General features: G+C 41.4%; 11 protein-coding genes and 2 long non-coding RNA genes across 19 annotated transcripts; 5 read left to right on the top strand and 8 right to left on the bottom strand.

Moving 5' to 3' along the window:
- Positions 1-4177: 4177 nt before the first annotated feature.
- On the bottom strand, positions 4178-22345 carry scp2a (sterol carrier protein 2a). The gene is made up of 16 exons (XM_026149715.2): positions 22188-22345; positions 21120-21174; positions 20921-20992; positions 20559-20690; positions 20180-20244; positions 17673-17799; positions 17474-17537; positions 17301-17387; positions 17030-17180; positions 16789-16936; positions 16335-16442; positions 13440-13593; positions 13181-13277; positions 10872-11001; positions 7724-7803; positions 4178-4686 (listed from the first exon to the last, which is right to left on the bottom strand). Exons 1-16 carry the CDS (start codon positions 22308-22310, stop codon positions 4591-4593), a joined length of 1689 nt encoding a protein of 562 aa, XP_026005500.2. The 5' UTR covers positions 22311-22345; the 3' UTR covers positions 4178-4590.
- Positions 22291-25474, top strand: LOC145421857 (uncharacterized). Its single transcript, XR_013903229.1, has 2 exons — positions 22291-22429; positions 24876-25474. It is a non-coding gene; the product is annotated as an uncharacterized LOC145421857 (long non-coding RNA).
- czib (CXXC motif containing zinc binding protein) lies at positions 23912-26131 on the bottom strand. Its single transcript, XM_026149842.2, has 8 exons — positions 25930-26131; positions 25760-25843; positions 25506-25562; positions 25295-25376; positions 25180-25211; positions 25022-25099; positions 24481-24546; positions 23912-24243 (listed from the first exon to the last, which is right to left on the bottom strand). The coding sequence occupies exons 1-8, from the start codon at positions 25933-25935 to the stop codon at positions 24166-24168; spliced, it is 483 nt and encodes a 160-aa protein (XP_026005627.1). The 5' UTR covers positions 25936-26131; the 3' UTR covers positions 23912-24165.
- A 271-nt stretch (positions 26132-26402) lies between these two features.
- On the bottom strand, positions 26403-32367 carry uck2b (uridine-cytidine kinase 2b). Its single transcript, XM_026149817.2, has 7 exons — positions 32208-32367; positions 30145-30304; positions 29592-29688; positions 29247-29389; positions 28935-29032; positions 28672-28720; positions 26403-27792 (listed from the first exon to the last, which is right to left on the bottom strand). Exons 1-7 carry the CDS (start codon positions 32310-32312, stop codon positions 27656-27658), a joined length of 789 nt encoding a protein of 262 aa, XP_026005602.1. The 5' UTR covers positions 32313-32367; the 3' UTR covers positions 26403-27655.
- Positions 32368-32577: 210 nt separating this feature from the next.
- Positions 32578-39072, top strand: aldh9a1b (aldehyde dehydrogenase 9 family, member A1b). The gene is made up of 12 exons (XM_026149738.2): positions 32578-32717; positions 32894-33112; positions 33857-34002; positions 34140-34269; positions 34373-34507; positions 36495-36691; positions 36833-36973; positions 37089-37277; positions 37371-37458; positions 37597-37738; positions 38175-38287; positions 38482-39072. Exons 2-12 carry the CDS (start codon positions 32932-32934, stop codon positions 38574-38576), a joined length of 1557 nt encoding a protein of 518 aa, XP_026005523.1. The 5' UTR covers positions 32578-32717; positions 32894-32931; the 3' UTR covers positions 38577-39072.
- Positions 38939-42622, bottom strand: zte38 (zebrafish testis-expressed 38). The gene is made up of 13 exons (XM_026149802.2): positions 42553-42622; positions 42346-42456; positions 42023-42167; positions 41488-41551; positions 41351-41387; positions 41229-41249; positions 41123-41149; positions 40958-41025; positions 40724-40872; positions 40395-40627; positions 40230-40278; positions 39343-39383; positions 38939-39238 (listed from the first exon to the last, which is right to left on the bottom strand). Exons 2-13 carry the CDS (start codon positions 42394-42396, stop codon positions 39191-39193), a joined length of 933 nt encoding a protein of 310 aa, XP_026005587.1. The 5' UTR covers positions 42397-42456; positions 42553-42622; the 3' UTR covers positions 38939-39190.
- Positions 42623-43850: 1228 nt separating this feature from the next.
- Positions 43851-49521, bottom strand: prdx1 (peroxiredoxin 1). Of its 2 annotated transcripts, none has more exons than XM_026149835.2 (6): positions 49381-49521; positions 45682-45794; positions 45343-45496; positions 45132-45254; positions 44915-45045; positions 43851-44527 (listed from the first exon to the last, which is right to left on the bottom strand). In XM_026149835.2, the coding sequence occupies exons 2-6, from the start codon at positions 45785-45787 to the stop codon at positions 44445-44447; spliced, it is 597 nt and encodes a 198-aa protein (XP_026005620.1). In that variant the 5' UTR covers positions 45788-45794; positions 49381-49521; the 3' UTR covers positions 43851-44444. The 2 variants fall into 2 exon arrangements, with proteins under 2 accessions (XP_026005620.1, XP_080148885.1); XM_080292759.1 differs by lacking the exon at positions 49381-49521 and adding an exon at positions 49075-49175.
- A 4669-nt stretch (positions 49522-54190) lies between these two features.
- On the top strand, positions 54191-58359 carry LOC113010619 (nuclear autoantigenic sperm protein-like). 2 transcript variants are annotated; one of them, XM_080292757.1, is made up of 15 exons: positions 54191-54331; positions 54460-54571; positions 55119-55199; positions 55286-55386; positions 55469-55623; positions 55744-55864; positions 55967-56058; positions 56148-56224; positions 56318-56391; positions 56900-57088; positions 57159-57322; positions 57694-57765; positions 57856-57933; positions 58008-58135; positions 58218-58359. In XM_080292757.1, exons 2-15 carry the CDS (start codon positions 54471-54473, stop codon positions 58222-58224), a joined length of 1440 nt encoding a protein of 479 aa, XP_080148883.1. In that variant the 5' UTR covers positions 54191-54331; positions 54460-54470; the 3' UTR covers positions 58225-58359. The 2 variants fall into 2 exon arrangements, with proteins under 2 accessions (XP_080148883.1, XP_026005572.1); XM_026149787.2 differs by having other exon boundaries at positions 55469-55864.
- A 1927-nt stretch (positions 58360-60286) lies between these two features.
- gpbp1l1 (GC-rich promoter binding protein 1-like 1) lies at positions 60287-72145 on the bottom strand. 3 transcript variants are annotated; one of them, XM_026149749.2, is made up of 12 exons: positions 71846-72145; positions 68403-69697; positions 67916-68030; positions 65633-65762; positions 63154-63482; positions 62856-62931; positions 62552-62748; positions 62234-62377; positions 61858-62013; positions 61236-61360; positions 61050-61152; positions 60287-60958 (listed from the first exon to the last, which is right to left on the bottom strand). In XM_026149749.2, exons 3-12 carry the CDS (start codon positions 67973-67975, stop codon positions 60788-60790), a joined length of 1491 nt encoding a protein of 496 aa, XP_026005534.2. In that variant the 5' UTR covers positions 67976-68030; positions 68403-69697; positions 71846-72145; the 3' UTR covers positions 60287-60787. The 3 variants fall into 3 exon arrangements, with proteins under 3 accessions (XP_026005534.2, XP_026005535.2, XP_026005536.2); XM_026149750.2 differs by having other exon boundaries at positions 71752-71887; XM_026149751.2 differs by having other exon boundaries at positions 71682-71865.
- A 201-nt stretch (positions 72146-72346) lies between these two features.
- LOC113010645 (transmembrane protein 69-like) lies at positions 72347-73545 on the top strand. Of its 2 annotated transcripts, none has more exons than XM_026149820.2 (2): positions 72347-72484; positions 72668-73545. In XM_026149820.2, the coding sequence occupies exons 1-2, from the start codon at positions 72476-72478 to the stop codon at positions 73364-73366; spliced, it is 708 nt and encodes a 235-aa protein (XP_026005605.2). In that variant the 5' UTR covers positions 72347-72475; the 3' UTR covers positions 73367-73545. The 2 variants fall into 2 exon arrangements, with proteins under 2 accessions (XP_026005605.2, XP_026005604.2); XM_026149819.2 differs by having other exon boundaries at positions 72368-72552.
- A 1129-nt stretch (positions 73546-74674) lies between these two features.
- Positions 74675-79941, bottom strand: ipp (intracisternal A particle-promoted polypeptide). 2 transcript variants are annotated; one of them, XM_026149711.2, is made up of 10 exons: positions 79815-79941; positions 79015-79428; positions 78082-78293; positions 77706-77925; positions 77423-77578; positions 77137-77304; positions 76899-77036; positions 76282-76404; positions 75863-76083; positions 74675-75781 (listed from the first exon to the last, which is right to left on the bottom strand). In XM_026149711.2, exons 2-10 carry the CDS (start codon positions 79355-79357, stop codon positions 75557-75559), a joined length of 1806 nt encoding a protein of 601 aa, XP_026005496.1. In that variant the 5' UTR covers positions 79358-79428; positions 79815-79941; the 3' UTR covers positions 74675-75556. The 2 variants fall into 2 exon arrangements, with proteins under 2 accessions (XP_026005496.1, XP_026005497.1); XM_026149712.2 differs by lacking the exon at positions 79815-79941 and adding an exon at positions 79635-79741.
- Positions 79942-83392: 3451 nt separating this feature from the next.
- LOC145421698 (uncharacterized) lies at positions 83393-85571 on the top strand. The gene is made up of 2 exons (XR_013903052.1): positions 83393-83509; positions 85473-85571. It is a non-coding gene; the product is annotated as an uncharacterized LOC145421698 (long non-coding RNA).
- Positions 85572-85716: 145 nt separating this feature from the next.
- On the bottom strand, positions 85717-91417 carry LOC113010606 (phosphatidylinositol 3-kinase regulatory subunit gamma-like). Its single transcript, XM_026149767.2, has 10 exons — positions 91053-91417; positions 89076-89187; positions 88850-88948; positions 88549-88729; positions 88345-88461; positions 88088-88230; positions 87805-87981; positions 87651-87725; positions 87371-87541; positions 85717-87267 (listed from the first exon to the last, which is right to left on the bottom strand). Exons 1-10 carry the CDS (start codon positions 91102-91104, stop codon positions 86991-86993), a joined length of 1404 nt encoding a protein of 467 aa, XP_026005552.2. The 5' UTR covers positions 91105-91417; the 3' UTR covers positions 85717-86990.
- Between the last annotated feature and the right edge of the window lie 19863 nt (positions 91418-111280).

Below are 111280 nucleotides of genomic sequence, written 5' to 3'. Positions count from 1 at the left end.
GGGTTCATCTGGAGCCCCAGGCCATTATCTTCATCTCATGCCCCCTCTTTCTACCCAAAATCCCATCTGTCGTTTATTGACACCACCAAATAAAACCCTGCAAAGCCCAAAAATGGACTTAAAAATGAAGCATTGTTTCATAAAAGTAGAAAATGTAGTCAACAAATGTCCTACACATGTGTGAAAGAATCCTATATAAGTCTCCATGAACTATTAAGTTTTATCCTGTGAAGAAATAGTATGATGAGATCGGTCTCTTCTAGGCTGAGAATAACCAAGGACTCACCGAATGGCTGTTGAGTATGAATATGATGTAAATCATGTGCTAAGACCTTCATAGTAGCTGTAAACTATTTTCGAACTGACCTGTCGAATAAGGATAGACTGGGCCTTCATTTATCACACTGACAAAAACTAAGAGAGGAAAACTGGGTTTTGTGCGCGTGCACAAATTTGACAGGAAGTTTTCATCAAACTTCTTCCGCTCCTTGAAATTTAATGCTCTTAAATTAACGAAAGTCCTGCTATTTCAGAGATGAGTTTGGACGTCTGTGATGTTCAACAGGAATATTCTCGCCTTGTTTTTTTTGTTTGTTTGGTTTTTTTCAATGTCTGCCCTTGTCAGTGGGAAATTAAATCCTTGCTATTATAAGAATAACACTCACATACATCATTAATTTATCACTATTTACATGTTAAATATAGGTGAAATATGTATACTTTTTTTCTTAGAGTTTCCTAACTTACACTCAAAAAGTATTATACATGTCGTTGAAGGATAAATTGTGTTGTAAAAGTGACGATTCTTTTACAATTTGCTCTAATTGGGAGTAACTTTATAAACGTGTCTTATCGCACGCGAAAAGTACTTTGCTAAGTGTAATTTGTGGAAGCTTGAAAAATACTGAACCTGCTTCAGCATTAAAGCAGCAACATTAAAAGAAGAACTTATAGGAGGCCTTTGATCTCATTCATGACAAACTGGGTTTATTGAGATTCAACTAAAATCTTCATATTGATGTGCACCAAGGCTCTCAAGTGACTGTCAAGCATAGCGTTTTTAGGCCTTTAATACACTAAAGAATTAATTATCTGTAGCACAGGATTTGCAAAACAGAGTTTAAGCTATACATTGAATGTTTGAAACTGAGTGCGGTATCCTTGCATACAAGCAGAGGAAAATGACATAAATTTCACTGCATGAAATATGCGTCTTTTGGGAAAAAATGTACTTCAGCTTATTATTTCAAATAATTGGGAGAAACATTTAAATTCCTTTGCCAATTTGTACAGAATCCAAAATGTTTTCTCTGAAGAGGGCTCTTCACATTTTTGCCGTGATGACACCAGACACTTCAGTACCAAAAGAGGCGAGCTGACCCTCAGAGTTTTAAATGAGACAGGTGTCACCCCCGAGGTTCTAGTCATTGGCACCTGCTCAGGAAACCACAGCTCCCAAATTTTAGGAATTGATGACAATGTGGTAAAAATGTGGAGGTGTAGTCATGATTTAAAGCGGGGTGGCGGGTTGATGGTCTGGCCTCTTCATTTAGTGAGTAATTAAATAAATGAGTGGATTCATGCAAAATAACATCGAGTTTGTTTTTAATATGCTGCAGTTTGACGTCGTTTATTCCACTGAGAAAGGAAAATCATCCCTGCACAGTCTCCACATGTCCACGGGGCAACAGGGGAGATGAAAAATGGAGACAACATGGAGTTAGAAAAACTGTAGCTACTCTATGTCCCACTTCAGGCTGGTTCTAAAAGAGAGCCACTGCTCAGACTCCCATGTTAAAATGTCCTTCTTTACAACATTAAAACACTAATTTTTATAGCCTGACACAAAATATTGTTTTGGCCTTAGTGTCCTCTTGAGTGGGGTGATTTGTTTTTAACCTATCCACCTGGATATCTGAGTGTGGGGTGTCGTTGAATTGACTGACCGCAGTCTTCTAGGCCTCATCCACTATACTGGAGCTCTTCACTGTGTGTGTCTGTGCTGTTATGGCCTTTTGGAACATATTTAATGGTTATGACTTACTGTGTGGTACAGACCAACCAAGAAGGTTGTGCTTCAGTAGTCTGTTAGTCGGTACTAATTAGCCGATATTTGTCTCTGTGCACTTCACCCGTACAGTTTGCATTAGCATTCCACCTTCACAACTGGTTCCAAAAGAAACCTCAACATGGCAGCAGCCAAAGTTCTAAATTTGAACCTTCAAGAGAGTCTAAAATTCATTTGTGATGTCAATGATGCGGCTACAACCATCTTTTATGTAGTCAGAACTTCAAACAGCCACGTGTCAATCAAGAGGGGGGGGGTCTTCAGGATGTAGATTAAGCATAAAGTGAATAGCTTGTCTAACTGACCACTAAAATGAAAGGCGGTTTTTATTATTCTTTAAAACGATTGCCCTAATAAATGACCAGAGATGTTTCTAAGGTTGCTCACGACCAATAGGACATGCTTTTAGAAAGACTTGAATAGCAGTTGTTAGCTGTAATGTATTTTAACTGATGAGGCTTTTTAGTGTGATTATAAAAATTCCACCTTTATACTGAATACGGTTGGTAAGCAGTCAAGAAAGCTCATATACAGTTCTCATGCATTACAATTATTATTGACATTTTTGTTTCTCGCTGCTGCTTTGCTACACCAAATTCTATGTGTCAAATCCCATTTTAACCCCTGGGTGTAGCTACTTACATTGTGTAGCGACTGTTTCATACAGAATCACATTTATTTATTCAAATACGATATAATACTGCAGTTCTGATATAATTATTTTACGTTTACCTTCCAACACATTTCAGAGAGGGAGTAATCACCTTGAATCCTATCTACTCGCCTTCACAACTAATGATCAAACGCAATGATTGTCTGTAGAGATTCTACATCGGGGGAAAAAACCTGAAGGTTACAGGCCCGGTGAGCAGGTTCATGTGGATTGTGAAGTCCTCTACACAATGTAATTTCACTTGCTACTCTGCTGATTTGAAGAAAATGCTCTGAGCACGAGCAACAGGAGCAGCCTTGGAGCAACGCTCGGTGCTAAAGCAGCATCACCAAGGCAACCTTGCAGAGCAAATTACACGAATTGTGTGCAAATGCCAAACGAACGATCAGGAGAGATGGACTGAAAGGGCAGTGATCAGGATGCATAAGTATATTTAACAGAGCTTTATCACACGTGGCTCCATAAATACTTAAGTAGTAATCAAATCTGGATACAATCTTCCATAATAATGCATTTAACTTTTTTTTTTTTAAGCTTTAATTTTAAGAAAAAAATAGTGCATTAACTGATCAAGAATTATAACCTGTATAAAAAGAAGTAATGAACTGGAGACCAGAAGGCTTAGGATACCACGGAAAACAAGTAAAATGGATCAATTATTTCCTTACTGAAGGAAAAAAGCCTTAATTTCTTCAGCTAACATCATCCTGCTTTCACTCTCCACCTAAAGACCCATTAACCCACTGCTATCGGTCAGTGAGACAGGACAGGAGGGGCTACGCAGCTTGTGCAGCAGCTGAACGATTTGGCGAGTCAGCCACCTGGCAGAGAGGCAGTGTTGGGTGGGGCGGGGGGCTAAAGTAAGTTGGCTGGAGGCTGGATATGAGCAATTACGAACAGCCTGGATCTGGCAGAAGGGACGCTGTGGTGGGTGGAGGTGAGGGAGGCCAATGAGGAAAGGTCGGGATCAACTTGGAAATAAATGGACAAATGTGGAGGGGGGGCTAAAAGGGGGAAGTAGGACAAAGGCTGATACAACGAGGTCAGAAATATAGAAGCAGATTCCCTTTGTTCGGTTTTTGTGGAAAGATGGTAAACGCATGAGTGTGTGGATGACGCAGAATGAGTGGATATGCTCAGTATGATTTAAGCTTAAGAATCCTTTATTTCCTTATATTTTTCTAGTCCATATACCAGTTTACCTTTTAAACCTTAGATACAACTGCACACACAGAGAAGGTATTTCAAGCAGATTTGTCTTACACCCCCTTTACTAAACATTCAGTGACAGAGTAGAAAGTATCAACACCAGTTCTAATCATTCCTTTCTTATATAACAAAATGTTATTTTTGTTGCATGTTTCATTCATCTTAGATTCTTCTACACGTTTCATACATCATGAAATAGAAATATGGACAATTATACAACAACTCCAAAAATTGTTAGAGATTTTATTCGTTTCATTTTAAAAACAACAACCTGGATTTCATTTACAGATGTACATTTTGTGCAAAATTATTCCTCAAAAACCCCCAAATGCAATTCTTACAGACAGAGCACATTGAGATTGTGAATACATTAGTAAAGAAATTAAAGGAGCAGCGTGTGAGTATTTCCATAATTTGAACTGGCTGTGAGTAGTTCACACATCACGTTAGGCTTAAAGAACCGACATAATCACTGAACCATGCAGTGTGCTCTGATATCAAAGCTGCAGCTGGAAATGAAACTTAATAGACTTTCAACACCAAGCATGTCAAGGTATTTGACAAATCATCGGTCAGTTAGTTCAATTAAACAGTTTTTCCTACAAATTTGCGTTTAACATGAAGAAGACAGCCAAGGCTCTCACAGCTTGGCCTTCCCTGGTGCAATCTGCAGGTTCTGCAGCTTCATAGCCATGCCCATGTTCCCAGCGACCTTGAGCTTTCCCTTGAAGAACGCCTGATGGTAAAGCAGTTAAGCATGAGGAAATTTTAATTTTCTAATATCACTTAAAAAGTAGTGGTAGGTTTTTAATGACATTTTGTTTCAGTCTAACAAAATTTCAAATTGAAATCATTATCATCATCACAAAAAAAAAAAAAAAAAAATACCAATGCATTTAAAACCTTAAATCTAAGGTTTCTGGCTATATAGAAGAGTTACTACTATTTTTAATATTCAGCATTATCATGATCTTTGTGGACCCCATGCCTGTTTTTACGTGTGTCTCAATGCTCATTGGCCTGTGCGCTGTAGGGAGTAGTTCAATATATACAAAGGCACTGATGTCTAATTGATGGGTGGATATGGCTGCACTGGAACAAAAGCATTACACTTTGCAACTGACATTCACTCTATCAATATTAAATGTGGGGCCAGCACTCTATGCAAGCCTGGTAGTGAGACTTTAAAACCATTTTAGGAATTCCCCTGGAAAAAAAAGGGAAAAAAAAAATTCAATACTGTAAACAAACAGCAATCAGACAGTGGGATTTGACCTACTACAGGCGCAGACAACTCTTACAGAAAACAAATTCTCTCTATGACACAACAGATGGGTTAGCTGCCCCAAAAACCTGCAGCAGAACGGAGCAGATTTTGTCTGCTGGTGGATGATGGTAGTCTGTCGGGTAGACACCAACTGAGGGAATTCAAAGCGCCTTCCTGCCAAATCTGTTTGGGTCAACTAAACAAACGCGCAGGGTGCATGTTCCTGTTTTGGTTCGCTTCCATTGGGGGCTGACGTAAAAGCTGTCAAACTCTGCTGTCACACTACAGTAAAAATAGGACGGCAACCTACTGGCGATTATCGGGGGGGGGGGGGGGGGGGGGGGGGAGGAGGAAGAAGGAAAAAAACCTCCAAAACAACATATCTGAGTTTATAATGTAATATGGCCTATATTTGTATTTGTAAGGACCCCAAATCACTTTACACATTCACACACTGGTGATGGCAAGCCAAACCAAATCATTGTAGCCACAGCCACCCTGGGGCGCACTGACAGAGGCGAGGCTGCCGGACACTGGCGCCACTGGGCCCTCTGACCACCACCAGTAGGTAACGGGTGAAGTGTCTTGCCCAAGGACACAACGACCGAGACTGTCCAAGCCGGGGCTCGAACCGGCAACCTTCCGATTACAAGGCGAACTCCCAACTCTTGAGCCAATATCATCTTCCAGGATAGAAGTTATGAAATCCAGGTGGTGATTTTATACCTGTTAACAATGTTCCCTCTAAGCTGCACACTGCTGGCACGGTCTCTGTGCACAGAAAATCTGCGTTGCGCACAAAAAAAAAAAAAAAAAAAAAAAAATCTAACTTGAATTGAAATTAAAATCAATACTTTAACAATTCTGTTTTGCAGTGTTAGTCAGTGAGTGACTGGCTGCTCCGTATGGGATTAGAAGGATGCCACCTTATCTCATAGTCCAGCCAATAATGCGATTCACATACGCAGCCAATCAACGTCGTCGACAGGCTATGACAGCGTCCTTATGTGCCGACACCGGTGTTGTAGCTAGCAAAGCGGCGTGGCTGATGTGGAGTGAAGCCACGTTAATGACAACGTGTACAACCATTGGAGATGTGAGCAGGACAGACGGAACAATTGACGGAAAAAGTGTGGACTTTATACCAGTTTTTAAATTGTGTTGATCGGCCACGTAAAACCAGAGTTATGATAAAAATATCTGCAGTGTTTGGTTTTCTTCCTGAATACTGTCATTGTTTATATTTACTGCGGGAAGAAACGTTTTTACATTTTCATTGTAAGTGGGCTAAAGCAGTTAATTAAAAGTAGTCGAACATAAATGTAAATGCTGTAATTTGATTATTTTAATAAACCATGTAACTTGGGTGGATTCCATGCTGGCGTGACCACAGTGCACACGTCTGCTGTTGCTCACAGTGGTCCAAGGGGTCGCTCAGGGAGTTTGTGTGTTCGCTCAGACACATGAAAAGTTAGAGGGAACATTGCCTGTTAATCTCTAATCTGGAGTCTAATGTGCTCCACAGCTGTTACCATGGTGATGTGCCTCAGTAAGAAGTGAACCACCTTCAGGAAACCCATGAAGTTACCTGGATAAGACGAAATCCTCCTTAATAGTACCGGCCTCAGACCACGTGAACCAAACTGCAGATGTAAAAGCATCTTCACAGCACTTAGGAAACTGAGATCTACAGTTTCTGAAGAGGAGCTGGGGAGGCTAGACCTCCTCTTTCAACTTTTCTAATTCTCAGTTTTCATCACTCAGCAAATCTGCCTGGATTGCCTGCAGGCAGTTCAAAATGCTGCTGATTGTCCTTCCTGTTGGCCAGCCATACATGCCTCATGTCACTCCATTACTAATGTCCCTTCCCTGTCGCCTTGCAGCATTTAGGATCCTGTATGAAGTCCTCGGTCCTATCTACAGAGTACTGCATTACAATGAGGCTCCCTCATATGCAGCTGAGCAATTTCACTGCTCTTCTCGCTCATGCAGGTCAAGCAATCTAAAAATCTAGAAGAGATCATCAGAGGGAGGGTCGCCTGCTCCCACCAGGTTTACCAATTCTGTGGACTCTTAAAAGTTTGTTTACTTATGCATTTCAGAAACTTTTCATGCTTTTGTGGGGTCTACATTTTGTCTTTTGATTCTTGTACTTCTCTTAGAAAGTTGGTTTGAATAATTTAATTATGCAGTTTTGTTATACAACATTTTTGTGCCCATTAAATTCTTTCATATTTTTACAGCGTAGATTATTTCATATCCAAGACAATTCCTGTCTTTGTAAAGTGCTGTATAAATGAATAAATAAATAAATACTGTTTAATTCCAGTTCACAATAAATGAACTAACCCTAATGTAATATAAATAAATAAATGCTTTACTGTAAAAATGTTAGGAGCCCCACAGCATGAATTCACTTTTACAGTCAATGTAAAAATATAAGATATCCTTTCCCTTACTTAGACAAATAAACTTTATTTATAGTCATTATTATGCACACACACACCGTTTGTGGGTTCAGCTTTCCTGTCATCAGATCCAGCAGATCCTCGTCATTCAAGGATAATGTGCAGTCTGCCTTTTTACCTAAAACAAGACATTAAAAGATGCATTTATTATTTATCTGGCCAACAGCATTTCAGGTGAGCCAAAACTAAAAATCTGCACACACAAAAACAACTAACGACATACTCTACACTGAAGGAAGCAGCACGGAGGAATGTTTGTCTCCGCAATATAGTACAGAAAGCACACTTGGCATTTCCATAACACTGCACTAATCAGCCACAACAATAAAACAGGCAGGAGGAGTGAATAATTATCTCATTACTGCGTCGCCAGTCGAGGGCTGATGTAAAGAATAAGATGTGACTGCTCCCTTACTGCCTTTGAACAACAAGAATATAAGCAGAAAGTCACAGCCGCAGTTGGCTGCACAGCCATAAATCCAAGGCCAGAAGTGACTACACTGGCCATGTGAGAGTCAGAGCTCAACCATCGAGCATGGAAGAGGTCCGATGAGTCATATTTCCATTTACTAAGAAAGAGATGGCAGCATAATGCTCTGAGCAATGTTCTCCTGGGAAATCTTTGGTCATGCCTTTAATGCATATTCATCTGACCACATTTACCCCTTTATTCCCACTTCTATTCCCTGATGGCAGTGGCATCTTTCAGCAGGATAATGCACCCTTCCACACTGGCTCCACACACAATACTGTTTAGCGATGGCTTGAGGTGAAGTTGTGTTTCAAGGCGTCTTAACTCAATAGAGCACAGGTGCCAAACATGAGGCTCTGAGGGCCAAAATTGTGCGGGCAAAGACTGGGCAGCTAGGACAGATATGAAAGCATGAATTTTTAACTTTAACAGTATTTTCATAAGTTTTCCAGCTTTTCCATCCATGGTTATTCATACTGCACCACAGTAACAGAAAACTATTAACAATTTCTATTTCTGCTTTTTATTTTTCACTTTCTAGTGATTTAACAAAAACTTTGTTTTCTAATGACAGGACAGTCTGGGCAGTGAGCCACCAGAACTTCCTTTGCAGTTTTACACATTTGTTTCTTTCTATTTAAGCCCAAAGAGTCGTGGCAGCAGATTTCTTTCATTTAGTAGAGCCAAACCTCTTTCTTATGCAGGAAAACTGAGGTGTACTGCTGAGGCTGCACTTCCTTTTCTATTACTAGTGTATCTCGGGGAATAAAATATGCAGGTAAACTTCTTTACACTGACAAGGGCAGTTCCACTGGTCCGGCTCACTCAAGGTCAAAGTGGGCTGTATGTGGTCCGCCATGTAAAATGAGTTTGACTTTCCTGCAATAGAGCGCCTGTAAGATGAGCTGGACAAACAAACCCAATCCACAGAGGCTTCACTTCACAGCTCACAGAAGCTTTTGACTCAAAGCAGATTCTTTGAGTCTGTTACCACAGGACACTTCCAGAGACACAATATTAGGCAGGAAGCTTTAATGACTTGGCTGACCGAGGCATCCATTCAGTGCAATTTGTATCACAGCTCAGAAAGCATTATGACTCACTCTTTCTATATTGCATAACTTAATATACTACTTTGTACTGTTAACACACAATACATTCTGTTTCCATCATGCTTGAGCAAATAAAGATGGTGGACAGACGAAATATAAAAACTGAAATTTAGATGGGCACCATGTTTAAATCAGTCCAATAAGGGGAGATGATAATGCAAATTAAACCCTGTTCAGTCTTCAAAGTAAGACTGAACACACTGCCTCAAAATCTCCTGTGTCAGCTTCATTAAAGATGTTATTAGAGCTATCTGAGAGCTGCAGTATCCTAAAATCTAGTTCAACTTTCACTAAAAACAGCACAGCAGTGTGCTTGCAGAAGTTCAAATACTGGTCCTGCAAACCAGCAAGAAAACATTCAAGTGTACTGGGTTTAACAAGCCTGTTGTTCCCACTCATCGGTTCAGCTTTTTATGTGCAAGAGAACTTCTTTAACTGTTGTTATGATTGCAGCGGTTTTCAAATTTTGCTCCTAACCTAACTTTTAAATTCGTGCAGTAATGTTGGACCATAACGGAGGGGGAAAAAAACGCATAGCTTGTACATCTTAGATTTCCCTGAACATTTCTTTCTATTTTTGAAACATTCAGTCGTATGGACAGAGTGGTGATTCAGAAATAAGGGCTTGGAAGTAGCACGCATTACAGGGGAGACCATCAAATGATGAGATGCCCATTTACCAAGATGTGCCTATGAGTACGGATGCTACGTGTGTGTGTCTGTGCAGAAATCAGCTTGTAAAATAAAAAAGTCAGAATGCAGCTCTTCTAGCAGTACCTCTTTTACACACATCAGGTCATTATTGGAATTAAGCTTGTTTGTTTCCATTTGGTTCATGTTTTGAAGTCCCCTGTAGCATCTGCATTTAAATCTAAATTTTAAGGCGGATAATGAAGTAGCTGAAACATTTTCACCGCTTCAGCTACTTAATTTGCGTTAGTTCTTCACAACTGCAGAAGTATCAAGCGAATTCAGCCTAAACTTTAAAACAAAAAATACCACTAAATCACAGCCTTTCCATTTTACCTCCAGCACTCTGCAATCTTCCACAACGATATCTACTGAAGATTATTAGTTTTTTTTTGAAACCTCTATTTATTGTAGGGGACTGAACACATTTCTTTTTGAGCTTCGGAGAAAAAGAGCAGAACACTTTCACTCCCACAATACAAGAGTTAAAAAGCTGACGCTCCGAGGTGTTTGCAGGCTCCTCAGGGAATAATAAAGCCTTTTGAAACGCTCTCTGAAGTCTTCAGACAATGAGGGCTTTCCTGACAGAGGTGTGAAACAAAATCAAGCTCAGCCACAATCGCAGCAGTTCGGGTGATTTTTATCTGCAAGCCGCTTTGCACCCCAACTACACCCAAGCCCCTCTCCATGCTGCTGCTGCTGTTCTTAAACTTTACATGTACACAAGAAGGACAGGGAGGTCCAAGAACAGAGCCATACCTCCCAAATGTAAAGTACTGAAGACGGGAATAATTATGAATATCCTAGCAGACCTTATCCTAAGGGTGTAAAGACTTACAAAATAATGATAATTAATCAGCTGCAAGCAAAATATCAAGAGTGTTACAGGACTTTAACAACAGCCTCACATACCTGGGTCGTTTGTGACAGAACCGTTACCATTTTTCACGTCAACAATCCAGGTCGCCTCTTTCCCACCTGGGCCGTCCTTCACTTTAAATGCAAACACTCCGCCAATCTTCTTAACAAGTTGCGCTCCCTCCTGCAACAACAGGGTTTGAGTTCCTTTTAATGAATGATTGCATACAGTAAGTGTAGACAGGCAGCAACAGCCCACACAGTGCAAATTAAATTCTACAGCCATCTATTTGTTATACACACAGCTTGACATGAATAGTTTAGATCATGTTTCGTGGTTTCGCCTGAGAAAACCTCTCAAACTCCATGGTCCTGATGGTGACCAGAATAATACACCACCACATCTGATTGAAATGGCTGTGCAGCTATAATTATTAAGCAGTTTCTGTCGCCTGTAAATCATCTGAATCCTGACAGATTCAGATGATTTAACGTGTAAAAGTGTGACAAAGAATACCCTACAGTTTACAGAGAATGTCTGCCTTCTTAACCATACGAGTCCTGGCAGCTAATACAACAGAAATTTATGGAGCAGCTAGCTGAGAAGTTTTGTTCCAGCTCATTAACTTTCTATACTACATGGATTTCACCACAATAAAAATGATCTCTCCAGCACAGATCTGATGCTCTTGAAATCCATGTTGCATTATGGCATGCGTGTTAGCTTAGTTAACACTGAACCGTCAGCTTTCTCAAAAACAACCTAAAGTATTCTGGGAAGAAGTGAGAACATCATTCAGAAGTCTGTTCCTTGAACCCAATGCTTGTAGACGTGGGTGAAACCAAAGTTCCCCGAGAGTAACTGGTTCTCATATTCCACTCATGAGCACTTCTTTTTTAAAAATGTAACATCTGAGGGAGCGAGGGGTCACAGGCAGGACTGAGCAGAATGCTCATCTTTAAGAATATACAACGCTCAGAGAAACTGAACGGAGCACTTTTTAATCACATCAGTTAAACTTGGGGGATATTGATGAGGTCAGTTAAGTAGCACAGTTTTAGCTACTTTGGTATTAATGAATTAACAACTGTTGCACCAGAGGGGCAACAATGAGGTAAACCACTGACATTGGCAGAAGGTTTGCTGAGTCTCCCAGCACAGTCTCAAGATCATGGAAGTGATTCAAGGGGACAGGCAGTTACTCTAGGAGAGCTGGACCAGTATCTGCTCCTTTGTGCTTGGAGGAACAGGATGAACACTGCCAGAGACAAAATTGTCCTGTGCTTTTTTTTTTTTTTTTTGAGATGCTGTAATGAAATTTCAGTTAAAATAGACTAGCATGCTGCATTTTCTTCCCACCTTTGATTGTCAGGGTGTCTTTGAATTCAACCCTCTGTAGGTTGATCATTTTCAGTTCCATGTGGCATCCCTTTATTACCCAGTCCATATCAGTATAGATATCCAGCATGATTTCCTTCCCCGTTGAGATCTGGTGTGTTTTCAAAGTGTTCCTTGATTATTATTTTTTTTGCAGTGAATATCCTCCACATTTAAGAAGATACTGCTGTCATACATCATTACTGTGGAGTGGCTCTCCTCTGAACCAAGACCCAAAGTGTCAGCCAACTCCATGAGCATGTTTTTAGTAAACACATCAACATGAAACAAGCAAAAATAGTTTCTTGTGCAGTGGGAAAAGTCCTTACTGTGATGCACATATATAGAAAATCACAGTTGGGTAGGCGTTCAGGCACCTTTCTCTGCATTGTAACTCAAGCAGGTAATAGCTTTGCTAATGCACACAATTACTGATACCGCCTAATTTCTTCTGTTATGTCATTGCACGATTAAAAGCCTTGAACACCGAGTACAAATTCTTTCAAACCAACATCATCACACACGCTTCACACAAACACACCGTCAGTGTTTAAGATTTTGTATCTTTTTAAACGCATTAATCGCAGCATATCCAAAGCACAGCATGTATCACATGTGTCATACTGCTTTAAATTTGCTCTACAAATTCAGTTTACATTGCCGCAACACTGTATAAATAAACCTTTTTGCAACTATGAGGTCGTGCGTGTGAGTTTCATATCGACAAACTGCGATTTAATTTATAAGAAAAGAAAAAAAGAGACCAACGTATGAAACACGTTTCTATTAGAGGTTTGTGGTCATGTTTACATGTCACGCAACTATCAATAACGACAAAGAAGAAAGAAGAAAATCTAATACATGAATGGATTTAACTGGATGCGCACTCATCAAGTCTATAAGAGCAGACACAGAGTGGCTAATTGAAAATATCACAGTGACATGCTGTCACTAATAGGTAACCGCCTGCTGTGACACTACCTACCTGCTGTAGATGTTTTTCAATCTCTTTAAAGACAGGATAAGCTTTAAACCCTTCCAGACCGCTGCCTGAGCTGGTGAGAACTGCACCCACGCGGGACCTGAAGGAAGAAGAAAAAAACTAAACTGATGTATGAGTTAAAGATTTCCTTTAGAACCTGCCTCGGCAAGTTATTCTTTAAGATAAGAAGTGAAAATGCTCCTTGCTGTATGAGAGGTATCCAAGTGAACTAATAACAAATCATTGGCAACTTCCTGCTCACCTCGCCTCCTCTGGAAAACCCATCTTGTAAAGTGCGACAACCACTGCTCCTCCCAAGCCAATGTTGTGCTGCAAGGCCACTTTTGCCCCAGAGACCTGCCTTTGCCCGGCCATCCCTCGGAGCTGCCAGCATAGCTCTGCACACTGGGCCAGACCTGTGAAAAGGCGAGCACATGGTAAACTTAGTAAACGTGGTTAACCAAGTTTACCTCCTAGATCACACGGACTTTTAATTTAAGAAAAATTATTATTTACCCATGTGACATGAAAGTGAAGGTTATTATTATGATTTCTTTTTAAGATGATCTGTTTTAATTATTCTAAAATGAATTTTCATTTTTGTGGGCTTGCAAATTTTTTTATGCCTTTGTGCAACTTAATAATGAACATAAGGATACACTTAAGTATTCAAAAGTATTTACACACAGTAAAATCATCATTAATGTAAAGTATCATAGCTGGGAAGTTATTAAGAAACCCGCACACCCACAGAAAATGAATCCCAAAAGTAACCGTAACAACGTACCATACAAAACTTAACGGGTTCAGGACAAAGAAGCTGTTTCGCTGGATTTTCAAAATATCTACAGGTTGCAGTAACAGGAAGGGAAAAGCTGCAGTCAATATTTATTTTACAATTCTTACTGAGAGGGGTGACAAAATGACTCCTAATCTGTGAACTTGCTCCCTAATCTCACCAGTGGCAGCTCCAGCACCAACCAATGCTACAGCTAAGCATTTCATCCCATCTGCTTAACGAGCTTTCGCATTTCTCCATTATCCCAATGAGCTAAGGAACTTCAGGCTAAAAGACCATGGTGCATCTCTCACATTCTGCGGCACTCGCCTAATTCTTTTTCATGTGGACTTCTGTGAGAGTGTGACTTTGCTTGAGTGCCATTTGGAAAAATTGCCACATGGTTCAAATTGGCACTTTATCAGTGAAGAGCCTGAGGGCATCTTGTCAGATCCATAATTTTCATCCAATGTAAAAAACCTTCACGTTCAAGACTGTTTGTCGTCACTCCCCCTCAAATATGAACTCATCTGCAGTAAATTCCCTCCCAAAAGCTCCTTCATAGTACCAAATTTTCATCAAAAGCCATTTGATTTAATAAAGGATAAAAGGGTGTAGTCATTCACCAAATACTTCGACCTATGAAACAGTGACATCTCAAGGTCACTGGATGAGATGTCTACACATTAAAAACTAAATAAATAAATAAAATATATCACATCCTCCTGAGGTGTAGGTTGCTTCAGGCAATTGGCTGTTAGCATCTCTGCTCACAGTGTTACTGGGGGAAGAGGTCAGAGACTTACAAGCAAGATTTAGAGCAACACCATGGATCAGACAAAGCTTAGCTGAGTAGGGCACTCGCACGCTGGGAGTGTGACCCAGGAGACACAGGGAGTGCTGATGATATGGGCAGGGCGAAGTAATGGAAAAAAATACAAGCAAAACAATTAAGATGATAATTCCAAGATATTTGGTAAATACGGGTGAAGTAATTAATGACGTTCGCACTGTTTGGCCTGTTATCTGTCCTTAACGAGTGCATTTTTCCATGTGAGTCCATTACAGACGCTGGGCAAGCCAGCTGCACTGTTTGCTCAGTCTTGTCCCCCGACGATTTAAAACGCAGAGATTACAGGGGAAGCGTGCCAAAGTCACAGCCGGCTGCTCTCGCACATGCAGGCTTATGATCACTTTTACCCAGTGTCAGTGTAGGTGGCCATTAATGCAAGACACATGCCACCTGGTGGGCACGGTGGAAATCGCTTGTCAAAGTTTTCAAAGTGCATCCAGAGAAAACACTTGTTTGTTGAGCCTGATTTGTGAATACGAAACGCACGTGGCTACGAGACGTTTTTAGTTCAAACTTGTCGTAGCTGCTTTAGATCGGGGTGGGATCTTGTTCACACCATAAACCGTACCGAGACCACCTCCTCCAAAAGGTCTCGGTGTGGTTGTTTTGGTCTGTACCCGAGTGCAATTACTGTGTTAAACCTGTACAAACAAAACACGAAAAAGTGGGAAAACAAACCCGAGTTCGATTTAAACTGACTAAACACCACAGATGTCAAAACGCCCCTTAGATTCTTAAAGGACTGTTTATTTTTACTTTTGTCTGCAAGTAATCTTACAGCAGGTCTTTGTTTTATAAGTAAGATAATCATAAAACAGAGAACATTTAAGCATTTGCTCATTTAAAGGTTTGTTGTTTTGTTATTTACTCCTAGTTTAACCGAGTTGAAGCATTGAGACTAAAACTGCCTTACACACAATAAGAAAACACAAATTAATGAACTATAAAACACGATTGCCCATGCCTTTACGATTCATTTAAGTGGGTAAGTCTACTAACTTAGCACAGTCATCTTTTTGTCTTCGGTTTGCTAAATGGTGTTACAGAGAATGCATATACATAACTTTACTGGTTGTACTGATCAGTCAAAAAAAAAAAAAAAAAGCTACATTCAGACACTCACACATCCACTTTGGCTACATCATCTGACTTGTTAATCTTTACACATTTCTAATAAAATGGTTTGCTCCTTGTTTTGTAAAACATGGCACTTTGCTGCAAGCTTACCTGCCCATGTTTGTGACATGCCCATTTTTATGTGAACGTCCTCATAGCTAAACTGATCTACTGAGTTTATAACCATCTTCGTGGATCATGATTTTAAGTAAGTGAAGCTGGATAAAGAAAAGGTATCCTGTTGAACTTGCTTTGTCTTCTAAACCTGCTTTATGGAACATGTTAAACACATTTTCAGGACACCAAACAAGTTATATAACAACAATTAAATGGTCAAAGTAGCTTTTTTTTTTTTTTTTAATTTCATCACTTACAAATGATTTGCATCAAGAGTCAGAGTCTCTTCTTACCTGTGGCACCAAGAGGATGTCCTTTAGAGATGAGGCCACCGCTGGGATTGATCACAAACTTGCCTCCATATGTGTTGTCCCCTCTGTCAATCAGTTCTCCAGCTTTACCTGTAGAAACGGTACTTCTTAAAAAGTAATTTATCTGTAGGCGTACATCCATGTGAGGTAACATGACCTCACTGATACTGCACTACAAGATCATCTGGGCGGTTCAGTAAAGCTGAATTAGCCGACATTAAATTTAGATATAAAAACTTTGGGAATTGTATCAAAATCATTTAAGTTCCTTTGCTGCCAGTATGGTCATTAAACAACACTGCCACCTGCTGCTCAGTCAACGCAAAATACCTTAACATATTACCAGGGACAATTTAGGGGAAACACTGACATAAACTGTGATAGAGGCTCAATGGATATGGAGAATACATCAAGGTTTGATGAGATGCAGTCTTACCCTCTGGACACAACCCCAAGGCCTCATACGTGATGAGCTCATTGGCTGAGAAGCAGTCGTGCAGCTCGACCACATCAACGTCATTTGGCTTCAGACCAGCGGCCTCGAAACACTTCTTAGCCGCCAGCTGGGACATGTCATACCCCACCTGGAAAGGAAAAGTGTTTGTCACCATCAACCCAATTATTTGTTTGTTGTCACCAGTGTGCGTGTCAATAACTTTCAATTTCAGATTTCTTGCCATTTTAATGCAGCTGTTCTCTTCAAATGTGGACGTCAGGTCGGTCACCATCTCCTGGGCCACAATCTCCACCGCCTGGTTCTGCAGGTGGTATTTCCTGACAAAGGGCTCGCTGGCCAAAACTGCTGCTCCAGCACCATCTGATGTAGGGCTGAGAGGAAAAGAAGACAAGACAAGAAAAAAAGAGGCATAGTTGTCAGAAAGTGAAATGATTATCAGTAACCGATGATAAGAATCTGTACTTCAATCAACACTTGTGTAAGTTTCTTACCAGCACTGCAGGAGCGTAAGAAAGTCAAACACCTTCCTGGATTTCATCACCTGCTCCAGACTGTACTCATCCTGGAACTGGGAGTACCTGCGTGTACAAACACAAATATTTACACCCTCGTTTGAACAAAAAAAGACCAATATGAACGCTGAATGCGGTCAGCTGTGTCTTACGGGTTATTGGTGGAATGTTTGTGGTTTTTCCAGGCAATCTTGGCAAAGTGTTCTGGCTTTGTGCCTAAAGGAGAATCAAAAATACTGCAAACACCGTAGAGAAAATGCAATAATGTAAAATGATGACAACAATGAAGATTTTACAATAACATTCCTACTGTAGTCTGTAGGAATTGCTTTGTTTGGATGATATGTTTACCATATTTCTCCATGTGCTCCCTGCCGGCATTTCCAAACATCTGTGGTGCTGCTGGCGCTGCTGCCATCCCATAGCGGTTGATCATCACCTCCATGTGCTTGTCCATGGGATTTGTCCTATCCATGTACTTTAGAAAAGAAAAAAAATGCAATAACAGACTAAATTTTCCTTCCACATATGGGCTCTCTAGTTCCAGAAGGATATAATTATTTGACATTTTCTTGAAATTTTTAGTCTGTCTCTCCCAGTTTGACCTGATATGGATTTGTAAAGACAGGAAGTGAAATGTAAATCTTTACCCATTGTGCAATGGTAAACAATCCTTTGCAAAATCTTTAGATCCGGGTCTGAATTGACTCCAAAAGTTACAGTATTTAGTCAGCCACCGATTGTGCAAGTTCCCCCACTTAAAATGATGACAGAGGTCAGTAATTTGCACCAGAGGTACACTTCAACTGTGAGAGACAGAATGTGAAAAAAAAAATCCATGAATTCACATGGTAGGATTTGTAAAGAATTTATTCGTAAATTAGGGTGGAAAATAAGTACTTGGTCACCTCAAACAAGGAAAATCTCTGGCTCTCACAGACCTGTAACGTCTTCTGTAAGAAGCTTTTCTGTCCCCCACTCGTTACCTGTATGAATGGCACCTGTTTGAACTCATCATCTGTATAAAAGACACCTGTCCACAGCCTCAAACAGTCAGACTCCAAACGCCGCCATGGCCAAGACCAAAGAGCTTTCGAAGGACACCAGGAAAAGTATTGTAGACCTGCACCAGACTGGGAAGAGTGAATCTACAATACGCAAGCAGCTTGGTGTGAAAAAATCAACTGTGGGAGCAATCATCAGAAAATGGAAGACATACAAGACCACTGATAATCTCCCTCGATCTGGGGCTCCACGCAAGATCTCATCCCGTGGGGTCAAAATGATCATGAGAACGGTGAGCAAAGATCCCAGAACCACACGGGGGGACCTGGTGAATGACCTGCAGAGAGCTGGGACCAAAGTAACAAAGGTCACCATCAGTAACACACTACAACGGCAGGGAATCAAATCCCGCAGTGCCAGACGTGTTCCGCTGCTGAAGCCAGTGCATGTCCAGGCCCGTCTGAAGTTTGCCAGAGAGCACATGGATGATACAGCAGAGGATTGGGAGAATGTCATGTGGTCAGATGAAACCAAAGTAGAACTTTTTGGTATAAACTCAACTCGTCGTGTTTGGAGGAAGAAGAATACTGAGTTGCATCCCAAGAACACCATACCTACTGTGAAGCATGGGGGTGGAAACATCATGCTATGGGGCTGTTTTTCTGCCAAGGGGACAGGACGACTGATCCGTGTTAAGGACAGAATGAATGGGGCCATGTATCGTGAGATTTTGAGCCAAAACCTCCTTCCATCAGTGAGAGCTTTGAAGATGAAACGAGGCTGGGTCTTCCAACATGACAATGATCCAAAGCACACCGCCCGGGCAACAAAGGAGTGGCTCCGTAAGAAGCATTTGAAAGTCCTGGAGTGGCCTAGCCAGTCTCCAGACCTCAACCCCATAGAAAATCTGTGGCGGGAGTTGAAAGTCCGTGTTGCTCGGCGACAGCCCCAAAACATCACTGCTCTCGAGAAGATCTGCATGGAGAAATGGGCCAAAATACCAGCTACTGTGTGTGCAAACCTGGTAAAGACCTATAGTAAACGTTTGACCTCTGTTATTGCCAACAAAGGTTATGTTACAAAGTATTGAGTTGTATTTTTGTTATTGACCAAATACTTATTTTCCACCCTGATTTACGAATAAATTCTTTACAAATCCTACCATGTGGATTCATGGATTTTTTTTTTTTTCACATTCTGTCTCTCACAGTTGAAGTGTACCTCTGGTGCAAATTACTGACCTCTGTCATCATTTTAGGTGGGGGAACTTGCACAATCGGTGGCTGACTAAATACTTTTTTGCCCCACTGTAATCGCCAAGTTGGGCAGAGCCCCACATCTGGTAATGAGTTAACCAAACTACAAGTAAACCACGTAACGTCCTTGTCCACAGTTATTAGAAGTCAGTAGAAAATGCTAATCTCCACTCTCCACTGTGATTGTACAAAGGAAAACGGTATGAGCAGAAAGAAGGATCGCAGTTGCTGAATTGCAGTCTTTTATTGCCCGATGCTTTTTATCAGCCATTGGACTTTAAGGATTGAAACACAAAACTTGGCAGCCCCCAAAACTGTGGACAAAAAGTCCCCAGAGGCCAAGTCAATAAATGACAGTGACCGAGCTTTACACATGCAAAAACCCAGATAATGCTTTCCTTTTAACAGCTTTCATTCTCAATAAGAAGTTTCTCTGTATTATGTGACCTCAGCTGATTTTTCTCCCCCCTCTCATCCATCTGGTAAAATTTCAGCCAAGTCAAACATGAAAGATTGCAAAATAGCTGTGAGGGCTGACTAGGGGGTAAAAAATGTTAAAACATACAACGTGATCAATTCCTGGATGAATGTGCATACCTTTGCAGACAGAGAGCCCCTCTCCATCTTCTCAAACCCAAGAGCAAGCACACAATCAGAAAGACCTGCAAGAAAACATTAAAGGCAGTGAATAAAACTACTGATTATAGACTGCGCTGAAAAGAATATGCAGGTTTGAGTCGGCTGATTTGATTTTTACGCTGGATCCTCTCCTGATGCTGCCCTAAAGGGCCTCGTCTCTCCACCGGAGACTGAACTGGGGATCTTTCGCTTGTTGTACACCATCGAGCCACAGTAACATTTCAATACTTTGAATAACTAGAATCCAAAGAAGCCACGGTTTATCAAGTTTCACCACAGCCTTCAGGTGTTATAGAGCAAACTACCTGCCACTGTTAAAACCTCCTGGCTGACTCACCTCCCTGGACCAGCTGGCGTGCCATGAAGAGAGCAGTGGAACCTGTGGAGCAGTTGTTGTTGACGTTGATAATGGGGATGCCGGTCAGACCCAGGCTGTGGTAAATGGCCCTTTGTCCACATGTGGAGTCACCTGGAATAGAGAGGTAGGATGAGATGCTACTCTTCACTCATTTCACTTTAACTGTGCTGAAAAGTACATGAAAGAGGCTTAACAAAAAAAACAAAAACAAAAAAAACAACAATTTGGAGCATAAAAACAGGAAAAATAAAAAATTCCCATTTTCACATATACAGCAAAGTAGACAATGTGAATGCACATACTATATTGTTAAAAATATAAATATTTATTCGAGGTTTTACCATAGACGTATCCTACGCAAGCTTGTTCAATGGCAGAATATGCGATTCCTGCATCTGCTAGAGCCCTTTCACCTAAAATAGGATGTAGAGATACAGCAATAAAACTTATTACATGTTTTATAACAGCACAAAAACAATAAATATCAAGATCTGATATCTATGAATGAGTGGATGACCAATAATCTGTAAAGATCAGCACCTGCTTCCTTGGCCATATCAGGATAGTCACCTTCCCGTGCTCCAGGCTTGTCAAACTGCAGCAAACACACACATAAAAAAAACCTCAGGTCAGTGCGACTAAAGAATGATTCAAGATTTTATTTTCAAAAAAGTTTTCTGTAAACATTTTATTAAGTGTGGAGAAGTCTACAGTCACTCTGCTGATGCAACCTAAACATGCACCAGACAGCAAGAATATTAAAACCACTGACAGGTGAATGATACTCATCATCCTGTTAGTATATTTATATATTTGATTTATACATGCCTCCTGCTGCAGGTGTCATGATGTGAACAGACTTAAAGGACAAAGAGCAGGTAAAAAAGCTGCGGTGGCATAATTGTAATTAATGTCATTAATGCACAGAGGTTTAAAATGATAGAAAATTATTTGTGTGCACTGTTCAGAGAGCAGAACAGTGCACACAAATAATTGTGTGCATAAACAAATATACCCTTCTCCACCAATATCACTGTGAGGGACATATTTAACTTTTCAGGGACCTGAAAGCATGAGGCTCGTTCAGGTTTGGAGGTAGAAGCAGCTTTTGGAATTAAAGTGTCCACCTTTAGCAGCCGGAGAGAAGACCTTTGGCACAGTTTGTAATGCTGTTGACCATGAACTGTGGACTCCACGTTTAGTCTCAGCGAGTAATGAATACAAACCAGACCTACTGCCATCACACTCACGAAAGCTGGGTAGGTTTTAAATTGTAAACATGAACTACAGCAATTTGACTTTACTTCGGCTAACTTAGCTAGCTAGCCTTTCAAAGTGTACTGACAGCTATGACACAGGGGTTTTTTTTTAGACCTTTGGACACAGCATGAGCACAAATAAGCCCGACAGTCCCCAACACCTCGGATTTTGATCCAACTGTCCCAATGAGAGCAGAAAAGTCCCAGCTTAAGGTTTTAGATGGACCGCACTGAAAGAACCGAAATCTTGGTTTAGGTAATCGTGCTAGCCTCTCCGCTACACAGCGCCGTTTCTCGCTGTTTTACAGAGCAGCAGGGTGATAAACTGCTAAAAATAAAGTAAGATTACCTTAGTCATGCCAACTCCTATGACAAATACTCTGTTCTTCTTTCCAGGTGCCATGGTGCTTCTCTGAGTCCACTCACACAAGTGACGTGAAAATCCGTGAACACGGCGTAGTAACTGGGACATAAACGATCTTCAGCGTGGTGGCTCCTGATGTGACCAATGAGAGCCCGCGGTGAGGAACATAAACACGGAGAGAAGCGGGCCTGACAGCAGCGGGTACAGCAAAGATCGTCTATGCACAAGTAGGTGTGTCACTCTGTGGGAATACAATACCATTAGTAATAAGTTAGAATAAAGCTCTTAAACATCTAAACAAAAGCGACTTTTCTATAAATATGCGTCCTCAAACATAACGTCCACCAGATTGATAGCACTGCATATATATACAACTACCATGAGGTTTTTTTTTATGGTTAAATATTGGAAGTTTAAGAACTCACAAGCCTGTGTCCCCTGTGATCATTTGACCTTTATCGTTTGCGTTATCTGATTACTTTTTGTAAGGCGTTGTCGGACTAAATTGTTATGCTATGTTGCTATATCGTTATGCCAAAAAGTCATTTCCGATATTTAAACCGTTGTAAATGACTTTCTGGCCTATAGTCCATCAAAAATCCCTCTCATGTTTAATAACAAGTTATTTTGAGCTACATCCTGTCACAAGGTAGAAACTGGAGTTTTTCAACAAACTAATGCTTATATATCCTTTATTTATGCACGATAAAATGTGTCATTGATATTAAATATGTCTTTTTTAAGAGCGATGTGCAGAAACAAATATATCACAATTCTACAGTTATTTTAAGTGGTCAAAAGGGTTATATCAATGCAAAGTCATAACGATGCTTGCAAAAAGGTCTTTTTTTAAATCTTATATTTAACCCCTTTAGAAATCCTGTTGACTACAACCTATTTACAGACATAAGCAAAGACGTTAGACGTAAAAAAACACAAACATCAGTTTTTGACACAAAGCAGCCTTATAGTTAGGTTTTGTTTTACTTTTACATATCTAGATAAGTCACTTTAAGGGTAGCTTTTTATTATTTCAAAAGTATACGCATGTGCAGATATTAAGTAGCAACTGTTCACACTGAACCACGCGTCTACTGTGAGATAAATCCTGACAGGAGAAATTAGTTGGAAGTTTGCAGCACTCTGCAGGTACAGTAAGACCTCTTCAGTGACTGATACTTTCTTTTGATAAATTCACCCACAATGGGTCCTTGTCTCAATCTGTATTGTTTATAAAGTCCAATTTAACACAAGAAAAGGATTTGTATGTTTTCCCGGGAGGAGGCCCCGGGGCAGACCCAGGACACGCTGGAGAGATTCTATCTCTCGGCTGGCCTGGGAACGCCTTGGTGTTCCCCCGGACAAGCTGGAGGAGGTGGCTGGGGAGAGGGAGGTCTGGGCTTCTCTGCTTGGGCTGCTGCCCCCGCGACCCGGCCCCGGATAAGCGGAAGAAAATGGATGGATGGGATGGATGTTTTTCAAGTAGAGTTGCGTCTTAATTTAATTCCCAAGGTTTAACGTTACTTGTCTTTTTATTTAACTCTGAAGTGAGTCATACATAATTATCTCTTAATTACACAAAATGTGTGGAGGACATTTCAAAGTGTATTCTCCATTAGCATCTTTAGCATATTATGTGACATACCTCATACTACACATCGTCAGTCTTGTATTGCTGTTTGAGGAGCAAAAGAAAAGAAAAACCTCAATTCAAAATGTTCATCCTTCATTTTTATTGAGGGACTGAAAAAAAAAACAACCAAAAAAAAACACCATCCTCTTAGCATGTTGATCAATCCAAGACACGTGTACAACAACCTGTTGCCTTAATCCGCACACCTTAATGTTCATCGTCAACCAAAGCGCCGATCACATCTCCGTGTCGAGGCATTCCCCGTCGCCAGGAATTGGGGCAGAGGAAGTTTTCCTGCAGTGTTCCTCTAAGGCTCAATGCATGGTGATATCAGCACTTGATGAACTGGTGTGTGACCTCATATATCCCCACAGACTCACTAATTTTCTCATCGTAGTCGGTCCAGTCCTGAAATGTTTTTGTTTTTAAAAACATGAGCGAGAGAAAGAACTGTAGGGATTATTTTCAGATAAAGTGCAGTGATTTTCACGATTTCAGTGAAGATAAATGAAAGAGCGCACTACCACAGGAAATCAATCACATATCAGTGAATTGTATCCTGCTGTGCTAAACAAACAGCTGAAAGTCTGCTAAAGGTCAAGTTTACTTTCTCGCAGTGAGCGATTTAATTTCTCCTGTGCTTACTTTTTCTAGCAGGTTGATTTCAGGAAACGGCGTTCCAGACTCGGCTCCTTCTGCAGCAAAGCCAGCCTGGAGGAGGGTATTACAACAAGTCAAAGTCACGTCATTATCACAGTGTTACCTAGAACACACTACCAGATTGCATAGATAGCATCAGCTTCATTACATAACATAAAAGATAGAGCGAAAGAGGTTCTTGCAGGGTTGAACCCTGACACACTGTCACAGGCAAACAGCACTGGTGTGCTGGACATGTGCTCTACAAAGCAAGCCCAGCTTTGGCCGATTACCCTCTCCAAATGTTTATGACATCAAATATTTTAACCTCAACTTTTTTTATTACATTGTTGTAATAAACGGGCAAAAAGGTGATCCATCAAAAACCTTTTTTCATACAGGATAAAAATGAACCGACATCAACTAACATCTGGATGACAGTTCTGGTGGAGAGTGGCTCTGGCTTCATGGATGATGACACAATCTGGGTTTTATCTCCTCCAGTTTATATGGACAGTTGTGGAAATAGGACAACAAAGATTCTCACTTGTGGCTGGAAATCAACGGGCTCCAGACCTCGACACTCGAACTGCACCATCGTCTTGAAGGTTTCGCTGTTCTCGGCCTTCAACCCAGCAGACACGACACAACATTAGAGAAAGAGAAACTGAAAAACCTGAGAACTGACCGTGGACGTTTGCTTACATTGTAAGGTGTGATTGTGTCTCCCAGAATATCTGTAAGGAAAAAGTTGACATTTCGTAAGCTTTTAACTCTGCAAATTAAGACAAGATGAGCCGGACGTCATGTCACGGCCTACCGATGGAATTTTCCCTGGAACAGAGTTTACACTTCTGCACCATGCTGGCGCTTCCTCGTCCTCCCTTGAGTGGCACACTCTCCTGTGAAGGCAAACACAAAGTACAGGTGGTATATTATATACGTGCAATTCTATAATAATAATAATAATAATAATAATAATAATAATAATAATGTTAAACTGAATAGAAAAATTGCCCTTTCTTCCTTACCACCAGAGTTACATACTGCCATTTATCTGGAATTTCTCCACAGTTTCCACACTTGAGCTAAATTTAAGGCAAAACAAACAAGAAACACATAAATGATCTTTTAAAAAATAATGTTTACATGTTTCATTATTTAGTGAGTATGTGTCAGCATTACACATGGTTAAATTAAGGAAATGATCAAAGATTAGCAGAGAGGAAAAGTGCATGATATTTTATTATGGATGAAAACAGTTTAGCATGTTAGCTTCTCATACCTTCAGGAACCAGCGGAAGTCGTCCCCCAATGGTCTAACATCGGTTACGTTCTCCAGGGTGGCTTTAAACTGCAGTCCAAATTTCTGCCGTGCACAGGACAGAATAGGTGGTTAAAACTAACATAATAACAGCAGAAATTACCCCTGAGACACGCAGCAGCAGTACGTACCACCATCTCGAAGCTTCCCCGCTGACAACTTCCTGAGGCATTCAGGACACCTCGTAAATTTTAACTTCCAAACCACTGACAGCTATTTTAAATTTTGCATTTTTTTCAGTTCATCTCAAAAACAATCATAACATAGAAATAAATAGTCGTTATAGGAATGAATGCACCATGCTTGCAGGTGACTAATAAACTAAAAATAAGTAATCTTTTATTACGTATCTGCTCATTTTGTTGCCTAAATGAGGCATTTCAGCTGTTTCTACTAAAACTTTGCATAAATCTCAATTACAAAATCTTTCGGCTCTGATGGCCGTCAGAATTTCTTCAGAACTATATCAAAAATAATATCAAAGTACATTTTAAATCACCAATGCTAAAGCAGGACGGACGTGCGCCATCTAGCGGATGTACCAAATACAACATGAACTGTTTCTCTGTGAAATGCATTTAAATTGGTAAAATAATCACAAAGCTACAAAAACCGCATCAGTTTATTAACCGTTCAAATATAAATCACCAAACAAATCATTATCAAGTCATCATACAGTACAAATCTTATGGTACAAATTATTAAATTAAGCACATTAAAAAATGGATCCAGCTGTTTGTTTTTTGTTTTTTTATTGTAACCTTTTCATAGTGGAAACTGCAAGTGTGAATACTTACTAGACATTTTAACCTGAGGCATCTTCACAGAGGCATTGTGGTGGATCTTGGTGGTTAATGGCCACACACCTGGGATAAGTGATATTGCTGTACCTGGCATTTCAAATCCATTGGTATCAACCTGAGTATATACATGCCAGCTCGAACTCGACAACTTATTTGTCCATGTGAACGTGAGCAAATTGTAGAAGAGGGAGGAGTATAGAAAAGCAATTCACAGATTTGAACACTTTGCTCACAAACCAAAGTCTGTGCCATTGAAAACACAAGGATCTGTATAAGCTTCAGTCATTACACGTGAGCCATTTAGACAGGAGAACTAACCCCATAATTAACAGTTGCACTAGACATAGTTATCAGAGCACTCAGTTGAACCCTCAGGCATTTGGCTTCATTGATCTGCTAGTCGTGTTATTCTGCATGTAGCAACTGGTACCGAAAAATAAAAAGAAATTGTGTTACAGGCATACAAAAGGTGCGGACACTACAATACACTTAACACAAACGAGAAAAACCAGGAACTGAATGAAAATTGTTGGAGACACTCCCAAGATTGTCAGTGCAAATCTAGCTAGAGTGCACCTGATTCATCACTTGTCTAACTTGCGTTCCTTTCAGAACACTAAACATGTCATCAGATTCCTCCTCCCCCCCCCCCCCGAGGGCTTCAAGTTTTATCAGACATAAGAAAAAAAAAAAAAAAAAAAAGATTCCCCAATTTTATTCATTTACAGCATAAACTTTAACGGAGCAGCAGGGGATACATAAAAAGAAAGGAAGGGGAAAAAAGAGGCAGGGGTGAAATGCATGGGATCAATATTTAACCAATGGTCTCATCGCAACAAGAGCTCATCTTTACCCTCATGACAAAATAAAAATCAAATCCTTACAGTTACAATGAAATAACCAATAACATAAGAGTAGTCATGATATAATAAAAGGCATTTCAATTCTCTTTGCATTTCTTCTTCTTCTCCTCTTTTAAATACAGTGATGCCCACAGGCATTATTTACAACACCCCACACCCCTCTCCCTTCTGTGAAGAGAGGTGTGATGGGGTCAGTGAGGCCGACTGCTTGACTCGGAGGTCCGCCGCTGCCGTGGAGTGCTGTGGCCGTTCGTGCAGCCGTTGTGACGTTTGCTTGGTCCGCCGTTCAGAATGTCTTGGATGTGCTGTACTATCAAGTTGATGGCCACTGAAAGAGGAAATGGAAAGTTTGTTAAAGACCTTGAGATGCTGTGTGGCAGAGGTGTGTTATTTGTATCACTGGGGTCCGTTCTTCGTACCTCGATAAGTAAGTTAGCTGGATTTGATTGTTGACGATTTCGCGTGATCTCGGATCGTTCGGTTCTCCGAAGCTCATCCGGGACTTGCTGTCATAGCAACAGATCCGTAAGCGTAAACCTGCTCGGGAGCAGGTTTACTTTATGTAAACAAGATTAGATCGCGGCCACTCAGGTATATCCGCTTCATGTATACGAGAGCAACAGCGATATTTTGTCACAGTTTTACCATAAATAAATATTATCAATGTAACTAAAGATATTGCAGTACTTGATTCTTTTATTGATTTCATACAGATACATACAGGTCATTTCCTAAAAAAAGGGAAATGTACTATTAATCATTCTATTTCATGTATTTGATTATTTCAGATGTAAGTCATATGTTAGAGTAGTAATAGTAAATTACTTCGTGTAATCAAGATGAGAGACCACGGCTATAAAATCGAAGGTGGATTTGGGAAGTCTGTCGCAGCCATGTCCTCTCCGTATACGTGAGCCACCCATTGCGGAAGGTGCAAGATTGATAAGGAGAGTTCTCAGAATTCAGCGTATATTGCGGGATAGACAGGATCCTTTAGCTCAGCGCGACAGCAAGCTGAATAGCAAGCTCAAAGTTAGCGCGATGATTTGATCTTGGATGTAGTAAGCGAGGTACGAAGAACGGACCCCTGGAGCGCGAACATGTTTGTTTTGCCTCGCACGGGCAAACTCAAGCACAATCCAAAGGACAAGTTAAACACGTTAGTTATTTGTAGGTTAAGATGTCACGATAATCACTGAGGCCTCACCAAGATTATCTGCTCCTCGTGGAATAATGACATCTGCATACTTCTTCGTCTGGTAGAAATAAGAAATGTTCTTATGATTAAATACAGCAGCTCAAAAACATTATAATATGGAACAATTCTTTATTCTAAACAAGTACAAGCACACAGCGCTCTCTAGTGGGCAAATATTTCTTGTTACCAAAAAAAATAATTGCCTGTATCAGTGTTAAAACTAGAATGGTGTCAGTCCTGGTTTAGTGTCTCAACAAGACAGGAGCACTCACAGGTAAACAGAACTCCTCGAAGGCCGGCTTCACAAAAGTGATGTACTGACTGAGCACTTGCTCCAGGTCTCTGCCACGTTCACTGATGTCTCTCAGAACTGAAATAGAGACATGTTTTACATTTAGACATGAAAAACAAAAGTACACCAATGTAAAAAAAGAAACAAGAAACAGAAACACAACACACACACACACACTATGTGATGATAACAGACTGTCCAAATGTACTTTTGAAAACCAAAAGCACTTTAACAGTGCACTTAAGTGACAATCGTTACACTAGTGAGTAGCAACCCAAATCACGCTATACACCTCGACGCGACAGCCGTGTGTCGGGATCTGTGTCAACAAACAGCTTCATCTGGAACAGATCTCTGATTTCCTGCGAGTAGAACATGAGGATGCCCTCAAACAGGACCACATCAGCCGGATACACCATAACAAACTCGTCTTTCCTGGAACACACAGAAAGGTGCCTCTTCTCTGTGAGCGACTGCATTTACACGCGTGTCAAAACAAATTTAAGCATATTACACAATCGAAGTTACACATCAAATGCTTTATTTGTTTAACTGCATAAAGCCTCTGTTGTGCTTCTATGATCACATGATGAATTGTGGCCAAATTAAACAGCATGGTAAACAAAGAGGCACTCACCTGGAATGAGTGACAAAGTCATAAACTGGGATCTGGACAGTTTTCCCCTGAAGGATCTGTCTCAGTGTTTGTATGATCAGCTCGCTGTCAAAGGCATCTGAGGTCAAGAAAGGGAAAACCGAAAAATGCTCAGTTACAATTGGTCACACTTAACCTCCATCACTACAGCTCAATGTGCACCCACAGACACGTGGCACCGCTCCCCGCACGTTTGGTAACCCAGGAATCGCTTTCGTATAACATGTGTTGTGTTCAGTCTGAGCCTGGCAGCAGCTGCCTGAGGACGGCTTGCTGATGGTGCAGATTTAAAATCAGCCCAGAAAGGAAGCGAGGGTGAAAAGCCTGACTCCAAAAATGGACTCCAAAAGTTCTATGTATTGCTGCCACTGTTAGGTGTCATTTAACATATTTTATCCTCCAATTGTTTAACCGTAATCCACTTTGGACTGCATGTGCACATGAAAGATGCCATTTAGTTAATACAATAAGCCAGGTAAAATGACCTAGCCACTAAAACCTGTAACATGTAGCAAAGATTTAACGTGCATCATACCTGGATGATCAAAGTTAAACTGGCCCTTGAGTGCCTTGGCTTTCTGCTCAGGAGTCAGCACCTTGTAAAAGCTGTCCTGGCTGAGGATCGCCACCTGCCGCTGATGGTGGTCAATCTTGTTCTGTCCCAGGAGCTCCATGATCTTCTCACACACAGACGACTGTGGAAATGATCAAGAACATGACTGTCAGGAGAGTGCACCAATAGGACTACTGAATACCAGTATCGGCCAAACATCAGCATGCTACATCCCATGTGGGCTAAATATCAACCCACATAGATTAAGATTTTAACCTAGAAATAATCTGGGTGAGTAAACATCCTGCATCACATTTGCAAACTGCTATAGGCAAACTGCCCTGTGGCCAACCTTTTTTGTCCTCACTGACCTCCCAAACTAAAAGAATCTCATGCCCAATGCTGACAGGGCATTCCCCCACTGCCTGAGGCTCTGCTTCCTTTTGTACCCATTACACTGTGCTACAACGAATTTAAACAGCTTCACACCAGAGCTGGAAGCTTGGGTCAATGCCCTCAAATGGGGTAGTTTCTGATAAAATGGACAAACTTTGAATGTACCCTTGAGCCACCCCAGTGACACAGCATCACTTTGAAGCTCTAACTTCTAAGTTTAGCCCTCTTGGAGAAATTCAAAATAAACTTTTTAAATACACTAAAGGGAAGACGTTTTACTTTTAAATATTAAGGGTATGTATATAATTTTATAATTATTTTTTTTAGTATTAATGTTTGTTTTTTTTAAAGAAAAATCATATTCATTATTTTGTTGCCATTACAGGCAGGGGGAGACCTTCAGCAGTAAGGCTAATGAATATGAAACAAAACTGGTATGTCTTCTAAATATACCAAACGCGGAACATGACATCACTCACACCCCGAGCAGCGTCAAACCGGAAACTGACAGGAAAACACTGACATAATGCCAATAACAGATGATACGGTTTAAAGAGCCAGAAAGAGGGCCCAAAGGAGATGAATGTACGACGGGATCACAACAAAGCCGCGAAAAGTAACATTCACCACCAATTTAGTATTGTTTACCTTGACTAACCGTCGCATTTAGCTAGTCTGTTATGTGAACTTTGATCACTGGTTTAATTCAAGGGGAGTTTTTTTCCCCAGCCGCCCACGGTTTAAAAAAAAAAAAACCCTAAAATTCATAACAAAGAAATGTGACGACGTGTTTGGAGAAATAGCCACGTCTGTGTTTAAGAGTCAGCGCCACCGTGTGCGCTGGCAAGTTTAGCTCTGCCCACGCGCGTGCTTCTTTGTGCGAGGCTTTTAATGCAACTCGGTCAAATTAAAATAGAATACAATAAGCTAAGCTAATACTTCTTGAATCGACGTGTGTGTGTGTGTGTGTGTGTGTGTATATATATATATATATATATATATATATATTTGTTTTTTTTGTTAAAAAGGCATCTAAGGTTTCACATATTAAGGAGAGATGAGCGACATCTTTGTCCACAGTGATTTCCACAATGGGTTCAGTATATTATTATCCAGTAAGCCACCATGTAGGTTACCGTTATTTAACGTTAGCAGTTATCCCGGGTCAAAGGGAAAAAAATCTGACGTCAAACAACTATCAATTTAACGCTGCTAAAATATTATTCATTTGACAGATATGTGGCTCACACTGTTTACAAACACAGCCCACCTAGCTTAGAGTTAGGTTAGCACTAGCTATTGTCTTAGATCTCCCGGCACTGCTAGCATGTGATGGAATTTATCGTTAGCTCGGGGGCTAACTAAGCTAACATTATTACCATCCATTGTCATTTTAGTTTATCATTATCATTATTATTTCCGTCACAAAAAAGAAGAATATTGGACCAACTAAAGTCAGCGTTCAGCACCACAGACAGAGCACCAGTGCGCTAAACTATTGTGAACTGTCAATCAAGCCTCACTGCAGCGTCGCTGAAGCCACGCGGTCAGCCGGCGAACTCAGCTGCGAGCATCAGCCGTCAATTAACTCAAAATTCTCAACGTGTCACTACGTGAAACCCGTCAAATTAGCTCACTAGAACGCTAACCTTGCCGCTGGCAGTGCCACCGGAGACACCGATGAGGAAAGGTTGCCGAACAACCTGGGTGTTCTCGCCGCGGTCCCCTAAATGTGTCTCACTGTCTCCAGCCATACTTGTAATGTGCTCCTCCAGCCGCTGAGCTGGAACGTCGTTATGATGTAGCTCCTCCCACAACGCTGCCCTATATTTTAAACAACTGCAATTTTAATTATATATTTTTATTTGCTTGTATTTATTAAGAAAGTTTTACAGCCATGCAATAGTTACTGACGTTTAATTATGTTTAACATATGAGAGTATATTCGTAAAGCCGCTTTAAGTGATCGACAGTGAAACTATCCAATCGTATAGTACGTTCAGACGCCACTGGCCTGTTAGCGCCGATTGGCTTTCGGCTGCAATTTGGCCCGCCCCTTGGTGAATCGTCAGAAAAGTACCGTTGTAATGGCAACTAAACACGATATTCTCAATTGAGTTGAGATTGGACTCTTCGAAAACAAATTAAACGTCTTATAGGTATGTTTTCTCAAAACTTAAATCCAATAATGACATTTTAAAAGTGACAGTAAAGTGAAAGAGTCGTTAGCACATAACTGTTTGGCGGAGTTGCTTGTAATCGAGTTAGACTCCTTTTTAGATTTTCCAGCGTTATCGGTATAGTGACGTTAACCCGCATACTGCATGTTTTACAGTCATCAGTGACACTTGAAGCTACGGGACGAGCTCCAATATGCTCCGGAGACTCGCTAGTCTCCCTCTGCGGCGCCCTGCAGCTGCTCTTCTGGCTGCTGGAGTGAGGTGCATCTCCTCCGGCTCGGTGGAGATCACCCTCCCGCTTAACTTCTGGGCTGGGAAGAGGAGGACAGGCCCTGAGAAATGCAGCAAGGACATTGTTTACGAACCTGCAACCGGTAAAACACACAGCTCGTAAATACTGAAAAAAAAGTACTGACCCTGCCTTATCACCGGACTTTGGCCATTGCTGTGTGAATATGTATGTCTGGTAATCTTTAGTAGGGGAAAATGATTTCAACGTTACTTTCTGAATGATTAAAGTCTTTTTGTCAAATACACCTCTAAACTTGGTAACTAGTTTTTCAATAAAAGTAAACTTTCTACACATGTTGATTGATATACTGTATCCAGTTAGTCACTGCTATAGACCAGCAGTCCTGTATGGACAGTGTTATCTCTGCACAGCTTCATTGGAGCAGAACCAAGACATGAGAGCACATCATTATCAGTTAATGATGCCTGATAGTCAGCCTGCTGCTCCGTGCATTACACATTTTTAGTCCAATTATATTCTGATGCTCTTTGAGGCCCGGTCCCTGTTTTTAATTCAACTCTCTTAACTCCATCTGAGCCAGCACAGAGCCTGCATGCAGCCCCACCCTTTATGCATGGTGCTCTTTATCTAATCACAGTTACCATCACTGAAAATGACATTTCCAGCTCTAAAGTGTAAGCGAGCCACAAAATTCACAGCACAGTTGCCTGTAGCTGCTGTAGGCCGATAATTATTTTTCCTTCACATCAAAGAACGACTGGAATCATAGAGATGACTGTGTCAAATGGAAACTGTGTGCAACCTGTTGTTTTCATGAAAGTCCGCCTACTTGGACGCTTGAGCTATCTTACATTCCATGTTGTAGGCCGTGTCCTGTGCCAGTTGGAGCCTTGTGGTGCTGTGGAGGTGGATCAAGCTGTGAAGGCTGCCAAACTGGCTTTCGGTTATTGGAGCAAAATGTCGGGGATGGAGAGGGCAAGGGTCATGATAGAAGCTGCACATATAATTGAGGTGTTTGTTGTTTATATGTTTTTGTTTTGTTTTTTAGAATGAATATAACAACAAAGTTGTTGTTATATCTTGCAAAAGGAAGATCTCATGAGTCATCTAATATATTAGATTGCATATGCCCTGATTTTAATGCACAGAGCAAAAGAGAGGAAATAGCTGAAATGGAGGTGGTCAATAATGGGAAGTCCATCACAGAGGCCCGTCTGGATGTGGACTCTGCCAGACTGTGTATAGAGTACTATGCAGGACTGGCCAGCACTTTAGCAGGTTGGTATAGCTATCGTATATTTTTGCCATATTTATATGGCTTTATAAATGTCACGTCAGCCTTTGTTTTACCTTGTCAATGCTTCTGTTTTCCTTTATCAAGGCCAGCATGTCCAGTTGCCTGGGGGATCCTTTGCATACACTCGCAGAGAGCCGCTGGGAGTCTGTGTTGGCATCGGTGCTTGGAATTATCCCTTTCAGATCGCTGCCTGGAAGTCTGCTCCAGCCCTGGCCTGCGGTATGGGTTTCTTCCACGACCAAAACACCAGTGGCCTTTGTTGGTTTGCTACATTTAAGAAAATCTCTTTAAACTCCTGGAAAATGAATCAGTACATTTTCTTAAGAAGTTAGACTGTTTTAAATGCACTTTAGAACAGCACACAGCAACACTACATATGAGCGGGCGGAGGGAGGTTTGGGGTCCTCACTCACTCCCGTTCTGTTAACCTTCGGGGCTGGGGGGCTGGGAGAAGGTGCTGGCCGTCAGATTGGGGTCTGGGATGCGGGGTCTCTCTCTCTCTACTGCACATAAGGAGGCGGTCTGCTTTGCTCCACCCCAGAGAGAAGGGTTACATTTCCTTGGTCCGGGTATGGTTTGCCCCTCTGGGGGCAGGGGTACCCGGACCTGGGATATAGAGTATGTTTGGGGAGTGTGAATGTGTGTACAGTGTCTATTTGTGTCTGTCCCCACGTCGGATGAGTGCCGAGTATTTGATTGTGTATATGGGGGTGGGAATGCACGTTTGTGTCTGCGTGCGCCTGTTCATCTGTGTCTATATGTCAGCTTGGGTCTTAGACTCCACCTCTCTGGGAACATCTCAGGCTCTCCGAGGTATGGAGGCCTATCTCCCCTCACCACACTCCCTACCAGTGGCTGATGCCCTCAGACGATGGTGGTTCTTGGTGTCTGGGGCTAGGCGCTCATGTATGTACCGACTCACTCCTGGTGTCTGATTGGCGGGGCCTGGCGCCTGTGGCCCAGCTGGGCCCCTTCCAGGGGGTGGGGTGCCCTCAGGTCTCTGGCATCTGGGCCTGAGGCTCGGTCCTCTCTGGCACAGCTGGCTGCCAGCAGAGCCCACGGGCACGTCACTGCAACCCCCTCTGGCCTTTGCTCCGTGACCTCTCGTTTGGGGCTCTCCTCAGCTCTTCCCAGGAGGGTGGCGCGGTTGCCCCTGTGGTGCTCCTCCTTGGGTCCTCGTACTCTGGGGCCTCTGGATGTCTGGGGCCTGGATCTCCTCCATACCTGCTTCATGCCCTGGGGGACGGGGCTGTGGCTCCCCACACTCCCTAGCAGATCGTTACATGGAGAAACCTTTTGAATACAAGCGTGCTGATCCACACAGGTGTGCACACAGGTGTACACACGGGTGTTCACAAACACAAACTACACCTTTCTTGGCTGCTACCTCAAAGCACATTGTGCACTGTCAATCTTGTGTACTGCACAATAGCATGTAATATTTAGTATCTACTGTTATCTACTATTAGCTAGTTTATTGTGATGGTGGTGTATTTATTATGTTGCTCTGTTTTGTTCGTTTTCTCTTCTGTTTTTTTTTGTTTTGTTTTTTTTATCTCCATACAGGTGATCCAGGTGTTTTGTTTGGTTTTCCTTTTTTTTTTTTCTTCCCCCCTTTCTCACCATCTCTTCTCCCCTCTATTTTTCTTTCTCTCCCTCTCTTTCTTTCATTCTCTCTCCCTGTCCTATCCCCCAGTCATGTCTGTCCCGTCTGTAACAACCAAAAATAAAATAAAATAAATACATAATTATAATAAAGGTCAATCAAATGGACCAATATGGCAAGGCCATGATGATCCACTTGGTAAAGTAAATCCGCTTGGCATCTTTCTTGGCCTTCAGACAACAATTCTCACGGCTAAAGATCCAAATGGGACAGGCAAAAAAAAAAAGAAAAAAGAAGTTAGACTGTGGGGTGAGGAAAGGGCATCTGAAGTTAGGATAACTGCACGTTCTAGCAAATGAACAGCAAGACTATGTTTTGTAAGGTCACTTGACATAAACTGCTGCGCTACTAAAACTAAAATGTGGGCGTTACCATCTTTAAATGTCAGCAATTCATTTGAGCACAAAACAGTTCAGAAAATAATTACAGCATTTCACCTTTAGATAGCATTCCACAGAGACTGATACAACTGAATGTGCAGACTTATTAAAAGAATTCAAACAATCCATGTTTTTCTTTGTCATCTTTTCTCCATATTAGGTAACTCCATGGTGTTTAAACCGTCACCGGTGACACCTGTGACAGCAGTCATGCTGGCAGAGATCTACGCCAAAGCCGGAGTTCCAGAGGGGCTCTTCAATGTGGTCCAGGGGGGCCAGGAAACTGGCAGCCTCCTGTGTCAACACCCTGATGTTGCTAAGGTGTCTTTTACTGGTAGTGTGCCCACAGGACAGAAAGTACGTGGTATTTTAGACTTCTTGTGACTAGGACATTTAATAGTAAACAATTGGGATTTGTAAATGTCGTGGTAACGATGCCGACGTCTTCTTTATATGTCTTAATAACTGGATGTTTTTCCATTTGCTTTTGTGCCACAGATCATGGAGATGGCATCTAAGGGGGTCAAACCAGTGACTTTGGAGCTTGGAGGAAAATCTCCACTGCTCATATTTAAGGACAGTGATCTGGAGAACGCTGTGAGGGGAGCTCTCATGGCCAACTTCCTGTCTCAAGGCCAGGTAGTGTATCTTTTTTTTCATATGCTGTTATATTTTACCATCACTCTATGGTTCAGCTTGTGTCTGGTTCACATTGAAGCCTGTTACTTGATAGTGTTGTATATCTGCATCACAGGTGTGCAGCAATGGTACGAGGGTCTTTGTTCAGAAGGATATTCTGCCTGAGTTTGTGAAGGAGGTGGTAAAGAGGACCCAAGCGATCGAAATAGGAGACCCTCTTTTAGAGAGCACCAGAATGGGGGCACTGGTCAGCCAACCACATCTGGATAAAGTCCTGTCTTTTGTTGATCGAGCAAAAAAAGAGGTAAGACTCGTTCAAGGAGTTCTTTTTATTTTGTCAGGTGTACACCAGTAGGATTATGTGCAGGAACTTCAACTTGGATTGCATTGTTACTAGGGCGCTACAGTGTTGTGTGGGGGTGAATCTTATGTCCCATCTGATCCCAAGCTCAGAGGAGGATACTACATGACACCATGCGTATTAGGTAGACCTTCTATAAAATACTCTATTTTTGCATTTTGTTACGGTGCTGGAAACTATCTCCCCCTACTAAATTTAACTGCAACACCACAAGTTTTCTGAAGTCAGTGGATTGAAATCCTTTAATTTTACCCCTTCATAGGTAACTGCACTGATGACATGACCTGTGTGAAGGAGGAGATCTTTGGTCCAGTCATGTCTGTGCTACCCTTTGAGACAGAAGACGAGGTGCTGCAGAGGGCTAATGACACTTCACTGGGTCTGGCTGCAGGTGTTTTCACCAGGTTGGTTTGTTATATGTGCAAATTCTCTTCTTCTTTTTTTTAAACCACATTTAAAGCTACAAACCAACCAGTAATTGAAGTCACTTAATCTGAGTCCCAGTGTATCACATACACATATAACACATACAATTCCCTAATCCCTCAAACAAAGTCATCTACACTCAGTGGGTCCCTTCTTTCCCATGCTTCAGCTCTCCAGCATGTTTCATGTAGTTGTTTGTTCATGTGGTTGTTTTGGCGAAACCTTGCTGACAAACAACCAAAAGATCGCGCATGTCAGCCTCTTATTTTGCTTTGGTGTCTGAATTTATTTATTTTAAATTTGTCTTGATGCATTATCAATTATCCAGGTAAGTAAATCTCCAAAAGTTGATTCTGTTCATGAACAGAATCAACTTTTGGAGATTTTAAATTTGCTTTTATGCGTGTTCTGCAGGGACGTGAGGCGAGCCCATAGAGTGGTTGAACATCTAAAGGCAGGCTCCTGTTTTATCAACAACTACAACATTACTCCTGTGGAGGTGCCTTTTGGGGGTTTCAAAATGTCAGGTACACTCTCGTTTTCAAGCTGGCCAAGAGCTAAATGTGAACGGCATATCATTACTTTGTTTTGTTTTTTTATTAATCAAACTCATAAGTAAGTAACTGAATAACTCAGATCAGTTCTATACCTGGAAAAATGCATCATCTGACAACTACAGTAAGTAAAGTGGGCGTGCATTTGTGACCCTTATGTTCCCCAGGCATAGGGCGGGAGAACGGCCAGGTGACGATCGAGTTTTACTCCCAACTGAAGACTGTGTTTGTGGAGATGGGCGATGTAGACAGCCTCTTCTAGACCACCCAGCCACAGCAAGCCAGAGCTGTGCACTGAGACAGAGACTCTAGATCAGGAAATCTCTCTCAGTCAAGGAAAAACTATCAACTGTTTGTGCTCCAAATAACAACTAACAGTCAAATCATCCACACTTTTTTTTCTAATTTACAGGAAAATATAACACATTGTAGGCACTAAAACTGCATTCTGAACCAATTCAATCTAATTCAAGCTCTTAGCTTTGTGATTAAAATCTAAATCTTGACTGATTTTAGCTACTTGAGTGCGAATGAGTTTCATATTGAGTTTCGTGCTTGGTTACCTTTTTTGGCCATTTATGTAAATGAGATGATTCTCAACGTATTTTACGCATTTGCACAACAATGTTTACAATCAAGCTTTATTTTATAAACTATACACATGAAACTATTTTTGTACACTTAAATGAAAACCTGAGTACTTTTATATGAATTATGAATGATATAGCGTGTCGTGTGAAATAAAACTGCAACAGCAATGTCTGGGTAGAGTGAACTATCAAAGGAACCTGTCTAACACATTTGATAATAACATGAATTGTACAATAACGTCATACTAAAATTAACAGGTTGTTCACACGTCTTTTGTCTTGTTGGTTAGATTCTTCTTTTCTTTCTTGCAAGATTTCTGGCAGCTGCAGTCCTCTAAGACAGACAAAAAAGTAAACAGTTGGAAAATTAATAATTATTATTAATTAAGCTCAAATATGTTATTTCTTAGATTTTGTTACAGTCTAGTACCACTGTACCTTTGCCATGGGTCGCCTTGGTTTCTTAAACTGTGCAGACTCTGTTTAGAGGAAAGTCAGCAGTGTAAGTCTTTTGTTCAATTTTATGTTTTGTTTTGTTTTAGGGTGAGGGTTTAAACAGCAGCAGCACATCCAGGGTAGGCGATCAGTTTTCCCAAGAGGAACACATGTGAAAGTGGGACTGTTGTGGAGGGCTGCATCTATTATGTGAACTTAATCCTGCTCAATATAGATTTTATCTGCCTTTCACAACAGCCCAAAGTTCTACAACAGAGTATTTGCGCCACATTAACAAAAAGAATATTATTCACTTTGAGAATAAAGTTGAAATGTGAAGATACAGGCTGTTGTTTCAAGCTAAACAACTCCCACGGCTGCTATACCCGATGCCCAAAAATGCCTTTGTAGTGGAGTTGGTGAAAAAACATTATCAGCTGTCTTACTGTGGCTTATGACACAGCATACGTCCTCTTTAATGCGAGAATGTGTAACCATTGATATCCTTGCATTTCTAACTTGACAGGCATGTCATTTTGCATAAATCCAGACAACTTTTCTGAGTTTGTGTGGTTTTTCCTTTGATCAGATGAGGCTTTCTGCACCATCTCTTCAACGTCCTCATACCCATCAGCACACTGTGTTTATGTGCTAAAAGAGAAATAATTTCCTTGCTGTTAAAACCAGTTCTGAAGTATGATTTCAGTTATTCATCAACACAAGGCATTTCGCAGAGTGTAGCAGCTGTGGCAGACTTGAAACAACAGCTTTAATCAGCTTTGTACTCTCAAAATGAATATTTTTTTCTTAATATAGCCCCCAATACTCCTTTGTACAGTTCTCATGTGGCTTCTTGGGAAATATGGATCACCCAGCCCTGATAGACTCACCGTCTTCAGAAGGCAGATCCTCTCCTTCATATATTTTCTTGGGAGGATTCTGTAACCAAGTGTTTAAGAATATTATGATAAACTGCCTGTTGCATTTGTAAACAGGATTGAGACTGTTATAAAGATATCATCCAGTACTTAAACAGTCCCCTTTCTGTAGCCTACCTTCTCAATTTCCTTCTCTGGAAAAGCCCCCTGAGAAACCTGCTTAGTCTCCCCCAAATGATTTCCTTTCTGAAGTTTCTCCACCCGATCCTGTTCTGCTGACACAGCTATTTTCAAGGTGTGAAAGGGCGTCTCCACCTCACCAACCCTGAAGTTCACGGCCACGCCTTCAAACCACAGACTGTCACATTCGCCCTCCTTGAAACCAGGCGGCTGGTAGTCAGCAGGGGTGACTTTGAAAGAAGAGCACAGTATAATATTTTTAATTTTTAGTAGGAAAATTCTAGTCTAAAAGACACAAGGATATTCATTAAAAGTAAGTATCCTACTCTCATCATAGTAGTAGAGCTTCATGGTCAGGTAGACGTTGCTGGGGAGGACGTCCAGGTTCTGCATAAGCAGAAAGAGCTTCCTGATGAGAAGCACCAAAGCCTTTTTGGTGTCGTCCATGGTCACTTGCATCTTTATACCGTTGTTCCTATGGTTGCACAGAGGTTATATCAGCTTCAGCCAGTCAGCTGGGTAGGGCTCAGTCTGTGTGGCATGCTTAAACTTATTCCTACCTGAGTATGTCCATCTCTGGTCCCTTTGCACTGTATCTGAATTTGAAGTGGTAGGACTCAATTATCCGCTGCAAAGTAAGACAATGATTCATACGTTTTTTTATAATTTCCGATCAGGCCACATGCTGCTGTAATTTGAATATTCAGTAATTTAACAGAACTTACATTGGGTTCATCAGGATCAGCGCAGACCTGGATTGTAACAATCGTAAGTTTTAGACATGTCTATGTAACCGGGAAATTGTCTCTTTCATGTTACATATACACTTACCCCAATGAACACAAGCTGGAGCTGTCCAGAGAATAACATACAAAATAATAAAATTAACAAAAATATTAACGGCACCGCACATTATTACATATTTCAACAGTTGAACAATAGGCTCGACTTACATATTGTTTCTCTAATGCATCGAAACAGCCCATCAACCTGAACAAAACAAATAAGGACACTTGCAAATATTAACCAGGGTAATAAAACTCTCCTTCTATACATTTTCTTAGCATTAAAGCAGGGATTTTATATTTACCATTTCACAATTTTGGCTGCACCAGGAGTGTTGCAGTTTTCACGCAAGATTTTGATGCAAAAATCTGGCAAAACAACAAAAAGAAAACAGCCTTTTATAGTCAGTGAATAAAAGTAGTAAGACAGAGATTTGTTGGCTTCACATTGATGATTTGAATCTCTGGTAACACCACATCCCAAAAATGCTCTTTAGAGGCCACTGGAATACAGTGAACTCATTGTTATGTACGAGTTTGAAATTATTTGAGTTTTGTGGTAGGAACATACGTCAGAGACTATACTAAAGTAAGCTGTGTCATTTAAATTTAGCACACTTTGAGGGATTTAAGAGGCCCAAACAATAATACAAGGGAGGACGGATCCATGCTTTCATATTGTTGAAGCTAAATTCTGAACCTACCACCTGAAATTATCAGACCAGGAAACGTTTTTAATTGAATAGGTGTATTTTACCTTATGAAGCATCCAGTAAGTGTACATTTTTTCACCGAATACTGATTTTATTAAACTCCTAGCTAGTTTCTCTGAATGTTCACCTTCCAGATATCTGGATCTGTAGGCATCCTCTGGAAAAATACCCCTGAGATAGGTGATAGAGGAGACAGCCACGACCATCATCCTTTTCACAAAGAGTAAAGACTCCTGCGCAGATTTAAAGTCGTTCGGGAATAACTCCGTCCACTTTAAATAAAAGAAAAGAAAGGAGAAAACATATTCACAGTCATATCATGGCCACAAGATGTCGCCATTGACTGCCTTAAACATCTTCCAGCACAGATCCGTTAAACAGGAACTTAGAAATACAAACATTGAGTAAATAACACCTAAAATATGGCATTTTTATGTAGTGAATTCAAACCTCGGCAGTTTCCTCCTTATTTTTCTTCATGCACATCTTCCCAGCTGCCATTTTCTCCTTCTTTCCTTTGGCCGGAGGTTAGCTAGGTGGTACTAGTAATCAATAAACGAGCTAGCAAGATAAACAAACAATATTAAATTTCGCCAAAGTATTCTTCTTAACAAAGCTCTTATGCGATTTTGGTTGTTGTTTCGGGAAGCTTATTACCACGGTGAGCAGGTAAGAAAGGAGTTATTAAATAATTAGCCGTGACCAGGCAGGTGTGGGGGGGGGGGGGGGGGGAGCGCTAGCAATTTCCCGCCCAAAACATGGCGCATGGCCTGTATTTATATAGCGCTTTACTAGTCCCTAAGGACCCCAAAGCGCTCTACATATCCAGTCATCCACCCATTCACACACACATTCACACACTGGTGATGGCTAGCTACACTGTAGCCACAGCCACCCTGGGGCGCACTGACAGTATTGGTATTGGTCCAGTTACTGACTGTATTGGTCCAGTTTTTCTTAACTTCGTAGGAAAGCAACAAGGTCAGGGAAACTGACCTTACTTTAAAATATAGGAATAAAAAAATTGTTAAACCATAAAAAAAGTTTTTAATTTTTCAAATTCTTCACAAATAATAGGTTTACATAGGTCTATTTCTTCGAGTCAAATACATTAAGACCAGACCAGGGGCGGCAGAACTGGCCTGTAAAGGTTCCAGTCCAACCCACTGGAATGTTCTGGAAAATGTGAAAGAGGACATAGATGTATTTTTAACTGTATTGTTAAAGGTTTTACAGCTGTTATTACTGATAAAGACCTCTCCTGTGGTCATTCATACTATGCTAAAGTAATAAGTGATACACAAACAATTTAAAAAAAACAAAAAAAACCCCAGAAAATATCCCGTTTGTATGATGTAATTTCACAATGGCTCCTTGCAAGAAAAAAAGACATTTTCTGTGAATTATAAACTACTTTTCTGGGTAAAACTGAGACATACTGTTGAAAATGCAATTATTTTTCTTATATAAAGTGGGGTTAAAAATGTAGTCATAGTGGGTTCACCGTATATAAATGGGCTGTATGTAGCCCACGATGTATGAGTTTGACATCCCCGATGTAGACCAGTAGGCATGGCCATTACAGGCACTTTCTTTTTGCCAGCTTTACATTAACTGGATAAGTATGGTGTAACAATTATAAATAATAATTATATCCTTGTGTCTTTTAGACTAGCAAAAAAAGAATATGTAATAGAGAAGTTCAGTGAATCCAAAACACTTAGCCTAAACATAGCATTGATTTCACTACTTTTTCATCCCTTGACAAATTCAAAGTGTCTGCTGTGAGGTCTGTTGAAAGAAAAAAATAGATTCATTGTTAACTTACACTGGCATTTTCAGTTGTTTGGACAGTTGGTGTTAAAGTTTGTGGATAAACTGTGTTGTAATCAAACAGCTACTATATATTTATAATGTGTGACGTGGGTGTAAGAAAACTGACAATCAAGAAAAAATGCAAACTGTTGTTTGCTTTATTAAAGATCTTCATACATGGACATAATTCAGCATTGGCATGTTTTTGTTGTTTAACCGTGTGTTATAACTGTTGACTGAGGAAAAAGATGCAATAAATATAAAGGAATCATAGACTCTCTTGTGCTATTGTGTAATTTATAACGTATCTGAGTAAATGTACATCATTCCAAAATATTCTTAATGTGCTTAACAATACCATAAAAAGTCGTGTAAGCGTGATACATAAATACATAATAGGCAGGTGAATTTCTACTTAATTTCAGTGAAATGCTTCAGACAGTTTGGTCCTTTGTATGTAACAAAAATGGGGAATGACATGAGAGAACAAACACACATTTGGTTCTGTCAGACCGTGAAGCATACAGCATACATAATTGCAGTGTTTTAACACAATTACATACTTTGGTCTAAGTGCACTGTTCACGCTACAAACAACAAAACACAAACAGCACATCAACTACAACAGCTGGCTCACTCGTCCACAGGCACAACGGCTTCAGTAAATATTGTTCGAAATGTAATCACAAAATGAAATCTCCTACAGCAGATAGCAGACTCGGGCCATGGGCTTATTACTGCTTGGAGAAGAAATCTTTGCTCTTCTGGACGTCAGGTTTGATGGTGTCATTTCCTGGTTTCCAGCCGGCGGGGCAGACTGAAAAGATAAGACTATAATGAGTCCTGGCTGGTAGATGAAATGCAGGTGTGCAAAAGTGACACACATATTGCACCTTAAAAATAAACCAACTCTGTTCTGCATGCAAAAACAGGCAACTAAAATGACAGTTTGTGAGATCATGATACATTGCGCAGATAAGAGTGCAAACCTTTGAATTTAAATAAGCCTCTGTGGTCTTTGCACTCTCTGCCACACATTATTTCTGAAAAACCATTAGCTAGTTTACATTCAAAAGTTATAATTTGGTAAAAAGCTGATTTTCACTGCAAGTAAATGTGAGCTGTAGAAAGCAGGGCGAGAAAACAGAATTTAAAATCAAGACCCAGAATGCAGACATTACATGGGCACAGCAGAGCACCATACCTTCTCCGTGCTTATCTGTGAACTGAAAGGCTTGAACCAAACGCAAGGTCTCCTCAACAGAGCGTCCAACTGGGAGGTCGTTTATGGTGATCTGTCTCAGGGTGCCCTTGTCGTCAATGATGAATAGACCCCTGTAATAGAGAGAATTATCAGCTCCTAGGTCTCCTTTAAAAATATTAAGACCAGCCCTTTGAGGACTCCACATTATTAGACTCACCTGTAGGCGATGCCCTCATCCTCTTTCAGGACCCCGTAATCTTTGGAGATGGTGCGCCGTGTGTCAGACACCAGGGGGATGTTCATGGCACCCAGACCACCCTGCTTACGCGGTGTGTTGACCCTGCACAGTCACCAAAAGATAGTATGAGGACTTAATAAAAATGAATATGGTCACTGTGAATGTGTAAAATACAAAGCTTTTTAAATACCAAGCGAAATGGGAGAAGTGTGAGTCCACTGAGGCGGCAATGACCTCACATCCAATCTTCCTGAATTCATTGGCAGCATCACTGAAAGCGATTATCTCAGTCGGACAAACAAAGGTGAAATCCAGCGGGTAGAAGAAAAACACGACGTACTTTCCTGTACCAAAGCATTAAAAAAAACACCAATGAGACTAGTGAATGCATCACTTTAATTAATTCTCATCTTTTGTAGTGTAAATGAATCTCTGCTGAATATGCTGCAGGATCACAAAACAATGAATCGCAGAGAGGAGGACCATCAAAGCATGTCAAACAGAAGGTGAGACGCAGGTTGTCCTTTACCTCTGTAGTCTGACAGCTTCAGATCGTGGAACTGTCCATCCGGCATCACCGCTTTGGCAGTGAAATCAGGGGCCGGCTTTCCAATTTGTGCATTGCCTGCAGACATCTTGAATCTGATTGGATTACAGAAGAAGAAAGCAGTCGGTGTTACACTGTGCTGTTTCTGTGTGCAAAAGGTCTTCCTTATTTGCAGAACAAGGAAAAGTTTCTGTTATGTGAAACACCCACCAACACTGTTTTTATGTGACTAACACCTCTTCACTAGAATGTATATAGATATATATGTTATTTTTTATGTTGTATGTATGTACCGTCACAAAAAACAAAGTTTACACCGGTTCTCCTCTCCGGCTAAATTACCCAGATGGTGTTTTATCCATCCAAAGGGCGTTTGTGAAAGTAGGAAGGAAAATCAAAATCTAGAAAACAGGATTAAATGAATCCAAGAAGAGAAATTTCAACTACAGGAGAGATTTTTGGAAGTCCAAAGTGAACACTTTGAAGAAATGCACAATTTCTCATGAACAAACAAGACCAACAAATTAAAAATACGCAATACCAGCAGAACATTCAGATTATAAATGAAGGTTGGGGAATAATGTTTGGTCAAGCACGGCAGCAGATTATAAACCTGATGAGAGAAAACAAGAACAACAGCACACAATTAAGAGAAATGTCCTACCACCTTCAAGAAACAGAAGCTATAGTGGAATCTCATACAGTGGCACTGTAGGAATGAAATAAAACAAGCAGACAAAAAACAAAAGTAAAATTCTCGCCCTTTTTCCAGTTCAGGTTTGGTTTTAAATCCGTATTTGTGTCATTTAACCCACATTAGTTCCTTTACACTTAACCTAGGTTTCTTTAAGTCAATATTAGTCAACTCAGTTCTAAGTTTAGTCCAAATCAAAAACAAAGAGTGAGCAGTTCTGAAGGTCGCGCTTCAATGGGAGACGATGGAGGCAACATGGGAGGCTTGGCCACTTGGTTGGTGGCGAGCTTGGAAGGAGCAGGACCTCACAACGGAGCGCACACTGCGGGCACGGACCAAACAGGACCCACCGGCTCAAGCTCAGGTGCTGGCATCCGCTGCCCCGGACCTTTGGGCTCTGGACAGGGTTCAGGACTAGACCATGTGGTGACCTCTGGCTCGGGTTCAGAACCAGGACCAGATGGTGCTGAGACTTCTGGAGCAGCACCAGATTGCTCAGGGTGGGGTGGGTGGGGAACTGGTGACTGAGGCTGATGCTGAAGCCTGACCACTCTCTCCCTGGGGACAGGAACTGGTGAAGGGACAGGCTGGACCCTAATTGCCCCCACTCTGGGAATTGGTCCAGGGACAGGGCAGATAGACAAAGAGGCTGGAGAGTTAGTGGCAGTGATGACAGCCTAAACCCATCAACTGTTATCGTTGGGGAACTGAGCAAAGGAAAGGCAGTAACGCTTGCAGCTTGGATGCTACGAGGCCCTCCTAGAGCCAGGGTACACCAAGCTTCCTCCCTCGTCAACTCACCCAGATAGGATGCCTGTTGCCGATTCTTTACTAAATTTGCTGGGTCCATTCTGTGGTCACGTCATACTGTCAAGAGGTGCTGGAATCCTCAGACAAACGTAAACTCAAAATGCAGCTTTATTAGATAGCAAGGTGGCAGCCTTAGCCTTCTCCTTTACAAGGAGGGGTAGCAGTTCTACTCTGAAACCTTCCCAAATGACTTAACTCCTCACCCTATCGCTAAGGCAGAGTCCATCTGCCTTTTGGAGAAAACTAATTTTGGCTGCTTGTATCGACAATCTCATTCTAATAGTGTTAACAAAAAGATGAGGCCTAGATTAAAAGATCTATGCACCATCTAGTGGTAGAAGGCAGCATAATAATTAGGACAATAATTTACTGCCATTGGATATCGATTAAAATTTTAACAGTTAGATTATAAGACTAGTAAGTCTGGTAGCGACTAGTCACAACAACGACAATTAGTTGCCTAGGCGACAAGTGGCGCACATCCCAAGTATAAAGCTTGCCACAATCAAAGTAGTTACAAATGAATCTTTTAGTCAACCAACCAGCTCAGTTTAAATACACTTATCACTGACAAGGTCCTTTAAACAATGAATGCATTTCTTGATGCATGCTCAATAATCCAAATAAGTAAACCTGAGTGATATGATGTGTGGAGCTTATAACATAGAAATCAGTCAATGAAGTGAAAACAAACCACCTTTTTTTTCCTAACCCTAACTGGCATTAGATGAAGTAGTCCTAAATCTACAACACTAAAAACGCTTTAGTTTCAGCTTCTCCGACAGGAGGATTTGTTGTTTTTCTTTATCCAATGTGATTATAAATAGAGACTGACTAGGCCAGTGTTAATAACCAATATATAACCAGTATGCATAGGTTGTTCAGTATGGGCCAGTAGGAAAGCTTAGAAACCTAACAGATGCTGGAGATAAGTTATGTTAGCACGTTTTCTTTTCTGCAGAGCAAATCTAGCTGTGGTTTCCACTGTCTGTGGCATTTCTACAGTCAGCAGCTGTCTTCTTCTTTTTCTTCTTCCTCTTCTTTTGGCTGCTCCCTTTTAAGTCCTCCTTTTAAGTATATCTACTGTGTATATAGACACAATATTAGCTAATATATTAATACATTCAAAAAAATATATGTAAACACAAAATGCAAACTAAGTAATTTGATTGCACGTAAATCTTCCATGTAATGTGTTACTTAAGTACAATGTAAAACATTACATTTGGGGAAATTTGGTTAAATAAAATGCACTTGATTGGTATGCATTCATTCAGTTTATACCAGGCACATTTCCCTAAAGATTGATTATTGGTATGAATAAACCTTTGATTTAAAATATTTTCATTGCTTTTTACTCAAAATGATTGCTTCATGTTTATGGAGAGCAAAAAAAAGTGCACTTGCACTTTTTATTTATTTATTTAATTTAACCCCCCTCTTTATTAAAGCTCGAATCTATACACACACACACAAACACACACACAGATAGACAGATAGATAGATAGATAGATAGATAGATAGATAGATAGATAGATAGATAGATAGATAGATAGATAGATAGATAGATAGATAGATAGAAATCACTGTGAACACAGTGGGATAGAACAATAACATACAAAATTTCAACATTGCAAACCGTTTAACTGTATAAGCTTGTATTATAGTGAAGTGTATAATTTAAGGCGCATGGCAGCTCACCACCTCAGCTCAAACACCTATTATTGGGCGCACAGTACATTAGGTGGCAAAAACATAAAACCGCAAAGCACTTCCACTTCGACTCTAATGTGTTTCCTTATATAAATAGTCACACCTGTTTTCTAACCCTTCTTTTGCCATATAACTTCCATCTTCAGGGATTAACCCACCTGGGTTAGCTGTGTGAGTTTGGTTTGCAGCTGTAGCAAAACTCTCAAATATTTCCTTGACTCTAAAATAAGCCACACACGGGCTCTTTCTTTCGTTCACTGAAACGGAAACAAATTATCAACGAGCCATCCTTTTCTCCGAGTTTCTGAAAGCGATTTTTTTTCACATGTGGGAAAAACCCACTTGTTGAAATATCGCTTCAGCTTCGGCTACACAACTGCAAACTTCACAACCAATAAGAAAAAATGTCATTTTAAGGTTAAGACTCTAAAGAACACAATTACATGTTCGTTAGTGTCACATACCTCACTTTTTTTCTTCACACCACACAGTCACGGCCCACGGAGTGCAGGAGGTAAGAGACTCGGGCTCGGGGGGGAATTTATAAAACGACTCACATCTCGCGATAACTGCGCTCAGAACGTGAACTGAAGCCACTTCAGTCAGTCCCACAGAATGTGAAGCTTGCGCTTATGTAGCATGACTTTGCATTTTTCCCTCCTTTCCTCATGACTTTTCTGGGAATCCACGCTCTTGTGAAACCCAGAGGAGTAAGAAATAAAGGCTGGACTCCAGGAAATAACCTCAAGATTTTGCGTTTGGCGTTAAAGTTGTTTAATAATCTCAGAGGAGCTAACCCTCTGTGTTTGAACTATCCCCATTCACTGTAATACACTGAATTATTGATGTAAAACTAAAAATATATAAATGAACAGGTCATATGAGGTTCCATCATAAGACTCAACCTCTTTCACAATGTGCTGCCAATCCATTGTTATGCACAAGCAGTAAATAATAGTATCATATTACTCTTTCAGCTTCACCTCACTTCTGCTGCCTTTTTTCTCATTACCAGTAATATGCAAAGTAACTTACTAGCTCAAGAAACTAGTGATACTCAACCGATTGAGCATATTTTTTTTCCAATTGTCTGTGGACTCATTTCAATGAGGGCTAAGTTCCTCTTTTTCTTTTAAGTAGAAATAACACTTCCCCTAGAAAACAATAGTAAATATACCTGTTTTATACCAAGTACAATAAATCTGTTCACGATTTAGGTTTCAACTACACATGATGTGTTTTAGAAGCACTTCCTTGAAGTCTGGACTTGCCTTTAAATTATTATTGCAACATCTTATTGCTTCTATCCAGTGAGCTGCCAGAAGGTATTTTTCTTTCTAATTTCCTCATCACTCCCACTAGATTTACTGAATGACTCCGCTGTCTGTATTTTCTGTAATCTTGTGAAGAGGAAGTTGCTACATTTTACTTACATTTCTAAGCAAGTCCATTTAGGTAAAAAAAAAAAAAAAGAAAGAAAAGAAAAGAAATGCCCGGTGCTATATGATATGGATAAATAATAAGTAATAAACTATAAATGAACTATTGTGGGTCACCTGTTTGTCTCTCAGGGAGATTAAATAGAAGCTAGAGGCTAATTTTTATTTGAACATGGTGAAGAGGTGCAGCATGGGCAGCATATTAAAATGATTGTTAAGCCAAACCACTTTCTTTCAAACTGCATTTGTCAGAGCCTTTGCAGAGGACGAGTTTTCTGCGTGCCTTTTAACTTAAAGTTTCAGACTCTATGGGACTGTTACTAACACCTAGGAGAGTTACCTGGGGTACCAAGGTGTAATCTAATTACACCAAAGTATTATTGACGTGTGACAGCAAACCTTATGTGTAACAGTTGCTATAATTCAGGAAGAGAAAAAAAACAACAAAAGGGAAGAGAAACCGGTTTCAGGAATCCAGACAGTGGTTAATTTTGAGTTGGGGGGTTTTCAGCTATAGTAGACCTTTTTCAGAGCAGTCATTCTTTTATATGAAAATGCAAAGACAGGTTTTAATTATGACATTAATTCAAACTCTACACCCGAATGATTCAATCTAGTTTTATATTTATATATTTTATTTATTGCACTAAATCACATAAATAGTTGCTTCAAGGCACTTTATATTATAAGGTAAATACTTTACAGTAATACAGACAAAACTCAAGCAATTACACAATCCCCTTTGAGCACGGACTTGGTGGCAGTGGTGAGGAAAAACTCCCTTTCAACAGGAAGAAGCCTCCAGCAGAAGCAGGCTCGGAGAGGGGCCGCCATCTCCCACGACCGGTTGGGAAAGAAGCCCAATCTGTGCTACTGTTAACACCTGTTTACCTATTTATTCATGCCCCAATAGTGTACTGAAAAAAGTGTATTGTGTCCTGTTTGGGAAACCTAAATGAAATAATGTTTTCTCTCACACTAGTGAGTCTAATGCCAGTGCCCTAAACATTTTGGCTAAAACCTTCTGAGTACATATATCATTAAATTCATTTTTAAACTCAGGAAACCAACCACAGTGTGTGTTTTTTCTTCTTCTTTCTATTTTTCAGGTTACGTTAGTTCACCTCAGTCGACCTACAGAGGCTGCTGTCAGTTCAGCCTCTCGCTGTCACCGAGCAGTGTCTTTGCACACTGTTACCATGGAGCTCCATCAAGGGCTAAATAAGAGGGGAGGGCCTACAATAACCTCCTGTTAGAAGCACTGCGGTGGGCTAATGATCAAACACTGCGCTGTGTTCATCTCCTGTCTCACAATATGCCCATAATTAGTACATCTGCTCCCCTAGTGATTCCAAAGCAGCTGGATGTTTGAAGGGCTCTCACACAGCTCTCATCCCAGCTTCATTCAGCCGTGCTGAATAACAAAACAGCTGTAGCAGTCACAGATGTGACGATGGACTGAAAAATGGCTTCAAATGATTGGTGCTTTTAATCCACAATTATTAAATTAGTACAGTTTAGTAAAGCTCATTTAGGGTTATCTGGCTTTATTGGCAGACTTTGAGGAAAGAAAAGCTTTTCTAGTTCTGCTACTTCCAATGACTCAGTATCAGGGCATGGCATTAAAGAAATGCATTGAAAATCATTTGATCTTCCTTAGCGAGTTAGATGAAAAGATTATTAGCTTGTGCGATATGTAGGTGGATTCAGTACTCACTTAGCTTGGCCACCTACAAAGACAGGATACAGGTGGAAACAGAAAGTATTGCTCTGTGTGAACAAAATTCAACCTAGTAGCATCGCTAAAGCTCATAAATGACCACTATAAATCTTTTTGTATGTAATTAAAGTACTTTTTACTATTTTTTAAAACTGAATAATCATATTTCATCCAATATTTTCTTTTGTTTTTGTTTAAAAATATAATGGAATGGAAATCCAAATTCCCCCTTCACCAACATTGTCAGGTATTTAGGGGAGGATGATTTGAAATATATCTGTATGATGCTGATTTGTTGTCAGGTCCAGACTTGTTTTGATGAGGCAGCGGCACACTGGAGTCAGCAGGAGGTGATCATAGGGGAGCTGGAGTATCAGTGCTCCTCACAGCAGGACATGGGAGCAGTGTGTACTGCTGTTTTACATACATGCTGAGTGAAACTAAAACACAGTAATAGCACCATCAAATTCTACTAGATAGGCTATCCTTAAACAGTTACCCTTATACTGAACAACTCTGAGAAACATTAGAAATGAGTAAAAACTTGCATTTTTTGTTGCATTTATGGGTTGAGCAGCAGAGTTGAGTATGTGAGTTTTGCTGTCTGCTTTTGTCTGGTATTGAATTGGATGATTGAACCCAGAAGAAACAACACATATTGGAAAATTTAATCGCTTACTTATTTAACAAGGAGCATCCTCTGTGGTATGTGAAAGACTCATACACAGCTACAAAAGCCTATCACCTGCTGCTAGTCACCAGCTAGGTCCCACAGTGCTGTGGGATGGCGTCCCATTCTTCAAGAGAGTATGTTGGTCACTCTGACACGAAAAGCATGTCAAAGCTGATCCCACAAGCATTCGGTGGGGTTGGCGTGTGTCATCTTGGAGGACATAATTCAGTCCTAGACTGTGGAGATATGGGATTGCTATTGGTTGCAAAATCTCATCTTGACATCTCTCTGCATTGATATCATCTGCAATGTTGACAGTCTGGTTTTTCCAGTAAGGGAGATGTTGCCCCACACCATCACACAGCCTCCACCAAAAGCTGTTACCCTACTGGTGCATCCATCAGCATAGTGTTCTCCACAACATCTCAACACTTTGACCCTACCATCCAACAGCTGTAAGCAGAAACTGGACTCATCAATGAACAGCGTTAATCAGCCACTAATCAGGCACCGAAATATTAGCATCTGGGTTATCTGAAGCTCAAAACAAGAGCCAATAGAAGAACAAGATTTTTGGCAGATAAAATACCCACACACTCAACCAACAAATGCATTTTCCTTACAAATGTGGCACCACTGATGGGGAAAATAAACAATATTTCCAACAGTACAGGATTTATTGCTAAAAAGCATTGTTACAACAAAGAAATGATCACCTACATTTCTTTACTTTTACTTACATAGTAAAATACTATACCTTTGCAAAATGATCCAATAAATGACTCAATAATGGTACGTTTTATTTCAATCATAGTTTTGGTTTTTTTTTTTACTGTGATGCCGCTGTCTATTAACTAAGACAAAAAAACATTCACACTAAACAGCAGGTCACAGAAATAACTCTGACCTGATCTAACCATGTAACATTTATGTCACATTTGTGTGGGTAATTTACATATTTGAAGACATTTTCTTCAAAATATCCTATTTATTTAATATTTTGTAATTGTGTTGTTGTTCTTGTTGTTGTTTTAGTGGTGACATTACTAGAAATAAAAAACAAAATGACCAAAGGTTCTTAAAAGTGTTGCAAAACGACCTTAAGATCCCCAGGCAAGCTTTAGGGAACACTTCCTGAAGGTCTCTTAAAGATTAATGGTTGTTGGGACTGTTTCATAGTCAAAGAAGCCAGTGTGTACAATAATAACAGGGCTGCCGGCATCAACGGTACTCATTATAACAGTTTCAATTGATGTTTTTAGTATTGCACTGGAAGGATTAGCAGTATAATGAATAGGAGTGGTAATACAAGGAGCAGTATAACAATAGCAGCAGAAGTACTTGAGGTAGTAATGCGTGTAACTGTAGCAGCGGTACTTGCAGTCCTCTTGTTAGTACTTTGTACCTTTAAGAATTCTCCCGCGCGGGTCTACAATTAAGGAAAGCGACCGGAAGGAGCAGGGGTATTTCGCGCCAATTTGAAACAACGGAACACAGTCAGTCTGAGCGGCACGAGACACGAGCTGGGACGCGCGCGCCGCCGGGGGTCTTTTTTCTTTTTAAACTGTTCTTTCCCGTCAAAGGTGTGTAGTGGCATCTCTGCTATTTAAACTTAAACGATACAAACTGGTACCAAAGGCCGAGGTACAGTTTGACCTGAGCTGAGAGTCCAGGCAGGGAGCTGAGCTGACCGATTGTTTCTCTCCGTCAGGTGTGGTAAACATGGAGGAGGCCAACAAGCTGATTGGTACCGGCAAGAAGCACTTGGTGATGGGGAAGGTAGTGGAGGCTGTGAGCACCCTGCAGGAGGCCAGCGGCATGCTGTGAGTTACCCTCAAGTCACGCTGGAGTTTCAGTGAGGTTGAACGTGAAATGGTCCCATAAAGTGGCCCTCGTGGTTACTTTTAAAACGCTCACTTGGGCTTCTTAAAACTAAACCGTGTGTTTCACTGTTTACATGATTGAAGAGTTTATAGGTGACAGTGCCTCGTGCAGGCTGATTCTGAGCAGGTGTGCAGATTGGTGCAAATGCAAAACGGCAGCTTTTTTTTTTTTTTTTCCTCCCCTCTGGTGTTTGAAAATGAACGTGTTTATGCAAATCACAAACTGCCTGCAGCTGTTCTTTGCATGTGAGCAGAAAGCGGTGACATTAGTTTAGCTTAGTGTTTTTCTTAATTTATATATTTCATTTCCATTAGGTTCTGTTTTATTGTTTAAGCTTAAACCTAGTTGGAATAATTACTCGCTAATCCTTTTTATACGCCTAGTTTTTTAACTCCAGGAATCTTTCTAATTTGTTCTGAAGCAGCACGTGAGCAGTAATGGATGCCTGCTTTTCACTCTAAAATAAATGGTAAATTCTTGTTATAGGGCTAAAGAGTTTGGAGACACAGCGGACGAATGTGGCGAGGCTTTCTTCTGGTATGGCAAAGCTCTCCTGGATTTGGCACGGTAGGTTAATCAGGTTTAAACATGAGAAAGTCCAGCTCTTTAAGGTGAGGATGGAGGGGCCGCTCTGACTGCCAGACTTGTTGTAGGATGGAGAACTCTGTCTTGGGTAATGCTCTAGAGGGAGTGCCGGAGGAGGAAGAAGAGAAACCCAAAGACTCCAATGTTGAGAGCACAGACAATGTAGACGGTAAGGGAATAATGTGTTATTTGGCTCGTTACAGTTAATCTAAATGTGCACACATCATTCCCAACTGTTCTGCTGTCAACAGAAAAGACCAGAGACGAGCTGAGGGTGCAGGTGTACGACGCCATGGCGGAGAAGAAAACTGAAGACGGGGAGAAGGTTGAAGGGAAGCAGAGTGAGGATCCACAGGAGAAGACTGAAGGAGCCGAGGCTGGTGACAAAAAGGAAAACACAGAAAAGGTAGAGGGGGAGGCTGAAAAGGACAATAAGAATGATGAAAGCAAATCTGAAAGTAAAGATAAGAAGGAAAAGAGTGGGGAGGAAGTGGATGCAAAGGACGACTCTGAACCTGCTGCTAAGGAGAAGGAGGGGGACTCTGCCGCTGCTAAGAAGGAGAAGACTGCTGCTAAAGAAGAGGAGCCAGCTGAGAAGATGGACTCTGCTGCTGAAGAGGAAGAAGCAGCTGCTGAGGAGGAAGCAGGTGACCTTTGCTCCTCCTGTCCTGATCCTGGCTTGGTAATGGCAGTGTTAGCTGCTGAAGCATGCAGAGCAGTGTATCTAAACTCATGACATTTGCTTGTAGATGGCGAGGAAGATGAGGAGGAAGGTGGCGACGATGTAGAAATGGAAGGTGATGCAGAGGAGCAGGGTGAAGGAGATGCCACTGGGGAGAAGGTACTGAACAAACAGCTCGCATGTTAAAAAAGGACTCAGCTGACTGTGTGAATTTTGAATTTCATGTTTTCTGTCTGTTCCTCTTTTAGGACAGTGACGATGAGGAGGTGGGTAACCTGCAGCTGGCCTGGGAGATGTTAGAAGTGGCCAAAGTCATCTACAAAAGGTAAAGGAAACACTTCAGAGCCATGATTTTTATCTTATCATTTTGCACCTGCATTTCAAGCTTGTAACCTTTTCCTCTTTGTTCTTATAAAAGGAAAGAGACGAAGGAGGCTCAGCTAATGGCAGCCCAGGCTCATTTGAAACTGGGTGAAGTTTCTGCAGAATCAGGTCTGAACAAATGTGCAGCTTTGCACATAATCATTGTTTTCTCTTTGATGCAATGAGCTTGAGGCTGTGTTGATGGCTCAGTGTTTGCAGCGGTGCTCAGTTTCTGTCAGGACTAAAAGTCTGTGAGCAGCTTGAGATTTCTTTAGTTCGGATTTGTGTACCTAACACTTGGTTGCAACACAGCTAAAAAGTTGCCATTGTGCTGTTTGCCCACTTGGGGGCAGCCTAAATTAGTTGAACCATAAAATGTCTAAGCTTCAACTTTTTGAAATGCTAGTTTTCTGAGTGGATGCTCACATCCACACCCGGTAGTTACAGAACAGGTTTTTTTCGGTCGCATCACCACTTAAAGATCTTTAGCTGATGAAGTCTGTACTGTTCTCAGTTCATTGCCGTGTCCATGCCTGCTGACCCTGAACAGTGGATGAAACTCTGAGAATGCAGAGTTTGTTTTGTTTGTTTTTTTTTAATACATGTCAGGTGTTGATTTGCTGCTTCTCTTTTTCAGGGAACTATCCACAAGCACTGGAGGATTTCCAGGAGTGCCTGAAGCTGCAGGTGAAGCACCTGGACTCAGACAGCCGCCTGCTGGCAGAGACTCGCTACCAGCTCGGTGTGACCTATAGCCTGAACACGCAGTACAGCGAGGCCATCGAGTCTCTGAAGAGCTCCATCTCTATCATAAAGAACAGGCTTGGTAAGCATCAGCTCCTGGAGTGAAATTAGCTTCCAGAGAATCATCAATGCAATAATTAATACAATTCCAGACAAGCTGCAGGAGATGCTTGACAAAGCCGAAGGTCCAGAGGCTCTGCCAGAGGAGAGGAAGGAGCTGGAGGAGCTCAAAGCTCTGCTGCCAGAGATCCAGGAGAAGGTGGAGGACGCCACTGAAAGCCTGAAGACAGCGAGCGCGGCTGTGAAGGATGCACTGGTGAGTTTGGCATGGAGTTTGATTTAGCTGGAGGACGGTCATCAGAGCACACTGGTTAAAGTGGTGCTATCCACCAAGCATGATGCCTGAATTGTTTTGGTTTTAGTTGTTAAATGGGATTCATAAAATACATGCTCCATGCTGGTGCTTCAGTGACATGTGAAGTTCAGTGTTTCTATTTGTGTTCTGTTGCTACACGTCTTCACAAGTAAACCACTTGGTGAAAAATATTTGGCAACTCGATCCATCATTAGTCACACCTCCCTCTGTAAGGTCCGGTGAACAGCAGGCTTTCGTGAGATGATCACAGCATAGCCGCCATCATTTTGGCATTTGGCTTCTCTTTGAGCTGCATGTGCAATCTGTTTCAGGATGGAGGCTCCACTTCCTCTGCCTGTGATGGTTCCACTGTAAAGAACAGAGACTCTTCTTCCACTTCAGAGGTCAGTTACAAGTTTTCATGGCACACTTTGTGAAACAAACTTAAGCCCAACAGGATTGTAAAAGAAGTGTGATATTTAACTTCCAAACAGATTAAAAGCACATCCACTTCCAATGGCAACACCTCCACAGCTGCAGTCTCTGACATCTCCCACCTGGTCAGAAAGAAGGTGAGGTTTTTTTAACTTGCATTGATGTGGTGTAGCTATAATGGTGAGCCTCATTTTACTGCTGTGTATTGCAGAGGAAACCAGAGGAGAGTCCGGTGAAGGAGGATGTGAAGAAGGTGAAGCAGGACAACAGTCAGCCAGGCGAAACGCTTCTCACTAATGGAGATGCAGGTGAACACGCCAATGATATGGAAGTCGAAAGGTGAGGTGTCATTTCTGTCTGCTGTGCCGTTTACTACTTACAACCTCGAACTTGTCTGAAATCCCGTCATCCTCTGTTTCAGTAAGTGAAGCTGCACTTTGTCTCCGTTCAAGAAGAGATTCACCAGCATAACAAGCTCTTAACTGTCTCTTACACGTTTGCTGTTGTAAATACACGTTTGTTTGACATTATACTGTAAAATTCAATAAAGATGGTTGTATAAACCTGTGTTAAACCTTCATTACTGGAGCCATGAAAATGTTTTGTTTTCTGGCAGTTGATGAACTGTCCATAAATGTTTGTACTCACCACATAAGTGGCTCCTTTAGTCATACTGGTTCTACAGCATTCTTCAGTCTGACTTACTGTATTTAACCATGTGGTCTGAAGAGAGGATTCAGTGTGCCATGTGAGAGCAAAAGTGCAGTTTAATCAAGAGAATGCAAGAACCTGGGCCTTAGAGCTGATAGCTGAATACACGAACAGGAAAATTTAGCTGTGCAGTAACTGAAAGCCTGCGCTTAGATAAACAAAGGCTCTGTACCAACCTGATTAATATCACTGGTTTTTAATTACTAAACTTCTGATGCTATTTATGCTTTACAGCTTCCAATACTTCTCCTGGCTTAGTTCTACGTAGGGTGGCTCAAAATTTCTGCAGTCATAAATTTTTGACAAGACTCCTGACGTCCCTGGCTGAAATGCAGCCCCAAACCATGACACACCCTCCACTGTTTTACAGACGGCTGTAGACACCCACTGCCTTACCTCCCTCCTGGTCTCCTATACAAACTGATAATTTGAATGAAAATGTTCAAAATTAAATTCATCACTCCATAAAATTGTTGCCACTGACTTTTAATCCAGTTCTTATATATTTGTAAAATTTGGCGTACCTCATCCTTTTGTTTCACCTCCCTTAAAAATGGCTTCTTGACAGCAACACCTGATCTTGATGAGCACTGTCATGTTTTTGTTGCATTATCTTATGTCTTAAGGACATGACTGTAGATCATGTTCAATGAGAGTTAAAAGCTCATTGAGAATAGTGTATGAAGATGTTCTGACTTGATGCAGCTGATTAGATGGTTTGTAATGATTTGTATAAACCACACGACTGGTCACACTTGGTTGTTTCATTGTATAGCAGTCTTTTCTAGCTCTTCCCCCTGTGAGGTAAACAATAACGGGAAGACAGACATATAGGAGAAGACATCTTCATTTGCCAGAGAAGAAGAGGTACACATGCAGCTAATTATAGTAATAGCAATAATCACTATGGCTAATTAAAATGCCTGGGCCCTTTATCGTGCACGCTGGCTCACTGGGACACTGAAATGTGAATGAAAATATGAAGCCATTCTCAGTGTTATATAACCGTGGTGCTTTCCCTGCTAACAAAACAAAGCACTGAAGAAAATAAAAGCTCAAACTGAAGTGTCAAAGACATGTAGACATGTCATGTCAAAGACATGTAGACATGTCAAAGCTATACATTAGTTCTGAAGGCCAACAAAATCTCAGCATATTATCAGCAACGTTTTGGAAATCATGATGATTAAAGCTGCAGAAGAGAGAAATCTAGAAAAATAAACATCCCTCCTCCTGCAGCTTCCCCCGCTCTCTATTCTAATCCCATCTATGTGGGCTGAAAAAACACAATACTTTAAATTTAAATACTGTATTATCCCACCACTTCTTACTTCCTGTGAGAACAACTTTTTTTTCCACGACTCACCGGATCTCAGCCACAAGTCTGTGAATCTCCCGACATGAACTTAAGCCCAGCCCACAGGACGTGCAGGAATCTCGCTCCCTCTCACACTGAATTTACATCTGCTGCAAGGTTATTAATGTTTTTGTTTCAGATGTAGCCACAGACCTGCTGCTCACAATGTGGGTCACAAAAACAAGTCTGCTTACACATTTCATCCCAAAATTAAAGCACAGCCTCTCAAAGCATTACATATGTGGGAAACTGGAACTTTTCTATAACAAAAATGTTTCAGTGTTGCATTTACTGATCTACAGCTGTTGCTACTCTGTCCTTCAAGAAACAAAAATCGTCCTACAGGAAATACTGGCATCATTTGGACTCCATCTACAAATAGTCACATGATGTGTGGACTTAAAAACACCACAGTAGCCAGATTCATATTGAAACATATCAGCTTGTCAGGAACCAATTTTTATTAATATCATTAATAATGTGTCATCAGCATCATCAATGAAATGAGTTAGTCTGTTTAAAGCAGAATCAAGTGTGCATTCATTGCCCTTCTTTTCTTGATGAACACTTCAGTTCCACAAAGCGAGGAAGAAAAAGGAAGGGGAGGAGACGGAGGGTTTGTGGGTGTGTGTGTGTGTGTGTGGAAAATCGGTCAAAAGAGGGCAGGGACTGCAGTGAAGGAGGAAACGCAGGGAAAACGACGTCTGGCAGAGCAGGAATCTCCCCCTTCACTGGGATATGATTGGTTTTTCCCTTGTGCAAGAACAACAAAAACAAAATCAAAAAAGAAAGATCTTCAGAATGGTGCTCTAAAAAACAAAGATGACAGAGGAAAAGGGGAATTGCTTGCTGGGATGTGGTGTTGGCTGTTGATGTGTTGTTGGTATTTTTTCTTCTTCTTCTTTTTGTTCCATAAAGCCACGTTAGGATTTGATGCAGTCGTCGTCATCAGAGGTCTGGCTGCTGCTACTGGTTTCGGACTCGGAGCCCTCCTCGACGTGTGCCTCCGCCACACTCCTCCAGGGGGTGAAGTGGAGGGTCACACCCCGTGTCCTCGGGAGAACCCCATTCCTTTGAATGCCGTTCCTCTTCAGCTGGTCAAAACACAATCACGTCGTTTAATGTGTGAGACAGACTGAGTTGAGCTAGACGTAAGCAGAGTCAGCGTTTCCTCTGAGAGCTCACCTGTTCAGTTTTAGTCTGGAACTCTCTCAGCTCGTCCTCTGTCAAAGGCAGGAAGTTGTCATCATTTTCTGGGTACTCCTGCCAGCCCATGGCCTTCAGCAACCTAGATAAGCATAGTAATTTTCTGCTTAGCTGTCTGTGTGTTTTGGCCTGTGTGTATATATAAGGCTGTTAGCAGTGTCCTACCTGTGCTCTGCCTCCAGGGAGCTGGACAGGTGTTCGGTGTCTGAGTCACTCAGAGAGTAAGACAGACCATTCTCATGACAGCCTTCCTCGCTGTAGGCTTTGGGCTCTGGGGTGCTGCTTTCACCCTGCAATAATTATTTTCAAGTTTAGCCCCAGCTGTCCTTTATGTGCTGACAAAAAGCTCTTATCCAGCACCATAACATTACATTTCACACATGACTTCTATGTGCAGAGAATGCAGAGGCCATGATCGTGTTCCACATTCAGCAGCACATTCTCTTAAAGTGTATCTATTATGCTAGTCTCTAGCTCTACATTTTGATTGAGGTTTTAAATGATCTACAGTTAGGACCTGTGCAGGTCCCCTTCCCTAATAATCCCTTCATGTGATTGGCTGCCTATTGCCTGGCTTCTATAAACAACCCACGAGCTGTGAGGCACACTTCCTCGTATAAGGAACCATGACCATATACGGAATTTCATGCAGCTTGACACAAGCACAGAAGAGACGTAAAAAGAAGAAGCAGTGTGATGAATTTTGCTCTGGCCCTGTGTTTAGCTTAATGGGTCCCTTTTAATACTTTGGGGGGGAAAAAAACTAAATATCCAAACTGCTGCCTACCTCTCCTGATGTTCCTGGGCTGCTGCTTGTTGTCAGCTCTCCAGTGCCTTCGTCCTTCAGAGCTCTCAGGAACTCGCTCTTACGGTCTGGACCGCGACGCATCAACTTCAGCCGTGACGGAGCAATATCTATGGGAGGAGTCGTGCTTGAAGGGTGCTGCAGGTGTGAGCCGCAAATAGTCATGAAGTGACAGAAAAGGAGAAATAAAAGTTACTATTATTCTTTTTGTTACCTGAGACATCAGTGCAAGAGATCTAAACTATCTGTTCAACTGATTTCAAAGCATGGCAACAATGACACATCTGTAGTAATGGCAAAGCAAGACCTTCACAAAACTGCTTGCTTTTTATTGGGGTTGCTTCATCCTTCTTCTCACCTCTTTTGTAGTATTGTGCTGTGGTGCACTGACTGGGGTGCTGGGTTTGGCTGCAGAGACGGGGCTGGTGAAGACTGAATCTCGGCCTGGCATGTGAAGACCAGACTTTGTGATCTCTCTACCACTGGATTTCCACTGGGTGCTCTGGAAAAGAGGACATGAGAGTGTTTAAAAACTCTTTTACTGCAGGCTACCATGCACGCTGGCCAGTGCACCGGTGTTATCTCTATTATGCACATTTGCTTGATAAGCAATTCTTCTCTCGGAAATTGAATCAAGCAAGCCGTTAATTAACTCAAAACATCTCGACAGTCATACTTTGGTAGGGGCCACAGCCGGCTTTGGGACCAGGTTCTTGTAGACGCTGGAGCCTGTGATGGGAGCTTTGCTGCCATTGGTTGGCAGGGCACCAGCAGTGGCAAACCCTGCAGAGAAGGCTGTGCTGGGATCCTCCTTGGAAATTTTTTTGATAACCAGCATTTTGGACACCATCTGTTTGCCACTCGGTGGATTTTCTGGAACATAATCAAGACAATCAAATTAAATCTTAGAGATGATGGTGCAAGGGAAAAAATCTTTTGTCTTTTTGAGCACAGAAATTGAGTCAGGGCGAAAAGCTTACCCCATACTCCAGCGTGGGGAGCGACTGCTCGTGTCTGAGCCCCAGGCTTTCCAGTTGTTTCAGGGTTGAGCGAAGGCTAAAAATAAAAATAAACAGGTGCCTACATTAAATATGTAATCTTTCAAATTTTGTAATTACAACTTATGTTTAAAGGCAATAATCTGAGTACAGACTATGAGGCATAACACTCATAAATCCTCTTCTGCTTCTATTACAAGGCAAATATTGAAAAGGAGAAAATGGTTCCAGTAGTTATCCCATTGTAATGTAACAGGAAAAACGGAGGTCAACTACTCACAAAGTCCTCCTCCACAAACTTCAGCTTGTCGTCCTTGCTGTCCTTGCGTTCCTCGTTGGGGAATTTGTCCGGGTACGAGGTGCCCTTGCGGGGATGGAAGTTACCATTGCGCTGCCGGTGCCCCCCCTGCCTGTCCCTGTCGCCTCCTCCCCGTTTGGGGTGGCGTCCCTGGTGGTGGTGGCTGTCCTGGGAACCCCGCGGAGCTCCATGCCAGCTGGGGGTTTCCTTCCAACATGAGGCCCCTGCCAGCCCACCGTGCCCTCCTTTAGCCACCCCCGAGTCCACTGAGTCATGTCTCAGAAGCAGAGAGGGCTGCTGCCATCCATCACCTCCAGAGAGAGACACATACAGTGGAAATAATGACTGTCTGACAAGCAATACCAATGAAATGTGACTTTGACAGCAAGGGTTTCCTCACAACCTTCACAAATAACATCTGAATGCCTTGAATCTTTAACACTATTTCTCTGTGACAGTAATAACCTCTGATGACTCACACTGTGTGCATGTATTTGGTATAAGCAGAGAATGGAGGGACGGCAAAGAAGAAACGCAGAAACTTTTTCCTGGGTGAAGAAATGATTCACCCAGGAAAACAACATCACAGAAAACTGAGATGAAACAGCTGAATAGGAATGTGAGACTCCACACCATCACTGAGATTCACAGAGAAGGTGAACCATCATTATAAAACTGGCATCACACCACATTTATTCTTAGTTCACACAAACGACTGGATGACAGCAGTAAGAGGGGACTGTACAAAAACAGATTTGCAGGGTGGAGGACACCAAATAACAGCCATATTCTACAGAGAAAGCAGAGAGGTGTGTGCGTGCGTGCGAAGGACGATACGGCACCAGCACCACCCATTTACAGCACTGTTATGACACCACTGCCTTCAACACTATAATCCAAGCACATCATATCATTATCCAAGATGGAGACCCAAACTGGATGCTCTTACATCAGAAGTTTATTTCCTGCTTAGATCTTCAGCTACACAAAATGCAAGACTCCAACTCTAGATCTTAAAAACTGGAACAAAAGAATCTAATTCATCTTTCTTTGAGTCTCCATAAAACCCTAACTGTCGATCACTGAGAACATAAAACAAGTAGTCAACGTCACTATCTTTATAATCGCACCTTAGCAGTTTTGAATACAACCCCCCCCCCCAAAAAAAAAAACAATGTAGGTGGCAGCTGACTTAAATCTAAGGATGATTTTAAAGCCTTGACAGACACCTCCACTCCTCCTACATGGGTGTGTCAGCTTAAGAAGTCTGATTAGACTTCTTCTGCAGGCTGTGCTGACAGGTACAAAGTGCACTTGACTGATATCTCCCCCATTTCCTTATTGGTTGTCTTATACTGTCCTACTCACTCTTCATTCACAGATAGCCGATTTTTTTTTTCCAACATGGCTTCATTCAGCTTTCACCTGACTAGATGTCTAAATCAGAGGGATTCAACCAAGACCCAATTCACCTAAAACTGTCAGACAACAGAAGTCATTACTGCTCATTAGATCATTGTTTTCATTTAATGACTGACCAGTTAAAAAACCCCAATGATAAACAGCCTAGCCAAGTTTTCCACATTCATAGAATTCCTTCAGTCTACTATTGTTATGTTGTAAATTAATATTTACAGATCACAACAGAAAGGCACAAAACTTTCAAATCTAGAATATTTGTAACTAAAAATTAAATCATACATAATTGTCCAGATCTAAAAATAATTTAAATTTCCACCCATTTAAAAAAAAGAAGAAAAAAAAGAAGAAGGAAAAAAGCATTTTTTGTAGAATTTGAGTCATGGCTTTACTGCAAACACTTGGCCACTGGGCAAGACTATACCTTTTAATGAGCCAGTACTGGCCCCCAGGCTTCATGTTTGACACTCCTGAGATTAACATGTACTGTAACTTATTAACAAAAAACTACAACAGTAACACAGTGTGTAAAGACCCAGAGGTTGTGTTTTAGCTACAGCTACACAAGATTGTCAGTGAGCTGTTTATACAGTGTGGCAATGCATTTAATTGGAACAGTGTGATATCTGAAAAAGGTATGACTATGTCATGCATTTTTCTCTCTTCAAAGCCATTCCTGAAAGAAAATACATCATATCTGTACAGTACAATATCCTGTTGTTATACTGTTCATTTTTTAAGCGTTTGTATTGTATAACAAACTGCAGAGGACCAGATCAGCCTGGAATCTGATGTGTGCAGAAATGGGAGAAGCATACGTCCCAGTACATTTGCATAAAGTCAGAGGGAAAGCAGAGGAGGAACACAGCAGAGAGTACTCAGGTTAAAATGTGCTGCATGATATGAAAGGCTTTAAACCACCTCTCTGCAACCTTTTTATTCTTACTGAGAAGTTTAAATACAAAAATGAATAGTAGGCTCCATTCACACTTCCCCTCATGCAGTAAAGCCCCCAGATAATAACAACAGGTTGAACTGTTACCTGTCGGAGGACGCAGGGAGCCATTGTTGAAAAAACCATCAGAAGAGTTGTGGCGGCGGCGGCTCACGGCAGTTCTGGCATCTTTGTGGGGTGGGAGATCACCTTGTTTCTCAAGGTTGGCAGCAGGGGACTGGAGGAGGAGAGAAAGAGAACAGTGTTAATCAAAGCTAATACGTAACAATGCCCAGAGAAAGTGGACAATAACGTAACAGGCCACTGCATAACTGTAACTGAAATTAGAGAATTTTTCACTACATTTTCCTACTTTATTTTTGTCCTGGCGAAGAGACTTAGATTAGCTTAATTCCCATCTGTACTTTTTTTTTTCCTCTTCTTCTCCCTCTAACTATGAGTCAATCTATTCTTGAGGAGCGAAAGTGGAGGAAAAAAAAAAGGAAGACAAAAATGAAACTACATAGAATCGTATAAAACTTTGTCATAAGAAATGTGCAAATGAGAAAACCTAAAAAAATCCAAGCAAACACTGCACACCCAGCTCTTGGTGGTAAATCCTGAAGGTTTAATAATACTGACTAAAAGCGCTCCTCTTGATATGAATCATATCCTAGTCATCGGCTGAGGTTCAAAGATCAAATCAGATTGTGTTCTTCAAGCTTCATGGAGGACTTCTCAACTCAGACACACACAAAAAGAAGCTAAGAAAATGTAGCTTCAGCCTGTCTGGCGTATGCTGGCTAATCCCTTGACATAAATGACACCGAGGTGAAGTTGTGTGCAAGGTGGATAATAACTGTCTAGTATCTCGATTTCACAGAGACCAATGAGCTTGGCAACTGATTACACTAAGCTCCAATAAACCGCTCAAACATGTAAACTACATGCTGAAGATGCTGCTTGGTTTTTAGACTTGGGAATTAACCAGCTTATAAATGTTATTCAGTCAGCATTGTTTTCTTGTTGGCCACCACCTACTGCCGAATGGATAACATCACTTGGTTCAACAGTCAGTATTCATATCTCAGACCACCTCTTTAATTCAATGGTTTTGCATGTCCATGACGCTGATACTGTTATCACCGTTACTGCCCTGATACAGGAAAATATTAATTGCGTAGAAGAGGCTCTTACTTGTGCTGTGAAGACACCGAGAGACCACATCACATATTACTTAATGTGAGATATGACACGGGCTACTTCTATTTACACATCTAACATAACTGTTAGACAGCTGACTAGGCATCAATGTTGACCCGAAAAGGGATTTAAAGTGGCCTTATATGCCAGTCAGCAAAATTCAGGGGTAAAAATTTAATCAGCCTACAAAAAAAAAAATAAAAAAATGACAGGCTGAAGAATAGAGTGGTAACAAAACACATTTGGTCATCACAAATTTCACTCAAGCAGCATGTGTTGCTATTCTGAAGACCTAGAACCAGTCCCTCCAGGAATCTGACTCCTCACCAGGACATTAAACATCAAACATGGCAAAAGTTTAAAATAAAATGAGATCAGTGAATGTAGGAGCAACACCTGTGAATCAAGAACATAGGTTTCGGAGTTTTCTATTAACTCTTTACTGACTGACTCTGGATTGATGTCAATGACAGCAGTCACCCCTCGTGGTCATAATGGTTTTATCATTTCCACATCCACAGGTATGCAACAGTCCTACTGGCTTTGAGTGAACTTATTTTTATCATCAGACAGTGAGTGTGAGGCTCGGCACAGACATCCACTGCTACACTACGCTACAATGCACCAACTGCACGTGCACCTTTCGGGCAGACTTCGAGAGGACTTTGAATAAAACTGCCTGAATCTTCAACAGAGCAGAGTCCCCGTTTAATACAGTCATCTTAGGGCCACAGCTCTGGCTATGATCACTGAAGCCCCAAAAACCTATTGTTCTGAACTCAGGTGTGCAAGAGGCAGCCAATCAGGAAAAAAAAAAAAAGAAGAGTTGGATTAAAGACAGATTAAAGTTGGATTAAAGACAACATGCTGAAGAAAATTTCTATACATATATAGAGGGAAATGTTAGGATAATAGGTCCTCTTTAAAACCTAATGTGGTACCTTTAGTGGTTACTTGAAGTTGAAAAGGTTTTGATGACCCTCTACTGAACCATGTTCTGACTACACTTTCTGTCCCTAAGCACATTTCATTGCTGAGTGCACACACATGCACTCTCATACTCAGGTGCACAAACACTGTTAAAGGTGTTTGAGCATCAGTGAGAGATACACTTGGAATCTCCGTCTCTCTCTTTCTTTTCTGTTGTGAGCGCATAAAGTACAAACACACACCGATACGTACACCTACCTTGGCAGGCTGGGGTGTGGAGAAGTTAAGCCAGGCAGGGACAAAGTCATGCTGCGCCATTTAGGTCCAGTGTTTCCGGTCAGTGGATCGAGGCATCAAACCTCATGGCCAGGATCTACCAAAAGATTTTTTTTTAAATTCAGTGTGCAACTGAAAGCACAGAAACACGACTCTCTGATGTAGAATTAAATCCCATTTCTCTTTGATTGCATGTCATCCCTTTCATGTGTTTTGTCTAGCATCAGTTATCTAAAGTTAACTGCTTAAAGTTTTTCCACAAGAGAAGCCAAGGAGTCTTATTCTCAGCTGAAAACATGGATGTAAACATCTTGTGCAGAATAATATAGATATTATATTAAATATATAAGTGCTTGGCATGTTTTAATTCAAATAAATAATTAATTCAAATAAAACAAACACACTACACTAGTTAACATCACGCTCATGCATGTTTGTCCTCATCGGCTGGGTGAAACTTTGACATTACCCCAGAGTCTGTGGCTCTGAAGTCCTCTGCCTCCTCTCTCGGTCCGGCTGGGCTCGGTTCCTCCTCAGGCCTGTTGGCACTGATCAGAGTGTGTGCACTGACAGATGGGAGGCAGCACACCAACAACCTCCTCTCCACCTCCGCCAGGACAGCGCAGCCCCTTTCCCCAGAGGCAGATCCCTTCGTCCAGGTTGAAGCACTTGGAGATATGTCAAAAAACTGCAGGAACGATCTGGAATGGCAATCCAGAGAACTGGCCAAACAGGAAGCAGTTTTTGAAGTCCAAAGATAGGAGTCTATGCAGAACAGATTTTCTGTCTTGAACCAGAATCCAGTCAGTTCTAATGCCGGTCTTGTGCAATGAATTCAACTGATTCAAGTCCAGGCAACTTTTTTTCTTCTTTTTTCTCCAGATAGATTGAATTCCTCAATTTATTTGAACCATTTGCTCATAATCTCATGGTAAGACTTGAAACCTGATTAGACTTGATGCTGATTGGCAAAACAAATTGATTGACTAGTGATTTGTCCCAAATGGGAGGAAGAGCCAGGTTATTATTAATATAAAGAAACAGTCTGTGAAAGTCGTCTGCACTGAAGCATGGACAACGGTTTTTGAAGCAGTTCCACTTTGACACCAGGTGTCCTGCCACACTGTGTGCCAGTACGTTTTTTGTGTTGACTCACCTTTTACCGAATCATTTTAAGACCTACTCAAACACATTCAGAAAAGAAAAATTAATTGAGAGACAGTCTTTTATTGGCAATGGAGGTCACTGCAAACCACTGCTCACCTCATTAAAATGGTGAAAAGACTGTCTTTGTTTGGAGAAAATAACTCAAAGGTTCAAAGTCACATGACAATGAAGCCAGTGAAGCCCTACGTTACATTGCCGACATAATAAGTTCTCGTTAGTGAAACGGTGAAGATGTTGAATGGTACATCATAATGCTGTTTCTAGCATTATATATTTTACTCCCATCAAATTATTTCAGGTTTTGACTGTAGCAGGAACAGTGTGGACCTCTGGTTTCATAGATATGCAAAATCAAAATTCAAAAGTTGAGATGGCTTTAGCAACAGCCAAACATGTCCAAAAAGAAATCCTCAAGTGATCAACTACTCTTTTTCCTCAGGAGAAAAAAGTGAAAGTTGAAAAGCCGCAACATCCAAAAAAATTGTCAAGTAGGTCTTTCCTTTCCTTTTTGAAAGTGCTTTTCCCCCCTCACACAGGAAGTTTCAGTGGAGATTTCAGATTTTCTTGCTTTATGGTTCACGGGTATTTGCACAGGACCTGCAATAAATTTTAAAAGAAAGAAAAAAAGAGGTTTGCATTAAAGCTCTGGGGGTCAAAAACACACAAAATACTTAAGAGTTACTTGCCAAATTAACTACACCTTTCACAAAGTGGACCTAGCATGCTTTTCATTGCTACAATAACAGATGTTCATATTAAACTTGGCAAACATTTCAAATAACGAGATCAGGCTGATCTTGCTTTCATAGACGGGTTTTAAACCCATAACAAGGCCATCTCAGGCACACAGCCACACAGTTCTTCTGGCTGTCAGGACAAAAGCCTCATCCATCTGCTGTTCAAACCCTTTGTTTGCAAGGTGAAGAAAATCAGAGATACGCCGGTTTAAAGGAAGGTGATATTAAAAGGGAGAGCAGTTTCACACAAAGGATGACCCGAGGGTTTCACCGAGGCTCAGTGTAAGTCATACAAGTTTTATTTTGATTGTGAATCATGCAAAGCATCTTTGGAAGAGTCCAGGAATAAAAAGTATGGATGTGGAAACAAACATAATAGGTCCAAATTACCTAACAATACAGATTGATATAAGAACCCAGCAGTACATATAACTTTATGAACTTTTGTTCAGCTTGTGTTCAAACTGTTTTTTTTAAACGGTGCACTGTAGAAGTTAATTATTTCAGATGCTAAAATTTTAACTGTAAAACTGGGGTGATCAAATCATTAGAAAACACAGAGCAATAGGTCAATAATGCTGCAAAGTACTACGCCCAAAATAACTATAAGATTGTTTTTCTTCTAAGGCTCCTGAATTAATAAACTTCCCAGACAGAGTAGCTAAACGTAAACGATATTGTATGTCTAGAGCTGCATTACTGCAAACAGCTTCAGTTTGTGTCAGCCATTATCACACTATGAAAAACATTCCGCCCTCACTGATAAACTCCCAAATAACTTCCAATTCAAGAGAAATCAGCTCCAGAAAAAAGGACGCTTCTGACACTCAAAGACGTCTTGAGAGATGCAAGAGAGGAGAAAAAAAATCAATCAGGACTCTGTGATCTCAGATCCCTTTCAGACTGAAAGCTGGCTCTTTTAAAAACAGTGTCGGCTTTTTTTAAGTGAAATATTTATACCAGTATAAAAATAACATGCACGCTATCTTCCTGTGCGCAGACTGCTGCGAATATTAATGGGCCCAATAGTGTCTGTAAATACGGCACGAAACTGAGGTGACAATCCCAAACACCATGTTCGTACATGCACGAAGGCATGGCTCAAAACCCAAACAACAAAAACCCCACAATATATATGCACCCTTGTTTCACTGATTCGGGCTTGATAGCGTGCACCCACTGAACTATTACGTAACAGTTCAACATCAATGAATTTACCACAGGCACGAGGTACAATGTGCAGCGCACACACTTCCTTCACTCTGAAACAACACTCCAATGAATGGCGGCGGCAAAAACACTTCTACCTTTGGAAAACACCCTGCATAACGCCTAAATGCGCTCAACTCACATGTACACAAACACACAAACAGCAGACCCACCTTAACACAGCATACACACACTTCAACTAAATGACTAGCTGAATGTTATGAAGTTAAAAGTTCATCGAAATAATTAAAGACGCTAAGCGGCCAACAAGTACCACACACAACAGCGCTGTCAGATCTGTCCTAACTCCACTGCTAGCTGACTCTGCCGAGATAACTCAGGTTAACGTTAGCATAGGAATTGTTAGCTAATAGCTAGCGCTATCTAGCCTGTTGGGAAGCCCGAGAAAATTGGTTGGTATTTGAAAGGAATTAGCAAGGCTAGAGGGCTTAGTCCAGTAAACACGGATTTAATACGCCTGCGGTAACTAGAACTGACTATTTAAGCAGTTGTCACGGACATACAATAGAGGTAAACAGACCTTGCTTCGTTGGAACAACACAGTTTCAAAATGGCTACCTTAGCAGCGGCAGCACACATTCATTAGCTTGCTAAGTGCTAGCGAGCTAACTTACAGTCTTTCCTACGATACCTTCCAATAAACAGGATAGTCGTAGATATATGTTGATTCAAATATACACTCACTCTGCAGAGACCAGTGACACTGCACTTTTTTGCAAATATAAACTGCTTTAATCGCAGGACTATCGATGTTTGTTTGGGTTTTCGGTGATCTTACCACTGGCGCTGGCACAGGGGGATTCGAACAGCCTCAACTGTGCTCCATTCACGATCTGTCGTGATTATGCAACTCACTGGGAGTCTAACGAGTTTTTCATCTCAGCAGGCTAAACAGTGCGGCTTCGATGTAATTGTTATAAACTCCGATAAATAAAATATACAAATGTCTAAAGATGCAACATTATGTTTCTTTGTTATTTTTCTAAATATTCAAAGAAAACGGCGATAATAGTAAACAATGTGGGATTTTGCAACCTTGAACGCAACATAATACCTCCCCGCCAAGGACAGCCAATCCAGTCGATATCAGAGTCAGTCTGGTTCCGCTAAAAATATTAAGAGACAGACATTTAATCGAGCGCCGATATCCTGACGGCAAGCAAACGACCTCTACTTTAGCATATGAAATATGAACTTTCTCACAATTTGTTATATGTTTTTGTGTTTTCGGTGGCCACTGAAAACCGTTCTCTGACTAACATTTATATGATAACGTTTAGGTAACTATAAATCCTGTGGTTTATAGGTTGTTACATTAGCACAGCCTTGTATTACATCAGGTTGAGGTTAATGCTAGCTGCACCAACGTTAGCTCAGGGTGTATCTCGTCACTGAAACTTCAGATTGCATGTGCTGTGTAAGTGTGATTCTTTTTCCACGCCGAATATGATTAGCTTCGTCTCTGGAAGACGTATTTTGTCTGGGGTAAGAATAGTAAAAGTTTTCATTTGATAAATATATCATGCCTACTAACGAATGCAATAATTCTCTAGGTGCCAACAGAATATTCATGATGTTCTGTGATTGTGCATGGTTTCAGGTTCCAGTATGGAGATGTCTTCAGCAAATAAACAGATTACCAAACTACAGCACAAAAACTGTGCTGCTTCACACTCGAGCCTCCTCTGTCTTTATGTCATTCAGACCATCTACCACCAGCAGACTGTTGAACATCAAACCTGTGAGCTGGCACACATCACATCTCTGCCACGAGGATTCCAGAGGCAAATCAGAGAGAAGTGACAGCAAAGAGGGTTTCAGTTTAAGAGCCCTCGCCAAGGCTCCCAAACCAGCTCTGTACCTGGGATTTTCTGGTCTCATCCCCTTTATTTCTGCCCCTTTTCTCATGGCTGCCACACAATCTTTCCACCCTGAAGTGGCATATGCTCAAGTGGTGTACGGCGCTTCTATAGTGTCGTTCCTGGGAGGTGCCCGTTGGGGGTTTGCCATTCCAGCTGGTAGTCCCGCACAGCCAGACTGGATGAATTTGGGTAACAGTGTGGTGCCGTCGCTTCTGGCCTGGCTGGCGTTGCTCTGCAGGGACAACATAGCTGAAGGAGCTCTAGTTGTTGTAATGGGACTGGGCCTGTCACTGCATTACGACCTGACTCTTCTGCCTGGCTACCCTGCCTGGTTCAAAGCCATGCGAACTGTTCTCACTCTGGTTGCCACCTTTTCTCTGGTGGCCACGTTGGTGCTTAAAAAGCTCTGTCCAGAGAAGAAGTTCATAGAGACTTAGAAGTGATTTTAAGAGGATAGTTTGTCTCTTTAACTGCATGAACATAAGAATGGAAAACATCAGGTGAACATCTGCAGACAGTCGTTGTGGTGCTACAGTTGAATGAGCCAATTTTGCTCTTATGTAAATAATATATAATAATTTGAAAATAAATAGCAGTTGTTTCCTGGGTTGCAAAATATCTGGTGAAATTCCCATCTCATGAGGAGTGAGTTAAATACCTAAATATAGCAAAGAACAAACAATGGGCTTAAGAATTCCTTTAACACATGCAGAATCATGCTCTTTGCTGCGCTAAACACAGGGGAAAAATACTCTTCTGGAACATGTGTTTAAACAGATTATTTAAACATCTCTTTTTTTATGGGAAAAGTTGAAATAATAAAAATCGAGCTTCAGGCAGCTTTTAGTCAAAACAGCTGTAGAAATTCATGTGCTTTTGTTTATAGGAGTTCTAACCTGCTGCCTCGGCTGTGTTAAACATTAATTATTTATCGGATTGTTGTTAATTTTAGCTGCTTCTCACCGGTCAGTCACATAAAGGTGTTCATTCTTCTTGCATTTAAAAACTTTAAGGTCACCAGCTACTTTATTAGGTACACCTGTTCTTTAATGTAGATATATACCGGTAATTAGCCAATCACATGGCAGGAATTAATTTAGGCCCGTGAAGTTCAAACTGAGAATCAGAATGGGGAAGAAAGGTGAACGTAGCATGGTTGTTAGTGCCAGACGGACTGATATGAGTAACCGCCAAGGTATCGAGATTTGTGTCTCTAAACGCACAGCATGTCAAACATTGAAGCAGATGCGTTACAAGAGAAGAAGACCACACCGAGTGGCACTCCTGTCAGCTGAAAACAGGAAACTGAAGTTCACATTTAGGTAGAAATGGCTGTCCATTAAACAGACACACTGGAGTTTTTATAGCAGAGTTGGAAGTAAGTGATCCCACATTTACAGTCTGTGTTTTGTAAACATCGGCTCCAAATAGATGAGCCACAATCCCAGTGAGACGTCCAGTGTAATTACAGCAAGTGTGACTGCTGTAGTTCGCTTGTTTGCACAATACAGAAGAAAACTTTCCTGCTTCAAACAGCTTTACATCCGTGCAACGAATCTAATAATACTAACATGGTCGTTCACAAATGAACCCAACACACCTACGTACCATCACCTAGGATATCGGGGAGTAATGTCCTCCTGCATGCTGGTGTTTGCACAGAACTATCAGAGGGGATTATTACATTTTAACTACACTGAAAAAGAAGGGAATAAGGTTAAAATGAAATAAAGCATACACATAACTGTTTTGCGATGTTTATTAAGTCTGAAAAGCAGCATTATCAGTGTGGTGTAGTATTGTGTTTTTGCAAAGGTTTAACTGTGCATGATAGAAAGAAGCTGTGCTGTGGCACCACTTCGGTCAGCTTGAAAACAAGAGGAAATGTGATGCTGTACCATAAAGATGCTGAACATATTTCTAAGCGATAGGCTGCACACCTCAACATCAGATAGTACAAATCTGAAATGATAAAGCAGTCTTTACTTGCTCGGAATGAAGTGTAAACAGCGATGGAGAGGCACTAGTAGAAACATATGTACATAAATAATCCAGTGGAATGAAAAGGAGCGCTCTGGCATGCTGTTCGAGTCCACAGAAATTTTTAAACTTAATGCAGCCATAGGTTTTATGTGGTTCTACTGTCAACTAGGCTCAAGGGCTCGGAGTGGTAATGCACCACCCTCCAAAAGTTCTTTAAAAGAAACTAAACAGTGCTTCATCACCCGCCAGCAGTTTTCTTAGTGCCCCACGGGACTTTCAAAAAACCCTCTGTGGTTCATCAAAAATAGAACTTCTATAAAAAATAATTGTCATCACCAAGATAGCTGTGCCTTCAAATATATTGTTCTAACGTTGTGACTGAATTGAAAATAAGGACACAGGAGAGTCATGTAACAGTAAAAAGAACATTTTGGCAGATTTCAGTACTAAATGTGCTTTCATGTTCATATTCATTGATTAATTTAAAAAAAACAAAAAGGAGACATCCATGTATAAATACTATGACAACATATGAAAGGCTGTTTAAACCAAAACACACTTTTCTGTATGTCTCTTAAGGTGCAGCTTTTCTCCAGTTTATGCTGTGTTTGGTGAATGATTCAGGTGCAGGACATTCCCGTCTGTCAGAGCACAGCCAGCCCGCCGTCGCAGCGGCTGGTGATCATGTTGCCGACCTCGGTCCAGGTGTCCAGGTGAGGGTCGTAGATCTCCACGGAATCTACCGTTACGGGTGCGGAGAAGTCTCTGGTGGTTGCTCTTCCTCCAACCGCATACAGCAGCCCGTTTACTGCCGACACCGATACACCGGCGCGTGCCGTAGACATCGCAGCGACCTCCACCCATTTCTCCTGCGGACAGACGTTTGCAGACGTGAGGAGAACGTTGGAGCATCTGTTAAAATTTGTAAACAGATTATTTTGGCTCTTTACCTCCTCTGGGCAGTACTTCTCTACTGTCTCCAAAGCACCAAGAGCCTCGTTCCAGCCGCCCACAGCATATATGCAGTTATTGAGACATGCGACGCCCACGTAGGCCCGTCGAGTGGCCATGACGGGCAGGGCGCTCCATCGACGCGAGATGGGATCATACACCTCTGCTGAGCGCAGCTCCATCCCTTCGTCGCTGATCCCTCCGATCACGTAAATGAAGCCTGGGTAAAAACCATTGCGTTTAGAGCTGACCTCCAGAACTGAGGGTTCAGGTGGTGACGTGCAAAGAGAAATGTGAAAACAGTGCAAGTACTTCTCGTTATATTCTTTCTTCTGCATAACAAATCTGATTAAAGCTTTTACGCCTGATTATACAGATGCATTTATTTTGTTTAAATGTATTAAAGGGACGGACACACCTTGGAACTCACAACAGCCAAAGTAATAGCGGGGAACAGCCATGCTGCCAATGACCTCCCACTTGTTCTCCTCCGGGTCATATCGCTCCATGGTTTTTCCGATTTCAGAGCCAATCCAACCACCTGCAGAAGAACAGGAAAAACACGACTTAAAGTTTGTGCAGAAGAAAGTGTCACCACTTGTCGGTCATCTCACCACTTATTTGGGCAAATATTTTTGAAGCATTCTTTAAATACAATACATTTTTTGCATTCTACTGAGATTTACAAATCACTGCATGTTGTTTATGTTTATATTTTACGCAGCATCCCGGATTGTAAGAAAGCCCTTTCTCACTCTGCATTTGCAGACTGCCACATCTCTCTATTATGTTTGTGAGTGAAATTAAATCAGGCACATTTTCTCCTAAATACTCCCATGATGCCCGTTATGATTTAATTACACTTACTAAGCTATTTTATTGTCCTTTCACAATGTGGTATTGCACAACCTCAACTTCTGCAGCAAGAACTCGTGCATTTAAATTTTCACTTTCAGTGTTTTCTATTGTCTTCTAAGTTCTTAGAATTTCTTTAAACCACTAGGTGGTGTGTTCCAGTTCTAGTGTGACCCTTACCGAGTGCATACAGAGCTCCGTGGCAGGGGCAGACACCGACTCCGCATCGAGGGAAAGTCAGAGACGCCACGGCGGCCCACTGTTTCGTAACTGGGTCGTATCTCTCTGTGCAGTCAAAAATCATCGAGTCTTTTTCCCCTAGTAAGGAAAAGAAAAGACCATTTGTTGTCAGATTTCTACTCATTAAAGTTAATTCTCTATTTAAAGCAGAGCAAACTCCCAGCTCTCTCTCCCTCACCTCCCACCACATAGATCATGCCTTCCAGGACTGCGACTCCTAGCCCGCTGCGGGCCTGATGCAGTGACGACACGGTGGTCCAGTACTGGTTGAAGGTGTCAAAGCGTTCCACGCAGCTTAGCGCCCGGCTGTCACTCCAACGGCCGCCCTGCAGCCGAGTGTAGCCTCCTGACATGAGACAAGAAGAAAAGCTCCACCATCAGATCTGCTGCATTGCAAGACTAATTTAAATCTTGGGACCCTTTACTCCACCCCACTTAGACGTAACACAGCAAAGATACTAAACCTATGGCATAGAGGTATTTCCTGGCTTTTCTTCTGGGTCTCATCTTGGCTGGCTGTAGTTGACTGTACATCTTATTTTCTTTGGGGGACTTTGTGACTTCAGTGTATTCTCTCAGCAGAGTCTGCAGTGCCACCCGCAGGCTGAAGTCGGTAATACCTAAAAATGTAAGAAAAAATGAGGCTTTGAATCTCAGGAGTTACTTCAAATTTTCAAACAATGTATTAAACACACGACATTGAAAGTATTAAATGCAACAGGAGGAAGAATGTCACAAGTTTCCTACCTTCTATGTACTTGAACAGCCTCTGTGGGGAAAGCAGAGGGAAGCGGACTGGTTCCAACACCTCTACCACATGTTTTTTCCTCTTTGCCACGTCTTGGAGAACCCACTCCATGGCTGCCGTAAAAACCTGGTACTCATCCTCGATCCTCAGCTCCTCACTTTTTAAAAGTCTCACCAGCTGCTCTTTTGACAGGCCCCTGAACTCATCAGTGACACACACCTAGAGGGGAAGCGGTCGAGAGGGTCGATTTGTGAATGTTCGATGTGGAAACTACAGAAAGAGTTTAAGTAACATAAATGTTGTTGCTGATGGAAATTGATGATACTGTTTCATTTGAACAGAAAATAAAACACAGACTTGGTCTTTTGTGTGTACCTCTAGGAAGTGAACATGGATGTAGTTCTCAGTAAACTCCAGCATGTCCATGCAGGCGATCTGCTCCAGGAACTGAAAGATGCCCACACAGTTGGATGGGTCCATGTGACCCTTAAGAAACTCCCCACAGATGGACACCACCTCATTCAGCTGCAGCATGTCGGCTGCCACCATCAGTTCCTGAACATTCTCCACAGTGACGCTGATCACTCCTAAACAGAAAGAGAGCACATTTCCAACTAGGAAAAAAGAGACTGAGCAAATAAGTGCCTACATTTACATATCACTGTAAAAAATTAGTTATTAAAGAGCCCTGACAGATGGGTAAAAGCAGAAGGAAGGTAAAAAAAGACATAGAAAACCAAACTGGAAGCCAAATTTAAATGAAATTTAAAATGTAATATAATAAAAGAGCAAAAACTGACATTAAAAAGATAAAAACCCCAAAAGGACCTGTTAGCAGAAATACAATCACCTTTACATTTAAGCCATGACTTTGTACAGCTATCTGTAGATCTAACGCTGCAAACTTTCTTGCGAAGGATCAACATTTCTGCTTTGTAACTCAGGGTCATACCCATATGTGTGCTTTACATGTGATCGGTAAAGTCTGTCAATGGACAGAAATCAGGATTGTTATGATGCAGTGTGAAGCCTAGCTGCTGGATTATGAATCAGCTGCTGAAGAGAGATTGATGTTGGAAAGGAGGCAGGTGTGTTAGTCAGGACCAGAGAGAAGATACACACGAATGAGATTTTCCTAGTCTCCAAACACACTCCCAAATATCTGCTAACAGCCTTAATTAGTTAATTTGCATTTAACAGGTAACACTGCTGTCTTGAAGGGAAAGTATATCTGAGAGATTGGGAATGCTACAAAACAACACAAATATTCAAGAAGTTCAAGACGGGGATATCAGGGCTGATGCAAACCTGTGTATATGAACTCCAGCAAGATTTCAAAGACATCAGTGTCCACTCCAAGGATCTGCACTTCCTCTTTGTCTGCCTCCCTCATCCCACCAGCGAACAAGGCAGAGAAGTAGGGGCTGCTGGCAGCAAGCACTAGCCGGTGCACCTTGAAGACACGGCCGCCGACTTTAAGCCCCACGTCACAGAAGTCGGAGCGGAGGCGCATCTTGTTCATCTGGGCCAGGATGAGTCTGGCGTAGCGATCTGAAGCCAGCACAGCTTGCTCTAAACCCTGGGTTGCCATGGCAGCTGCACCAGGATTACGGCAGCATCCACTGGACGTCGACACAGAGATGGAGGACATGGCAGCGAAGGTACCTCTGCTTTACCATGGAGGCCAGTATCCTCAATCCTCCTCTCCTGTGAGGCTCGGGCCTGAAAAGCACAGCACACAAAACCAAAACACAGAGGCTCAGTGCATTGTTGTGTAACCAGCAACTTCTGATTTATCGGCTACCGGTGAAAGACAAATAAGAGTAAACCTCCCCTTCTTTGTGGTTCCACAGGAAAACATAACGAAGCATTAAAAAAAATAGTCGCCACGCATCCCACTGCTGTTATATGATCTGTAACACACACACCTGCCGGGCATGTTAGCCGTCTGGCAGCTCGCTAGGGTGCTTGTCAGTGATCATAGTCTGCACGACAGTACCAATACTCGACCAGTCCCTTTCCAGACGGAGAATTACTGACGGAAGTACAAAAATAAAAAATAAAAATAAAAAAATGCAGCGTTTATTTTGCATTTACTGGCAACTCACCCTTAAGTTTGCTGATGAGGATGCAGGCAACTTCCGTCAGCCTGCAGGCTGTCAATACGTTTTTCCTGGACCGACTGCATTGGTCTGAATCTCCAGACATAACTAATTGATCCACGAGAGGGGAAAAAATTAATTTCTTTTAATTTGCACCACTGATACCGACAAGTTTTTATCTTTGAGTCAATTTAAATTACACAAATATTTTTCTCTGTTATTTTAGTCTAATTATAATAATTAATTTAAACGTTATTACCAGTTTGCCCCAAATTCAGGTCAGGTTTGTATTAGCACTCACCGCCAGGTGGCAGTGTTGGCTTTGAAGGAGCGGCATGTCCTTGACAATAGGCCATAGCAACCTAACGTAAATTATCACAATATTCCTACATATTTGTCCCCCGGTACAGTGTTATTTTTTTAGGCTTTAAGCTCTTTCGGTTGAGCCCACTGTCAGACTCACTGGGCTGCCCAGTTTACTTTATCTTGGGATCAGATTAGTTTAAGTATTATGTTGGAAAACTGTTAGTACATACACTCTGGGACTCTGGGCCCTTTAACCGTGTCTGCTGAAAAAAAGTGCATCTGAACTACAGTTAAAAAAGCGAAAAAAAAACGGTAACGATCACTGGGCTTACACACCTGAAATACAAGTCTCCTAACACCCATCACTCAACTAGTATTTCCAGCTCTTTCAACACCCTGTGATGCACAAGAGAGTATGTCGTGGCTGCAGCCAATTAAAAAGTCTAAAGTGCCAGCCTAGCCAGCTTTTGAGATCCACCCTCGGCTTGCTGGAACTCCCTCCCGTTGCCCTGCGCTGTTAAATTTCCAGTAGGTCAGGGTTCCCTATAGGGCCTCCACAGTAACCATTACCTTAGCTCAACAACTAGCTTATTAGACACAACTTAAACTGGCTCTGAGTAAACCAATAAGACAAAGCTAAAACCTGAAACTGAAGAAGCTTAGAAAACAAACAGCTCCATGTAACTTTAATTCTCTCCTTGAGTCTCTTTATCGTGCTATGACCTGTGAGGGATTTGTATATCCTAACTTAAAGTGGCTCTTTAAAAGTTTAAAAGTTCTCTGGTGTTGAAATACTGAATTGTCATTAAAGGTCATTTTCCTTGCCCGATTATTATTATTGTTATTTTTCTTTTACTGTGTAACATATTTATCCCAGTCAAATACTAATCATATAGTGTTCCATTTATCAGATAGGGCTCTTTGTCATCCTTCAGTGAGCTCTTTCTCCCTCTGTCACTTTCCACTTGGTGTGTTAGTCACATTATTTCATTTTTAGCAGTCGTGAGGTGATCTGTGCTACTTTGCAATTCAAGAGCCTCATTAGCGTTTCATTGACGTGTGACAGCAGCCTCCAACACAGATGGTACATGTTACATACATGCTCCCTGCACACTCAACATGCCCATCAGACATTCATAGAAAATCCAGGCTGAAGTTTAGACTCTTATATAAAATAATAATCATGAAAATGAATTGTGTGTGTGTGTGTGCGTGTGTGTGTGACAGAGGTGTATTTGTCGCATGAAAGTGTGCCTTTTGTTCTCCATCCTGCTGCCTGGGGAGGTGTCTCTTGTAAAACAGGTTTTAAGGTTTAAGGTGAGGTACTAAAATGAACTTGAATATGATGACATACTTCCTCTGGTTGAAAACTCTTACAGTGTGTGAAAATGCTCTTCTTTTTAAGTCCCTCTTTTTTCCCCCTCCAGAGTTTTTTGCTTGTCATCATTGTTTTCTCTGGTCATCCTGTCTCTCCGCTGCGGTGACTGTACCAAGAATTTCCCCATGTCGTGGGAGACAAAGTAAATAGTGCGAAGGTCATCCTATGGAAAGTGCTCACCATAATTGCCATTCCACTTTAAGTGCAGTGTGTCTGACTTTTTTCCCCCCATCAGGGGCTCTATCCTTTTTTTTTCTTTTACCAAGAAAGAAAAACATTATGAAATGAAACTGACAGATTAAAGCTGCATATAGGAGTAAAGGGCTTCAGATTAAAAGCTTACCCGATAACACAAAACAAGGGATTTCCCTATGATGATGGGAGAATCTGTGTGATATTCTTCTAACTTGTAGCAGATACTTAATAGTGAACTTTCCTTCTTGCTGCAGTCTTTGTGTGTAACTCCTTCGTTCCTTTACCACCACCATCATCATCATCAGCCTTATGTTTTCAGACCAAGCAGTGTCTGTCAGTCTTGTGCCACTTTAGTTTTCTGGCCACGTGCCTTGCTGCTGCTTCTTGTTTTCTTCTTTTTTAATCTATTTGAGAGCTGAAGTACCACAATGAGATTGTCCAGCTTTAGAAACGATGGGATGCTTCATTTAATAGGTGATTCCCCCACCCCCACCTTCCCTTAAGAAATAGCACAACATAATATTGCATGAAGTAGGAGGAAGGAAAATCACCCCAACTGTCGCTGAGGGCGTCCTGCTCTACCTGTTTTAAAACTGGAGGGATCGCCCATCCCTGGTCTAAGGCGGTATCTGAAAATCTGATTTGGCTGTGGTTCTGGATCTTGATGGTTTGTCAACAAACAGCATTGTGTCTGATTGTGTCTCATCCCTGTGTCTGAGCTGGATCAGTGTCCGCTCCTGTTTCAGTGCGATCCGAGTCTCTTTGTTCAAATCAAAGCTACCAGAGGTCACTCAGTTATAGCAAAATATATGCCAATAATAACTCGTTATTTTAGATCAACTTGTATCCAGGACTAATGCTATTTCCAACTGAGCACATCCAATCATTAAAGTTTGATTTCAGTTTCTAAAAGTCAACTTCAAATACAGGTTAACTTATACAATAACTGCATCTTTTTCCAAACTGATTAGGTTAGTGTGATTTTTGTTTACATTTTGCTTGAGGACACATACCAGTAGCCCACAGCAAGAAATCTCGACCGTTCTGGGTCACTGGGAGAACATATGGCTTAACAATCTAATCCAGAAATTACTGACCTTAATATTGTGATGAATATGTACAGCACCAAGTATAGCATTGCATACATTTGGATTTGTAACAATATGGGGCGTTTTTCTCCTTAGACGGACCGAGTCACTGGAGGAAAAAGTACTGAAAGAGGGGGAAAACAAAAAAAGGGACAAACTCACAACATCATTTTCACTCAGAAACTTTGATGTGCATCATTGACCATAATTCGCCCAGGCTCAAACAATTTTCTTTTCCATGACTTCAACAGCTCAGTGGGGGTCGGGAATCCAACCTGTTAACTTTCTTCCTGAGATGTATGTGTGTGTGTACAGACACATACACAGCATAGTGACATCTAAGCTGTTATTTGTGGCGGTATCAAAGGAAATGTGTCTGCATGGTGTTTAATGGTTCAGTCTGTTGCCTACATGCTTGTTGGCAGGCAACAGGATCTCCTGCCTTCAGCCTATAAGCCAGCTATATTGTGAGCTTGTAAAAAAAAAACAGAGAGGGGGAAAAAATCCCTCTTATCGATTCTGCTTCCAACATAGCAACTGACTGCTGATTGGCTAACCTGCGGCTGGTCTCGGACTGCCATTGGCTGATCGCGTAGCGTGAAACCGTGGAATCGGACGGAGACAGAGGAGAGGAGCGACGCGATTGGCTGCTGCAAACTGAAAGCGAAAACCTTTTTTTTCTGAAAGCCTGCAAGACAGTTGATGGTGTGTGTGTTTTAGGCGTGACTCCAAAGGTAATTCGTTCTGCTACCCCCCCTCTACTCCAGTCGGGACTTATTTAAATTGAGAACTAGTAAGCGAGTTGTAGCACTGAGGTGTGCTGACAAGAAAAAAAAGTGGAGGGAGAGGGCCTCTGAGTAAAAATATGTAGGGGGGGCTGGGTTTTTACATACGTTCAACTCTTATAGCTGGAAGCCAGGCGAAAGTAGATGTTAGCAGTGATAGCCAAACTGCTATAAAAGCTTATAGTTTTGGGGTCATAGCCATGTGGCAGTGTATTTTATGTGCAAAGAAAATGTAGAAAAGGCCCAGCTTGACCTTTCAAGCCTTCATTTTAATAACCAGCAGTGAGAGAAATAGGCCCTGCACTTTCTCCCCTCTCCTTCCTGCCCCACATATTTTTCTTCCCACCCTCTCCCTGTCTTTGGGACACTCAAGCAGCCGCCTGAGGGTGACTCATTGGTACACTCTGTCCTATCCAGAGCCCTCGAATAGTAAGACTACGGAAGTGCTTAGCGGCCACTTGGAATATATGTGAATATAGAGAGGCAGCGCTACAAACAAAGACCAGAGCACTGCAAAGCCTAATGTTCGGGTTATGACAAAAGTAAGAAGCGGGGAAAGATGTAAAAGCCCAGTCTTCAGGCTAAATCTTTATTTAGGTAAATGCATCATCAGATGAGGTGTAGTTTTTATTACCCAGCTCAAGTTATTGGAGATAATTAGCTGCTGATGTTAAAGTGTGTCAAGTGTCACTTGAATTTGTGCAATCAATATATACTGATTCCACAATACAGGATTAATATAACATAGATAATACAATCAAATGCATTTATTTAGGCATTTAGAATAGTTTCTCATTTATGTTATGCAATTGTTATTTTATAACATTAGGTAATTCCCACCGTGAATACATTTGTTGAAAGCGCCTTGAGGTGACTGCCGTTATGATTTGGCACTATATAAACAAAAATAAATAGAATTGTTATATTTAGGTAATATTTCACTTGACCGACCCTGCAAAAGTCAAGTTTTGGAGCTTGATTTCATAATGCTGGATGAAATAACATTAAGATAAAGTCATTTGCAATTACTCAACAATTGTTCTTGGTTGCTAATATGAGTTTTTGTGATTTAATCTAACATCAGTTAACCTATCCAAAATCTACCAATTTGTTGGTGAATAATCCACAAATATGTTCTTGTTTTTTAAACAACTTAAATTTTGAAAATGCAATTCAAACTTCTGTGCTGCTATATCTCTATGCCACAGGTATGTTGCTAAATTTCAGGAATGGTAGCAAGGCTCCATGATATGCAATTGGTGAAAAAAAAAATCAATTGGAGTGAATGAGACATGATGTGACTCTTACCATTCGAGGGCTGTGGTGCTATCTATCTAGCTACACTGCGTCTGGTGAGTCCTAGCCAGGTTTGCATACTGCGTGTCCACCCACTCTCCATGCTGACACGGGTAAGAGGTAGTAATCCGTGGCCTGGAACTCTCCCCCAGTACATCCCTGCCCTCTGCACCTCATTAATCCTTACCTAACACAGACCTTCTGTGATGGTTGAAAGAGGCCACCTGTTGCTGTGGTCACACAGGTGGCCAGTGGTGGTGTCATCCAGGGTCAACATTATCATCATACACCCCAGTGGCAATACATGTGTTTTTCTGAGGATTTTGCACTGGTGAAATTAGCAAATTCAGTGTAATTGTCAGACAGGGGTGATGCCGACTGTGTGATAAACCTAGAAGGAAAAAACCCCAAGCTGCTCTCAAGTACCAAATGTTAATTTCCTTTTTTTTCCTTTACAGAAGGATCAAAAATTTGAAAATGCATGTGAGAGCCATGCAAAGCATGTTCCTAAAAATTTTTTTGGAGTGACTCAACGGCAGTCAGGCTGAGTACGGAAGAGCCTGCGCACATCCTGCTATTGTCTTTATCGCTTCCTTTCTCTCCCATCTGTCTGCAGCGTGTCCTCCAGTGCCCTCGCTGTCTCCCACCTTGGCAAACTCAAAGATAAGCTCATTGGACTACCATGGCTTCAGTAAAGACTGTAAACCCAACGCAAGTTAGTGTTAAGCATAGTTTTGGTCACTGGAACTTTAACAGCACTTAGAAAAATAACAAAGCTGCCTTCAATCTTTTTATGATTAATGTGAATAATAATAATTTTTAAAAAGTGTTTCTTGAACAGTGTTAGCAACAGACTCGAATTAGTTGACAAAACCATCATCAGTTTATTGTCTTTCAGCAAGAAAAAGGTCAGGATCTCACATTGCTTAGCGTCACCTGAGGAATTTCCTCAGTCCCCCAGTGAAGTTTGATTATTTTAAGAGGCTTAAACAACCTACTTCCATAAAGCAACCTTTAGAAATACACTTTTATTGTGTCTCTGTACAGAGCGTCTATTGTCCTCAAACTCGAAAAATGTGCCAAGTTCAACATGGATTCCTTTCCTCTTAAGCTATGTAGGCTGCATGTCATGGAAAAAAAACATTCATAGCTCAAGCAATGCCACAGTTCAAGTAATTGAGGCAGGATACTTCCGGACCTCTGGCAGTTCACACAAACATTGGAGGCCACTAAAGAGTGCATTTTTGTGGCAAATGTCAACCTCTTGCAACAACAATACCTTCACCACCACCACCACCACCGTCATCATACATTGCAACAATAGAAATACTGTTGGATTGCACTTTCATCTTGTGGCATGTTTATAGAAAAAATATATATAGAATACAAAAAGCTTATACTTCTTTGAGTAACAGAATATAACATACAGTACTTCAGATTACGTTTTGATCAGCAGGTGTACATAAACTGCCCTACCCTTGCCCAAATGCAATTACTGGACTAAACAGGGATGTAGTTCTGCTCAATATTTAGTGTTTTGGTCAATGGGTATATGCTCTTACTATGGTATTCTACAGGATGTTAATGCTACATAATTATCCACTGTATATGAATGTCAGTTTATTTAAAAAAAAAAAAAAAAAAAAAAAAAAATTACTTGGCCCTCCAAACCACCTGGATGAAACTACATGTTTACACCATTCCCCCACCCCACCCCCACAAAAGCACTTTGTAGTAATAATCCAATTTTAAAAACTGAACAGTTTAACTCAAAACATCTCTAGCAATGTGAATTCTTGGCTTAAAGAAAAAGTGCAGCACCTGACGTCAGTGAGTAGATCTCAGGTGGTCAGCACCCCTACCCAAAAGGTGTGTGTTAAACAAATGGCAATAAATGAAGTACCCAAAAAAAAAAAAAAAAAAAAAAAAAAAAAAAGCTGAAAGCTTAAAACAGTCTTAAAAAAAATTAAAAAAAATAATTCAAGCTGACATTCAAGTTGCGGTTCCACTTCTGTGAAATCCCATTCATAAAACCGTTGGAATCACTGTAGTGCAAAAAAAAAAAAAATTCTATACAATGCACCCTGATGCAGTCTCTCGCAGTAAACATGTCCTTTTGTCTGTCACCACTGGATTACATCTCCGGAGCGGCAGGGGCCATCCCCGACGTGTGTTTTGGAGTCTGTATCAGTTTGTGTTGTTCCTCTGCGTGCTGTGAAGGTGTGGCTGCAGCTTTGGCGTGCACCGGATGTGACAGCCGCACATCCAGGGCGTCATTGTGTTGCACTAATGAGTGCAGGCGATAGTGCAGGACAAGGTCTTTCAGTGAACAGTGGACATCATAGGGCTCGGCAAAGCCGTATCCGTGCGGTGTGCTGTAGATCATGCAATGCTTGACTTCTTCGTTTACGCTTTAACGGAAAGAAGGACATCTGTAAGTGTCATGTGATCAAATCAAGAGCAACAAGCATCTCAAACAGATTCCATTTTTTGGGGCCAAAATGCTGGACTTACACAACGGAGCAGGCGTAACATCCCTGTTTGCTGCTCTCGCGGATCAGAAATGTTCCAGGGACTTTGCCTTGAAGCATCTCCTCTGCCTGCGTCCGACTCAGTTCACCAACAAACCAGCTCGTCTCATCCTGATGTGGCAAATTCTTCTCATCTCCCTTTAGCACATACGTACTGAAAGAAAGAGGGTGGTTGTCATGTCTCTTTCAATTGTCTTCCATTAACAAGTTATTTATTAATTAAAATGTTTTTATATTAAAATAAAGAATGTGTTTAAACTTACTCATCAAGGCTGTCGTTATGTGCCCCCAGCCAATCATTTATGCGTTTCTGCCGTACGCCTTTGTGATTAAGCCAGCTGCAAGAAGAAAAACTAAACATTATAATCCCTAATGATTGTTACCACAAATGCCACAAAATATTCTGATGCCACTTACTTGAGGTACTGGTCTCTCATGATGCGTAGCTGGATGAGGTCTGGCCGCAGGTTGTTAATCTTCCTGTCCGTCTCTCTGTAATCCTCCACCTGCGTCCTCAAGTCTTCCTCTAAATGAATTTTGCTGTCATAGATCTCTGCGAGACGGCACTTCAGCTTCTCGTAGTGTATCAGAAAGCTGATGAGGGAAAGGACAGGTCACAGGTGTGACCAGAGTTTAGGGGTTTATGTGCAAAATGCACCCACATTTTAAGAGCCCCCCCCGGCCACTGTGCAATAAGTACCTCTCCAAATCTTTGTCAATTCCCTCCAAATGGCTGCTTCTCTCAAACTCTTCTCCGTAGCGCTCCTGCTCACGACACTGCTCCTCAAAGATCATCATAGTCTCATTAAAAGCCTCTATCGCCGTGCGCTTCATCTGGATCTCCTGTGTCATACAGAGTATATCCATTCAGAAAAGACTCAGGCATTTGTTAAAAGTAAATCAGACCATTAAGAAAAGATTTATTTTATTTTATTTTAAAAAGGCTGCATTTTTAACCTGTGAGGTCTTTGTGAAGGCTTCGTAGAGACGATCAAACTCCTTTGATTTCTCTTGGTACTGACTGTGGACCTCCTTAAGCTTTCTTCCAGTCACATCCACACTGTCCTCTTTCACCTAAACGCAGAAATTTCATTTGCTTAGACGACGCGTATTCTTGTGTTTATAAAGTAAAAAGAAATACATTTGTATTTACTCACGAACCTGCTGGAAACGGGACACAGGATGGGTAAGCATCAGATCCAGTGAGGCATTATATTCCACCAACGGATGGTGCTCATAGTACCAAATGAGCTCCACCACCGACGTGAATGTGAGAGGGTCTGAGAAGCCATACTTCCCGTCACGGTGGTAAATCTTGATCAGCTTGTTGTGCCCGTCTTTTCTAAAAATTTGAGTAGAGAAAAAAATTAGATCAGTGCAAAATACAATTTAAACCTCACCATTAATATTTTCTTTTAGCGCTGCGCTTGGAATCACTGTGCTCCTCTTCTCTTCATCTTACCTTAATGTCAGCGTAAAGTCTCCCTGCAGCTTTGTGGATGCATCGCGCACCAGAAAGGAGCCATCAGGTGTGTCTCGGAGCTTCTCGTTTACCTCCTCCCTGTGGGAAGTCAGTTAATGCTTAACGGAATTCAACGTGCCAATATGTTTAACAATCAAAACATCACACGAGACCTTTGAAAGGATGGGATATTTGCTGAAGGACTGCGGATGTTCTCATCCTTTACCTTGTTATGTCACCCCAGTACCATTCAGCGTCCTGTAGCGAATGCGCAGGAGGCAAAAGGCAGTTGCTGTTCATGGTGGAAGATGGTGGCTTTGTTGACCTGGGAGGGAGAGCTGCATGCGAAAGACAAAACGAGGATGGAATGAAATGCAAATTTTCCCCTCTTTTCTTAGAGAATTTAACACAATAATCTGCCACAAGATCTACTTAAGCAGTTACTGTAAACACGACCCCTTCAATATTATGACCCCCCCCCCCCCTCCATCCAGCCAGCAAATGAGGCACACACAGTTTGTAACACCCTTGCTTGATGAAGCCTGACAAGATCTGAGAACATGCCCGGGCAAGTTTCCAAGTTGCCAAATCATTACCAAGATCTTCAGTGCTGTCATTACTAAAAATAGAAATGTAGCTTATGAGTTAACTATTAAATTTGTTTTTTTTAATTAATTATTCCAAATACTTTAATTATAAAATCCATTATACACTAACCAGTATCCAACTCTTGTGAAATAAATTAAAGTCCATTCTCTAAAGTTTGCCTCTGGCACTGTCCTGAATTGCATGACTGGCATTTAATAGGCTATAAATTATATTTTGAGTCTCTTGGACCACCCTTTTCATTTTATAACCATTGCGAGCTTAGAGATCATAAGTTTTCCATCAACCCTGAAGGGAGGAAGAGGGAGGGGGGGGATCCGTGACTCTGGCTTGAAGACTAAGCGTTTTCCTTAAAAATGAAAAACGAGGGGAAACCGCATCAAGAGGAGTGAAGGGCGATATATTTCACTGCAGGACAAAAGTGCCTTTCACGAGGCAGTTAGGGAGAATACAAGAGCACCCTCACACAGGGGAAAGTGTGGCTTTCTCCCACCATCCGCTCACCTTCCACCCCCCCTCCTCCTGACCTCAAAAATAAACAAAAGACAGGTGCAGCAGTTCAGTGAAACGCTGCGGCTCCTGAACTCTGCAAAAAAATTTAAGTCTGCACACCTTTCCCCCCTCCTCTTCCTTCCACGGAGTCCTGCCAAAAAACACTCCACCGGCTTCCAAACGCCACATGCTTGCATTAGTACATGCACTAGTAATGCATGCAAGAAATTATTTAAAAAAAGATGCCAAATTAAAAGTCTGAAACGCACACAACACAAACTGGCTGACCCACTGTTTTCATTTTTGTTGTGCTTCCTACACCCTGTATTGTCGTCACAGATTTTCAGCTCTCATAAACCTCTCCTGCAAGCTACTTAATTAACTGTAGCCCACTTAGTATAGCTATTCGTAAATTAAATAAATGTATTAAGGCTAAGGACTCTGACGCAGTTTTTTTTACTAATCAATTGGCCAAATTCAATTAACATAACTCAAATCGGCTACAGCACATTCGCTAAACGTTTTCGGCGCAGTAACAACGCAAAAGCAAAACAGGCTACAAAATAAGCTGCAGGCGAGTTTATCGGAGCTAAGTCATGAGACGAGCTGCCTGTAGCCTACTTTCTGAGCTAGCGAGCAAATTAACCACGGCTGGCTGCAGTGGAGAACAAAGCGGTCGTTCATTAACGCACTCGCGACTATATTCTCTATAAAATGCACTCTTTCCTCTGCCGCACACGTTTGGGTACGTGTCGTTTAGGTTTAGTGGGACAACGCAAAGCCGCCGTGCATCCCTGTCAAAGTTTGCCATATGTGCCGAGACAAAAGAAAAGAGGCAAGCCACTGCGCCTGGTTCTCCGAAAGGTATTACGTAATTGCCAAGTGAATTGCGCTATGCATGCCTGGGCAATGCCACTGGGAGAGCGCAGCACTGAGGACCTGACCATTGCAACGCTTTGCCGACACCTGCACAGCATTTTCTCAGATGTCAGCTTTACTAACAGATATTAACCGATAAGAAAAAAAGAAGAAGAAAGCGGGCATTGATAAAACGCTCCCCGACCCCCCGCAGATCAGATAATGGCTGGTTTTAACCCTAACTTACCTGGTGCTTGGTCCATTTCGATGTAGAATAAACCTTCGGGAGGATAAATCATTCCTGTTTCACTAGAGTAGTCCAGGTTGCCGCTGTTGTCTTCGCAAGTCTGAGCAAAATAATAATAATAAAAAAAATGCACGTTTCTTTTAACCTAATTTAAGCTAGGCTACTTAAGAGTATTCGCAGACGCCACGTCCTACATTTAAGTGAATAAAAAGATAACTCCTTGGATTCCGCGTCCATAAGCATCCCACAGTCAAAAATTTAGTGTTCTTAAATCGCCTTTCTAAACAGAGACCATTTTCAGACATAATAGATTGTCAGTCCGTGCCTTCTCACTGTGTGGCGGCGCTCTAGTTCATCTGGGAAGTGGAGCGACTTTAAAGGGCTGTTCGTAACATCATCTTGGTACAGTCCAAGCTGCTACCACAGTAGGGGTGTTCTTTTTCTTGTTGGGATCCTGTGTCGTGTACAAAAAGGAGCTATTGAAATGTATCCTACGTAATTATTTAAAAGTAAGCGTTTTAAATGAAAATGAACATATATGCACTTAAATAAGTAAATTGTGTAAGCAGGTATATGGCGTTTTCCACATAACATCCACGAACCCCTAAAAGTGTAATAGTACATTCCAGACCGTTTCATTCAGATCTCCTCAAGCTTTGCCCTAACAGCTGAAAAATCCTTTGCTGTACATGAATGGATTTTTTTTAAAGTTAAAATTACGAAATGAAAATATTTAACGTGTATCTTTTAAGCAATCAAGAATTAGAGCAGTTTCAGCCATTATGGTTGCTCCAGTTTATTGATAAGTGAACACATTCTAAGAAAACAATGTCCTGTTACAGGTTTTAGCATAATTAAACTTGGTTGGCTAAAACACCTTTTGTAGTTTCCTAGTTGGCAAGTAAGTATTATATTCTTGTTGAGCTTGCCAGACACGTTCAGCAACAGTAAATGGCATCTTGGCTGACACCGCTCATAATTACTGCTGCTGTGAGATCATCCAGTTAAAGATAGCAGGTGTGTAACCACCTGTACACTTTAGGTCTGAAAGAAGTGGTTATTTTACAGTGACACATTTTGCTATTTCTTGCCTCATATGCTAAAAATGGCCAGAGTATTAACAGTACTGTCCTCTTATGTGTTCAGAGTGGATGAATACACACATTGTAGTTTGCTCATGACACAGAATGACATTGTGCTGTAAATTTAAACAGCCATGGCCTCTTCCACCAGTTGAACTTAGTGGCTACAGAGAGAGAGAGAGAGAGAGAGTGAAACAAGGCCCGCTTGGTCAGAGGTCTGCCTCTGTTGGTGTCCAGGCGTTTATAGCCACTCCCCTTTTGACCCAAGTTTAGAAAGTCAGGGGAGGTAATTGCCTCCAGCATTCCTTTTTCCCATCAGTAAGTTGATTCTTTCCTGTATCCAGTCTTTACCCAAGAAACACTGAACTAGCTGCCATGATCAACCTTGTTAAGACAACAAAAAGCACGATTATAGGTGGATGTGGGTCATTTAAGCAAACACAAATTGAGATTATTAACTTGTATAATAAAATTCACATTAGTCTGTAATTTGCTTGTTGCACTGAATCTGAGTTTAACTTTCTGATTGATGTCTGTGGGATGTTGGCATGTTTCTCAGGCCTTACATCCACCGTACAGCAGCTATGTAACTGGGTGCTCACACATGTCTGAGTGTTTGTGTGCTCCCGGTGCCCCCATACTTGAAGAAGCCTTGAAGTTTGTCATGGCGTACTACTCGGCTGCTTCCCCTTCCCCCCCACTCCCACTACCACAGTGTCAGAAGAGCACAGAATTTGCCCCCTTTAACTTCAGGGTCTGACCTCTGTGACACATTTCACAGCCACCACCCTCCTGAAACAGAAGACAGCTGGAGCTCCAGATATGTTAGCAGGGGGACAGTGGGTCTCTGGGCTCTGTGTTGCGGATGTGTTGCTTCTTGATCAGCATTAGAAAAAGTTGAACTAATTAGGTTATGCTGTGTGTTCCCTGTGCGTCAGTCGCATTCGTTGTGTGTACGTGTAATGATCAGGGAGAGGGAGGGCTGTCCTGTGGGATAAACCTTTAGGCTCTGCACCCCAGATCCAGGCAGTCCTGATGGGATCAGTGAAGACTAATCGGAAGATTAACAGGATAGGCTGATACTGCAAGCCTGCCAGCTGCCTGCTAGCTGATGTGACTCATCTTGATATCCACCACTGCAGTATGCCACCAGATTGTGGTAGTGCTGGGAAACACTGTGCACGAGCTTTAAATTAATAGGCAGATGTTTCTCTGTGCAGAAAACAGCTCAAGTTTTATTTTGTTAGGTTTAAATTTTGACACTAATCTGACAAACAAGAGAAAGTCCATTTTAAGCAGTAAGGAAAGTGGGTGTCAGCTAAATTATAGTTTTTAATTTCTGACAGGAAAAGAAATGTAAATAAACTAGAGACAATTTTATGAATCGATCACACCAGCTGCAATGCCTCCAGATCCATATGCAGTCATCCCTACATTTATTACACGAGTACTTAGCACTAATGAGTTGGACCACCAATAAATTCAAACGTGGCCCGGTACAAACTCTGTGTGATGTCCAGTTGTGCCCACGTGCGCAGGTTATTGACTAATTCAAAGCAACCCAGTGAAGTGTGATGTGTGCTCCCTAAACCAGAGAATTTCTAGTGATCTCTTGTGTCCTCTACACGTGCATAAAAGTGAGTGCAGGAAATGTCCCATGTGATTATCTTACATTTTTCACGGTTTATATGTAAAAGTGATCACAGACTCACAAGGTGAAAACAACATATATTTTATTGCAGCTGTTAACTGGAACCCAGGAGATTGGGAAATATGATTGGTTTGGTCTCATAGAGATTGTTAGATCAGTGTGATTATGGTGCGCTATATGTTAACTCTAGGGAAATTATGAAATGAGTGTCAATCCCCATATTTAAGAGTGTTAAGTGTTTACATGATAGTCCTCCTGCTGGTATTCACTCAGCCACAATAAGTCAAACAAGCAATACTGGACTTAGTGGAATAATCTCGTGTTTTTTTAGAATAATGATTGTTTAGACTTTGTTAAGGAACGTTATTAATCAGATGTTTTTTTATATTCCTCTATAGTGCAGTGTGGGCTGACACAGTATGGAGAAATCATTTCTTAGTTCAGTTCACCAGTGTCAGTATCTGTGTCATGGTCTTGCACTGTAGCCCTGAGCAAACTGCACTTCTCTTAAACCTTCTGTACTGTAGTGTGCTACTATTCACGGCCATTGAAGGGATGCATAATGGCCTTGGCAGGGCGTACGATATTCACCATGGAGAGACTGTGGGATTTCCCTGATCCGCAGCCAGAACCAGCACACAAAGCACGCAGCAGTCCTGCCAGAGGCAACTCAACTGTGGGCAGAGTGTAGGGCGGCTATGGTCTGGACCCCAGGACCCTGCCATTGAGGAAATGTAAGTGGGGACAGTGTCTGAACGGCTTGAGTTGGAACAGAAAAACCTTGGATGACCAAAACTATGAGCTTCAAATAGCTGGGCCCTGGGAAACATAGCTTGTTCTTTTAGGGAGGTCAAAGAGAAGCCAAAAAGAGGAAAAAAATAAAACCAGTGTTTGATGGATGGAATGTTAAATTGGAGGCTACTGTTACTATAGACATCAGGAAAACGGACATATCATTTTTCCAAATGCTCCAGTGCTGCCCCTCTCTTTCTCCGTCCTCTGAATTATCTCCTAGAGGTCATGCCTACCTCTCATCATCTGTCACTCCATACCGTCAGAGCCTAATCTTATTAACCGAGGTGACAACTGAGGTCCTTGTGGCATGTCACCTCATAATATCTGCTAGTTCGGTGTCTTACTTATGCAGAAGATGACTATTCAGTGGTATCAGCAGCATGAGTAGGGGTCTCTTTTTCCTCTTGTACTTTCCCCACTGTAGTGTACATTTCAATGTTTTTTTCTCTGATTCTACCAATCTCCGACCTGTATCCCCATGTAATGTTTGTGCTATATGTGTAAGGTCGGGGGGGGGGGGGGGGGGGGTGTCCCATTTCACTGCAGGGCAACCTGCATGTGACGAATAAAGCTTTGATTGATTGATTGATTGATTCTGTTTCTCTGAGCTGAGGCTTTCCCCGGCTCTGTGGTGAGCCAAATCAAGACTGGAGATGAAACCCTAATGCCAAATGAATCCATGACATGCTGTCATTTCTTGTCCTTCTATCATATAAGTATAGGTATGGATCCATGTAGGTAATTGGGCTGCAAGTAACAAAATTTTGTTGCTGAATAAGATGATGATCACTTTTTTCCCCAAGTGTTTCAAATATCAGAAATACAGAAAAACAACCTTTCATGTACTTTTTGTCATTACTGTCAAGCTGAAAAATAATTGTAAAACAATGTTTAAAGTTAGACTTTCTGTGACTTATTCAGTTGCCTATAATATTCTGTGAACAGTTTCCAATGTGAACAACACAATTCTTACGTATGTAACTTACTCCTCAGTGCCTCTATTCCACATCCAGTAATATTGTTTTTCAGATATGTTGGAAGTCAGATTTCAGAACTCCCGAGTGATATCACTCTTGAGTTAGTGCATTCCAGTAGTAAAGTGGGAAAAGCAAGAAAAAACAGGCCTTGCTTTGGTTCTGAGTTAGAGCCATTCATGTATCACTATCAAAAACACAGCTACAACACATTTATGGATAGAGCTTGGTCAGTTTAACTTTAAGTTTTACAGTTTTACTACTGTTTATATTCACTGCCACAATTTTAGATTGTTAACTCTTGGTTGGTGGGGTTGCTCCCACTTTTTGAGTAGGAAATCCGAGTTGAGGAGCCACTCTAGATTAACATTACAATTGAAAACTAGGTAATTTGGATTTCCAAGTTAATCTGTAATGGAATAATCAACAGTAAGCAACATTAGCTAAAGTTATCTTAGCAATAGAGTCCAATAATCACTAATAATGACATACATTTAGCGCCCAGTGAAACACAAAGTCCATATAAAGACAAAGCAACAGAAAAAGATGTTGGTTCAACCAGCAGTTCGCTTGAGGCAGCGTTGGCAAGGAATCAAGATATGGTTAGCCAGCAAGCTGCTATGTTAGTTAGCACTTTTCCCCGGAAATAGGACTAACATTACCTAGATTAAACCATGTGCAGTATAAAATGTGAATGTAGCTTCTGGGTCTGAAAAGCAAAGCTAACATAGAGGTGCTTAAACCTGCATTCTTCTTAATGGCCAGGATGTGATGCCTTGGTTGCAAAAAGACCCATAGATGTTTATGGAAAACATACTGTGTCTTTCTTTTGGCTGATTACCACGCAAACCAGCTAGATGTTATCTAATGTAGCAAAATAATGTTAAGTGAAGAAGTTTGGCTAATTTATAAATGACCAAGCTCATCATGCTGACTTTAAAAAAATACTTTATCAGCTCATATTATATGTTGAACATCATAGTGAAAAAGTATTTACTCCCTCCAACATTTGTTATTATTTTCCATCCAGGCCTCGCTGGCTTCGGTTAAGGTCAGAGTTCATGATTCAACAATAGGAAAGAGACAGGACAAAAACAGCATCCATCAGAGTTTTGGAGTGGTCTAGTCAAAGCCAGGACTTAAATCAGATTGAGATGGTTTGGCATGACCTTAAAAAGTTTGTTTATGCTGGAAAGGCCTCCAATATAACTGGATTTAAAAAAAATTCTGCAGAGAAGAGTGGGCCAAAATTCATTCACATGTGAATGTGAATGACTCACTCCCAGTTGATTGACTGCTTGGTGGCAGTTCTTGCTGCCACAACCAGTTATTAGGGTTAGGCGATAATTACTTTTTTCACACGGGGGCAGGTAGATTTGGTTATCTCTTTTCCCTTAAATAATGAAATCATCATTTAAAAACTGCATTTTATATTTAGTTATTTATCTTTGTCTAATATTAGACATTCATATTACTTTCATGATCTGAAACATGGAAGTGTGACTAATATGAAAAAAATAGGAACTCACAAAGGGGGAGAATAGTTTTTCAAAGCACTGTATAAACACAAGTTACAGCTAGCCTTTTCCCTTTTTGCAGTACTAGCCATGAAGCGTGCAAGGCCAGGCTGGATAGTGTACTACTTTGTCACGTACAAATCAACTTTGTAGTCTTTATAGTCATATCTGGTATGCAGTGTATATACAGTGGTCTCTCAGTAAGTCCAGTTCAATAAACAGAGTGTGATATAGATACACAACATAAACACAGTATTGCAACATATGCAGGACAGTCTCATGGAGGCCTAGCTCTCCTCACTGTTTTGGCAAATGACGGTTCCCACACGGAGTGAAAGCATGAGCGGTGCCAGATAATCTGATGGGTTTTTTTGTTTCTTGTCCAGAGACAGGTGTAAATAATTATTTTAGCAGTTTAGCTCCATTCACAGAGGACTAATTCACGAGTGATCTCTAATGCACCCCCGGCTGAATTGCAGCCAATTTCTGTACAATGGGAGTCATAGGAATGACTCTCCTAGATTATCTGTGTACAAACTCGAGCAACAGGATGTTGACTACAGTTGCTCTTCTCCCAAACTGAAGTGGCAACAGGTGTCATTAATATTCAAATTCCTTGATGTTCTTGAAGAAGCATTAAATTGCTTGTTTTGCCTGACGAATACTCCGAAAACCAATGATGTTCAGTTAGTAATAACTGACATGAATGTCCTTTCCATTTTACTTGGAAAGTAAATTCTAAAACTCACAGCTCTGCAAACAAAGATGATATTATTCTTGATACAGTGTGTGACAAATTGGTTTGTGCACAGAAAAGTCATGTTGTAGTCAGCCCTCAGCTTAAGCAGCAGAATTTCTGTGATGATTTGTGTCAAATCTAGCTCTTTAAATAGGAGTCATGTGTGTCAGTGACCAAATGGTATAGCTGGAAACCTCTCTCTCTCTCTCTCTCTCTCTCTCTCTCTCTCTCTCTCTCTCTCTCTCTATCTATCTCTCTCTCTCACTCACTCACTCACTCACACACACACACACAGACACATGCAAACACACACAATCCGAGGCTTTCATGCAAGGCAAAATGGAGAAGCTGAGACCTCTTTCAAGCTCCTGGGCAGTTTCCCCCCTTGTATAAAGGGACACTAGTCTACTTGGCTACACAGCCATCACATCAGCACTATAACTCTATTAGGCACAGCTCCAGGACACACTAAGCAACCCGTAGTCTACAATGGCATCATTGTCAGCAGGGATTGCAGCTATTGTCATCCATGCTACAGGATTTATTCCCCTCCTCCCATATTGCGACCTTCACCTCTGACCCTTGCTGCCATCTCACATGCTCAAGGGACTGAGCGCTTGTGAGGTGTTATGACGTCCAAAGTCTTAAAGACCCCTTCACAATGACCGAAGCCTCCTAAGTGGATTCTCTTGATAGCACAGCTCCTGGGACGATTCAGGTTAGTGTCAGCAAGGAGAGAGGGTTGGGAAGGGGTCAAAATAAGGAGCTGTGATGGGACTGATTGACCCTTAGAAAGGGTCAGTTAGAAGGCATGAGAGGAGAGGAGCTGCCTAAATGGCTCTTTTCTCTCCTTTTCTCCCCCTGGGCAGGGCAGAGAATCTGTATAGTTATTTATGAGTGTGTGGGAGAGCAAGTGGGGCTGCTGTGAAAACCACCAGACCTCTTTGTTGTAAAGACTGGGCTGAGGTGCCTGCGGTTGGTTCTGTCATATATACATGCACATGCAAGTGCTCACACACACTATTAAGAACCCCTCCCAGAGCGGCAAGGACAGAGGAGAGGACACTGTTGCGAGGCAGATTTGGAAAATGAGGTGTGTCTCACACAATAGCTGTCAGCAGTTTGATAGGTGCTTCTCGGGCGTGTAGACCCCAACAAACTTCAGCTGGAAGCCACTGACATTAATTTGAACCAAAGTTGACACACGCTTGTTTAATGTGATTACTGAGATGGAAGGATTTTTATTAACAATTGTTATTCCTGCCATTGCATTATTAATAAAAAAAAAAAACTATTTTAAACAGTATGACCTCCACCACTAAACGTTTAATGAATTGCTGCATTCGTCGACACAGTCACTCCAAATTATTGTTTTGTTGGTACTAAGGCAGTGATTCAGAATATGCCCGTGCTGGAGTTTTGTTGAGTATTTTTCTGCTGTATTCTGATGCATGCCTGAGACAGTAAATCCATGATTTCTGAGGTTACCATGAGTCACATATTCCTCATTGTAGAGAATAAATTAGCATTGCCTTCCCAGAATTGCATAAAGTTACTGTTCACACCACTGCAGCACGTCTGCCAGTGTAACACACACCACTTCTTTTTTTTCCCTTTCCCTGACAAAGTTAAATTAAGCTTGAATTTCACGCTGAAGTCAAATGGTCATGATGTCATGGTTTGAGGACAGAATGACTCGGTTTGTCTGTTGACTGAGAAGGCCTATTCTTGCATGTTTGGGTGGGAGCGTAGCATATAATTGCAGAGCGGGATAGCATGAGGGGATGGGGGAGGGAGCGAGTTAGCACGCAACATGAGTTTTGGCCCACAGTTGCTGGTGTGGGTGCCAAACTTGTCCAGAGGGCTGCTGTGTGTATCTGTGTGCGAAGCTAGGTTCTGCTCTGCCTAGAGGCTCGCACCGTTCCAAGACACATCTTTCATTTGCACACGCTGAATAACTTAGGGGAGCCCAAGGCAGTCTGGACAGGGGATGGATCTGGTTTTATGTGCTTTTTTAGGGGATGTTGGGCCATTGCCTGGCTGCGTGAGTGTGTGCAAACGCAGGAGAGTCCAGATCTTTTCTGGACGTGCAAAATTCTTCTTCTGAGTGTCCCTTTTCAGAACCGTTGCATTGTTTAGTTGTCAAGTTAGTTGTTAGGGAGCAACCAAACCACTGTACACGTGTTGCAGCCATTTGAGGATTACACTGATCCAAAAATCTGACAGTAAAAGAACAGAATGGAAAGCTTTGTCGGTCTTTTCATATCCTCTCGGTGGGAGGTAAAAGCCAGGACCTCCAGACATGGGCTAGCACTGGTGGGTGTTAATGGGGGAGTTTGAGCGCTCAACAGCCAACCAGATGGACAGCCAAACACTGTGCATTTAGGAAGATCATATGGGATAACCTTGCAAAGACAGATTGACATTTTGCTGACAAAACAAACCACCCCTGTCCGGCACGCAAATTGCCCCCTTTCCTTTTAGCCAGTACACACACACACACACACACACACACACACACACACACACACACACACACACACACACACACACACACACACACACACACACGTGCACAAACTCTCATACAAATACCTTAAGTGGTATGTGCTTACACAGGCTTTAAGGAAGTTATTTCAGCATGTGTTAAGAACTCGACGGGGAGCCATAACAATAAGAGGATAGGACAGAAGAATCGACAACTACACAACTCCTGCGCAAACATTAGCACCTGTGTAAATGGCACAGCCTTGAGCCAAAAGGACAGCAAGTAAATTCATTTTCTGAGTCATGCTTTGGAATTTCATTTGGTGCTTTAAGGCCAAAGGTTGGGATGTATGTCCCAGAAGGTAAAGAGTGGTATTATCAGTCCTAATTTTCCCTGCTAATAGAATTAGACTGCTTCTAAAAAGATCAAGTGTACAGCAAACTAAAGTAGGTCTTTAAAACTATTTCAATTGGTTATGTTAAATCTGTTTAACCACGTAGATAAATCCAGCCTTATCAGATTCCATTACGTGACCCCAGCCCCCTTTTATCTCCTTTTGGTGTAGTCAAAACATTTCACTCGGTTTAGAACAGAACAAAATATTCTCAGTCATGAAAGAACAAAAATCGCCAGGAGTCACATTACCCTGGTCTATGAAACCTCCAAGTCTCCCTGCAACAATTTGAATATGCTCCACATGATTTATGGCACATAAACTTCCTCCCACCCACACACAACACAAATTTACATCAGTAATACAGCTTGTACCCACACTGTGTGTTCCAAAATACTGATTACATTTGTTGTCATAACATTTAACGTAAATTACTACTGTCATCGTTCCACTTCACGCTTGCGTCTGTGGCCTTTTCACCACACTCTCCATGTCGGCACAGGAGATTCTGTGCAAGAGATGACTGTACTCTAAAAGTGCTGACTGCACAAGGTGAAATTGTCGTGGTAACCCAGAAAAATGATGCCAAAGACTGTTTAACTCATCTGGTTTTGATGAGTTTTATAGAAAAAAGTCAAATTACACAGGGAGTTGTAGCTTTGCAGATTAAGTGTAGTCATATTAACTGTTAAGAAAAAAAAGAAATATAAGTGCAACAATACAAACAGTTACATTACATTCTGGGAAATTTTCTAATGACTCGGTCATATGAGAGAAGAAATAGGATGATACAATTCCTGTACTTAGGAGAAACTAGTTGTTGTTTGATGACTGCCCCATGATTACATAGTTTTTTTTATCTAAACAATTTCTGTCTAACATATGATTCCCGAAAAATAGCCAACATGTTTCAATCCGTCTGTGCTATTGTGGGCAACTTGTTTGGGAGTGAACTCAACTGGTTGCCAGCTGGTTGTGTTGTGGTTATATTTCCATATAAAAGCAAGGTTGCTGAGTCCTCATGTCATTTTGCAGTTAGATTGCTATCCTGCATCAACTATGTCACGATGTATGGAGGAATTTGGTAAATTTGTATGCCATCATAAAGCCTGCTGACTTTTTTCATCAGTATTAATTAATTATTAATTCATTCAGTACATTTTTTACGATCCAAATACCTGGGAAATAATTCCCAACAGCCTGCATTTTGAATTTAGTGCTATTTAGCAAATATTTAAATGCTAACCCCCTCAAAATAAAATGACTTCGGGACACTGTCCTCTTCAAATGTGTTTGCACTACGATCAGTACTCTTTGTTTGTTTCGGATGAAGGAGCTGGACATGTTTCTGTAAAAATGACCTTCAGTGTATTTACACATGTGCATAACTGGACATAACACAAATCTTATTTTTTTGGGGAGCTTTAAGATTAAAAACCATTCAGTGTCCAATTTGCATCCACACACGGACCTCTGCAAGGTAATGTCTGGAAAAGTTTGCACATGTGTGAAAACAGCTTAAGATGACAGTTGAGCACAAAAATCTCATGCGCTACACCTATGCATGTTGCGTCTGTTGTAGTGACCGTGTTAACATGCTGAGCTCAAATCAGCAGCACTCACGCTGGTTATGCTGCACAACAAGATAATTTGATCTTTGGAAAGTGTCCCGTGAGAATATTTTACTACTCTGCCGCTGCCTGTATGCTGATTTTTCATGGTGGATTTGTTCCTTTAAAAATTTGGAAAAAGATCCGTTAATGGATTTGTTAGCTTAATTTGTTTAGTGATAAATATTACGGTGAAATTTGGTGGGATGTTAGGCAGCTGAGATGCGCCTCGCTCATGTGGTCCCACTCTTCCTGTAAAACCCCCTGGAGTGAAAACAAAGATGAGCTTAGTGAAGGGATTTAATCCTGTTTGATCATCTAACGAGGATAGAGCATGTTGCTTGAAGGTCAGAGGCCTCTTAAGTTGGTATAGCTACTTTGACAATTACGCCTGTCACAGAGCGTTAGCTTTTATCAGCAATGGAAATGTCAAAAGGTAAACAGGTCACTAATAGCCCGAGCCGGGGCTTTGACTGCAGAAACATAGTTGTGTGCTCAGATGTTCTGGGTGAAGCACAGACAGCCAGAAAAACAAACAGACTGGCAAGCAGGCAGTACGGAGGCGAGCACACAGTTGTGACAAAGAAATCCTCAAGATCACATGGTCGTGAAGATAGTTTATGCCGCATGTCTAACCCTTCTCAGTTTGATTACACTCATCATGCTCAAATTTATGTTACCCACAGAGATTCTTGCTTGTGCTATTTTGGTGAGGGCTGTTGCTTGGGCTTGTCTCTGACGATTCAGCTAAGTCTTGCCCTCTCTCTGCCCAGCTCCCACACATACACACACACGCACACACACTACGTTCCCTTTCTCTGTCTTTCCCTCCTCACTGCCCAACCACATCGCCACACTCAGTTTTCCATGGCTTGTCATTCCCTGGTGCTCTGCGAACTAAGTAAACTCACAACACAATCCGGAAATAGTGTTCCAGGAGGAGAGGGTGGGAAGGAAAATCCCTTGACTGGTGCTGGCAAGAAGTCGGGAGAGAGAGAGAGAAATGGTATTAGAGCCATTCACACTTCATACAAGACTTGTTCCTTTCACAAAATTCTCTTTTTCATTCAGAGCTCTGGCTCTTTACATTTAATATTTTTGGTGTGAAACTCAATTGTTCAACGGAGAGAAACACACACTTAGTGCACACGTGCACAGGTTCAGAAACTGTGCACATGTGCACTAACTAAACAGGCCATCGGTGGCAGAGGTTAACTTATCTTTAGGCCAAGTGGTCAAAGGTCAGTATTAAAAAAGGGCAGATGTCTCTGTGGAGGCGGGTGTGGAGGAGTGGAGCACAAGGTGCATGGGCAAATGTTGTCTGAATTAGTTCAGAGTCTGAGAGAGGAAGTGGGCAGAGTCGGGTGAAGACAGGTGGTGTGCCAGCAGGTTAAAAGCAGGGTCAACTCCATAACTAAGGTGTCATCTGGATACCTCTCCACAGCTGCCAATCACCATCAGGCCACAGCGAGACATGCAGCGACAACAGTCCCTACAATTATCTAGTACATGCCCAGGAAATGTTCTGTGCCTGTTGTGCAGTTGCCTCTTGGTCAGGGTGGTAAAATGTTCCACCTTCATTCGTCAGAGGATGTGGTCAGATCTCAGCTGAGAAGCCTGGGACTGTATATATGAAGCAGCTGTGGGACTTCATCGCTCAGATCGGATCAGTATATTCGGTATTAGTTAAAAATGAAATGTGCTTTTGCAGGAAAGAAAATGAGATAAAAAGACCCTGTCGCTGATCTTTAAATGTGTTTAGCTTGGTGCCTGCTTGGTGCCTGTTAAATGGCCAACAAATGCCTTGCTCACTTTTTACAAGGGGAGGACAGCCTGCGTGAGTATGTCTTACTATAACAGTCAGTAACATGAGATGGGGAACCACACAACCGCTAAATCAGTAAAATGGGAACCCACAGTCACTGTAATTTGGGAGAGAGCTGGTTAACCGCCCCTCATAATGGATGGTGTTTCTGTTTAGCCTAAGGCGTTGGAGCTGAGGTCATATGCAAACAAGGCAGATCCTAGGGCCTCATAGCATTTGTACATATATTTGATTGAGTTTGCAAAAACATGCTCTTTGACAGGCTACATGAGGCTCTGTAGCTGAACTCTTTTAAAAAGGTTCTTTCATTTTTAAGGCCAGAACTACTGTCACACCTTGGACCTACATCACCTTGCACATGACCTAACAAGCAAAGGATCTCCCGGTTTGATCAAACCCATTATGGGCTGTGGTGACACCTTGCATATAAGGGAGCAGCCTAAACTAGCCTAATAAGAGTTGACACCAAACCTAGCACATACTTAGTATTGTGTTTTTGTGGGTGGTACAATATACCCAGCGTGGAAACGTGTCAAAAAATGCTGTTCATGGAAGCTGGAGGGTGGCCCCAAAAGCAAGTCAGTCCCCATAGACCACTATTTATAAAATGTGCAACTATACTCAACTTTGTTCAGAAATAAATAGCTAATTTCCCCATATATGCCAACCCACTTTTCATGCAAACATCTGAAACATAATATGGATGTGGGATGTGTGTGTGTGTGTGTGTGTGTGTGTGTGTGTGTGTGTGTGTGTGTGTGTGTGTGTGTATTCATATATTTGTGGGGACCAACAGCCCTTATGGGAACCAAAATCCTGGTCCCCACAAGTACAGTTGGGTTACAGTTGGGTTATGGTTAGGCATTCATTTTTCATGGTTAGCGTTAGGGTAAGGGAAAGCATTATGTCAGTTAGATGTCCCCACAAGATATGAATGCCCGACGTGTGTGTTTGATTGCATGAGTGTGTCTACTATTAGACCAGCTAAGACCATACATTTGTGTTTCAGTTTTGCAGGGTGAACGTCTACTGTGAATTATTTTACACTAACTGCACGTGTCTATGTTTGTGTAGTTCACCCATGTGGTCTATGGGCTGACCCAAGCTGACCCATTTCAGAGTTCTTCATAGGTCTTTATTAATTACTTGTATCCCAAAATATGTGTTTATAAGGAAATTGTTGTTTCTGAATAGGTCAAGACTCCCACTACATTGTTTATCCAGTTCAGCTTATTAGAGTCTTAAATCCAAGCATTAGCATGTGAACGCCACCTATGTCTTTGTACAGTGTACTCAGTTCATTTGATTGTCAACTAGTTCTAACTAGTAACTATTCTGATATTTAAGTACATTTTTTAAAGTGGCATATACTGGTTATTTTCCACTCAGTAATTTGACTCTTGGAACCTTCTAGAGTAACTTTGCATAATTTACAGTTTAAAATAATCTTTTATTTTATCTTATAATGGGCCTGCAGTCCCTCAGGTCATCTTAAAGAGGCCTTAAAGAATAAAGGCCAACTTTCTTCTGATTGGCTGCTTCTCGTAAACAGAAGGTCCAGACAGCAGCTGGGTGTGGCTGCTGTGCTCACAGTAAATAAATCAATAAAACTGTGGAAATGTAAATCTAAATTGCTAAAACTCTGATTTTGGTCTATACGGATTACATGCACACACTGACCACATGAATTGAAATCAATGTGAAAATCCACATTATATAGATATAGTATATAGATGGCTGAACATAAGGAAAAGCATAATAGAGCCACATTAAGTTATAAAGCCTCTCTCGATCTGTATTTTATGAGTAATCAATCATGAAAACGATCCAGTTAAACTTAACCAAATGTTATAATTTCAGCTTTACTTGAACCATGTGTTGATTGTATTAATTTTTTTATTTTTTGGTGAATGTTCCTTTAAATGATTACATCATCCACTTTGCTCCTTTTCCCCCTTCACCATGTCCCTCTGTACTCCCAGCCTTTTCTGCCCAGAGACAATTGGCTAATTCACCAGTGTATAACACTGCCACCTCCTGATCCACAGGACCGCCAGCTGTCTGGCACACCTTTCGGTGGCACGCTTAGTCCATCCTAACATTCAAAATCACATCTCTTGCATCAGAATATGCAGACTCAACGATGTTAGCTGCAGGTTTCTTTACCACATGACTTCAGCCATATTTTCATTAATGGGGGGAAAAAATGGAGAACAGATTCATTTGCCTCACGGTCACAACCAACCCTGTCTGGGTTTATTACATGTTATGCTGTGTGATGGTGCTGGTGTGCCATCTAGTGGAACAATGAGGAAAATCCCATCACACCGTTGCCTAAAGACACCTATACTGTGACATTCCCTGCTAAAACGTCTGCATTTTCAAACAAGGACAGTGTAAAAAGTTACAGCTTGATTTTGCGTGTTGATCGCATTTTGTAGCATTCGGGTCACAAGAGAAAGCGTGCAGTTGCAGTACGTCTTTTGTTTTTCCCACAGGCTCAGCTGACATCCACGAGTCTGTGACTTTAAGAGAGGACCAGGACACACTGCAAAGCTTCCATGAACACTCAAAGTCTCTTTGTTATCGGCTTCATAAAAACAGGTGCTGGAGGGGAAGAAGCACAGGGAGATTTATGTAGCAGTTTATTTTTTGTTTGGAGGTCTTTGATTTTGCAGCCACTCGTTTCACATGATGTCTAGTTTCTCCAGACAACTGGTGGTTCTTTTATGGCGATATGTTTGCTTTGATGTTCGTTTTTTCACTTTTTTCTCCTTTTTTGTAAAAATAAAAAGAAGACTAGAGGGGAAAATGGGGGAGAATCGAAAAGAAGCTGTTTTCTGGTTTATATATAAATAAATAAAAAAAATAACCAATCTGCTTAAGAAAGTATTTAATAAATATCAGACAAAAGCCACCGTAGCCAGGCCTCATTTGCCATCTATTAATGTTTTATTTCTTGCACTTCCACAATCAGTTTTTTAGAGTTAATAGGCCGAGGTGGGTGCATATTAAAAGCATTTTTTAAGCAGTCTATGATGTCAAATATTTAGATGCTGTGACTGATTATAAATGAACATGTAAACAACATTATATTATAGCTAAAATATCAAATTAAGAATGTATTAGATTGCAGTGCCCTACATATAATTTACTGTTCACTTATACGTCCTCATTTTCCTTACTGTTGGAACTGTGGGGATCTTTTAAAATATGACTCATTAACAAGGCTGATTATTACGATCACTCTGAGCCACTGTTTCTGAGGTCCCATATAACTAATTTCAATGATTTGTTGTTTTTGAAAGTAATGCAAATAATGTTTAAAGCGAAATCAAAGTTACTCCCAAACTGCGTACAAAGGTTTTTCTGACTACGGGAAAGTAAATATGTTTTGTCAGATTTTTGTAAGTTGACTGTAAAAAAAAAAAAAAAAGCAAAGAAAGAGATTAAATGAAGATGTATTTCTGTTGTTGATGCTGATATGTGCATAAAAATGTGCAATTCACTTGCAGTCTGCAAACAAATGTTCTACAAATATATTTTTGAGCGTCATATGTGAGAGTATTGTTGCTGTTCTGTTTGTTGATGTTATGTCGTTCTAGTCTTTCTACTTGGAAGGTGCAGTACTTTTAAAGATAGAATATAGGCCGAGCATTAATTTAAGCACTGCCTCACCCTGAGCCTGTTCAGTCACTATTTGTAACATGGATCTTATATGAGCTGTTGTGTATATCAGTGTAAATGTGATGACTGAATGAACGATTAAACATCAAGTATTATTTTTTTATGTCTCACTTTTAAACCCATGTATCTATCAGATGATAACGCGGTGGAGTAAATGACTGTTTGTCCTTTAATCTCCTAAAATGATTGAAGAAACTAGAAAATTACACTTTTGCCCTGCAGCAGAAACATGGCCTCTATGCCTCTTTTCATAGGCGGAATAAAATAATGGCTCTTGGGAGGGAATGACAGACATGTGATATAGTTTAAATAATAGCAATTACAGCACGCAGTCTTTCCAGAAAGTGACAGTGGCACATGAAAACTGTTTCAACCAGTTCTGAAACTCACACTTAAAGGTTGAATGGAGCAATGGAAAGACTGTTTTGTGACATATTATGATAATACATTAAAGTGAAGGTGCAGTGTAAAGTTCATCAGAGCTAAAAAAAAAAAATAAAAAATTACAAATTAAAAAGTCATAGCTTAGCTGGACAAGATGTGGAAATAGTGGGGACATAGGATTGAAACAAGAAGGTAATAATGTGGAAATAGTACGTTATTACCACTTAATTACCAAAGTAATGTCTTCTCTTTTCTCTCCTGTCTCCCCTCAGCCCCCAGATACTCACAGCAGATGGCTGCCCCTCCCTCAGCCTACCTTTCTTGGGGTTTTCTCTCTAATATTGTAGAGTCTTGACCTTACAACATAAAGCAACTTGGGGGCCACTGTTGTTGTGTATTGGTGCTATATATGAATAAAACTGAATATATTTAAATCAAATACTAAACAGCAATAGTTTGCACAGGTGTACCTAATAAAGTGGCCTCTGAGTGTAACTTCTGTAAGGCTTGAGTAACTTTATTCAGCAGGTGGCAGTATTGAGTCACTAAGAGCGAAAGGATTTAGTCCTGTTGCAGCTTCCTGCAGTTAGATCTCTGTGCAGGCCGTCATTAAAATTCAGTCTAACCTATTTGTACACTGTGTGGGACAGCATCACTACAGCCTCGCACATCTGCGTCTGTAGACACATGTTTACCTAAATAGCTGTTTCTTGTTTTTGTCTCACTAATATTTGTGATCTGTTCACAGCTTTCTTTCACTCCTGTCTCTCTGACACCCAGAGCCCAACAATAGCAGTAATGCCAGGCTAACAGAACAACTCACACCTCATTCTCCTTGTGCTCTTCTCCATCCGGCTCTCCTTTGCTAATCCCACTTGCCATGACCTCTGAACCCTGGATGTCATCTTACATAAGAGGCTGATTGAGGGAAGCACGCGGGTGCAGCCTGAGGTGTGTTGTGCCAGCTCGTTTAAGCTCATTAACGGTTACTCTAGGATACAAATAAACAGCTACAAATAAACTTCAGTGGCAGAAGCTGGGGAAACTTATTCCGGTTTACAAGCGTCGTGTTCAGCTTCTGGTTCTCTGAATATTTTAGGTTCCAAGGTTTGGAACGTTTCTTGTTTTTCATTTGGCTGCCATAAAGGACACTGACTCTTTAGTTGTGTCTGCATCTGATTACACTCTGAGTATACACTTAGCATAGAACAAAACAGCTGAGGGAAAGAACACACGCTTGAATTTTCTACTGTTTTAAAATTATGTGACCTCCACAGTGGGGTCTCTCCCCAAACAATCACACACATACATACACCCACAGACCCATCTGTCCTTGCTGTATCGGTGAGGGTGAGTCACTCTGCTCCAAATGTCCAGCACGCTGCCATTAAAGCAGATGAATAATCAAACCACTGCTTTGACTAAAGCAATTGGTCTAACACGCGCACACAGTCATAGTTTGTCCTTTGTCCTTCCCGCTCTTGCTTACTTCCAGGCTAACATTTGGGGTCCCTCCTCCCAGTGAGCACGTCTTATGATTATAGCTGACAGGGTGTACTCTGCGGTGGTAGATTTTCTGCTGTCCTCAAGTGGGACACATTTTTAGCAATAGAAATAGTCTTGCAGCTTTGTGAAGTCAGTATATTGCTCTTGTTTTCTTTCCAGAGAACTAGCAAAAAACCCTCTGAACCAAAAAAACTCTCAAAAAGTGTGTCTTCAGCATTTTCCCCCCACAAATCAAAACCTATGTGACTGAAATTGAACAAATGATCTCCTCTTGTCATCCTCTCGCTGTTAGATCTGATTGCAGCCCTCCACAGCATCAAAGGCATTATTCCAATCCACCTGCTAAAGCTTAAGTGGCTCACTGGTTCTGATTTGGACTTGTATTACTTGTATTACCTGTATTACCTGAAGAATGAATTAAATATATTTTTGTATTAACAGAACACTCTATATGAGGAAAGTTTCAAGGTTAGGTTTCATGATCAGCCACCAGCACAGTGAAGTGACCCAGTATAGGCACTGGTCCACTTTTAGCTGTAGAATATTTGCATGAAAAAGGACAACATAGAGCTTTAAACTCACAGCAAGCGAGTCCTGTGTTTGAACCCACCGGCCTGTGGGGGGATCCTTCTGTTTGGAGTTCTACCTGTACCTCTGTGGGTACTCCAGCTTCCTTCCACAGTCCAAAGACATGTATGTTAGGTTAACTGGTAATAACTGGTGATTCTGAATTGGCCTTAGGTGTGACTGTAAGCATGAAAGGTTGCCTGTCTCCCTGTGTTGATGGCGAGGTGTTTCCCGCCTCTCGCCCCAGCATGTCTGCAAAGAAAACGGATGGGTGACCTTTTTGCAGTTCAGAAAATTTTAATGAATTTAATCATCATAAATCATAAAAAAAAAATACAACAGATTTATTTTCAAAGCAAAAGCAATATTTGAATTAATTCAAAATAAAAGAAAATAGTGTATTTTATTTTATAGGACCTTGCATAGTATGTAGTGTGCCTGCTCAAGGCAAGCCAAGAGGTGCTTAGGCATCAGGGGACAGCAGCCATGTGACCGTGGTTTCAGGGATTGGTTTAGTGCAGATGTGACATCAGCAAGCCTCCCACTCCCTCCCTCCGCCCCTCTCTCCCCTGGTCTTTCTCTGCCTCTCTCTGCCCCTCTATCTCTCTGTAGCGCTCTGTTTTTTCTCCCTCTGCCTTTCCTCAGCATCCCCCCTCTCAGCGATGGCGTGTGTCAGTGCCGCTCGGCCGTCTGTGGCCTAACGCACACAGAGAGGACCCCTATTCCTCTCCCGATTTGCAGCGCATTCCTCGGGTGTCTCTTCTCCCCGTGTCCTTCACCGCTCCTGCTGCCTTGCAGCTCCCACCCCGCCTCCCCGTGCGGGTGTCTGGGAGTCGGGCCCTCGGGGGTGGAGGAAATCAACATCGTGCTTCGCTGGGGAGCTGTGCAGAATTAGCTATGCCCTGCCCAGGCATCTTTTGACCGGTCGGATTCCTCCATTTCTGCCCGCCTGCAATCCAGAGGGCAGCGTAGGATGAAAATCTGCAATCATGATGCAAGGTAAGTGATG

The sequence above is a fragment of the Astatotilapia calliptera genome, chromosome 18 (genome assembly GCF_964374335.1).
Source record: "Astatotilapia calliptera chromosome 18, fAstCal68.1, whole genome shotgun sequence".
Taxonomy (NCBI): Eukaryota; Metazoa; Chordata; class Actinopteri; order Cichliformes; family Cichlidae; genus Astatotilapia; species Astatotilapia calliptera.
This window is presented reverse-complemented; position numbering and strand designations above follow the sequence as displayed.

Excerpts from the sequence above, each read along its gene's own strand:
- scp2a (XM_026149715.2), bottom strand. The coding sequence starts at position 22,310 with ATGTCCCAGTTACTACGCCGTGTTCACGGATTTTCACGTCACTTGTGT. Across the intron at positions 21,175-22,187 it reads TAGGAGTTGGCATGACTAAG|TTTGACAAGCCTGGAGCACG; the intron begins GTAATCTTACTT and ends TGTTTGCTGCAG. Across the intron at positions 13,594-16,334 it reads ACATCCTCTTGGTGCCACAG|GTCTGGCCCAGTGTGCAGAG; the intron begins GTAAGAAGAGAC and ends GCCTTTTCACAG.
- czib (XM_026149842.2), bottom strand. Across the intron at positions 25,212-25,294 it reads TTCCAGGGAAAATTCCATCG|ATATTCTGGGAGACACAATC; the intron begins GTAGGCCGTGAC and ends TTTTCCTTACAG. Across the intron at positions 25,100-25,179 it reads ACACAATCACACCTTACAAT|GCCGAGAACAGCGAAACCTT; the intron begins GTAAGCAAACGT and ends GCTGGGTTGAAG.
- uck2b (XM_026149817.2), bottom strand. The coding sequence starts at position 32,312 with ATGGCTGGAGACAGTGAGACACATTTAGGGGACCGCGGCGAGAACACC. Across the intron at positions 30,305-32,207 it reads GTGGCACTGCCAGCGGCAAG|TCGTCTGTGTGTGAGAAGAT; the intron begins GTTAGCGTTCTA and ends TCATTTCCACAG. Across the intron at positions 29,033-29,246 it reads CACACGGCTGTCGCGTCGAG|TTCTGAGAGACATCAGTGAA; the intron begins GTGTATAGCGTG and ends TCTCTATTTCAG.
- aldh9a1b (XM_026149738.2), top strand. The coding sequence starts at position 32,932 with ATGCTCCGGAGACTCGCTAGTCTCCCTCTGCGGCGCCCTGCAGCTGCT. Across the intron at positions 37,459-37,596 it reads CATGACACCATGCGTATTAG|GTAACTGCACTGATGACATG; the intron begins GTAGACCTTCTA and ends ACCCCTTCATAG. Across the intron at positions 38,288-38,481 it reads TGGGGGTTTCAAAATGTCAG|GCATAGGGCGGGAGAACGGC; the intron begins GTACACTCTCGT and ends TATGTTCCCCAG.
- zte38 (XM_026149802.2), bottom strand. The coding sequence starts at position 42,396 with ATGGCAGCTGGGAAGATGTGCATGAAGAAAAATAAGGAGGAAACTGCC. Across the intron at positions 42,168-42,345 it reads ATAAGGAGGAAACTGCCGAG|TGGACGGAGTTATTCCCGAA; the intron begins GTTTGAATTCAC and ends TTTTATTTAAAG. Across the intron at positions 39,384-40,229 it reads GGATCTGCCTTCTGAAGACG|AGTCTGCACAGTTTAAGAAA; the intron begins GTGAGTCTATCA and ends TCCTCTAAACAG.
- prdx1 (XM_026149835.2), bottom strand. The coding sequence starts at position 45,787 with ATGTCTGCAGGCAATGCACAAATTGGAAAGCCGGCCCCTGATTTCACT. Across the intron at positions 45,497-45,681 it reads GAAGCTGTCAGACTACAGAG|GAAAGTACGTCGTGTTTTTC; the intron begins GTAAAGGACAAC and ends GCTTTGGTACAG. Across the intron at positions 45,255-45,342 it reads CACTTCTCCCATTTCGCTTG|GGTCAACACACCGCGTAAGC; the intron begins GTATTTAAAAAG and ends GTGACTGTGCAG.
- LOC113010619 (XM_026149787.2), top strand. The coding sequence starts at position 54,471 with ATGGAGGAGGCCAACAAGCTGATTGGTACCGGCAAGAAGCACTTGGTG. Across the intron at positions 57,766-57,855 it reads ACTCTTCTTCCACTTCAGAG|ATTAAAAGCACATCCACTTC; the intron begins GTCAGTTACAAG and ends ACTTCCAAACAG. Across the intron at positions 57,934-58,007 it reads CCCACCTGGTCAGAAAGAAG|AGGAAACCAGAGGAGAGTCC; the intron begins GTGAGGTTTTTT and ends TGTGTATTGCAG.
- gpbp1l1 (XM_026149749.2), bottom strand. The coding sequence starts at position 67,975 with ATGGCGCAGCATGACTTTGTCCCTGCCTGGCTTAACTTCTCCACACCC. Across the intron at positions 62,932-63,153 it reads AGTTTGTGGAGGAGGACTTT|CCTTCGCTCAACCCTGAAAC; the intron begins GTGAGTAGTTGA and ends TTTTATTTTTAG. Across the intron at positions 61,153-61,235 it reads TCCCTGGAGGCAGAGCACAG|GTTGCTGAAGGCCATGGGCT; the intron begins GTAGGACACTGC and ends ATGCTTATCTAG.
- LOC113010645 (XM_026149819.2), top strand. The coding sequence starts at position 72,514 with ATGATTAGCTTCGTCTCTGGAAGACGTATTTTGTCTGGG. Across the intron at positions 72,553-72,667 it reads GAAGACGTATTTTGTCTGGG|GTTCCAGTATGGAGATGTCT; the intron begins GTAAGAATAGTA and ends GCATGGTTTCAG.
- ipp (XM_026149711.2), bottom strand. The coding sequence starts at position 79,357 with ATGTCCTCCATCTCTGTGTCGACGTCCAGTGGATGCTGCCGTAATCCT. Across the intron at positions 78,294-79,014 it reads GCTGGAGTTCATATACACAG|GAGTGATCAGCGTCACTGTG; the intron begins GTTTGCATCAGC and ends CTTTCTGTTTAG. Across the intron at positions 76,405-76,898 it reads CGGAGCTCTGTATGCACTCG|GTGGTTGGATTGGCTCTGAA; the intron begins GTAAGGGTCACA and ends GTTCTTCTGCAG.
- LOC113010606 (XM_026149767.2), bottom strand. The coding sequence starts at position 91,104 with ATGATTTATCCTCCCGAAGGTTTATTCTACATCGAAATGGACCAAGCA. Across the intron at positions 87,542-87,650 it reads CATAACGACAGCCTTGATGA|TACGTATGTGCTAAAGGGAG; the intron begins GTAAGTTTAAAC and ends TCTTTCTTTCAG. Across the intron at positions 87,268-87,370 it reads TGTTACGCCTGCTCCGTTGT|CGTAAACGAAGAAGTCAAGC; the intron begins GTAAGTCCAGCA and ends TTTCCGTTAAAG.